At 49.1% G+C, this 119,833-nt stretch overlaps 2 protein-coding genes and 1 long non-coding RNA gene across 9 annotated transcripts; 1 reads left to right on the forward strand and 2 right to left on the reverse strand.

The window, feature by feature from the left end:
• Nucleotides 1–566: 566 nt before the first annotated feature.
• Ttpal (alpha tocopherol transfer protein like) lies at nt 567–42,320 on the reverse strand. 4 transcript variants are annotated; one of them, XM_076571201.1, is made up of 5 exons: nt 41,890–42,320; nt 13,585–14,048; nt 8,894–9,087; nt 6,286–6,396; nt 567–4,402 (listed from the first exon to the last, which is right to left on the reverse strand). In XM_076571201.1, exons 2-5 carry the CDS (start codon nt 14,030–14,032, stop codon nt 4,124–4,126), a joined length of 1,032 nt encoding a protein of 343 aa, XP_076427316.1. In that variant the 5' UTR covers nt 14,033–14,048; nt 41,890–42,320; the 3' UTR covers nt 567–4,123. The 4 variants fall into 4 exon arrangements, with proteins under 4 accessions (XP_076427316.1, XP_076427317.1, XP_006971085.1 ...); XM_076571202.1 differs by having other exon boundaries at nt 13,585–14,051; XM_006971023.4 differs by lacking the exon at nt 41,890–42,320 and adding an exon at nt 17,936–18,051.
• Nucleotides 42,321–55,207: 12,887 nt separating this feature from the next.
• Hnf4a (hepatocyte nuclear factor 4 alpha) lies at nt 55,208–80,180 on the reverse strand. 3 transcript variants are annotated; one of them, XM_006971024.4, is made up of 10 exons: nt 79,896–80,180; nt 75,850–76,024; nt 74,844–74,938; nt 68,837–68,943; nt 68,016–68,171; nt 64,462–64,549; nt 62,872–63,027; nt 60,760–60,996; nt 59,089–59,241; nt 55,208–58,117 (listed from the first exon to the last, which is right to left on the reverse strand). In XM_006971024.4, the coding sequence occupies exons 1-10, from the start codon at nt 80,008–80,010 to the stop codon at nt 57,975–57,977; spliced, it is 1,425 nt and encodes a 474-aa protein (XP_006971086.1). In that variant the 5' UTR covers nt 80,011–80,180; the 3' UTR covers nt 55,208–57,974. The 3 variants fall into 3 exon arrangements, with proteins under 3 accessions (XP_006971086.1, XP_006971087.1, XP_076427315.1); XM_006971025.4 differs by having other exon boundaries at nt 59,119–59,241; nt 79,896–80,154; XM_076571200.1 differs by lacking the exon at nt 79,896–80,180 and adding an exon at nt 79,628–79,824 and having other exon boundaries at nt 59,119–59,241.
• A 5,928-nt stretch (nt 80,181–86,108) lies between these two features.
• LOC107401666 (uncharacterized) lies at nt 86,109–97,714 on the forward strand. 2 transcript variants are annotated; one of them, XR_013050953.1, is made up of 2 exons: nt 86,109–90,383; nt 96,982–97,714. It is a non-coding gene; the product is annotated as an uncharacterized LOC107401666 (long non-coding RNA). The 2 variants fall into 2 exon arrangements; XR_001578544.3 differs by having other exon boundaries at nt 86,109–86,646.
• Nucleotides 97,715–119,833: the final 22,119 nt, after the last annotated feature.

Raw genomic sequence — 119,833 nt, forward strand, 5'->3', positions numbered from 1 at the left:
TCATTCCATTCTCCCTGGGCTTGGTTAAGTGAGTGTAAGAAAGAGAGATGTGTGCTCCTAAACTCCACCCATCATGTCCTCCTGAAACAGCAGCCATCGGACTGCCTGGCTTTGAGTGTCCTTGGCAAGCTAATTAACATTTTGGGCCCTGTTTTCCTCACAAGGGCAATACACTACATGCAATACACCTCATTCATGGTGTCTGAGGATTCAAATGAGATCATGTACTCTTGTGTAGTTGGCATACCTGCCCATACCACAGGAGCTCTTTAGGAATCATTAGCTATTGGAAGGGTTTCAGGGCCAGTCCAGAGAAACATCTCCAGTCTTGGGAACTGAAAAACATATGCCTCTACCACTGTGTGAAGCTCAGTTCATTTTTCTTTATACACAACTCGTGTATTCATGATCTTCAGTGGCCACAGTGCCTGCCACAGTGCCCCTTCCAAGCTCATCTTGGAGCAGGAGGCTGTACTTGGGCCCATGTTAGGAAACCTGTGTCTATCCAGGTCACCAGGACTACATCCAGGTTTTGTCTAAAGAACAAAACCACAACACACACACACTCAGCCTTACAGAGATTTTTATTGTTGGAGACCCAGTCATGCATACTAAAATTACATATTTTCACCACTTAGAAAAATGCACTAGAAAAATAAACTTTTGGTCAAAACAAACACTGAAGTAGATGAACCCACATGTGCCTAATACTCAAAGCCAAACTGAATTTCAGTTTGAAGTAAGGAACATGACCAGGGACTAAAACGGTGGCCTAGACTGCTCAGGAAAACAGCCCCATTTCCACCAGTCAGAGGGGATCAGAGGTCTTGGCCACTGAGAAGTTTCAAGTATTTTACCTGTTGGGTTCCTATGTACTATGCCAAGAAGAGGAGGCACATCCAGGGGAATCCAAAGCACTTAACTGCCTGACGGAAAACCTCCAGTGAGATTGGAAACACACACACAGGACCCCAGGTAACTGAAAACCAGTAAATGTGTGGTCATCTGCAGCTACAAGTCACGCTGGACCTTCCTGTGGAGCAAGCTCCCACTGAGAAGAAATATTTGGTGGTGCTTCTTGCATTTGAAGCTGAGCATTTCTGAGTCGAGAGAGCAGAAAGAAATCTACTTTAGATTTGCAAAGTGAACAGATGGCAATACTGAGAAGCCTTAGCAAGACAGCTGGCCGTCCTGAGCAGCTCATCGGTGTTCCAGCCTGACATGACCATAGCACAGCTACACTTCTGTCAACTGAGTCAACGTTTTCCGTCCTAAAGGAGGTTCCACAGAAGAACCTCAAGTGCATGACTTCAAGATGAGGTATTGTAAGAATGCCACAACAGCATGCAGCTATTGCTGCCCAAATGAAAAAGCAAGCTCTGTGGATGATCGGGAGATGACATCTGCCCAGACTGCCTGCTGGATAATAAGGCTGTCTCAGGTATTCAGAGGGAGGGCATGAATTTCTGAAGAAACTGCCTTGTAACCTGAGGTGCTTACAAACCTAAAATGAAATGTGAGTAGTCCAAACCCACCCTGCCCAGCGGAAGCCAAGGTGGGAAGCCAGCGCTTCTGGCTGTTTCTGTAGATTTTATCTGTATTCCTCCATGAAGGAATAACAGGTTTCTAAGAAACTGAATTTAGTGGAAGTCTGTAGCGGACTTGGGCAAGAGAAGAAAGCTCCCATATTCCTACACTAGCATATTTCAGCACCAATTCACTTGACCTACATTTCTAAATAGCTTGTTTTTTAAAAGCCCAGAATAGTGTCTAAGGAGAGCCAGAGAGCCAAGTGGGAACAGGATTTGGAGTTCAGCATACAAGCCTCTTTGGGCAGCGATCAAGGGCGTCTGTCCAGTGGCACATTCAAGGCCATGTGGGAGGAGAAAGGTGGAACCCACCTCTCTTTCACTGTCGCTTTTTCCTCCCAACACCACATAACCTTGACTTTCAGGAAAAGTTCATGTTCAGCTGTCTGTGAAATGTCTTTATCCTCAAGTCAGATACTCCCAAGTTCTTGCTCACTTGCTGCCTCTACCAATGTGTTCCCCTCAACTGAGGCTTTGCTGCACCCCTGCTGCTCAGCCCAGGAGTTGCTTTATTTTGCAGCAGGAGGTCCTGGTCTCACAGCCTGCTTCAAACCAGACGCGCCAAGACTCTGATCTCTAGAGTCAGCAAGCCGCAGAACAGCTTGGGGAGACAGGAAACCCAGGCTCTCAGAGGCCTAACCAGAAAGGCCTGGCAAACTGGGTGCTTTCTGCTATGAGATTTCTCCCTGTGAGCCTAGCTGTCCCTTTGTTAAATCAAATAGACAAAGAACTAGCTAGTCACATGACAGGATTTAAACCAGGGAACCTGGTGGGGCTGAGGAATTCATCTTTTCCTTTGTCTGTTTTTTCCCTTGTGCTCTCTTCCTCCTTAGGACCTAAGAAAGCTTCTAACAGATTCTCTCACCCCGGTTGCTGGGTTCAGAGCCAGCATGAGTCTTTTCAGGTGTCTTGGGTAGCCATCCCTTTAAGCAGAAAACCTTCCAGGAACTAAACCAAATAGCAGAAGCTCAGTAGTAAACGGTCTCTATGGGCAGTCAAGAGGGGTGTGTTTTGGCACTTAAGCTCAGCCAGGTCCTAGAAGATCAAGGATTAGCATCTATGGTAGAAAGAATGTCCCCCAGAATTGGCATTATTGTAGTAAGTTTCCATTAAGAACTTCTGCAGATGTTTTAGGAAATTTAGTAACAATAGACTGACCTTTGAGTCTCAAAGCCACATCTGTAAGCTGTATGGAATGCCTGCTTAGTCTACTAAGTACACAAACAACAGTACCTGACGCTATTTAACATCACAACACATGATGAATACCAAAGGACACAGGTCCAAAGCCAGGAGCTGAATCACGTCACTCAATGCTTGGGTTAAGGCTAAAATCTTGACAGATGTCTAAAGTGCCTAAATGCAAAACTAACGTTCTGGCCAGCTGGTCCTTCCACACTAGATGAACACTCGGCAGGGCCCCCAGGTGAGCCAGCAATAACCTGCTCTGGTGTGTTTCCAGAGACAAAAATAGAAGAAGCCCAAATCTGGCAATTACTGTGGCTGTTTCTAATACACCACTAGTGTCTCCAGGGTGGAAGGAGTTTGTCCAGGATTTGGCCAGCCTCACGAAAGCCCATCTCTTTCAAGTTTGCTCATCATTCTGCAAAGGCAGCTAGCTGGTTACCACCAAAGGCAAGGCCAAATGACACTCCTTTACATGCGGCTTGTTACATACCACAAAAAAACAAGACCTAGCTTTAGGTGGCCATCTTTCCAAGCAGGAAACGTAACAGAATTTCAGCATCCCCCAAAGCCCCCATTCCATGTAGCTTCACTTTAGAGACAACAAAGCCGAGGTCCATGTCTTGTGCAGTCACACACCCAACTCCTAGTCCAAACCTTTAGCCACATAGTCCTAGAATCCAGTATTTTATGTTGACTGGTATGAATCCATGGAGAACCAGAGCTAAGGCTTTATGGGTTTGGGAAAAGTTACTATTGCAAGATTCAACCCTGGAATCCCAGGGATGCTCTGAAGCACCTGGCTTCCAAATTTGATCTTTTAAGTAATGCCTGAGTCCTGGTATTTCTACCGCTCAGTTTATAGGGCTTTCCAGGACCAGTGATGACAACTGGGGCCTGAACCTTGAACTTTGCTGATGAGCAACAGAGGTCAACACTAGGGTTATTGGGAAAGACACAGTTTCACATGTGGCCACCTTTCAGGATTGGCAAATTGCTTCAGAGTTGTGACCAAATGGCTTCAGAGTCGTTATCAATTCAGTTGTCTCCTGCTGGTCACTTCAGAGTGACTCTGACCCTGGTTGCTTCCAAGATGCATAAAAAACAGATACAGACAGCTTATCCAGACCAGCAGTTGCAAACATTTGGGAATCACCAGGGCAATTTCCATGTCTTCCCTGGAATAATCCAGGTAGCCAAAGGTCTGCCTGTGATGGGCTCACCCTTGAATCTCTATAGGCAGCTCCGTCACTGCATAATGACGGAGCAAGACTGAGGCCTTGGCATCTTAAACCTTGTACATTTCTAAGGAATAAGGAATTCTACATGGTGACTCTCCCAGAAGAGTGCTAATAACAGGAGTAGAGCTGGGACTTCACGGCTCGTATGGAATCATCACACTGCACATCTGAGATCAGTCCTTCAGACAGCAGTGGCTGGCCCAGGAGACTGTCGCAGGCAGGTAGAGGCTGGCAGAATTCTCTTACAAAATCATCCTCTGATGCCAACAGCACTGCATTCCAGGTGGCAGTGTCCAGCTCTCCAGCTGTGCCCCCGTACTCCTTGGGGAGGATATTCCTTGGAAGGTTTGTGTGGAGAGAGTTCAGGTCAGACCCATGGAGAAAGAACTAAAACAGAACAGTATGAAAAACAGATTCAGCAACTGTGATCACAGGCACGAGATTGGGTCCTTCAACATTCCATCATGGTGTCTGGGGCAGGACCACCTACTCCTTCTTTAAGGATCTATAGGCAGTTAATGGTTGCTGGGGGCGAGTGCGGGGACATTTTCTTCAGTGTTATAGCCATTGGTAAGTGTCCACGGTCCTGTAAATGGCCCTTTATTCATGATCTTGTAAGTGAACCTAAATAAACTCAGATCACCAAAACAGAAAAAAAACGATAAGAAAGTAGAAGGGGGACTAGTTGAAAGGAAGAGAAACAATGGGGCTGGGAGGGGACAAGAAGGAAACGGGAATGAAAATGCCACAATGAAACTGATTACTATATTAATAGATGCTAACTGTGCTGGGTAGTGTTTTGTCAACTTGATACAAGCTAGAATCATTTGAGAGGGAGGAATCTCAACTGAGAAAATGCCTCCATCAGATTGACCTTCAGGAGTTGTCTTGATTGATGATTGATGTGGTAACTCCAATTCCAGGGGGATCCAATGCTTTCTTCTGGCCTCCTCTAGCATATGCGTGTATGAGCAGTCATACACACACTCACACACACACACACACACACACACACACTGTGCAATAATCCTTCTGTATACTGAAAATGTGTTGCTCTCATTGTTAATAAAAAGCTGATTGGCTAATAGCTAGGCAGGAATTTCAGGCCAGAGAGAATGCTGGGAAGAAGAAGGGTGGAGTCTAAGGAATCTCCAGGAGGAGACGCAGAGGGAAGCAAGATGAAGTACTTTGAAAGAAAGTACTGCCACATGCAGAGGGTAGATAAGAAATATGGGTGGATTTAAAATGTAAGAGTTAGCTAGTAACAAACCTGAGCTATCAATTGAGCATTTATAATTAATAATATATCTTCAAGTGGTTATTTGGGAGTAGCTGCTGAGATACAGAGAAACTCTGTCTACACACACACACACACACACACACACACACACACACACACACACACTTTAAAATTAAAAGATCTTTAAAACAAAAGAAAAAGTGTGAAACTATAAACCCAGCCTTTGGAGTGACCTCAATGTCTCTGGGTGCAAGGAAGGAGGAGAAAAATGCCATTACCACATTTGTATCAGCGGCCCTGAGAAAGATGAACAGAGGAAGGGCTTTTGTGGGTCAGAAAGGAGAACCCTCGGGCTGGAAAGATGGCTCAGTGGTTGGGAGCACTGGCTGCTCTTCTAAAGGTCCTGAGTTCAATTCTCAACAACCACATGAAGGCTCACAACCACCTGTAATGAGATCTGGTGCCCTCTTCTGGCCTGCAGGCATACATGCAGGCAGAACACTGTATACATAATAAATAAATAAATTTAAAAAAAGAAAGGAGAACCCTTTTAAAAGACTCATCTGAGGTTGGCTGTGTAACTAGCAGCACAGCACTTAGCATGGATGAAGCTCTGAGGTAGCAATGATCAATCTATCTGCTTGGTGACCCATTCCTTCCCTTTTCTAAATCCTCCTACATATAAAATGCAATGTTGGTTCACAATGTCTAAGCCAGGAGGCCAGGAAATCTGAATAGATTACAGAACAGAGAGGCAGCTTATCATAAAAATCCCACCTTTCAGCCTGGGCTACCTGGGGCCCTGTAGTAACACAACGCCCTCGTCCTGTTCTCATTATTGGCAAACAATGTATTCTTACTAGTCCCCTCTCCCTCATAAAAAGGGTGGGTCATGCTGAGAATAGGTACCTTCTACTTCCAAGTTAGTTTCTGGACAAAAATAATGATGTTCTAGGTGTCACAATAAATCAAGCGAGAAAAAAAATCAAGGAAGATTTAAAACGTATCAAGTTCAAAGGAAATCACTCACCCTGTTTGCTATTTTCTCCTTCAGAAATGGTTTTATGATGGCAAAAATGCCTTTAAATATCCGAGGTTCGTTCACTATGTGGACGGCTTTTATCCGAATGGGGAAGCCATCCTGTGGGTGGAAGAACGCCATGTTAGAACACAGGCAGTATCTGCGTTCCGTCCCCTCCGTAGCTGCCTTCCCCGTAAGAAACACAGCACCAGTCTGCTCTGACTCTCACAGCCTCCTCAGAGAGCCCTGGTGTGACAAGTAGTGAGGAAGTGTGGGGCAGAAGAGCGAGGCAAAGGTGACAGGTGGGGCGGCTCCTACAGCAGCAAACAATGGTCAAGACCACAGCGAAAGAGCTGGAAAAGAGCAGACCTTCCAGGTCAGGGCTGCCCCAAGTGCACTTCCCAGATGGGATGTGAAGCAGGCCTGCTTGGTGAGCCAGAGGAATCCACTGGCCTACACAGTCACACAGGTTTCCTTAGTTTGGCTTGGTGGTTCTGGCCTGTAACCAGCTATTTGGGAGGCTGAGGTAGGTAGACTGTGAGTTCAGGCCTGTCTGAGATACAGAGTGTGGTGGTTTGAATGAGATGTCCCCTAGAGGCTCGGGCATTTAAACACTTGATCACACTTGGTGGCACTGTTTGGGAAGGTGAGGAGGAGTGGCCTCCTGCAGGAAGTCTGTCACTGGGGACAGGCTTTAAGAGCATCCAGCCCACACTGTTTAGTGCTCTCTGCTTTGTGTTTGCTGTGGAAGATGTGACCCTTCAGCTTCCTGTCTTCCACCATGCTTGACTCCTGATGCCAAGCTTCCCTGCCATGATAGACTCTTGTCTCTCTGGAACCATACACAATATAAACTTCTTTTTCTGTAAGTTGCCTTGGTCATGGTGTTTTATCACAGCATGATAAGAACACAACAGAAAAGAACTAATATACAGAGTACAAGGCCAGCCTGGGCCACTTGGGGAAACCCTGTCTCAAAATATAAAGTGGCTTTTTTTGTTTGTTTGTTTTTTTATTTTTGTTTTTTTAAGGCAGAGTTTCTCTGTGTAGCTCTGGCTGTCCTGGAACTCACTCTGTAGGCCAGGCTGGCCTTGAACTCAGACATCTATCTCTGCCTCGCAAGTGGATTAAAGGCATGTGCCACCACTGCCCTGCTATAAGAACTGTTTTTTAAAATGGGCTCAATGGTAGAACCCTTGCCAAGGTTCTAGGTTCAATCTCCAGATCCATTTAAATAAGGGGATAAGGGGGAAGTCTTTCAGAGCACTTCTGTACATTGGCTTTTTTGTTTTGCTTTTCAAGACAGGGTTTCTTTGTGTAACAGCCCTAGTTGTTCTGGAACTCTCTTTATTAGACCAGGCTGGCCTTGAACTCACAGAGATCCACCTGCCTCTACCTCCCAGAGTGCTGGGATTAAAGGTGTACACCACCATCACCCAGCTTTGTTCACAGGCTTTAACACACTGTTTACAATGAAATTCACAACAAAGGGACACATTACATCACAGTACCCAAGCTTACTTAACTCTGGAATTCTGATCCCTTCTGGGTGATCTTACATTAGCAGAAGAATACAGATCCAAACCCAATGTGTGTGTGTGTGTGTGTGTGTGTGTGTGTGTGTGTGTGTGTGTGTGTGTGTGTTTCAGCAGGAGCCATCAAAACACAGAGCCAGGAGTTGAAAAAATGGCTTAACAGCTGAGAGCACTGCTGTTCTTCCAGAGGACCTGGGTTTAATTCCCAGTACCTACACGTCAACTTACAACTGTCTGTAACCCTAGTCCTAGGGAATCTGACACTTCTGGCCTCCTTGGACACCAAGCACACATGTGCACAGATATACATGTAGGCAAAATACCCATACACATAAAATAATTCAAAACAAAACATTAAGTCAGGGATGGATCTCAGTGGTAGAGTGTTTACCTAGCATACATGAGGTCCCAAGTTCTAATCCCGGCACAAAATAGAAACAGTAGAAGCTAAGAAAAATCAGACTTTCACATTTACAATGATGGACCTGTGCATGGTGGTAGAGGGAAGAGGATTCCCTCTTGGGTGGATCTTTGGCTGCATATCAAGTCTGAGGGCTGCCTGAAGCACAAGAGATTCTGTCTCAAAAAACAAACCAAAATAAAATGAGGACCAATGCAGAAGAGGTCTGTTTAAATAAGTCGATTCGCAGCCAGGGCCTGGACCTCTGTGGACCCCAGTGACGGGCAGTTGCACCATCGGCACCTCACAGCCCTCGAGAGGCAGCACCCAAGGGGCAGAAACCTTTTGTGGCTGTGACACGTGCTGTGACACATGGAACAGACCACGTGTCCTCTAGGTCTCTGCTGTCCCATTTATCACAAAGGAAAACGAATTCTTGCTTGCCTCCGAGTGTCCCCTCAAAGACTGAACGTTAATGACAGGGCTTTGTGAACCATTAAGCACAGCTCAGAGGTGCCTTCTGCAGGGACCTTCGGAGTCATGGCAAAGAAGATTGGAGATTATTCCCACTGCGGGTGGGAAGTGGGGTTTGGATAATCCCCATAAAACAGCAGTAAGTGGACAGGGCTGTAGGGCAAGCAAAGCAACCACAGAATGCGTACATGGTGAACAGAGGCCATACCTGAAGAATGCCAATCACCTTTTTGGCTATAAAAGGGCCAAAATGAGATGCTTTCGATAAGCTCACGCCTTTGTAGTCTGCGAGAATTACAATTCCGTTCACTTGGGTCTCTTCGGACTGAATGAGTTTTTCTAATGTCAAGTATATAGCTCGGATGTTCTCAGTGATTGGATAGTTGCTCGGTATCCATCTGTCTGAGGTCACAAAGATAGACAGCATTATAGAATGAATACAAACAAGTGCTCAGATGCATCTTCTAAAACCTCAGCTTTGCAATGGAAGAGAAAGACATGTCACCAAGATCCTGACCAGCAGTTGACATTTCCTAACCTCCCAAACCCAGCAGAACATCTGGAGATGAAAACACAATTGAGCCTTGAGGTTAAAAGCATGAGCTCTGAAGTCAGGAAGACAGCTCTGACTTTTACGATCTGTGTGACCTTGGGCAAGATGCTTTAGTACTCTGACCCTCTGCCCCCCGGCCCCCAGACAGGGTTTCTCTGTGTAGCCTTGGCTGTCCTGGAACTCGCTCTGTAAACCAAGCTGGCTGTCCTGGAACTCGCTCTGTAAACCAAAGATCTGCCTGCCTCTGCCTCCCAAGTGCTGGGATTAAAGGTGTGCACTGGCACTTTCCGGCTGAGCCTGTCTCTTAAGTAAACAGGGTAATACCTACCTTCTTGGCCACCTCTGCTTCCTGCCCTAAATGGCATCACACCACACCTGCTTTTCCACTCTGGCCACACAGGTTGCACAGGACTGACTTGACTTGAGATGACTCCAGGGAGGGTGACGATGGGGACTGTCTGGCCAGTCTGGTAGACATCCTAGCCACAGCATGCGGTCCAAACCAGGTCCCACAGAACCAGACTCCATCTAGGGTGTGGTTCTTGGGAAAGAGAAGATCACTCCTCCCTCGCACAGCAGTAAAGCTGTGAGACCGAGGTTCAGGGGCTCATGAGACCAGAGTTGGTCTGAGAATGAAGCCCATGCCAAGGCTGGCGGAGATGGAATCACCTCTCTAGTTGTCCCCAAATCTAACTGACCCCAGATGTCACCTGAGCAAATGAGTTTTTGTTCCAACTGATAGAAGCTGGCTTTTGGTTTGTCATGTAAAGAAGCGTCCTAACTCACATACAACTCCAGGGTGTTACAGGATGGAGCACAGCTATGTTCCACGAGGCCCTTGCTCAAATTCCTCCTTACAGGAAGGATGCTTCATTAATATTTGCATATTTAATGATTCTTCCCTTTGGGAAGAGAGTACAAATGAAAAACACGATGGTATTTTTGAGCATTAATCACTATTCTTTTTCTCTTCTTACTGTTTCTTTTTGGCAGGGGTGAGGGGTTGAGACAGAGTCATTCTGTATCCCAGGCTGGTCCTGAACTTTCAAGGATCCTCTTGGGTGTTGAACTAGTAGGCACAGGCCACCAAGCCCAGTTGGAAACTACATTCTCGAGAAAGTCTTTCCCAAGACCTTATATCCCGTAAGACAGGGAAACGAAGACACGAAGACAGAGCCTAGTCAGGTGCTGTGGCTCACTCACATCCCTAATCTCAGCACTTGGGAGGGAGTGGTGGTAAGAACAGGAGTCAAAGGTCATCTCCAGCTACACAGAAAGTCCAAGGCCAGCCTGGGCTACATGAGACCCTATCTCAAAAAAACGAGAGTCCCTCCCCAGATGCCGGGGAAGCCGAGTCACAGTCCTCAGTGGTGCCAACCACTGGAAAGATCCTCTCGCTCAGGTAAATAACCCCTACCCCATGCTCAAGCAAGCAAACCTAATTAAACGCAGGGGGCCACTCCCCACCCCACTGCCCTCCAAGGGGTGGGTGGGGCAACACAGACCTGAGCATTGGAGGATTTCTTGGGGAAGAAGAAGGGGTTTGGGGACTCAGAGGGAAGGGCGATAAAGGATGATGGAAGATTATGGTCAAAGTAATTATATATATATATATATGTATGAAATCAGGAAAGAATGCATTAAAAAATAAAATTTCATTTTGCTAAAAATGGGATATGGAATATACACAAAATTATTTTTGAATATGTGTGTATGATACATGTATGTACCTCTTTATGTGTGAGGGGACACGTGTGCCATAGAGCATGTATGGCGGTCAGAAGACAACCCAGGTTGTCACTTTCCACTTTTACTTGGGTTCCAGGGATCCAAACACTGCACTTGTGGGACAAGAGCTTTCACCTGCTGAGCCTTTTCACGGCCTGTACACAGTTCTCATAACAGGCCTCTACCAAACTTGGTGATTAGTGTTCGTGTGAACTAAGCCTGCCTCTATACAACTGGATATCATCTTTTCAGTCACATACATCTCAAAAAGAGCTTAGAAGAAAGCAAAGTAAAACCCAATTCAGAACACAGCTTTGCAGGTCCGCTCCTTCTAAGAGCTGGGTCGGTGGGGAGGGGGCCAGATCTCATCCCACACAAGGAGAAAGTCATCTCACAGGCACAACCACGTGCCAGGAGGAGGCAGGGCCATGTGACATCTGATAACACTTCTGAGCTGAGCTCACAGCAGCATGACAAAGCTTGCTGGCCAGTTTCTAGGTCTCTGGGTGCTCAGCAGTCTGCACTGCTTATTTGAAACAAACACCTAACTTTGGAAGAGCCCAGCACGGCAGGCAAGGCGGCTCCCGCGATGTCTGCCTGACACACGCACAGGGTGAAGAGAACGGTCTAGACGGCAAAGACAGCTTAGTGAACGGCTGGAAGGAAGCGTGGTGTGAGGCATCCAGGCAGAGGAAAACAGATGGAGAGGGCTGTGCCGCCAGACACCCCGTCGGGTGAATCTGCAGGCACAGGGCTGTCAGCGCGTGCTCACTTTCTGGCTTGCTTAGGAGGAGTGCTGTAACCTTTCACTCTCCCCTGGGCTCTGCAGTGAAGAAACTGCAGGGGCTGTGAGTGGGGGGAGGCCCTTTCCTCAACTATGCCTGGTGCCAGAAGAAGGACCCGATTAGGCATCCCGCCCCCTCCACGCACTAGCTAACATTTCTAATTCCCCCCTTTAGCTTCTCCTAGGGCCACGATCTCTAATCTCTCTGTGGGGAGCTTCCCTTGCAAACGGGAACAAGCTTTTCATTATCTTTCCTGATGCCTCAGTTACCACCTCCTCTCTACTGTGAATAGCAGAGGTAATCCATCAGGAAGCAGGACAAATGGATGCAATGTTTATTTACCTTGAGTCTATCACAGTTCTTTATGCAATGTTAAAAAGATGCTTTTTAAAAAGCTGGGCACACGCCTTTGGTCCCAGCACTCGGAGGCAGAGGCAGGTGGATCTCTGTGGGTTTGAGGTCAGCCTGCTCTAAATAGAAAGTTCCAGGACAGCCAAGGCTACATAGAGACCTTATCTCAAAAAGCAAAATAAAATAAAATATAAAGAAAAAAGACGCATTTTTTTTTTAAAGTGAGCTACAACGAGTACCTATAAAGCGTTGGTATCAGAAAATGAATCAAGGTGTTCTGATCATAGCTCAGTGGTACAGCTCCTGCCCAACAGGTACACACCAGGGTTTCATTCCCAGCACCACAAAAACAAACAAACAAACAAACAAACAAATAAATAAACAGAACCTGGTGAGGGTCTAACCCAACAGAGGAGGGAGGAGGGAGAAGGCAGGAGACAGAGTGGGCCCCTTTCCAGGCTTCTGTCCAGCCCACACTGTCTCACTTCTATCTGTCCTCAGCCCACTCAGAGGAGGTGCTGGGAGGGGCTTGGCGATCACGCCTGCACCCCGTGACCAAGAACAGACTCCTCGGCCCACTGCATTCTCGCCTTTGGAAATCTGAGTTTGCACTAACAGACAGACGTTCACTGAGTAGCCAGGTGAGCCTGAGAGCTGAAAGCGGCCGATTTAGCTTTGCCGTGTTTCAGGAGGAAAGTATGGAGAAGCTGTCTGTGCCCAGCAGACAGTCCTGGGGCCTGTGCTGTGGGGTCTAGGACCTGGTAGGAGTGGCAGCAACTTCAGTGTGGTGGATCTGGGAGCTGTTTCTGCCTCGTTAGGTCAAATCTTCCTGTGGTCCTCAGTTACCCTGAGGATGGTTTTGTCATCTGCAGTCAAAAGAGCTTTGAGGCCAGGCATGGTGGTGGTACACTGTGGGTGCCCACAGAGGCTCCCTAATAAGACCTTACTCAAGGTCACAGAATCTGAGCTTGCTTTACCCAGCAGGGGTGTATAAAGGGATGAGTTAGCCAAGGGCATGGTTACCAGGTGTTTTGAAGGGTCTACACTTGGTTGTGTGCTGTGTTTTGGTTTTGAAAGGGGGAGGTCTTTTGTCTTTCACCTTGGCAGTGTATAAAAAACCCATTAGAATAAATTTTGAGGTGGCTGGGTATTGACTCAGGGCCCTCCCGAAGCTATCCTGTATCTCTGTCTTTCTCTCCGCCTAGGCTTATATTTCTATCTAATACTTCCTCATTTCTCCCTCCTCCCCACAAGAACCCTTCGACAGGTCGGAGCTGGACTCCCAACTGTACACACTTAAAATCTTAGCACTTGGGAGGTAGAGGCAAGAGGGTCAGGAGTTCAAGATCATCCTTGGCTGCATAGTGAGCCTAGACTGTTTTAAAAAGCCAAAACCAAACCAAAAAAAAGAACCTTCACTAAAACAAGAAAGTGGGGGACCTATGAGAGAAAGCAGGGTAAAAGACAGACCCATCCCAATACCTGGTCGGATGCAGAGGACATGGCAGCCCCTGGGGTCCGTGTGGGGCAGCACTGTGAGGAATCCGGAGTCAAGAACATCTTTCAGGGCGGAGGGCCTCAGGTTGCTGAAGACCTCTGGCCAGCTCCGCCTGCAGCCATGGTAGTTGACCAGCAGCTGCAGGGCCCGGTCATAATCAAACTTTCGGGCCCGCAGGAAGCGCAACAGGAAGGCATCATCCAGCGAGGTGCTCAGGTATGGGTACTCCTTCCGCACCATGTCTCGGAGGGCCTGCACATCCCGGAGTCTCCATTCAGGCTTCTCCTGAAGCTCTTCCCTGGCTTTGGTGACCAAGTCTTCCGTCAGCGAGCACACGTAGCCGGGAGGCTCGGGCGGAGGCAGTGGCAGCTCATTTTCGGAGAGTGAGGCCACAGAGGGGCTGGTTCTCTGAGAGTCACTTTCTTCTGACATGAGCTATCGGGGGTCCCTGCTGACACAAAGGCCACAAGTGGGGGTCAGAGAGTGCAGCCTTACACCTGCCTTACACTATGGGCCTTGTGACCGCTCAACAGGTAACGTTTGCCACACAAGCCTAATGACTGGAGGCTGATCCCGAGAACCCACAGAAAGATGAAAGGAGACGCCGGATGGTGGGGCCGCACGCCTTTAATCCCAGCACTGGGGAGGCAGAGGCAGGCGGATCTCTGTTAGTTCGGGGCCAGCCTGGGCTACCGAGTGAGTTCCAGGGCAGACTTCAAAAGCTACCCAGAGAAACTCTGTCTCGAAAAACCAAAACCAACCAACCAACAACAAAAAAAAGATGAGACAATTGATTCCACACTCACAAACTTGCACATATGCGTGCATGTAATTTTTAAAAATTATATTTACTATTAATATTCTATTTATTTGCCTTTATTTTTGAGTCAGAATCTTTTTTTAAATTTATTTTTACTTTATGTTCATTGGTGTTTTGCCTACATATATGTCTCTGTGAGGGGTGTCAGAAGCCCTGAAACTGAAGTTACAGACAGGTGTGAGTTGCCCTATGGGTGCTGGGAATTGAACCCAGGTCCTCTGGGAGAGCAGCCAGTGCTCTTAACGACTGATCCATCTCTTCAGCCCCCGTGCATGTAATTTTCAAGGTCAAGCATTGCTTACATGGGACCCCAAGAGTGGGAAATGGGGGGCTGGGAGTTTTTGCCAGGTTTTTTTTTTTTTTTTAGAGTCTCACTATGTAGCTCAAGGTGGTCTGGAACTTGCTAGCCTCCTCAGCCTCTAGTGTGCTGGGATTACAGGTATGTGCCGCCATGTCCAGCTTGTCTGAATTTTTACAATGTAGCTTCTTATGGCGATCATGGAAATGTGTCACACTGCTGCTAAGGAAATGTAACTGGAGGGCCCCAGCTCTAGTGCCCTCAGAGGCAAATCCTAGTAAGGCCACACTTTATACAGGCACCCCCCAAGAGTCCTCAGCTAGTGACTGACCAAGAGAGACATGGATGCCTCCAAAGGCAACAGTGGTTCATGGGCTGTTGATCTGGCTGGATTCTTCCTGCCTAAACCTCCTTCACAGGGGTCAGACCTGCATCACTGACCCAGGACTCTATGTCATCTCCCTTTCCTTTATCTGTGTGGGCACTCCAGTAAACTCCACATACTGCCTGCCCATCTGTTGATCCTAAGGCTAGCTTCTGGAAAACCCGCACTAACACACTATTGGATGAAAATCAGAGGACAGCTGCCCGAGCTGTCCTGGGAATAAGCTGGCTGCAAGACTCCCTGGCTGCAGAACCTAAGCCTTTGTCCATGAGTGGACACTGATCTGCACCCCATGTTCAACAGGAGCCATTTCATAGTTCTGGCACACACCTCTAATGTCCTGGCTGCACCTAGCTAGACTCCCTCTGGTCCACTGCTGTTAGTGAGTGACCAAGCAGGCTACTCCATCCAAACCTTAGGATCGCCCACTCCATCTCCTGAATTCCAACCTCTGGCCACACCGGCTTCTTTCACTTGCTTCTGAAGCTACGTCCTCATTCTGTGCATATTCTGGTCCCTCTCAAAGGTGTGTTCTTCCTCCAGCTCCTCCCAACCCACACAGATTCACTGTAAGTCCTGACTGGATGACACACATGCATCCAATGAATATCAGACATGTATGATACGCCTTTTGTTTTGTTTTTCCAGGTACCGGGGACGCAGAAGCAAAGAAAAAAAAAATCCTGTCTCATTGAGCCCCGTGGGGATGAGGGACAATTTCTAACCATAAGATACTGTCTACTATTATGAAGAGGAGAATGAGGAGTGGGATCAGGACTGCAGTTTTAAACAGGGCAGTCAGGGAAGGCTTGCCTGGGTAACATTTGACAAAGATGACAGGGAGAGCCAAACGCATCATACGGTTGAGGGTTTCTGAAAAACGCCTGGCTTTTCTGATAAGCGAGGTGCCCAGTGGAGCTAGAGCTAAGGAAGCAAGATGGGGGAAAGCAGATGGATTCAGAGGCTTTCCCGGGGCTATGGGCCGGGGCATTGCATGCAGTAAGAACTTCAAACTTTTGTGCAGAAGAGGGGCAGAGAGGGTTTGACACGATTTCTGTTTTAAAAGACCACTCTATTGTCTCAAGAATGCACTAGGGCCTGCGAGATGGCTCACTTGCAGCTCCAGCCTGGCTACCTGAGTTCAATCCCTGGAACTTTACCATATTTACAAAACCCATGTAAAAGTAGAAGGGGAAAACCAACTCAAGGCTGTCCTCTGACTCTCATGTGTGTGCCATGCCATGTGCATCCATCCATCACAGAAAAGTAACTTTCAAGAGTGGACCGTGATAAAGTCATGATATAGAAGATTCAACCACAATCCAGACAAAAGGGGACGGTGACACGGAGAAGCCAGTCTTCCCTCACTCCAGGCTGTCTGAGCTGCCTGGGCATGAGCTCTGTGGACTAGCGCATCTCCAATTCTTGTCACGAGTGTAGGAAACCAGTGTGTGATATCCAGGTAATCACTGTGTAACACCCTGTATTAAGACATCATATAGGCCTCATGCCATAAATACTTTATTTAATACTTCATAGAGGTGTACTAAGCAAGGTAAGGACAATCCTGGTCTCACGGGATCCGCCCTGGGCTGTTTCCATGGCAGTCACCAACAGGTAGGTGCCTGGAATCCCAATCCACCGCCTCCCTGAGATTGACCGTAGTGTCACAGGCTACAGAACCAGCCTCAAAGGCTCTCCCCTTTCCTCCTCCACCCCTCCCCTGCCAGGAAAGACAAACTAATGACCCACCATCCTTGGAATATCTCACACATCTGATACCAACCGCACAACTCATCATCTTCAAGGCCCAGCTCCCTGATTTCCTCAGGAAGAGTCCCTCCAGGTTTCCACAGCGCCGGGTTCCTATTTCTCTTTAGAAACTTTTGTTCAGTGTCACAGGTGTTTACACGAAACCCTTCAGAGTCAGTTCCCACCCATTCATTTATCGAAGAATTACTGACTGCCCCTGTATGTGTTAGGCATTGTGCTGGAGGATGCTAGGGACACACCAGGAAACGACAAAACCTCGCCTTGTGCAGCATACATCACAGTAGCCTGATGGAAAGAGGTCATACATGCTTCAGGGTTTTGCTTTGAATCAAGCTCTGCACCGTACATCCGTTTTCTAATTTCTTCTTGTGTGTTGCTGGGGATAGAACCCAGGGCCTTGAGCATGCTAGGCATTACTCTATCACCGAACTACACTGTCAGCTCCACATTTCATCTTCACAGTATTGAGCCAGCACATTATCATCACTGTGTCCACTTTACAAAGGAAAAAACTGACCCCCTACAGTGTGGATCCCAACAAAGCCGGGAACTTGCCTGCCAGGGTCACCATGGCCCCCAGTGCCGGCTCATGACAGCATTCACTCAGTAAACATCTGGGGAAGTATGGCAAGCCCTGCCCGGTGAGGCAGAGCGAAGTGTCGAGCCCCACCCTGGCCTCATCTTCTCTCTCCTCCACCTGCAGCTTCCTGTTGTATCCCCAAGGGCTCGGCAGTGGCTGTCAAGTCTGGGGAACGACATGATGGGTGGCCTTGGGGACAGGCTACAAAGCCTAGCATCCTCCCGACCTGGAGCCATCTCCCCGTGGAGCATTCCCTCTCTCCCCAAACAGCCGGAGGTCGGACACGATCTCTCTCGGAGCCCCAGAGACCTCCGAGCCGCGGACAGCGTTCCAAGGCCCCTACTTCCGGTCGTCGCCCCCTCCCCAGGTGTCCCCATTTCCTGGGGTCTCCCGCCCCTCTGGCTCACTTCCGGCAGGCTCGCCCGCTGGGGTCCCTATCCCTGGCCCCTGGGCGCACGCACGGGCTCGCGGGCACTCACCAGCCCGGCGGCAGGCGGAGCGCGGGTCACGGCGGCAGGAGCCTCGGCTGGCAGCGCGCGCACTACAGACCCGCACTCCCCAGCCGGCCCGCCCGGCCCCCGCGCCGGAAGTGACGTTCGGGGCGCGCGAAGGCGGCGCCCACCCGGGATTGCGCATGTGTGAGCGTTGCCGCGTTGCCTTGCGTCTGTCCCCACCTGCCGTCCCAGGGTTTATGTCCCGGTGTGATGGTGGGGAAACAGACCTGATGGAGGGAAGCAGCTGCTTTCCGAGGACGCACTGACGCCTGCCTAGTGTTCTACATCATTTTCTCTTTAAGTCGTCTTGGTTTTGCAAATCCCCTCATGCAGGACAGGGAAGTGGCCGTCAGGGCTGTAGGTGCTGTAACCGGATTCAGACCCAGACCTCAGGATTAGCATTCCAGAACTCCTTGGTCCTCAGCTGACATCTGGACTGGCTGCCCAATGTCAGTTTGCCATCAGCTGAGCCATTTTGACCAAGTGCCCTAGCCTCCTGGCCTCAGTTGTTCGTGAATAACATGATTCTTGCCTTGGACCCTGACTCAGTAACTACCTGTTTCCTGCTTTTGGGCTCACGACGAGGTTGTCTCCAGACAGCAATAGCTTGAAAAGGGGTTTCCTAGCGCCATGCCTGGCCCATTAACTATCCTCACTACTTACATATCCTTATTTTGTGCAACTGTAATTTGGGAGCAAATCTCCGAGGTTCCTCTTTCGGGTACAATAAAGGACAATAAACCTTTACTAGAAAGAAATTCTGATGGGCCAAGAGAAGGTCAGATCCAAAGGAATGACCTTAAGTCACCTTCTCCTTTCCCTATCTATGGATAAGAGGAGTCTTAGGACTATGGGAAATGTCCAGAAGGGATGTAAGGACATATGGGCTTTGCCAGATGCCAAACTGGATGTGTGGGAGAAGTGTGAAGTAGCCTGGGAATCTTGAGTTGTGTTTATCTGTTTGTTTGTTTGTTTGTTTGTTTTTAATATAGGGTGTCATCATGTAGACCAGGCTGGCCCCCAACTCATGAGTCTTGTGCCTTTGTCTCCTGAGTGCTGGGATGGTAAATGTGGACCAGTCACCCCAGGTTACAAGTCATGAGACTTTGTGATCCTAGGTTCTCTCCAATTCCCAACTTCTAGGATGCCAAATAAAGTATAGAACACTCGGTTAAATTTGAATTTCAGATAAACAAGTCTATTTTTAAGACAAAGTGCCTTATGTAACGTTCGGAACACACACATACTTTAGAAACTGTTGTTTCTCAGAAGAAACTCAACTTTAAATAGGTGTCCTGTTGGTCGCCTTACCCCAAATCTAAGTATTAGTTTTATGTTCCTCCTATAACAAATCACAACATAGTGACTTGAAACAACACCACTGTGTTTTCTCGCCTTGCTAAATATACCAGGGAGTTGGCAAAGCTGTCTTCTCTCTGGGTTCTTCTTGTCCTTTTCAGCTCGCAGAGGCCTGTGGTACTACTCTGTTCATGGCCATCCCAACACCACCCCGCCATCTTGCTTCTGTTCCCACAGCTACGACAGACTGATTCCTGGCTCGTGTGTGTGTGTGTGTGTGTGTGTGTGTGTGTGTGTGTGTGTGTGTGTGTGTGTGAGAGAGAGAGAGAGAGAGAGAGAGAGAGAGAGAGACAGAGACAGAGAGAGAGAGAGACAGAGAGAGGCTTGAACTCAGAGCATTGTTTATGCTAGCCAAGTGCTCTACTACTGAACTGCACCAGTCTTTTACAAGTCAGTAGTAGTTTGTTTGTTTGTTGGGGGTAGTGTCGCACAGCCCAGCCTGCCCCGGCACATGCTGTAGTCTAGGCTGACCTCAAGCTCACATCCTCCTGTGTCAGCTTTGCACAGGGATTCCAAGTGTGTGCGCTCGTGTCCCATATCAGTCATATTCAAATATTTGAGAAATCTGGGCATCGTGGTGCTTGTGCCTTTAATCCCAGCACTTGGGAGGCAGAGGCAGAAGGATCTCTGTTAGTTTGAGGCCAGCCTGGTCTACATAATGAGTTCCAGGACAGCCAGGGCCATGAAATAAAACCCTGTCTCAATTTTTTGTTTTATTTTTGAGACAGTTACTCAGGTTGGTCTTGAACTTCCAATGCTCCTGCGTCAACCTCTCGAGTAGGTGAGATTATTTCACCGGCACACCGGTCCTCCTGCCTCCCACTGAGAACTTTTGCAATTACATTGGGCCCATTTGTTAACTGAGAATAATCTTCCTATCTCAAGAACCTTAATCACCTCTACAACATCTCTTTTCTTTTTTGGTTTTTTGAGACAGGGTTTCTCTGTATAACTTTGCGCCTTTCCTGGAACTCGCTTTGGAGACCAGGCTGGCCTCGAACTCACAGAGATTCGCCTGCCTCTGCCTCCCGGGTGCTGGGATTAAAGGCGTGCGCCACCACCGCACGGCTACAACATCTCTTTTACCGCATAAAATAATCACAAATTCCAGAGACTGCAATGAGGACATTTTAGGAGGCAGGACAGGATTCAACCACCAAAATCTGGCCATCATCTGGCCATCTTTTTTTTTTTAAGATTATATATATATATATATATATATATATATATATATATATATATATATATATATATATATATATATATATATATTCCATCTGCATGTACACTTTTATGCCAGAAGAGAGCATCGATGGTTTTGAGCCTCCATGTGGTTTCTGGGAATTGAACTCAGGACCCCTGGAAGAGCAGCCATTGCTCTTAACCACTGAGCTCTCTCTCCAACCCCTATGGTAATTTTTTTTTTTTTTTCCAAGACAAGGTTTCTCTCTGTAGCTTTGGAGCCTGTCCTGGAACTCACTCTGTAGACAGGCTGGCCTCAAACTCACAGAGATCTGCCAGCCTCTACCTCTTTTTCTCTCTTTTTTTTAATTAAAAATTTTCATTCATTTTACATACCAACCACAGTTTCCCCTCCCTCCTCTCCTCTCCTTCCTCCCCCCCACTTCTACCCACCCCTCCACTCCTCCTCTGGCTCTGTTCAGAAAGGTGCAGGCCTCCCAAAGGAGTCAACAAAGCATGGCACATCTGGTTGAGGCTGGACCAAGCTCCTCCCCCTGAAAAATCTGGTAATCTCATATGACCTTGACCACGTCATTGAAACTCCCTAAGTGTCCAGAGCAGCCTTGTGATGCTGAGTGTTAATTGTCAGCTTGACAGACTCTAGAACCGCCGGCATGTCTGTACAGCGTTACCTTAATTGTGTTCATTGAAGTGGGAAGACTTTACCTAGGACCATTTCCTGGTTTAAGAAAGGAAGAGTTCATGCTGGATTTGTGGGAGTGTTTTATCGCAGCAGCAGCAAAGTAACCTAGTCATCTTGCGGGGGTGGTGGGTGGTGGTGGGGTGGGGGCGGGAAGGCAAAACAAAACAAAACAAAAACAATTAAATGGCTCATAAGACAAAAATAATAAACTTTCCCCTAGGTGTTGAGATTAAACTCCTCTCTTTAACCCAGATCCAGGCCTGCTGCTGGCCCGGGAGCACAGACTGCAGTTCTAGATGCTGACAGCAGGGGGAGATGAGCTTGGTGAGTACAGGGAGCTTTCCTTACTCCCAGTGAATGGTTAGAGGCTGGAGGAAGGGTCTCAGATGAACAAGACAGGAGAAAGAGTTTCTTTGTGTGGAGCAGCTGTATACAGTGAGGCACTGGGCTCCTATCATCTGACGTATGCCTTACAATAATCCTGTGGACAGCAACAGAGGGTAAGGTCTCCTACGGAACAGGACATTCCAGTTCAGAAAGCGATCTAGGATGGAAGAGTTGGATTTGAACTCAGGTCTGGGACAGCACAATCCCAAATTTCACTTTGTCCTAGAGACCGTTCATAGCTTGTCACCTTGGCTTCGGAGGTTGGGGAGCAGGCGTAGATCAATAGAGGACAAGACACTGTCCATGATTACAGAAAAATTAAGATGAGCAGAGACTTGAACTTCTGTATTCTTTCCTATCTTGGACACTCAGAAGAAACAGATCTAGAATATCCCATTGAAAAGATCCATTTTCTGTGTGTAAAGGAGGACTGTAAGCCTTGTATAGCCCCTCCTCCCCCGGGAACCTCCAAGGAATGAAATGTAAAGAGATCTGGCACACTGTAACTCAGAATGTCTGTTAGCTGTGACCACCCCACTCCAGAGCAGAAAGGTCACCAACGGGCAGCTTACCCTGCATCTTGACTTGAAAGGCTGCAAACAGCCTACCTGCTCTCTGAGCTTCGTCCCACCTCCAAAGAAATAATGCCCGGGCTGTTTTCAGCTGCCTATACTTACACTGGAATTTTTGTCATGATTCAAGAGACTATTTTAAAAAGAAATGTCTAAGTATATAAATGCAGCCCACAGATCCTCCTACCCCTGTTTTTGAGACAGGATTTTGCTCTGTAACCCTGGCTGGCTTGGAACTCACTCTGTAGGACAAAGTGGCTTCAGACTTGCAGGGGTCCTTCTGCCTCTGCCTCCCACGTTCTGGGATTACAGAAGAAGGCGTGGTAGCTACAAATTAAACTCTTTGAAAATCACATCTGCTTGTTTTGTGTATGTGTTGGCACACACATATCCCCATGCCTGTGTGCGGGTCAGAGGACAACTTGCAGGAGTCAGTTCTCTCCTCTGTTGTGTGGGTCCCAGGGTCAAACACAGGTCCACAGTTATGAGTGCCATGCCTGTCTTGAAGTAAGTCATGTCAGAAACGATTTATTTTTTATTTTCTGTTTGTGGGTGCTTTGCCTGTGCACCACCTTCAGAGGCCAGAAGAGGGCACTGGGTTCCCTGGAGCTGGAGTTATGGATGATTGCTAGCTGCCATGTGGGTGCTGGGAGGACCCTGGTCTTCTGGAAGAGCAGAAAATGCTCTTAATGGCTGAGCCATCTCTCCAGACCCTTGAAATAACTCTTTTGTCTGTTTTATTTTGTTGTTGTGTTCGAGATAGGGTTTTTCTGTGTAATGGAGTCTTTGTAGACCAGGCTGGCCTTAAACTCACAGAGATCTGCCTGCCTCTGCCTTCCAAGTGCTGGAATTAAAGTCATATGCCACCATACCTGGCAAAGGTATAAATTTAATTTGACTTTCTGCATCTGTTTTTTTTTTTTTAAATAAATACAAGGTTTTGTTGTTAGCCCTTAACTGCTGAGCCATCTCTCCAGCCCCCTAAAATCAAGGTTTTCAAAAGTGAAGACCAGGGCTGGGCAGTGGTGGCGCACGCCTTTAATCCCAGCACTCGGGAGGCAGAGCCAGGCGGATCTCTGTGAGTTCAAGGCCAGCCTGGGCTATCAAGTGAGTTCTAGGAAAAGGTGCAAAGCTATACAGAGAAACCCTGTCTCTAAAAACAAAAACAAAAACAAAAAAGTGAAAACAAACTGCTCACCTCCCTAAGTATGTATGTGCACATGTGCATGTGTGTGCTTGTACACACTCAGGTTGTGTGGTTTCTGGTGGCAGCAGACACACAGTAGGCTCTCCCTGAATATGAGTCCCACGTGATTCATCAGAAACACTTAGCTGTGTGACTCCGGGAGCATTCTGAACGTGGTTAGAAATGCTTAGTCCTTATCAGGGCTTACTGTCTGCCAGCCGTGGTTCCCAGAGAATCTACGATAACGACTCCTCACAACTCTGTTACATTTTCATTTCCATTTTTACAAGGCTCAAAGAAATTACCCGTGGCCACACAGGAGCTGGTAAAGCATTTTGATTTTTTTTTAATATTTGTTTTTAAATTTACATTTGTTTATTTAGTGTGTGTGTGTATATAGGATATGGGTGTTCCTGTGGCACATGGCACACGTGTAGAGGTCAGAGGTCAACATTTTGGGGAATCATTTTTTTTTTTTTCTATCGTGTGAGTCCTGAGGATCAAACTCAGGCCACCAGGCTTGGCTGTAAGCTCCTCTACCAGCCATGCCACCAACTTTGAAACTGGCTCCCCTCTCCCAGCACCTGTTAACTGCCTAAAGGTCCTCAATGAGAGGTGGGGACTTGTGGGTCATTCCTTTGCCCCTGACTTTGAATTCTGACCATCTCACCCACTGTAGCACATGCCTCTTGCTGTGCATTAGTTTGGTTATTTGAGGGAGGGGGCGGGGCTGGAGAGTGAGCCTAGGGACTCCTATGTATTGTGCCCGTTTGGCATCCAGTGCTGTTTACAATAATAACTACCCCTCACTGGGCACCTGTCCCCCATGGGTGTCAGGAAGTTCTTGTGGAGGGGCAGGGCTGGAACTCAGAGAGGTAGAGGAACTTGCCCAAAGTTACAAAACAAGTTTTGGCAGTGGGGGGTTGGGCGCTGGAGTTTCAGGATGGGGAGGGCTCGTTCTCGTTCTTGGGATTCTAAAGAACACAACATCCCATGCTCTTCAACAATCTCACTGATGGATCTGACCCAGTCCGAGGTTAAGGATTGCCCAACTAGTGGTTTGGAGCCTGGCTTGGCTGGAAAAGTGTCCAGACCTGGGCTGTGTGTGTGTGTGTGTCGGGGGGGGGGCGGGTCAGAGGCTTGGCAAGCACAAGAGAGATGTCTGACTTCAATCAGAGGGTCATGTGAAGCTTGTGACCCCCAGGCCTGGCATGCCTCAAGTGCCAGAGACTTCTGTTTCTCTGTGTGCCACCTTCTGCTCAAGAGCCCAGAATCAGGCCCTAGAAGGGAGCCATCCAGGTCTCTGAATAGGAGTAGAGTAGTGCCCAGGGCTTAGCTGTGTGGATTCCCAGAAGAGGTCAGAGCCCAGCTGCGTTTTTGTGGTCACACATTGATCTCCCTGAGTCAGCATGGCTGCTTGGAGGGACAGGATGTCCTGTCCGTTCCCAGGGGCTTTGGATCCCAGCCAGACCGAATATTTTCCAAAACATGACCTGAAATGTTGAGGGGGCAGGGATGGGGAGACCCTACCCCTTGTTCTGTCAACGCCAGCCTAAGAGTTCACCTCACCTTCCATTGTCCTAATACACAGCTTAGACCTAGTTCTGACCACACACCTGGCACTGTACTTGGCTCTGTGTGTGTGTGTGTGCGCGCGCGCGCGCGTTCACTCTAACCTCACAGAGGTACTGTGCGATAGCCTCTGCTTTTCTAAATTCCATGTGGCAGCTGAGCAAACAAACTAAGAGGCAAGTCTATAATCGCAGCATTCAGAAGGCTGAGGCAGGAGGATCCAAATTTGAGGCCAGCCTGGGCTATATAGTGAATTCAAGGTCAGCCTGGGGTTACCTTGTTAGCCTTGTTGAAATAAGGGAGGGGGGCGGAGGTGGAGGGAGAAAACAGAGAGGTCAGGTGACTTGTAAACGGTCACACAGAAGGAATTGAAGGTCTGTGTGGAGTCCTAGTGTGCCAGATCGGATGATGCTGTGTAAATTCCCTGGGTCACTCCCGACATCTGCACAAGCCCCGTGGCTAAATATCAGTACCTCCTGAGGAAATGTGGAAAGCAAGGCTCAGAAAGGTGGAAGGGATTTGTACAAAGTTGGAGAAAGCTCCCCTGGGGTAGCCAGCGGTCACTTTTCAAGGGCACAGTGCCAAACTCTCCACTGCTAAGATTTGGCCAGGAGCAACAGAAGTCCCTCCCCTTTCTCCGAGCCTGGTGTTTATCCACAGGTCTCCCGGGATGGGAAGAGGGAGAGCAGCCATCTCCTGGGGAGGAGGGAGGTGCTATTTGGAAAGCCTAAGTATGGGAGTTTGATGCAGGGACAGCTAGCGCTGAGAAGAAAGTGCTTGGCCATGTGTCTGCATCTGCCAAGGTCAGCCCACAATCGAGGAATCTCAGGAATGGAGTAACCCACCAGCCAGGCTTAGCAGAGACTGTCTACAAGAAGTACTCTGCTTGGCTCCCGTGGCCGACTGTCTCCTGGAGGGAGAAAGTAGGCGGCAAGGCACAGGGGTTGGACTCCTAAGGGGAGCCTGGAGTGTCTCCTCTCAGGTCAAAGGCAAGAAAGGCCCATGCACATGGCCATCTTGGTGGTGCCCAGTTAAAATGAAGCTTTCAAAGCTTACCGAGTCCAGAGAGCTGCGAGACAGCCAGGCTGCTTACCCTCTTCGCCCTACAGCACCCCTGGCCCAGAGGAAGGGGGTGACCCCTGGCCCAGAGGAAGGGGGTGACCCCTGGCCCAGAGGGAGGGGGTGACAGGCACCCATTCCACTCCTGGCTCAGAGGAATGGGTGACAGGCACCCATTCCACATCCTTCAGCAAGCCTGGCCAGGCTGTGGCGGAGGCTTACAGCTGAATCGGATTGGGAGCTTGTATTGGCAGTTTGCCTGGGTGTTCCGACATGAGATGATGAGGTTCTCTACTGAGCAGAAGAGCCGTGGGGGTGAGTCTCCTCTCAGAGACTGCCTGGATGTTTCTCCACAGGCCACATTTTTAAAGGGATTTTGGGAGTGAGCTGGGAAGACAATTTCATTGACAGAGTCCTCACTGTGAGGACTTGAGTTTGGATTCCCAGCACTGACAAAAAAACCCCAGACCAACCAACCAACCAACCAACCAAACAAACAAACAAACAAACAAACAAAAGACAGTTAAGGGCTGGAGAGATAGCTTAGCAGTTAAGAACTCTTGCTCTTACAGAGGATCCGGGTTTCATTCCCAGCACACACATGGAGTTCCCAGGAATCTGATGTCCTCTTCTGGGACTTCACCGGCACAGCACACATGGTGCACAGATGTATATGCAAGCAAAACACCAATACAATAAACAAGCCAGAGCCAGGTGAGACGCTATGCATCTGTAATCCTGTACAGTGATGAGCAGGTCCCTAGGGCTTGGTGACCAGCCACTCTAGTTGAGCAGCAAGCTCCAGGGCCAGTGAATGACCATGTGTCAAAAATGTCTCAAGGTGGAGAATGGTGGTGGAGGATACCTGATGCTTTCCTCAATCTCCACATGTGGTATTCACACATACACTCACACACACACACACACACACACACACACACACACACACACACACACACACACACACACATTTTCTAGAAGTAGGGGGAGACTAAGAAGAACACAGATCTACTTGGACTGTGTCACGGGTGGGGTTTGTGCAATGGCTGCTCTCACTGAGGGGAAATTTTCCTTTCCCTTCCATCTTTCATCAGGGTCTCACTGTGTAACTCCAAACTGGCTGCCACCTTCAGGGCCTGTCACATGACACTTCCTCATTTACAAGACCTTCCCTTGTGTCCTCCTCCATTTTGTCCCTTAAGTGTACTACCTAGGAGCTCTACACGTGGACTCTAAGGACCTGGGTCAGGATCCTGGCACTAACCTTGGAGCTTCACGTTTGCATCTGACTAATAATTCTTCCCGATGGCCTCGAGGATCAAATGAGAGCGCACTCACATTATACCATCAGCACAAAGCCTGGCACCAGAAAGTTCTTAGTAAAGCATAGCTGTTATCAGCCTTCCCCTGGCCAGTGCTTGCTGACTGTTCAAGTTTCTCAGCCTTTGAATCAAGCACTTTCCAACCCAGCTCCATTAAATGATGTAAGAGATGCCCAAAGTTCACCGTACAGGGGAAAGGAGAAGACCATAAAATCATACGCACTCCCCAGGTCATTCAAAACACCGAAGAAAAGCAGACATTCGCGTCTCCATGTGGGTGCCAAGAGCTGGATGCGGTTATTACCATTTGGTTTGGTTTTTGTTTGGAGACATGGTCTCACTACGTAACCCAGGCTGACCTTGAACTGTTAATCCTCCTGCCTCAGCTTCCCAAATGCTGGGCTAATGGGTGTAAGCCACTGTGCTGATTTTTAAGGCGAAAGCACTTTGAAGCCCAGGTAATGTACCGATGACACTGTGGTGGCAGTGCCTGAAAAGCCAGCATTGGCACCTGAATCCAGGGGAGGTAGAGTTGTTCCCAGCTGCGTTCCCTCTGGCACCCTTCGGGGAGGGTGGCATGGCAAGGCTGGAGCTGGACTTGGGACCCACTGGGTTAGCGTAGGTTTGGGTACTTTTTTTTTTAATGTGGCCTTGAAACAAAAGAAAAGCAAAGAATTGCCCTTTGGAATCAAGACTTCAAGCTTGTAAACTGTTGTAGTCATTATGGAAATCAGTATGCAGGTTCCTCAAAATACTAAAAATAGCTCCACCATATGACCCAGCTCCACCACTCCTGGATATCCACCCCAAGCAGGTTATGTCAGCATTCCCCAAAGCCATGCAGGTTTATTGATGCCCAGTGTATAAAAGCCAAGATACGGATAACCGCTTGGGCACTCAGCTGCACATGAATGGATAAAGAAAAGACAGCAGGCTGGAGAGATGGCTCAGCAGTTAAGAGCGCTGGTTGCTCTTCCAGAGGACCTGGGTTCAATTCCCAGCACCCACACGGCAGCTCACACCTGTCTGTAACTTCAGTTGAGGAGCTTGACACCTCACACAGACACACACGCAGGCAAAACACCAGTGAACACAGAATTAAAATGAATTTATATAAAAAAGGAAAAAGAAACGGTGGCATAAATTTACCATGGAATTGTACTCGGCTGTAGAGAATAGTGAAAAGATGCCCTTGAACTGCAGGTCCTCTCACCTCTTGAGTGCTGGAATTACAGGCATGTGCCATCCTATTTGATGAGATACTGGATATCAAAACCAGTGCTCCCTGCATGCTAGAGGTGAGCACTCTATGGGCTGAGCTCCATTCCCAGCCATGGCTTCCCCCAGCAATGCCTAAACTCGGTATAGCGGTGCATGCTTGTGACCCCAGCACCCGGGAAGTTGGATAGGAGGACAAGAAGGCCAAGGCTGTCCTCACCTACATATCCAGTTCAAGGACAGCCTGGGCTATCTCAAACAAACAAACAAACAAACAAACAAACAAACAAACAAATAAAAAACTCAAATGACAAAACATCCCCACCCAAAAAATGAAATTATGTTGTTTGTAGAAAAATGGATGCAATTGGAGATTGTTATATTAAATGAAATAAGGAAGACTTGGAAAGGCAAAAGCCACATGCTTTTTTTTTTTAAATGTGGAATACATACTTAAATATAATGTACAATACATAATTGGCATACTAGCTATGTATGGGATGTGAAGGAAGAAGGAGGAGGGGGAGGGGCTGGAGAGATGGCTGAGTGATTAAGAGCACTGGCTTCCGGCACCTACATGGCAACTCACTACCATCTGTAACTCCAGTTCTAGGGGTTCTGAGGACCTCTTTTGGACTCTGTAGGCACCAGGCACACATGTGGTACACAGACACACATACAGGCTAAATACCCACAGACATAAAAAAAACCCCAATTAATTATTAATTAGAAAAGAAAAGAGAAAGAAAACATCACTTTTTAAATGTGTGGAGTCTAGACTTAACTACACGAATGTGTACGTGCATACACACATATGACATGAAAGTTAAGAGAATTACTGGGGTGAGGAGGAAGGAGACAGGCAGAAGTAGGCTCAAGAAGGGTAGTGGGGGCTTGAACAAAGCACAGTGATATATATATGTATGAAAATATCATAATGAGATTCACTGATTTGTGCACAAATGACACTTTTTCAGAGAAAGCCTAAGTTGATTGAAAGGGGTAGCTTTTGCATTCCCTGGGGTGCTATGATGCAATGTGAACACTTGGGGGCACTCCAGCCAACTTCGATAGAGAGACCCCGACAGGTTTGATAATAAAAGAAACGACCGACCCGCTAGCCCTCAAAGGCACTTGCCACTTGAGCCTGAGGAGTTAGGTTCAGTCCCTGGAGCCCACATGCTGCAAGGGTGGAGTCAACTACTGACCCCCATCCCCAAGTTGTGGCAAGTGCGCCACCCCAAATAAATAAATGAAAAAAAAGTCCCTAAACTAAAAGTAATGTCACCATTAATAAGATTTTCACGTACTGAGTTCTTCCTGTGATATCCTAGACTCTTTTCAGAGAGTCATAGGTCATGGGTTTTTGTTTTGCTGTTGTTTTTTGTTGTTTGTTTGCTTGTTTTGAAACAGGGTCTCACTGTGTAACTCGGTTGTCCTGGAACTCCCTATGTAGACCAAACTGGCCTCAAACTCACAGAAAGACACCTGCCTGCCTTTGCCTTCCGAGTGCTGGGATTAAAGGCATGCACTACCATATTTGGCCTTTTTCTCATTTTAACTTTGTAAACATCCCATCCATTAGGCACTATTTAAAAAAGTATGTGTGCATGTGCCAGTGCTTGTGGGGGTCAGAAGAGAGCGCTGGATCCCTTGGGGCTGGAGTTACAGCTGACTGTGAATACAAAAACCAAATTCTGACCATCTGGAAGAACAGCAAGAACTCTTAACCAGTGAGCCATCTCTCTAGCCACCCTCTCCCCCATGGCTAGACATGGTTACTGAGGATTTTATAGAGTATATTACTTTTCTAGATTTTGTTTTGAGACAGGGTTTCTCTGTGTAGTTTTGGTGCCTGTCCTGGATCTCACTCTGTAGACCAGGCTGGCCTTGAACTCACCGCCTGGCTCTGCCTCCCGAGTGCTGGGATTAAAGGCGTGCGCCATCACTGCCCGGTCACTTTTCTGGATTTTCAAACTGTTCCTATAGCATAATTCTCACATATGATGCTGCTTAACACTATTAGCTGTACAGCTCCGTGAAACCAGGGCATGAGTGGGCTGGGAAGGGGTTGAGGATTTGATCCTGGGACCCATGGGACCGGCTGGAAACTGCTTGGCTTGGCCGGCTCTCTCAGGATGACTTGTCTATGGAGAGCAAAATGTCATCATTCTGGACTTTGTCCTCTGTGTTTCTCCATATTGCTTGAACTCTTACAATAAACACGGTCCGTTTTAATAAAAACAATGTGGGGTCTCGGGAGGGTGGGGTGGTCTCTGGCATCAAAGAATGAACTGTGAGTTCTGAAGAGCAGGCTGGAATTCTCAGAGGGCCTAAGGGACAAGCTCCTGACAGGCTTGTTTAGCAGGAGACCCCATTTCTGGGGAGCTAGGGTCCAGTCCTGGTTCCCTCTCTAGATCTCTCTGACGTGACATGAATCACGGTGTCCCAATCACAGAGTGGCCCTCAGTAAGCTTCTGCCTGATGCTAGGTTTGCTCTGCCTCCCTCACTGCCGCTTCCTGTCACTGCCCTCCCCCAGGCTGGGAAGAAACGACCTGGTCAGGTCTCTAATGTTTTAGTGGTTGCAGGCGTTTCTTCAGCAAGGGAAACACTGAGCACGCCAGACCCAACCAGATGACTAACACATGGTGGCCTGTGGGGAGTGGTCCCAGAAATTACCCATCCCTCTGCCCAATATGTAATGAAGATATCAGGCCTCTCCCCAGGCAGGGGATGCTGGGAGTTTTCTGCTCATGACTCCACTCGTGGCTTCGGTTCCTATCGGGGTTGGGCCCACAGGCCATAAATTCTGGTGCTCATTAGTCAATATCTCACAGCTCAGCCGTTCGCCCGGAGCCCTGTCATCATTGTTATCTCTTATCTCAAGCCTCGTCATTGTTTTGTCACTTAAAAAAATAGCAGTCTTTTCAGCAGGGTGTCTTGGGCATCTTTTGCTTTGGAGTTGGGGAACCCCAACCGTGGCGGGGGGAGGGGCGGTAAGGGAGGCAAGAGGGTTCAGGGAATTTTCTGACTTTGTCCAAAGCTTCTGGGAAAGGCCAAGGTTTGTACTCCTAGTCCACTCTGGGGTCCAGGCTGGGACCTGGTGTGGGGCTCAAAGCTGTGGGAGAGGCAGGAAGGGAGTGGTCATCCGGAGCCAGGGCAAAAGCAAAGGAGTCCTTCTTTTTGGACGGGCTTGGGCCAGAGGGCTTCCTCTTCCTCACCAGTCGAGGAGGAGGAGTGGCAGGCAGTCCTTGGCGCGTGAGGACGTGCAGGTCCCCTAACCTGTGAGTCTGTTTGCGTTAGGACTGGGGACTTGGATTTGACCCCAAGAACAAACTGGGTGACTTCCTTGACATCTGCACACTCAGGCCCCTCATCTTAAAGAGCCCACTCTTGTCTGCCTCATGCCCTGGCTCTCTCAGCTCTACTCCCATCTGCCTTCTTGAGTTCCTCACACCACTGCCCTCCCTATACTGGGCCCCACCTCTGAAAGGTTCCTTCCACCCGCTCCAACTGGCCCAGGCTGGCAACCATGTCTTCAGCATACAGACCATCGGAGTACTGCCTCCCCTCCCCCGAGAAAGAGTTTCTCTGTGTAGCTTTGGAGCCTGTCCTGGAACTCACTCTGTAGTCCAGGCTGGCCTTGAACTCACTGAGATCCTCCTGCCTCCTGAGTATGGAGTACTCTTAAGATGCAAACCGTGAAGGAAGGCCTCACCAAGGAGATCCTTTTGATACAATTAATAATTTATTAAGATTTGACTGTACACACAGTATACAGTTCAAGCAGTGCCTCTCCCAGCCGCCCCCCCCCTCCAGCTGTGTGGTCTCCCTCTTCATCTGCCCATATGCCTCCAATTTCATGGGGTTTAGTGGCCTCAGAACCTCATGGGGCAGCCACGTTTGCTGGGTTGTTTTTTAATTTGATGTATCTGGGTGTTTTTACCTGCCTGCATGTATGTGTGGCACGTGCTTGATGAGGTTGGAAGAGGTTGGGGGTCCCCCGGTGCTGGAGTTACAGAAGGCTGTGAGTCGTGTGTGTGCTGGGAATGGAATCCAGGTCCTCTAGAAGAGCAGCCAGTGCTCTCCACCTCTGAGCTGTCTCTCCGGTCCGAGCAGTGAGTTTGCAGCTGTGGCAGAAGAACCATCTAAGCAGAGGGATCAAGAGCTCAAGGGTCCTGAGGCTGTGGGCCAGTGTTGCTGGGGAGGGAGGGGGGTCAGGCTGGGAGGTGGCAGAGGGGGGCCTTTTGTTTCTGTTCTTGTTTGATACAGGGTCTCACTATGTAATGCTGCCTGGCCTGGGACTCACTGTGTAGACCAGGCTGGATGCAAATTTGCAAAGATTCTGCTGTGTCTGCCTCCTGAGTGCAGATTCCAAGCGTGCACCACCACACAGGGCTCGAGACCTGGGTGCTGCTCTGTGTGGCCTGATGAGGGGAAGGGGGGCTAAGAGCAATTTGTGCTTTATACAAACACTGCAGAATGTGGATGCTGGGTTCATCTGGGGGAGGGCGGCCAGGAGGGAGGCCAGTGTGGGTTTCCGGTAGGGAGGACCAGGGCCAGGAGAGGGAAGGCGGTGAGAAGAGGTGGGTTGTGGGCGTTTGGGTTGGTGGAGTTGTGTTCAGAGAGGCCCTCCCAAGCCACATGCCCTGCTGACAACTTGCCTCTGTCCGCAGTATTGTGATTGATTACGGGACTAAAGTGCATCACTGTAAATTGACAGAGCAGGCCCCGAGGATATGTCTGCTGATGATCTGAATAAGGGTCCCCACTTATCCTTAAAGCAGTGACCACGGTGGCCTGCTACCTGCTGGGAGACTCCTACTTCCTACAGACATCTCCTGTACCCATCAGCACCTAGGAATCACCCTAAGGCAGCCTGCCTCACGCTGTCTCTTTCTGATGAGCAAAATCTAGAGCCTTCAGAATCTCATAGTTTCTTTGCCATAAAACCCTTTACCCATGAAAGCCTGACATATAAAAATGAATAGAAAATTCTAAGTTCAGGGGAGGGATGGGGCTCTGTTGATAGAGTGCTTGTCTATCACACACATGGCCCTGGGTTTGATCCTCGGCACCACACAAATGTTGTCCTTAGCCTCCACCCGTTAGATACCCGGCACACCCCTCTGTCAGCTTGGCGACAGAAAAATGGCTCCAGGGCTGGGGAATGCAGCTCAGAGGTACCCAGGATGCAGGAGCCCTGGGTTCTACCCCCAACACTGCATGGGATGGGAAGGCAAAGGGCAGCTCTCAGGAAATGGTGAGGGACCCAAAGGCCAGCAATAGATGCCAGTATCTCAAGGCCACAAACAAACAAAAACAAAAAACAGCACACAAGGCAGCGGTACTGGCTCAGGCCAGCTGGAGGTGCAGAAGTTACAGCAAGACAGAGGCAGAAGCCATGGAGGAAGGATGTAGCCTCAGCCAAAAGTAAATGTAGACATCCGATATCTCCCTCTCACCGCTTTTGATCTCTGTGGAATTTTTGTTTGGCCAAATTCTCCCAGCAGTCAGAAGGCATGACAGACAGACAGCTCCTGGGGAGGGGGGAGGGGCTGGAGGAGAGCGATGGTACACATGTGTGAGTCGTCAATGGGAGCTGTCCCAGGAAGGACGGCAGCAGGGCCCAAGAGACGGGCATTTGAACACGTCCTGAAGGCTGTGAAGCACTGTGATTTGAATACCGTCTCCCAAATCTGTGTGTTTGAAGTGTGGTCTCTAGTCCAGCAGAGGTGACAGGTGGAAATTTTTGGGGAAATCAATTGGAGATGATCTGCTTGTGGATTTATGGGTAATAAGTCATTGCAGAAGTGGTCTAGCACCATGAATCTGTCTCACCACGCAGTGCCCTCCACCATATTATAATACAGATCGATGGCCCTCAACACATACCAGTACCATGTTCATATGCTTCCCAGCCCCCAGAACCACGGGCTAAGCATAGCTCTTTATAGATTGTCATATCTCCTTATTTTGTCACAGCAACAGAAAATGGATCAAGACACCAGGAAATAGGTATTTCATCACAGGGAAGAGGAGGCAGCGTGCTCGGCATTACAAAAGCGCCCGCTAACCGAATTGTTTATTTAATCAGGATTGTTTGTTCCATTGATGGACTCTGCAGTGTGTACTCCGTGAAAAGCAAATACCCAAATGGGCAAAAGGGCATCAGATGGAAAGCAGGTCCCCCTCTCACCCCTGACCCTCCGCTATCCGCGACTTCCCAAAGGCCCTTCTCTCCAGTCCGCTCGTATTCTTCTCCCACCCTGACTGCCGCCCCTGTGCGCCAGCACTTGCCACACATCCTGTGTGTATACACGTTCCTGTCAAGATCCCCATCCTTTCACTACCACAGGAGAAGCGGAGGTTATCTCTCCCCTGAACCCTCGGCTGCCAGCACTGTACCACTCAGAAGGAGTTGAGGGGCTGAAGAGATGTTTCAGCAGTTAACAACACTGGCTGCTCTTCTAGAGGTCCTGGTACCCGCATGGCAGCTCACAGCCATCTGTAGCTACAGTGCCAGGGAATCCAACGCCCTCTTCAGGTTTCTGTGGGTACCGCACACATTTGATGGAGGTACCTGCAGGCAAAACACCCACAATACATCTTAAAAAAAAGTTGATGAGGGAAGATTTTTGTGGATAAACAAGAGTCATAAGATGTTAGAATGATAAACATACAAGACTGTATGGGGGGGGACGAACGGATGGACAGGACAGACAGGGACGGGATGGATGGGGACACTCTTGCCCAGACTTCTTGTCTAAGGACCATTAGTGACTTCAAAAGGTCTTCACTGTGCCCTTCAGGTGATTTAATTTGGGCTGGTGAGATGGCTCAGAGGGTACGCTTGTCATGTAAGCCTGTTGGCCTGAGTTCGATCCTCAGGACCCACATGGTGGGGGAGAAAAATGAACTTGCAAATTGTTTTCCAACATACGTATGTGTGCTATAGCACACCCACACCCACACACATGCACACCCTCCCCATACATATACACAAATAAATTCAGTTTTAAAACCTAAAAATAGATTTAAATTTATTTTTAAAATTTTTTTCTAGACAGGGTTTCTCTGTGTAGTTTTGGTGCCTGTCCTGGATCTCACTCTGTAGACCAGGCTGGCCTCGAACTCACAGAAATTCACCTGGCTCTGCCTCCCAAGTGCTGGGATTAAAGGCTTGTGCCAATACCGCCTGGCTTAAATTTATTTTTATCAACACTAAGAAGGGATTGATTCCAAGATACTGTGCATGCTAGGCAAGTACTCTATCACTGAGCTAGTTTCCACCTTCTCCACCATTCACATAGATATTTGTCTTTCAAATATTTGTTTTTTACCACGTGTTTTATATTTATTGAGCACCTAATGTATTTATTAACCAATAGTAATTAAGCATGTATTTTGGTCAACACTAATATAAATGTCATGCTATGCAACTAAGGCTTCAAGATTAATTTCCATGGTTTAAAGCGACAAGCATGTATTAGCTCATGGTTTGGGGATGCTGGACTTCAGGAATGGCTTAGGTAAGTGGGTTCTGTATTAGGGTCTTCCACGATGACGCAGGGAAATGGTCACCAGCGGGCTTGATGGGTTTGACCATTCATTCTAATGCAGCTCGTTTCCTTGTCTGCCCATGGGCAGCAAGCCTCAGTGCGCCTCTCTGGATCCCTAAGAGTCTTCATCATGGCTTCCAGACAGCCCAGAGCAGGGGACCCAAGACAGTAAGATGGGAAACACAGTGCCTCAGAAGGCGCATTCTACTGCTTCCACAGTCTGCAGCGCTCATTCGGGGAAGCCAAATCTGTCTGGAATGACGACACAGTGGTATGGGTACCAGAAAAAGAGGCTCCTCAGGGTACATCTTGGAGACTAGCTACCACAGTAACGTTGAACAAGACCGGCCAAGTTCCCGCTCTTGTGGGGTTAGCACCCTAGGAGGGAAGGGGAGAGGACATCAATAAACCAATAAACAAATACATGGATGCTTTTGGAAGGTTTAAGGGTAATGAAGAAAATCAAACAAGATGACAAGTTAGGACAGGGCTACCATGCTAAGATCTCAAGCAAGTCCAGCCTGCTGCCTGCCCTGCAGATGAAGTTTGCCTGGCACTCAGCCATGCCCATTCCCTTTACATAGTTTAGGGTCCTCACATGCAGTAAGGGCAGCCTGAAATCATTTCAACAGAGATTGTTGAGCTTACGGAAGCTCCCATACACGGCTATATTTACAGAAGGTGTCTCCAGGAGACCACACTGGAGCGGAGACCCAAATGGGTCGGAGGAAGTGGTTGTGTTAAGAGCAGGGAAAAGATTTTTCCAGACAAAAGAGACCTCAGGAAAGAGCAGTGAAATGGGAACTCTTGGGCATGTAGACACACAGGAAGTAGTCCAGAGGACTGGGATGGAGACCACAGAGGGATGACTAAGCGTGAGGAAAGAATATAAGGGTAAGATCAGGGTCTGCTTATTGGCAGGGAGGGCTCATGGCCCTAGCGAATCTGAGGGGGCATTTTCTTTTTTTGTCTTTTTTGAGATAGGGAGGGTTTTTCTGTGTAGCCCTGGCTGTCCTAGAACTCACTCTGTAGACCAGGCTTTGTTTGAACTCACAAACAAACACCTGACTCTCTGAGGGGTGTTTTTAAAAAAACTACATCTGCTTATTTATTTCTGTGAGGGCAGGGAGGACACCACAGCACACTTGTGGAGCTCGGGGGACTGCTTCTAGAGGTAGCATATTTTCTTTTCATCCTGTCTGTCTAGGGGATCGAACTCAGGATGCCAGGCTCAACGTCAAGCCCCACCCATCCAGCTACTCATTGAGCCAGCCCAGCCCCTGAGAGGTACTTTTGTGCATTTGTTTCTTTGTCTCGAGACTTGGGTCTCCAACTCAGGATCTTCTTGCCTCAGGCTTTCGAGCTGTGACACTATAGGAATAAACATCTACGCCCAGCTGAGCTTGAGTTTTGTTTCAAGCCTGTTAGGGGGCCCTGGAGGGGTCTCAGGGGTCTCAGTGGGGAGACGTGGGCTATGGTGGGACTGATAGCTTGCCTGCTCTGGTTTAGTCCCCCTCAACTGTCCCCTAAGTGCAGATTTCCCAGAACTGTGTGGTCTTGGCAAGACCCAGGTAAAGACCTTTGATTACGCACATGCACAACCCTCGGCAAACCCGAGACCATGACGTCCTTTTGTTTCTCAGAGCTGAGGACCGAACCCAGGGCCTTGCGCTTGCTAGGTAAGCGCTCTACCACTGAGCTAAATCCCCAATCCCCCCCCCCCCCTTTTGAGTTTTTCGAGACAAGGTTTCTTTGTGAAATGGTCCTGGCTGTCCTGGATCTTGCTCTATAGACCAGGCTGGCCTTGAGCTCATAGAGATCCGCCTGCCTCTGCCTCCCAAGTGCTGGGATTAAAGGTGTGCACCATCACCACCTAGCTTTCCATTCTTTTTTCAACCCCTTGTGATGTAGATTCTAGAGCTTTTCCCGGCTGTCGCTGTGAAAGTCAGACAACCTCCCTGAGTCTTACTTGCCTCAACTGGACAATGAGGGGTTAGTTCAGTCACATCTGCTAGTCTAAGAACAGCCCATGGGGCTGACCAGGCACACACAAAGCCAGGGTCCTGAGAAGGGCATGAAGGCCACGTGACAGTGTGGTTCAGAGCAGGCTTAGCGGGATTGGCGTGAGCAGCGGGACACAGGATGGCTGGTCCTCCCGGCAGCCTATAAACCCTCCTCTGCTGGAATCCTGACCAAGGCAGCCCACGGCTTCTCAGAGTGTCTCAAATGGGCACAGCTGGTAGCAGGTCCAGCTGGGACAAGACCTTGAGTGAGGAATGACCTGGAAGCGGCTAACGTGAATCCAGTCAGGTCTGAGAGAGCACGGGTTTGCCGAGAGCTTGGCATCTGTCCTTTGCCTTGGGTGAGGTGGAAGAGGCTGAGATGAGGCGCTCTGGTTGTAAGAGGGACCAGTGTTCTATGTGCCATGCAGGAAGAAAACGCTGTCAACCAAATGGTGGCACAGTACTTCCTGGTCACTTAGGATTTGTATTTTACATTTGTTACAAGACCTTTTAGGTGTGGTTGTGGTTAAGCATTCAAGGGGCTGAGACAAGAGGATTTCCAGTTTGAGTTTGGATGGGGTTGCGTAGCTAGACCTATCCTCCTATCTCCCAAAAGACCTCTTTTTAATTTCACTACGCTGTCTTGCTAGGAGGGAGTGCCACAGCACAAGTATGGGGGTCAGCAGACCACCTGAAAAGCTGCTTCTCCCCCTGACCATGCAGGCCTCTGGGGGTGAACCCGTGTTGCTGGGCCTGATAACAAGCACCTTTACAGCCATTGTGCTGGCTAGTTTTATATCAACTCGACACAAGCTAGAGTCATCACAGAGGAGGGAGCCTCAGTTGAGAAAATGCCTCCATAAGAACAGGCTACAGGTAGGCCACAGGGCATTTTCTTAGTGACTGATGTGGGAGGGTCCAGCACATTGCAGGTGGAGCCACTTCTGGACTGGTGGTTCTGGGTTCTGTAAGAAGGCTGAGTAAGCCATGAGGAGCAAGCCAGTAAGCAGTACTTTTCCCTGGGCTCTGCATCAGCTCCTGACTTCAGGTTCCCGCCCAGTTTGATTTCTTGCCTTGGCTTCCCTCGACAGATTGTGAGTGGGGGTATATAAGCCAATTAAACCCTTTCCTGCCCAAGTTGCTTCTGGTCATGATATTTCATCATAGCAGGTCCCCCCAAAATTCTTAAAGATGAGATTTTTCGATCTTTGGGTTGCTGTTTTTTATTTGTCTTGTTTTCTTTGTCTCTGTGCTCTGGAGATTGATCCCAGGGCCTTGCATGTGCTGAGCACACATGTGATAACACTCCCAGCCATTTTTATAGGTTTGCCTTTCTCTTTCTTTCTTTCTTTCTTTCTTTCTTTCTTTCTTTCTTTCTTTCTTTCTTTCTTTCTTTCTTTCTTTCTTTCTTTCTTTCTTTCCTCCCTCCCTCCCTCCCTCCCTCCCTCCCTCCCTCCCTCCCCGTTCTTTCTTCTTTTTTTTTTTTTTGATATAAGGTCTCATTATGAAGCAAGCCTATGCTGGCTCAAACTCACTATGTAGCCCAGGCTGGCCTCCAACTGGATATCCTTCTGCCTTGGCCTTTTTTTGTTTTTGTTTTTTTCAAGATATGGTTTCTCTGTGTAGTTTTGGTGCCTGTCCTGGATCTCACTCTGTAGACCAGGCTGGCCTTGAACTCACAGAGATCCGCCTGGCTCTGCCTCCTGAGTGCTGGGATTAAAGGCATGTGCCACCACCGCCTGGCCTCTGCCTCTGCCTTTCAAGTGCTGAGATTACAGGCTTGAGCAACCATACTAGACTTCTTAGTAATCTCTCTTGTTTACTCAGAAAAATAAAAATACTAGGCTGGATGTGTGGCTCATTGGTAGAGTACTTGCCTAGCTTAAGGCCCTGGGTTCCATTCTCAGCACTTCATAACTGGACATGGTGGGGCACACCTATAATCCAGCTCTTGGGAGGCAGAGGATGAGAAATTCAGGGCCATTCTCAGCTACACAGAGAATTGGAGGTTAGCCTAGACTGTATGGAAGAAACAGAAAAGAAAGAGGAAAATACAAGCAAAAACATATTTACTAAGGAATCCCCCAAACCCTGCAGACATCATCCAGCTGTTCTGGGTCCCTTTGCCTCCTAGAATCACCATTCTTCATACTTGTCACTTGTCACTGTCCATGATGGCATGTATCTCCATCATGCAGCATTTCTAGGAGGGCTGCTCCATGGCAGTCTCCAGATGCTTTCTTCTTCTTCTTCTTCTTCTTCTTCTTCTTCTTCTTCTTCTTCTTCTTCTTCTTCTTCTTCTTCTTCTTCTTCTTCTTCTTCTTCTTCTTCTCCTTCTCCTCCTCCTCCTCCTCCTCCTCCTCCTCCTCCTCCTCCTCCTCCTCCTCCTCCTCAGGTGTTCTTATCAATGGAAGGCTTCTAGAAACTGCCGCTGTTCTTGGCCCTTCCTCAAATGGCCCTCGTGTCATTTGTGATAAAACAGAAAAAGGTACAGCTGTCCAGGAAAAGCTCAGGAGAAAAAAAAAGTGACCAGAACCAACCAGGCCACAGCCATCACCTGATCTAACCCACAGCCATGGTGGGATGTGTGATTTAAAGACACAGCCTAATTTCAATGACATCATAACGCGGAAAGAGGCATGGTGAGCTTTAAAATGGTAAGTACTACCCAGGGGCAGTGAGGGCTAAGTTTGTGGTGGGCTCTAACTCATAGGCCCCCACGCATTCAGCTCAGCAGCGGCCACTCCCTTGGCATTGCTCAACTGTCCCCTGACTCCTTGCAACCCAGGGCATCGCCCTCCTTGCAGGGCCAGCTTGGGTTTATGGCAACAATCGCTGCTCCTGCCAGACATGATCTCAAAGCCATAAAGAGTTTTACAGTTTCACTCTTCCCAAGATAAGGCTGGGGAGCCCTTCCCAAGGCCGGGCACAATCTCGGCGCTCAGGAGGAGGGGCTGGGCGTTGGGGACTGGTACAAGTTTTATGGCCCCCACTTCTCTAAAAATACCACGTTCTCATAACCTTAGCCTGAGTGTGCTGGTGAGGTCTCAGCACCTGGAGTACAGTGACAATCACTTGTTCTGGCACTCATTCATTCATTCATTCATTCATTCACTTACTCATTTGGAATAGTGTGTGGGACACAACAGCTTGTGTTTTCTTACCATGCCACATTGTTTTACCTATGGATCTAGACAAGTTGCTTCCCTTCCTCTACATAATGAGAATTCATTTAACCTCCCCTCAGCCTCACTGAGGTCCACATAGACAGCGAGCATGTGTAGCACACAGTAGGCCCACAGCAAAGGAGCCGGAAACCTTTTACTTCACCGTTGGCGTTCACCCTGGTTGCTTTTGTTGGACCCTTGTCCCAGCCTTTGTGCAGTCTGGCCCAAGACAAGCCCTCACCCTTCACCTCCTTGCTACCCACACCCATTTAAATGGGAGCAAGCCCCCGCCGCCGCCCCCGCCGCCGCCCCCGCCGCCTCCATCATCAACACGCTTAAAGTCTTGCCTCCCATCCAGTCAAGATGTCAGAACACTTCCAAACCTGGTCCCCTGACTGCCTCTGTCCCCCCACATGGCAGCTCCAGCCTCTGGCAGCTGCGGCTGCCCCTGTGGTTTTTTGCCTTGAACATCTTACAGGTGATCCTGGGGATTCCGCCGAGGCTGCCTCCCCCCCCCTCCCCCAGTGCATTGGCGATGTATGTTGGTGGCACTGGTAATCGAGTCTCTCTCTCCTTTCCTTTTCCCCTCCCCTCTTTCTCTCTGACAAGGTTTCTTCCACCATGCAGCCCCAGAGTCTTGACTCACCTGCCTCAGCTCCCTGCGTGCTTGGATAACAGGCTAACACCACTCAGCCCAAGTCGGTGGGGACGTCCCATCTCCAGCCCCAAGACTTGGATATTCAGGGCCTCTGTAGGCGTTCCATTGACGTCCCGAGTGACACAGGTCAAGCTCAACTCCCGCCAGTGGCTTGTCCACTCTTCCTCACCTCATCCCAGGGCGCCAATACCGCCTTGGCTTGGTTTTTCTTCTTCGTGCTCAGCAGCAAGCCCCTGATCACTCTCCTCAAACATGATCTTCTCTCACCACCGCCTGTATTTGTTCTCTGTTGAAATCTCTGATATGGCCGAGTAATGTGCATTGGATGCCTCTGCCCTGCAGTGTTCTTAGGTCAGAAGCACCGGCCTGACGTGACTGTGTCTTAACGCCAGCTGCCAGCTGCCTGTATTCCTAACTAAGAGCCAACTCACTTATGTTGTTGGCTGAATTCAGTTCCTCATGGACTGAGGTCACCATTTCCTTGCTGTTCGCCAGCAAAGGCCACCTACGTTCTTACTATGGGGTCCCCTTCATCATCCCTCCCATACTTCTTATTTATATGCTGGAAATTGCTCCATCTCCTTCAAGGGCTCACTGATGAGGTCAGGTAGGTTTCGAGCCTTAATCAAGCCTGTAAAAGTCCTCACTCTGTAGCTAGAAAAGACGGCTCAGTGGGTAAAGGCACCTGCCACCAAGCTTGGTGATCTGAGTTCATTCCTAGGGATTCACATGGTGGAAGGAAAGAACCAACTTCAACCAGGCGGTGGTGGCGCACGCCTTTAATCCCTGCACTCAGAAGGCAGAGGCAGGTGGATCTCTGAGTTTGAGGCCAGCCTGGGCTACAGAACAAGTTCCAGGACAGCCCAGCCTACACAGAGAAAGGCTGTCTCAAAAAACCAAAACAGGCATACACACACACACACACACACTCACACACACACACACACACACACAAATAAATAAAATGCCATAATGTACATGGGTATCACATACACACACACATACACCCATGCACACAATAAATAAAATGCCATAGTGCACACAGGCATCCCCCCCACATACATACACACACACATACACACACACACACACACACACACACACACACACACACACACACAGAATGCTGTGGTGCACACAAGCATCCCACCCATACACAAAATAAATAGAATGCCATGATGCACGCGGGCATGCTCCTACACACAACAAATAAAATGAACTTTAAGAACATTTGTAAGGAAGTCTTCTTGTAGCAGGTAAATGAGTGACAGGTTGAAGAATGAGGGAAGATGTGAATGCAGTGGGGCAGGAGTCCCGGGGCCTGTTTTAGAATTCTCCAGCTCCTCTCTCTCAGACCATGGTCTGTCCCTCACCGGCACCACTCCCAAGCTGGCCGATTCCATGCTGTGTCTGTCACACAGACTGTTCTCTGCACAGCAGCAGAGAGAGGCCTTTTAAACACACGAAGCCGGGGCTGGGAATGAAGCTCAGTTGGCCAAGCGCTTGTCCATCACATATGAGGCCCTGGGTTCAGTGGCCAGCACTGAATGAAACAGGGCTTGGTGGCTCCTGCCTGTAACCCCAGCACTTGGGAGGCAGAGGCAGGAGGATCAAAACTTCCAAGTCGTCTTTGACTACATAGCAAAGTCAAAGCCAATCTGGGTTATGTGAGACCCAGTCTAAAAAGGGTGGTGCCGCCAGATAGCTCAGCAGGTAAAGGCACTTGCTACCACACTTAATGACTTGAGTTCAATCCCTGGACCCCACATAGTGGAAAGAAAGAACTCATTCTAGCAAAATTATTCTCTGACCTTAATATGCATACCATGTCATGAACCTGCAAATCACATTAGCGCATACACACACACACACACACACACACACACACACACACACACACACACGTAAATAAATGTCACTTTAAAGAGTGAAAGAGCTGGCTGTGGTAGCAGCACCTTTAATCCCAGCACTCTGATGGCAGAGGCAGCAGATAGATCTCTGTGAGTTCAAAGACCAGCCTGGCCTACACAGCAAGTACCAGGCTACACAGTGAGATCCTTCAGAAACAAATAATAAATGAAAAAGAAAGAAGGAAAGAAAGAAAGACAAGAAATGATGAAGCGGGTTGTATCACTGCCTTATTTATATATTTTAAAATTTATTTTATTTTGGTTTTTTTGAGACAAGGTTTCTCTGTGTAGCTTTGGTGCCTGTCCTGGATCTTGCTCTGTAGACCAGGCTGGCCTTGAACTCATAGAGATCCACCTGGCTTTGCCTCCTGAGTGCTGGGATTAAAGACATGCACCACTACCCAGCCTCACTGCCTTATTTAAAACTTCTAAGAATCTGGAATCTCACTTTACCACTGCACTGCAAATAGACTCCAAGACCTTTCTGAGGCTCTAGAAAGCCTAGCTGCTCTGGCCCTATCCCTAAGATCCCAGAAAGCACCCAGCACATCTTGGGCAACCTCTGAGTACTTGTGGAGGGAACCTTCAGGCTGTTCTCCCTCTTCTGAAGCTACCATGGTGCACACACATCTTGTACTTTTGTCTTCCTACCACAGCAGCACATCCCCCTTCCCACCCTGCACAGTGTGGCCACAGTGACCTTTCACACCCATACACACACACACACACACACACACACACACACACACACACATACACACATACACACATACCACATACACACATACACCCATACACACATACCACATACACACATACACCCATACTACACACACACACACACACACACACACACACACACACACACACACACACCACAGCCCTCCCTGCTTTGAAACCACTCTTCATTCCTACTTCCCAGGATCCCTCTGTCCATTATCTGAGGCCCCATCACTGTGAGCAGACAAGCAAGCATGCTTCTGGGTGTGGGATGAGGGCTATGGTGGGATGCTGGGAGATTTAACAGATTCACAGGAATGGCATTAGTGACATGGTCCCCAAAGTCTGACCCTTTTCTGGTCTTTCCTTATTTTTTTTTCAAGATTGGGTTTCTCTGTGTAGTCCTGGCTGTCTTGGAATTCATTCTGTAGACCAGGCTGGCCTCTAACTCACAGAGATCTGTCTACCTCTGCTTTCCGAGTGCTGGCATTAAAAGCATGCACCACCACTGCCCGGCTGGTCTTTCATTTTGAAAACTTCAAGGAGAAAGTTCCCATTGGGTGAGATGTCTTTAACATCTTTGTGACACTTGTCAGTCACCCATCTCCCACTTTATCTTTGAGAGTGGGTCTTGCCATGTTGCCCAGGCTTGCTGAAAACTCATGGGCTTAAGTCATCTTCCTGCCTCGGTCTTCTGAATAGCTGGAACTACAAGCATGTTGCATTGTACTCAACTTAATTTTCCAAACAAAGAAGGGTAGGGAGGGAAGGAGGGAGGGAGGGAGGGAGGGATGGAGACAGTAAGGAAGAGAGGGAGGAAAGGAGAGAGGGAAGAAGAGAGGGCATGCTGGTATGATGACACACCTCTATAATCCCAGCACTTGGAATTCTGAGGCAGGAGGATTGAGAGTTTGAGACCAGCTCAGACTCCAGAGACAGAGTCTCAAAAAAAAAAAATTTAAAACAAGCAAACATGAAAAGAGAAGAGAAATAGAAGCAGAGCCTTTTCTAGCCATTGCTGACTGTCTACAGCTTAAAATGAATCTTCTTTTTTCCACCTTAATTTTGAAGTCATCTCCTGCTTACAGCTTTCCTATTGACGTCAGTGGTTTTGAGTTTAAAGAGAATGTTTGTGAACTGAAGAGAAGGGCCAGGAAGGAAGAAGGTCTGGTGGCATGTGCTGTGGCTGAGACCCAGATGGAGAATGCTGACCTCCTCCTGTGCTTCTGTGGCTTCTGTGACTCCAAATCCACGTCAAGCGCACGTTTTTCTGCCTGGCTGTTCCTTGCACACGCCGGCCCCTCCCTTCCCCCCCCCCCCCGGACACCAGCCATCTCTCCGTTCCTTCCATCTCACTGTCCCCCCTCCCCCCCAGTTCTTAGTAGTGAGCTCCGCGTTGCTTTACCTCAACATGTGAACAAGATGAGCTCTGGGAGGGAGGGAGGTGCCTCGTGGTGTGTGTTCACTGACCTTTGTCACTCTCCAGGGTTCTCCCCACTGTACCCACTGCACAGGGACTGAGTCATCGATGGCTCCCCAGTGTCCTCATGGTGGCCTCTGGAGTCAGACAATGGGCACCTGATCACCGTCACACCAGTGAAGGGCCTTTGGCAAGTCCCTTTCTTCTCCTGAGCCTGTTTCCTCACTTATATGACAGGAGAATAGCTGCCCCAGAGAGTGCTGGGATTTCATTATGTCCAGAAGGCTAGACAGAGAGGAAGCAATCCAGGAACACTGCGCTTGACATCATGACCTCACTCTACCATCAAACAGCTGCATGGGATTCTGGGACCTTGGTCCCTTAGACCTACCTCAGTGTGGACTTTACATAGGATTCACAGGTTGGAGAAGTGTCAGTCCAAGGTGATCTGGGCTCTACAACTGAGGAAGGTGGCCATCCCATCAATTTGGGGTGACAGGTCACTCCTGCTACCTGAGACTTTCTTTGGCTCCTCAGTGCTCTTTGTGTTTCTGGTCCTACTGTGAGCACAGGGGCCGTGCTGGGGATGATGGAGGTAAGCAGCTTCGGGTTCGTGTCCTGGAAAAGAACCTTTAGAGAAGGGCTGACAGGAAGAGCCCTCCCAGAAGCCCCAGTTCTCAGTCAGCCCTTCACTTTTCTCAACTTTGGTCTCCCCGTCTCTAGAACGAGGGCACTACTGTTTGTCACCTTACTGATACTGTTTAGCGGCTGAAATGGGAACCAGATTCGAGGCTCTGGCTGCCTACACTGAGCTTGGAGGGCAAAGGGCAGGTGAGGTGGAGGAACCAAGGTCGGGGAATTTATGGCAGTCTGAGGTTTATGGTTTTGATATGGATTTATTAAGCACAATTTAGGGCTGAAATGTTCTCCTGTGGCCCCCACCCCCACAGCCATGTTGGCAGGAGTGGAGACAGGGCTTATTGCAACATCATCAAAACATTTCCTGGTGTTCAGGGCTAAGGGGAGGGACAGGAAGGTGGAAGTGGCCCCAGGGCCCAGGAAGGGCAGCTAATGGGTGCTCCTGAAGACAGAAAATGAATGGTTAGTCTCTCCCCAGAAACTTGTGTGAGGGCAGCATCCCTCAGGGCAATGTTCCCGGTTTACAGCCCGGGCTTGCAGAGGTGGAATGATCTGCCTTTCCTGACACTGACCACAAAGGGCTCCAAGTGTCACTGTAGCTGGAGGTCAGAATGTGCCCCAGCCCCGGATGCCCTGGGGTGCTGGATAAATGGGCTTTCCATGAGAAAAGCCCTGACGTCCCATTGGTCAGTGGTGATGGTAAGATGCCCCACTGTGGCCAGTTTTAAGTCACGAACACAATATTGGAAAAACAGCTGGGAAGAGAAGCGAACACCCAGCTTCTACACACTGGCTCCAGCACACCCAGTGAATATGAGGGTGTGATCTGCAGGGGCTGGGCATCAAGCCCTAAGGGAAAGGATAAAAATGACAAGAGCCCTGGCTGGAGACTGGCACACACACCACTTGATTGTTCTTGCTCGTATGACTTCCTGGTGTCCATGTGTCTGAAAGGTTGAGGTGGCCCCTAAAAGAGCTCCATCTCGGAACCTCTGGCTTTTCTTCTAACTCTCTCTACCACCCTCTCTTTCATTCACTCTTCTCATACACCTGATAGCCTGAGTCAAGAAGCCAGGGTTGGGGCTGGGGAAATAGATCAGTTAGTTAAGTGCTTATTTTATAAGCTTGAGTGTAGTAGGACAGGCCCGTAGGGTCAAGGAAGTTGGCTCAGACCAGGAGCCAAGGCACGCACATGTAACATACTCCTTAAGAGCCAACCTGGAGTCTGCCTGAGGGCCTAGCAACAGTCGCTGTCAGAATTCCTGATCATGCAGAGTTCATGATCATGCAGAGTCTGCCTGAGGACCTAGCAACAGCTGATGTGATGTCAGAGTTCCTGATCGTGCCCAGCCAATGAGGGACGACCACACAGACTGGGGGCTGGGAGGAGGGTCTATAAGGCCTTTCCTGTTATTAAATAAATGAGTTCGTTATTTGCTTTCAATGGAGGCTGTGCCTTCTCACCCCCTCCCCGGAGGGAGCCATTAGAATCCAAGCAGCATCTGGTGCTTGAACGTGGGGCTTCTGTTACTTTGTTTCTCCCAGCGCAGGTTCTGATGGTCTTCCTCTCTTCATGCCTGGTGCTTGTCAGCGCCCCCAAGACGGTGTGTCTCAGTGAGAAGGGCCCTCAGTGTTGTGTTCTTTGGGTCCCTTTGCAGGTAAGCATTGGGACCCCCCACTTCTTTCCTTCTTTTGTGCTGCCTGTCATGTTTGTCTGCCCATCCCATTAGGAAGGCACATTTTCCCCCCACTTCAGTTCCCCCGGCATCTCCACATAAGGATTGACCCCGCAGGAAGTGGAACCAAGGCTCAGCTCCCGATTGCCATCCCTCATCTGGAGATACCGTGTGGGCATACCGGGTCATGGCCTAAAAAACCACGAAAGTCTTCCACTAAGCACAGGACATAAGGGTCCGATACAAATTTTCACCCTGCTGAAAAGATGGGTCATCTTTTCATCACCCCTGCTAGTTCCCTGTCAGATATCTCTGTGATATCCGATGATGAGGAGACAGACAGTTTGGGCGCCCAGAAAGCTGTCAGTTTGGGCCCTGGGAAATCTTTCAATAGAATGTAACTGTCAGTTTGGGCCCTGAGAAATCTGTCAGTTCGGGCCCTGGGAAATCTTTCAAGGAGAACATAACTGTCAGTTTGGATCCCCCACCCCCAAATCTGGCAAGGTGAACATAACTTTCAATATGGGTCCCCCAAAATCTGTCAAGGAGAATGACACACAGTATTTTTGACACCACAGTATTTTGGGGACAATCTACCCCAATGCCAGCCTGCCTCCAGAGGTGGCTTCTCTTCTGGGGTGCCAGATGTCTTACAACCCTCACAGTCTGCACCACTGTCAGTCTGAGGCCCATAGAAGCCTGCCCAGTCAATGTGAGCCCCAACACTGAAGACCAGCCCTGGATTCCCACCCCTATAGCTGATCTCTCCCTCATCAGGAAGGCAGCCAATGAGTCAGGCCCAGATTCCCCCTACTTTCAGCTAGTCCTTGCTCAATGGTCCAGGCAGTTAAAAACTTAGTTTGATTGGTACCATTTGCTTAAAGCTGTTTTGGAACCTGCAGTTTTTCTTAGCTAGAAATCAGCCTATGAGGATCAGGCAGAATCCCAGGCCCAGATGAACATCTTACTTAATGTCCAGGTGACCTATGATATGCTCACAGGGCTTGGGGAATATGTCCATCCTGTGCACCAGGCACAGACTGGCTTGAATGCCTATTTTTTGCAGGTCTTGGACCTGGCCCTAAAGGCCCTCAGAGCCTGTACTCCCCGGCAAACGTCAGCGTTGTTGCTGGAGGGCTTCTCTCCAGGTTCCCCAAGCCCCGCAGTCCCACAATCCACTTATAAAATAATCACCCAGACACTTATGTCACTTATAAACTGTATGGCCGTGGCAGGCTTCTTGCTAACTGTTCTTTTATCTTAAATTAACCAATTTTTATAAATCTATACCTTGCCACGTGGCTGGTGGCTTACCAGAGTCTTTACATGCTGCTTGTCCTGGCGGTGGCTGCAGTGTCTCTCCCCTCAGCCTTCTGCTTCCCAGAATTCTCCTCTCTCCTTGTCCCACCTACTTCCTGCCTGGCAACCTACTTCCTGCCTGGTCACTGGCCATCAGTGTTTTATTTATATAGAGCAATATCCACAGCACAGCATATTTTCACAATCTTATCCAACAGCTCAGGGAGCTCTTCACTGACTTGTCAATGAGGCAGTAGAGCACAGAGTGGATGCAGGCCCCACTAGAGATATGCTGATTAGACAGCTGACTTGGGAGGGGCTCAGTGCCCAAACTGTAATGCAGTTGCAGCAGTGTGGAATGAGGACATACACAAATGGGTGCAGGCCACCGGAGATCTCAACCCCAGCACGGGTCCCATTGCCACTCTTACCACCTCCCTGGATGTTCTCCTCACTAACAGGCATTGTGTTAATGACACCCCCAAGGGTCCCCAGGTAGACAGAACTTGCTAGGGATGTGGCAAATCAGGCCATTTGCGGCAGGATTGCCCCTGGGCAAGACCTAGGACCCGATGCCCCAGATGCAATAAAGGATTTCACTGGGCAAAGGATTGCAGGTCACAGTTTGCTGAAACACCAGCACCTTTAAACTCCAGGTGGGGTGCTCCTCAGCCCCGCCAGTAAGAGGAGGCTCTGATAATCCAAAAATCTATTGGACAATGACCATTTTTCCACACTCCCCAATGCTAACCATTTATCCTGATGGACAAGCTGTCAAAGGTTTGGTTGATATGGGTGCAGATGCTACCATTTTAACCAAGACTGAGGTGCTTTGCTTCCCTCATTGGAGGTTTAAACCCGGCCCCCCCATCAGTAGTGTGGGAGGCCAACAAGATTCTACGATGATCACTCTTCTGATCCATTGGAAGGATCTTGATGGCAATCAGGAGCCATTCACCCTATCATTTCCAATGTACCTAGGAACCTGTGGGGCAGAGATATTTTGGAGGATATGGTTGGTGTCCTAACTACAGATGACAGGGCCTTTTTTGATGACATCAAGGTTCATGAAAAGGCGGGTATTGTGGTCTGTGACACTGAATGAAATCTGCATCCCCAATTCTAAGGTCCACTGTCCCCATAAGATCTACCACCATCGATCCTCCTAGCCCCATTCCATTGACATGGCTCTTGGATCAAGAAGTATGGGTGGAACAGTGGCCTATAATTGAACGCAAGCTGTCAACCCTAAAGGAATTAGTTGCAGAACAGTTAAAGATAGGGCACATTGAACCATCCACAAGTAAACATAATACCCCCATATTTGTTATCCCCAAGAAATCAGGATGCTACTGCCTCCTGCAGGATCTTTGTGTAGTTAATGATCTAATGGAAAAGACAGGGTCTACACAGCCAGGCCTCCCCAACCCTAGCATGATTCCTCCATTTTATTATATATTAGTTTTAGATATTAAGGACTGCTTTTTTCAAATTCCCCTGGCACCACAGGATTGAGATCATTTTGCCTTTATTGTGTGGGAACATAATATGCATAAACCAGCTAAGAGATATCAATGGACTGTTTTGCCCCAAGGAATGAAGAAGAGCCCTACCATTTGCCAGTTCTAAGTTTATCAAGCTTTGGTCAGTGTCCCCAGGGATGTTCTTTTGATCAATTATATGGATGACCTCCTCTTGGCACACCCAGATGCAGCCTTTCTGCAAAAGACTGCCAAGGGAGTATTAGAAGATCTTGCATTGTTACATCTGATGGTAGCTCCAGATAAGGTCCAAATGGTAACCCCTTTTGCCTTTTTAGGATTTTCCATTGCTAAGCAGGTCTGCCCCCTTTCCTTTAAATTGGAAATGAAGGAATTGTACTCACTATCAGAATTACAACAATTGTATGGTACAGTTAATTGGCTTAAACCTTTCTTACCCATCCCTGACCAAGAGATGAGACACCTATTTTCATTGTTGGAGGGCTTCACTTGTTCTTCCACTAAGGTTATGCTTACCTGAGAAGCTAAAGAGTTGCTACAAAAGATTTTGGGCATTCTAGCCACCTCCAGTCTGCAACACCATGCTCTCCAAAGACCTTTATTGGCAATGGTCCTCTGGATACCCCAGGGATTCTTGGGAGTGTTATGGCAATCTGGGCCCCTTCTACAGATACATCAAGCACATTCTGACCTGCACAAGGTCACCTCTAAGTTTGACAAGTCCTTCCAACTTGGCCTTAAGGCACAAATGCTGGCATGGAGATCATATGGATGAGAGCCACATAAGCTTTTTTTCCCCTTTTCTTTAAAGAATAACCAGTCCCTCTGGGCAGATTCTATCTCATTCCAGGAAATGGTTGCAGGATTCACAGGAACTATTGAAGATCTTAGCAGAACCCCCCACACTTGCAATACAGACAGATACAGCCTCATGTAGTTCCCTCCTCCATTCCCATCCCTCATGCCACTCTGTCCTTTTCAGATTCCAATAAAAACAGATATGGTGTTCTTATCCAGTATCCTGGCTCCAAAGATGTTACACATGTTATCCCTAATCCTGGTTCTGTTCAATTGGGTGAACTATTGGCCCTCCTCAAAGTTCTAATAGAGTGCCAAATTAAGCCTGTTAATATTTTTTTTCTGACAGCTAATACACTGTACAGTTTGTGTGCTGGCCTTTTCTTGAGTCAAAGACTCACTGACCCCCATTGCCAACACTGTGTTGCTCATACAAGATGTCCTAAATCAGAGGACTGAGTCTTGGTACCTGTCACATATTAGATCTCATTCCAAATTACCTGGAATATTGATTCGAGGAAACAAGGTCACAGACACCATCATATTAACAGTCAGTATGGGTCTTCTAGAGCAAGACAGGGCTCTTCACCAGCAGTCCCATCTGTCTCCACAGAATTTACATAGACTTCTTCCAGAATTACTGTTTTCCCAATGTAAACATTTGTCCCGGGCATGTGTCACTTGTGCTCCTCTTGCCCCCTTAGGACCACTTCAATGTGCAGGGGTTAATCCCAGGGGCTTGTTGCCTAACACCATCTGGCAGATGGATGTCACGCATCATTCTCCCTTTGGCAATCTTAAATATGTTAGTGTGAGAATAGATATCTGTTCCTACTTTGTTTATGTCCTTGCCCTTTCTGGGGAGAAGGTCATCAATGTTGTCAAGGCCCTTAAGTCAGCCATGGTAGTTATGGGGATACCTTGGGCACTTAAGACTGACAATGGCCCTGCTTCTGCCTCTCAACAATTTAACGACTTTCTGGGGTCCTGGAAAATATTCCATACCACTGCCATCCCCTACAATCCACAGGGACAAGCCATTGTTGAGAGGACCAACAGAGCTCTTAAGGAGCTGTTGACAAGGACTATCTTGCCAGAGGCTAGAAGAGATCCTCATCTGTCCTTAACAAAGGTCCTTTTCCATATGAACTTTCTCAGTTTTGATGACAAGGGGCCTACAAGTACTGGGAGTCTCTGCCAAGAAACACATTTCTGCCCCGGTGAGATGGAGAGATCCTATCTCCCTCCAATGGCAGTCACCAGCCCCCCCTGCTAACCTGTGGAAGAGAGTATGCTTGTATTTTTCCCCAGAGTGTCACTACGCCAATATGGGTCCCAGCAAGAGATGTGCGTTTGGCCATAGACCAGTCTGTTTCCACCAAGGAGAAAATCACCCAGGATGGGTAATGTATATGCTCTCATTGCCCCTCTAAAGTCTGAAGACTTGTGGAGCCTTGCATTTCCTCATTTTGTATGATGCCTTTTGAGATGAGGAACATTAGTTTAGCAGGCTGGGAGCTAGCTAAATATATTAAGAGCCATGGTCAGCTAAGTTTCTATACTATCCATTACAGCTAACACAGGAAATTTTCCAATTAAATCAGACAAGAACACAGGTTATGGCCTTTGACTCTATTTTTTGAAAAGGTTTGGCATGATATAAAGAGGCTGTTTGATCCCTCCTGGATTTCACTTATATTTTAATTGGCAGATGGTGCTTTTGATCTTTCTCCTTTTTAAGTTTCTCCTACAGCACATCCAACAACAACAGGCGGCCACTAAGGCAACTCTATAGGTGTTAATGGCTCTTATACACCCAACTTATAGCCCTCCACAGGAGGTTATGCATGCCTGGCTTTCTGAAATTCAAAAGGCTACTGCCTGACACTCCCCACCCAGGGTGACTCTCCAGGGATGGATGCTCTTCCAGGGCTGGTAGTCAAAGACGGGTAAGAGCTTGTTTGGCAAGCCATCCTAAGACAGGCACAGTCAAGTTGCTGAGCCCCCCTGAGGTGGGGTCAACATGGCCAGAGCAAAGAACTCCGACTCCCACTGAGTGCCCATGTAATAAAATAAAAGGGTGGATATGTAGTAGGACAGACCCATAAGGTCGAGGAAATTGGCTCAGACCAGGAGCCAAGGCATGCACATAACATACTCCTTAAGAGTCAACCTGGGCCGGGCGGTGGTGGCGCACGCCTTTAATCCCAGCACTCGGGAGGCAGAGACAGGCGGATCGCTGTGAGTTCGAGGCCAGCCTGGGCTACCAAGTGAGCTCCAGGAAAGGCGCAAAACTACGCAGAGAAACCCTGTCTCGAAAAACCAAAAAAAAAAAAAGAGTCAACCTGGAGTCTGCCTGAAGGCCTAGCAACAGTCACTATGAAGAGTTCCTGGTCACTGTCAGAGTTCCTGATCATGCTGAGTCTTCCTGAGGACCTAGCAATAGTCGATGTGATGTTGGAGTTCCTGATCATGCCCAGCCAATTAGGGACAACCACACAGACTTGGTGCTGGGAGGAGGGTATATAAGGCCTTCCCTGTTATTGAATAAATGAGGTCATTATTTGCTTTCAAAGGACTCCCACTGTCTGAATCATTGATGCTGTGCCTTCTCACCCCCTTCCCTGAGGGAGCCTTAGAATCCAAGCAACACATGAGGACCCAAGTTCAATCCCCAAAAACCCATGTATAAAAGCTGGGTGTGGAATCACATCCTTTAAAAATATTTGTTTAATGTATGTGGGTATTTTCCATGCATGTCTGTCTGTGCACCACATTTGTGTCTCATGCCTTTGGAGGCCAGAAGAGGGAGTTGGATTTCCTGGAACTGGAGCTATAGACTGTTGTGAGCTGTCATGTGGGTGCTGGGAATTGAACCCTGGTCCTCTGGGTGAACAGTCAGTGCTCTTCACCAATGAGCCATCTCCCTAGCCCCTGGCAAAGCTTTAAATGCAAGTGATGAAGACAAGCAGATCCTCAGGGTTTGCTGGCCACTAGTCTAGCCTAATCAATGAACTCCATGTCAGTGAAAGACTTTGTCTCCAGAAATAAGGTGGATGATGTCCTTGAAACAACACATGAAGTAATTCTCTACCCTTCCTTGGCATCAGCGCATATATACATATGCATGCAACCTTCCACATATAAATGTGAATGCACACACACACACACACACACACACACACACACACACACACACAGAGTTAGCCTCAGTTTTACTACCTATATGATGAGAGATAAACCTCTTGACAGGAAGACTGAAAAGGAAGCCTTCTTATCCACTGTGAATATCCCAGGCTATCCTTATTCTAACACTAAGGGAAAAAGACACCAGTACAGGACTTAGAAAACATATGTACCATTTATTTTGTTGGATAAACTTATGCTAAAACACAGGAGTAAGAGCTGTTTTGAGGGTTTTTTCCTTTTTTGACCCCTTGGGCAGTAATTGTGGGATTTGGGGATCAGTGTGGGACCCCATGATATTTGTACACTCACAGGAAGGTGTAGACTAGTCCAATGTGGGGGGGGCGCAGCATACTTTATGAATGCTTGGTGTGAAGGTCATGATTTGTATTTATCAGGGTAGGTCACAGAGAGTTCTAGCAAAGGTGGATGGTGTGGTTATCACAAGAAATTGAGGGCATCCACTTCTAATTCTCCCTTGTCTTGTGCCCATTCTCAGGAAAGTCTCCTGAATCCTGGAAGTTTCTGAGAATTCCCTGAAGAAAGGAGGGTGGTCTCTGGGGGAAACTGTAGCATCCACTCTTGTCTACCACCAGCTTCATACTTAATCATATTATATATTAGGACCAAAACTCAGAAGAAAAAACTCCAACATAGTGTCCTCAGCTTATAATCAGAGGAGTAAACTTTTCTTTATTTCATGTTTCCCATATCGTAATAGTTACTAATGTGGAATGGATTTCTCCTTCAGAAAGGATGGATTGGGACAACGCCTGACCCCTGCCCCAGAAGACTGCTACCACTGAAGACCAACAATACCTACTCCTTTCATGAACATCACTGGGGATGGAGGGGCAAAGAGTGGGAAAGACAATGTCCAGAAGGAGTCCAGGTGTCCTGCCTCATGCAGAACAGTCTGAGCAATCAGCCTGGAGTCTCTGGGGGCACTGGAGTGATGGTGGCCAAGGAAGGGCTCTGAGAATGGAAAAGTCTGTCCTGAGACCTAGGACTTGGCTTGAGGGGTTAAGGACAACCCATCTTGACTGTCTTAGACTGTAGGTGTTTTTTTTAAGCAGGTGGTCCCAGTATCCCTCCATACCTCTTTCACAGAGAACCTATCACTAAAGCTGGAATTTCTGGACACTGGGGTGCTAGCTCCATCCACTCAGAAGGATCAGCCTTGATGGAAGGTGGTACTTGGTGTCATAGTTCATTCCTCCCACTTATCACACCTCCAGCCTTGGAAACATTCCTTTTATTTCCATTGGTCAGTGGCACTTTGTAGGGGCTCCTTAGTGACATCCAGAGTCAGGCAGGGGCTAAGCACTGACTGCTGGGGATTAGCAGTACCTCGAATGCAGCTCCTCTAGCAATCCTGACCCCAGGCTTTCTTATCCCTCTCCTGCCCCTCACCCAGACCATCTCAGTGGTAGACTGCCAGACTAGATTGGTCCCTCTTCTGGGGAACACACCCTTGCTGCTCCTCACCCACAGTTGGGGACAGTAGAGGAAAAAGAGGACAGGAATTCACTTCACTACTTCTCAACAAACAGCATTCTTGACTTCAGTGGGACTTTAGAACACCCTCCAGCTGGCCAGTTCTGGAAAGAGCAAGCCTCTGAGTTTGGCAGTGGCAAAGGATGAGGAAATCTCTGAATTCCATCACAGGGAAGACAAGAACTTCCTATGAGGCAGTTAAGATCCTCTAATTTCATCTTCCAAAGATTCTGAGATGGTGGATGTCAAATGCATATGGCATCATCTGAAAGTATGGAAGAGCTTGACAGGCTTTGGGGACAGCTCTGATCCATCCCTTTGTCTCTGTCCCAGGCTCTAGTCTGACCTCCTTGCGCCCTCCCAACAGTCCTGCTTCTTCTGTAGGATGCTGTATTCATCTTCTGACAGCTCACCCCACAGGCTACTCCTGACTGGAGTTTAACATTCAAGGTTCCACGGTCCCCAGCACGTGCCCTGTTTCAACTCCATGGAAACTGATTTCTTCAGTCTTCCTCCCAAACTCTGTTTCTTACCTCTGGGCCTTTGTTAGGCTCTCCTCCCATAAACTGGTCTGTGTCGCCTGCTGTGCTAGCCAGAAGCCCACCTTCCCTGACAACAGACAGAGGCAGAGTTTGCCTCTTTCTAGATGCCGTCTCCATGGCGCCCAACCTCTCTCCACCTTCTGTTGCAACTTTCACCCTTGGATGACTCTCTGCCGTAGGAAGTCATAGGACTCATCGCTCCAAAGTTATAGCCTGCTGCTAGAGGGAAGGGTCATGGTGGTGTTGGCAGAGGAGGGATGGTGACTCCTATCCTCTGCCTTACTCACGTCAGTGCTTCTAGAAGGTTCTCGGCATGAATGGGGAAATGGTGGCCACATTTTCCTCAGCCTCCAGAGAGGTGGCTTCGGAGAAGTCAGGATGGCTGAGGATGGTAATAATGGAGGGTGGGAGAGAGGGTCCCCTGAGGTTGGCACAGCAGAAGAGAGGAACAGCACCCTGCAAGCTGACTCAGCCTCAGGAGCTTTGCATCCAGACCCCCTGACCAGCACCGGGAAGGAAGATGCCCTAGCAGGGAGGAAAAGGGAGTTGTGTATCAGCAAGGTCCTGCAGCACCTGCAGACAGTCAGCCTTCAGGGGTGAAGAAGTTGAGGGAAGATACGGATGGAGATGAAGCAGGGGCTTCAGTTAGGAAAAGTAGTCCGGGCACTGGAAAACTTTCCAGCTGTGGTCTCCTGCCCTCTGGGGTGTGGGGTCAGGGGCTGCAATGCGTGTGACACTCAGCCCATGGTTTTGGGCCCTGCACCCTTTCCGTGGATGCTCCACAACTGGCCCTCTTGTCACGTCTTCCTTGCTGTGACTAAGTGACAGCCAGGTGCTCTCTGAGGGCGAGAGAGCCAGCAGAACCCCCGAGCCCCAGCGGCTTGCTAGATGACTTCTTGCTTGGTGATAGTTGGCTGGGGAATGGCAGAGGGAGGCTTGACGATGGTGGCAATGGCTCCTGGCAGGAGCTTGTAGGGTTCAGATCCTGAGCCACTTGGCGGAGATGGCTGTGGAGTCTCAGGGGTGGCTAAAAGGAGAAAGGAAAAGAAGTTGCTCAAAATTCCAGTCTTTGTGGGAACAGCTGGAGAGCCCCGGGGAAGCTCTTCCAGCTGCTGAGACAATGATATAAATTAGATGATGGATCTGATCTCTAAGGCTGCTATGGCTCAAACTTCTAGGAGTCCCAGGCCCTAGAATCTACATTCTGTGAGGTCTTCCCATCCATCTGTCCATAATTCGATATGAAGACTCAGGCTGCTTTACCCAGACCAGGGCCCAGGTGTGATAGTTCCCAAAGGCAATACGGTGTGTGATAAATATTCTGACTTGGAAGAAAGAGTAGTGATTGAGGCCCTGGGCTAACTGAGCCCAAACTGGCATTTCTTCAGTATTTAGGAGAAGAATGGTACAAATGAAAAGGCTTCATTCCCATCACAGTTGGGTGAGTGACTTTCACCAGCTCGGCTGCTTTCATTTAGTAGACAACTTTCCCAAAGCCAAATTCAATGAAATCCCTTTCATCCCAGTGGCCATCTCATCTCATTGGCGATCCTGTTCTTCGAAGAGCTTGGCCCAATGAGCAACTCAGCCACTGGAGATGTCCCCTCAGATGATGGCCTAGCCCAGTGGGCAGTCCTACTTAACTGCCAGCCTCTTTCAACTGCCCAAAGGATGGCATCATCCATCTGGCCAGCCCTATTTCAATGAACTTGCACCTAATGGACGACTTCATCTAATGGAATTCTCAGCCAACAAATGTCCTTGATGGCCCCTTCACCTAGTGGATTGCCACAGTCAGGAGACAGTGTCAGTCACCTTACTGAATACACAACCTTACTGAATTCACAACTTTAAATAACAACAACCCTTCCCCTCCAATTCCCTACTCTGAAACACACAGAACTATGTCCCTGGTTCCACTCTCTAGACACGATCTTCTCCGGCCTCCTTTCTTAGACCCCTCCTTACCCCTCGCAGGGTAGACCCCAGGCTGCCCACCTGCCTGCCCCCTGGGTCGGGGCCACTCACACATCTGTCCATTGCTGAGGTGAGAGGGCATCGTGTTGGCAACTATGACGTTGGTGCCCATGTGTTCCTGCATCAGGTGAGGGTGCAGGGGGTGGTGGGCGTGGGGTGCATCACTGGCAGACCCTGTAGATAGAAAGGAGGACATCAGTCAGGACTGGAAGTCTTGGAAAAGAACCACAGCCTTGCGGTGCCATATCCCCCCCCCCCCCCCCCCCCGCAGCATCAAGACCAACGGAGTGTCTCTTGGGTGCTTATTCCTGGGTTAGTAATGTAGAAATCACCAGGCGTGTCTGTGGGCTTCATGACTCGAAAGAAACGGGGCACCTCTGAGTTTAAATGCGATGAGTAGTCTCTTTGGTCGCATAGTAAAATGAGCACTAATTGCTGAGCACCTGTCCTGTGCTGGATACTGGCTTACAGCATTTTCAACTCTTTACATAATTTCATCCTCCTTCTAGTCGGAGAGAATGGACGCCATCATCATCTGTTCTCAGTATCCAGAGAAATCATCTCACCCAAATGTGTCTGACAAACAGACATAACTCCTGATCCTGGCGGCAGTGGTATGACACCTGAGTCACTACAACTGCCCGTTCACAGGGTCACTGTGAGGATGAGTTCCTGTGAGGTGAGTTCCTGCCTCACAGCTGTTCTGGGGTGGGCGTTGGCCCCTTGACAATTTCTGGAGATATTCTTTCATTGTGATTCCTGGGGAAATTCTACTCATATCTCACAGACAGAGGCCAGACATGCAGCTAAACAAGACGCAGAACATCTGCACTCAGAGAAGACCTGCGCCTCTCCAAACACCAACAGTGCCGCAGCAGAGAGCCCTGGCTCCCATCTCGGGGTCTCTGTGACACTGCATTATTTCCCAAGCCCCCAGTTCTACTTCTCGTGCTGAGGTTGTCACGCACTCCACAAAAAGTCCTTCAGCCCTGTTGAGGGGCTAGAACTGATGCCCACTTTTCTCTAAGGGGTGGTCATGGTCTGTGGTTAAAGTCACCATCTATCTCTCAGCCAACCTCAGCTCTGGCCCAGCTATCCTTCACGGGGAACATTATCAGAGCTTTGTCCGCTGCGTCTCTGCTTCATCGCTTTCCCATTTGCCCATCGCTTACTCTGTGATACCCTCCCAGCCTGGTTTCCACGCTCCAAATCCTCTGATGCTGCTCTCAACAAGAGGACCGAGACCCTGCTTGCTTCCACTCTCCTCCCTCTCCCCTAGTCCTTCATCAATTTCTAACTTCCATCCCTTCCCCAGCCCTCCCCTCCATTTCCTTCCTTTCTCTTACCCCCCTCCTTCCCTCCCCCCTCACCTCATTTGCACCATTGTAACCCTGTCCTCCTGAAAACATATCTTTTCTTGGATTCTACGTTTCCCCGTTTTTCTCCCATCCCCCGGCTGATCTTTTCTAAAGCCTTCTGTGACACACCAGCTCCTGAATCCTAATGCTAGAAAGCCCGAGGCCATCTTTCTGGTCTTGATAGCCCAGTTTGGATTGTCCAAGGCTCCCACGGAGGAAGCAGTGGAGTCTAGAGGCTAGCTCAGGTTCACAAGAAGCCTGTCTCCCAAGAGACAGCACTACAGATCTACAGAGACGACCCGCCCCCCTCCCCCACCACCCCGGTGCTACAGACCTCCAAGCAGCATCTCCTGCAGCAGGTTGTCGATCTTGGCCATGCCAAAGAGCTTGATGAACTGGATCTGTTCGATCATCTGCCAGGTGATGCTCTGCAGGGTCGGCAACAGCAGCAGCAGTTCGCCAAAGCGGCCTCGAGAGTCATACTGGCGGTCGTTGATGTAGTCCTCCAGGCTCACCTGGACCTGAGACCGCAGCCGCTTGATCTTGCCTGGATCGCTCAGGCCCTTGGCGTCTGCAATGGGAGAGGTGGTCAGCAAGGATCAAATCCCCTAATTTGTAGGCCCCAATTGAGCAGCTTATTGACCTTGGAACACAGGGGGTCTTTTTTAAATTAATTTATTATTAATGATTTATTAATTTTTAATTTATGTGCATTGCTTACATCTATATCTATGTAAGGTGTCAGATCCCCTGGAACTGGAGTTGCAGACAGTTGTGAGCTGCCATGTGGGTGCTGGGAATTGAACGCAGGTCCTCTGGAAGAGCAGTCAGTGCTCTTAATCGATGAGCCATCTCTCCAGCCCCATGAACACAGAGAATCTTAACCAGTGCTGGGACAAGAATTTAGGGTCCTCAAAAGATAGCTTACTCTAGAACAAATAGTGGCTTCCTGGACAAGGCAGGAAAAGATACGAAGCTTGGTGCAGCACGTTATAAACTCCCTTCTCTTTTAAACTTTCTTACACTGTGCTAGGGGTCAGACCCAGGGTCTTACACACACCAGGTGAATGCTCTGCTATCGAGAGCCCCAGTCTCTCCTTGTCTCAGGCAAGGGGAAATAAGGAAGACTTGGCCAGCTCATGCAACCAGTTGCTGGCAGAACCTTGATGTGAACTTGGGGCTCCTGGACCATAGATAAGGTTCTGCCATCTAGACCCTGCACTTGCCACATCAAGATATTGTCCCCTCTCTTGCCTGCTGCCATCTGTCACCTGGGGACTCAGCCGAGGCTTCAACTCCTCCGACAGGAAGAGACCCCACCCGCACTTTGCACTTTTTTTATTCAGCCAATCATCTTTCATGGAATGCCTGTTCTATACCGGCCTGGATTAGGTCCCCTGCCCTCAGCTAAGCTGCTGACTCTTCCTTGGGGCCAGTAATATTACATCTGTCACTGAGCAATGACTACCCTGCCCAGCCCTGAGCTTTGCACCACAGGACTGGAACTAGACTCTTGCCCTCTGGGAAATGGGGAGTTGCATGCAGAAAGCAAAACTGTGAATTGGAAAGACATATATAAATTAACAGCCTGGAGTTCAAATCTGTTCTGCAATCCCAGCACTCAGTAGGCAGAGGCAGGTGGAACTCTGTGAGTTTGAGGCCAGTCTGGACTACAGAGTGAGTTCCAGGAAAGGCTCCAAAGCTACACAGAGAAACCCTGTCTCAAAAAAAAAAAAATCTGCTCTGCAAGTTTCTAGTTCTGTGACCTTGCTTGAGTCAATCAGTCTCTCTACACTTCCATCTTCTCCTTATTTGAAATGGGGTGAAGATGGTCTTATCTCACAGGTATCATGTTGTATATAATCTGGATGAAATGTTTAAAACTGTGCACCCAGGAGCCCTCAATAAAAGGTAGTCATTTTCCTCTTGGCTGCTTTTATTGCTAGAGGTCATCTTTGTGAAACCAGGGACCAGCACCAAGGACAGCACCCAGCGCCTAGCTCCCAGCAGGTCTACACTCGGGCAGGTAAGAGAGAAGTCTCGGATAATGAGAAACAAAAGCAGGCTTTGCACAAAGATTTGACTACAGACATACTGTGCAAACTCAGGGACAAGAGTCAGCACCGTCAGCAGGGAGAGGACAGAGAGAGCCTGAAGGGAGAGGACGCAGCATCCTCATTCTAACAAGAGAAGCGAAGATGATGTTGCCTGAAGCTGACAGGACAAGAAGGAAGATGAGATGGGAAAAGTAAAACCCAGGCCTTTGCAGTCTGTGCCCTGCAAAGTCCTTCCTCCCTGGGAACTCTGGTCTGCCTCATCTATTCAATGGGGTTGATGAAAATGACTTCTTCTGGTTGTCATGACAATGCAAGAGGTTGGGAGCCTATCAGGAATGTGACAGCAGGTCTGGGGATGTGAAGGACACATTAGGAGGTGTGAGTGGTACCTGGGTCGAAGAAGATGATGGCTTTGAGGCAGGCATACTCATTGTCATCAATCTGCAGCTCCTGGAAGGGCAGGACCAGCTCATCGAGGATGCGAACGGACACACGGCTCATCTCTGCCAGCTCTGGGCAGTGCCGAGGGACGATATAGTCATTGCCTGGATGGGTTGGAGGGGAGAAGATGGGGCTGTCACCTTGGTTGACCTCTTTCACCCCTGGTTGTGATTGACAGTTAAGAGTGTGCCTGGTGCTCCTGGGAGGAGCTACTGGGATCACCACGCCCATTTTACAAATCAGAAATCTGAGGCCAATGGAAGAAGATGAATACCTGAAGTTTTGGGTGAGCTAGGTATTAGTTTTATCAGAGGCCTTTCATGTTCCCCCAAACTCCTTTTACCTGCATGACTGAAGATGAAAGAAAGCCAAGGCCCATTGGGAGGCACTGAAGCATCTAGGCCAAGGGACAGATTCCGGAATTGGGTCACCCCATCTGAATGGCTGGGTATGGTTAGGTAACATATTTGACTTTTTGTGCCTCAGTTCCCTCATCTATAAAAATGGGAATATCTAACAACTATCTTGGGGATGTTGTATTGAAAAAGGTCGTAAACATTTATCTGGCAGTTAGCATAGTCCTTGACATATGGAACACATTACACATTACACATGCATTCCCAATAATAAGTATGTCCCAAAGGCCTGGGTGACATGGGCTGGTGGGGGGGGGGGCAGGCTGTACAATTCCTAGCCACCTTTTGTTTCAACCCCAGAAAGAACTTTGAAATGCACTGGAAATTTCAGGGACAACGGATTGCTGCCTAGCATGAAGGCCAGGAGAAGCCCTCTCCTGTACCTGTATTCCCTACATCTGAGGCAGGGAACCACCCGGGAGCTGGGTTCTGGAACCTTGTGCTTTGGTCAAGCTTAGGAACAGGGCTGGGTTACATTTTTTAAAATTTTACTCATGCTGGGGGTGGCCACATGTGTCTACCACAGAGTTACACCTCTAGGCTCTCTTAAAAGTTTTCTGAAATTGCATCTTATCTATCTATCTATCTATCTATCTATCTATCTATCTATCTATCTATCTATCTATTTATTTTGGGGGAGCAGTCTGTGTGTCTTGGTGTGCATGTGGCGGTCAGTGCACAATCTCAGGAGCTGGTTTGCTCTTTCCACCATGTGGGTCCCTAAGCCCGAACTCAGGTTGTCAGTCTTGGCAATAGGTGCTCTTCCCACCTGAGCCATCTTGCCAGCCCAAGGTATTGCTAGTGCACCCTCATCTGAGAGTTGCTAGATTTTTTTTTAAAAAAATTATTTCTTATTTTAGTTGAAGATAGGGTCATGCTATATTTCTCAGGCTGACTGAACCCTCCATGTAGTCCACCCAGGCATGTCTTGACCTTGTAAACTTCCTGCCTCAGCTTCCAAGGTAGCTGGGATTACTGGCTTGCAACAGAATATCTGGTTTGGGATGTTTCTGATCTGCCAACCTGGTCCCTATGTGTTACAGTGGAGATACTCTTCCTTTGTGGGTGTACCAAGCTGGGTTCCACCCCTCAAGCTCTGTCTGGGACCAGCAGCCTCCTCACCTAGGAGCAGCACGTCCTTGAACACCATGGATCTCTTGGTGGCTCCGAGCAGCAGGTGCTCACCGGCGTGGGCTCTGAGCAGGGCTACCTGGAAGAGAGAAGGGGTGAAGCCTAGCATCTGCACCCCGGGAAGGCTGCTCATAGTCAGGTCAGCGGCCTTGGCAAGTCAGCTCTGTGTCCCCTCTGCCTTTACTGGTCTGAGCTCTGAAAAACACAACCTCTGCCTTCCTCCCATGACTGATGAGACAAGGAATGTAGAAAGGATTCTACAGAGACCAGGAAGGTGGAATGTGCTCTCCAAACCAGGGCATCTCCTGTTCACTCTGCTCTTGAACTCGTGTGTCTCCATCTTTGGGCAAGGAGCTGTGCCCTGGCCTCATCAGGACATAGGCCATACGGGGTGTGCATGCCTCAGACCAGATTTTCAGGAGTGTTGGCTTGTCCCAGGTGTTTTAAAATTGTGGGTTCCAAGTTTCTACAAGCATGCCAGTTGCAGGGAGCTGTTAGGGCCCTTTAGGAAAAGTCATAGTCTTGGGTTCAACTACCAGTGACCCTGATCCTGTATGTATGAGCTGGACCTGTGATATGCAGGCAAGGAGCTTCCCTGTTGGTTCCAAAGCTTGGGAAGTCACTGGTGCTAAAGATCTCCACAGAGCCTTTACTGCTGACACTGTAAGATTCTGGGATTCTCAGAGAATCTACATGAGCTCCTACATGGATGTCTGTTCTTAGAGTGTTGTCTCGCCAAGTACAGGGCATCACCAGGCCCTGTCTTTTCATGGCAGTCTGTGAAGACTGAAGTTCGAGGTCAAGTCTGGCTGTTTCACCGTACATCGCCTGTGCTTTAGAGCCATTGATCTTAGTGCTTGTGTGAAGACCAAGAATGGCAGCGGGCTGGTGGCCCTGGAGATCTGTGTACTCGGTGCGAGGCTGCAGGTAGAAAGTCATGCTGAGAGAGTCAGGTGCTGCTGCTCTGTGCTCATCCCTTTGGTGGCTCATTCACTTAGTTGTCAAATATTAGATGCCTACAATGTGTGGTTCTTTTAAAACATGTTGTTGTTGTTGTTGTTGTTGTTGTGTGTGTGTGTAGGTCACAGAACAACGATTTTCTCCTTCCACCCTGGGAATCAGCCTTGACAGCAAGTGCCTTTACCTGTTGAACTGTGTCTCTCCAGCCCTCCTAGCCACTCAGACAGTGTGGGGACACAACAGTCTCTGAGCTCATAGAACTGTCAGGCTGAGAGAGTGAGGGGGAAAGGATTGATAAAGTAGGCAAGGAAACAGAGCGGGAGGATGCTGCAATGGGCAAGAGAAGGGGAGGGAAAGAGGGAGAAAGAGAGATGGAGGGAGAAGGGAAGGGAACACAGGGCAGCGAGACAAGAGAGGCTGCATCGATGGGAGCGCAGGGCAAGCCTCTTTAAGGAGGCGACTTGCTGAGCAGCCAGAGGGTCCTCGGAACACAGCGAACACACAGATCTTTATTGAAACAAGGAAAGGGAAGACTGGAGAGGGGAGTGAATGACTGAGCCAGCAGGCTGACTTCCTCCCAACTCCGGTTCCTGCTGAGCCCACCTGTGTGTGGGGACCCCGTCCACTCCACCATGGCTGGGACCCATGAGAGAAACCAAAAGTGGGAAGGATGGGGAAGCTCGGAGGTGAGCCACTGTTTTCTGTGAGCAATGGGAAGGGACAGAGCAGATGTTCGTCACTGAGTGTACTCTACCCGGGAGGCACCGCGGTGCTCCCAACCATTAGCTCTTGGCTCTCAGACCGCAGAACAGAGAACTGAATCAAATCCCAGTGTGGTGGCTGATGTGCTCTGGGCTTTAAGCCAATCACTTTCCCTTTCTATCCCCTTATCCAGTCAGACCTGGCCTTCTAGACTCAGGAATTGGCTATCCAGGTATAACAAGAAGATGGGCCCTTGAACAATGGAAACGTGGGTCCCTAGGAAGGCCACGTCCTCAAATCTCACAGGTGGCATCAGCCATGCTAGACAATATGGTCTCCTTATATATTACGAATAGGTTCCCAGGTCCAACCCTCAGACATGACAGCTGTGGGGTGTAGGCAGGCAAGGGGGCATTAATGATTGGCCCATGTTACTGGCCACCCATCACTGCCCTCAGAGAATGCTCTGAGCTCCAGCCAGAGAGGTTTGGGTGGGAAATAGAGGTTAACAATTGCTCAGCTTGGGGGTATCTTGTTGTCCTGCTAAGTTCCTGGGGAGGAACAGGCGGGGTTAAACATTAATTCAGGCTCTCCAGCAGAGGGACAGGGGCTAACGCACGAGGAGGGGTGGGAGAAGGCAAGGACGGCTTGGACAAGATCCCTGACTGTCAGGTCCAGACCCGGGAGGAGGCTGAGGGGCAGCCAAGCCAGTGTTGACCTAGAGTGCCCCATGACTTTCTGATAGGTGTTTGAAGAGGCTCGGGAGGACCTGGCTTCTGCAGAGAGGAACAACAGTGAGGCTGGGTGACTTCTCTGAGGCACTGAGCTTGTATGCAGCCAGGCATGGTGGCACACACCTTTAATCCCAGCCCTTGGGAGGCAGAGGCAGGCAGATCTCTGTGAGTTTAAGGCCAGCCTGATCTACAGAGTGAGTTCAAGGCCAGCCTGGGCTACATAGTGATACCCTGTCTGAAACTAAAAAATAATCCCCCAAACAAATAACAACAAGACAGGAGATGCTGCAGTATCAAACTCATGGGCAAAGAGCTGAGGCTTTCGATGTTGGGAAGGTGGCTGATACCCTCCCCATTACCCAGGCAGGGAAGATGTCTGCGCAGGCCAAGGGATGTGTGTGTATCGGGAGCCACAGGATGAAGCATTTCAGAAACTTATCCACCCAAAGACACACACAGCCCTCCACCCCTGCACTTCCCCTCCCTGGACCCATTTCAGGAGTCCAGAGAAGGTGCCTTGAATATAAAATGCTGACAAACCATCTTGGGAGAAAAGCACGAGACTCAACAACATTGGGGCGGACGGCAGAGGTCCGGCTGAACTGTTGTTGCACCATCCAGGACTTTTCAAACAAGAACGGCCCCAGTTCTGACAACACTCTGGAGAGATAACTTCCACTTGGTAGATAAGAACACTGGGCCTTGGAGCTAAGTAATTAGTCCCAAATCACCCAGGGAACTGGTCTTAAAACCAGAGCTTAAGCCAAATCTCCTGATTCCCGGTTTCAGATCCCTGTCAACACCTCCAGGAATGCTGAATGATGCAGTGGTTAAGAGTCTGGACTTTGGAGCATCCCTGGTTGGTTCTAATCCCACTTATGTTGATTACTGGCTGGGTGACCTTGAGTAATTTACTTAACCTCTCTGTGCCCTGGTTTCCTCACCTGGAAGATGAGAAACATTCCTATTTCATAGTCCTTAGGGAGACTGAGCTAATATTTGTAGAATGACTTAAACAGTTCTGGGAACACATGAGTGATGTGTATTTCATTGAATAAAATCAAATCAGCCCGAGGCTATGTCTTTGGTAGGTCAGCTAGACCCCGATGGCCCAGTGTCCACCTCTGCTCCCAGCGTACCTGCCCTTACCTGGTCATCTAGAAGGAGCTCACAGAAGGCTGGGATGTACTTGGCCCATTCCACCAGAACCAGCAGCTGCTCCTTCATGGACTCACACACGTCTGTAATGTTGGCGATCTTCTTTGCCCGAATGTCGCCGTTGATCCCAGAGATGGGAGAGGTGATCTACAGGAGACAAGAAAATGCTGGGGGTGGCACCTTTCCCCTGCACTTCCTGTCCCTTGCACGGAGCCCATTCCCTAGGAAGTCCTCTGTCTGGTGGCAGCTGGACTGCATTGTACTGCCAGGTCAGTAAGAAGCTCTGAGCAAAGGGACAGGGAGGACTCATAAACAGGGAGCACTCTGTTTGGACTGCCACCAGCTGCCTGCCCTGCTCCCCTCTCTTCTAGCTCCTCCGAGTCTCAGGAATCCCTTGGGTGTAAAAGAGGAACAAGGCATGACTCTCATCTCATACATGAAGTCACCGTGGCCCAGAGCAGCACTGTGACTTGCCTGAGGTCACGTGGCCAGAGGTTGGCTGAGCCCATTTGCCACCATGTTGCAACGGTTACTTCCTTTTGGTAGGCACTACTCTTGAGCCCTCAAGGAGAGCAGTTTGTGTGGCCTGGGAACACGGCCATTGAGATGAACTAGACAGGCCCCCAGGATGCCAGACCTAGGTTCCAGCTCTGTCTGTCACAAAACCAGTGTGTGGCACTGGCTTCAGCTTTCTTCCTGCGGTATCTGTGACCCTTTCCATGTGGGGGTCTAGGTTCTGGTAGGAGGACGCAGAGGTAGAAGTGAGTTCCCCCTGAAAGGGAGCCCAGGTAGGTGAGAGAGCCCCTTGGTACCTGCTGAGACAGGACCTCTGCCTGCAGGAGCGCATTAATGGACGGCAGGCTGCTGTCCTCATAACTTGACCTCCGTGTGCTGATCCGGTCCCGCTCATTTTGGACGGCTATGAGGAAGCAGAGAGAGGTAAGGAGGAGCACTAAGGGGCGGGGGGATGTCCCACAACCATTAAGGAATTGGGAGACGTGGGAGGAGAGGGTTCAACCTGGACTGGGGTCACCAGAGTGCTACAGGTGGACATTTACCGTGTGTGTGTGTGTGTGTGTGTGTGTGTGTGTGTGTGTGTGTGTGTGTGTGTGTGTCACGCATGTGAGCATACATGTGCCATGGTGCATGTGTGGAGGCCCAAGGACAAATTGTAGGAGTTGGTTCTTCTACCATGTGGGTCCCAGGAATGATCAAATCAGGTTGTTGTCAGGCTTGGTGACTGATGTCCCACTGAGACACTTCACCTGTCACATTTGGGATTTTTTAACTCAGTTTGCAAAGCTTGCTAGACACCAAAACTTCCCTCTGCCCTATATACAATGAGAAGACGGAAGACCTCACAGGCCATTCGCAGAGGCAGGTCAGTGACAAGTCCGTGGAGGATGGATCACAGTCTGAATAGTACAGTGAGAATCTGCCACCGTCCCAGATCCACGATCCTGCTTGCAAGCCAGTTGATCCCTCCCCTTCCAAATGAGCAACTCTTCTCTCCTGGTGACGCAGGAGTGACCCTGAGATTGCTGAATGCTAGGGAGAAGTCCTGGGTTGGGACCTGGAGGCCCAGCTGCCCTAGTGGACTGTCTGCTGGGAGGAATCCTGCTCTCTAGGCTAACCTGGGAGAATGAGAGGTAAGTAGTCTCTTTCCTTCCCATACTAGGAACTCTCCAGAATCCAAGAACTGAAGGCCTTGTCTCCTAGACCTCCAGCCCACCCTCCACCCCTAGCTGAGCCAGCGGAGGCCTAAGGTATCAGACGTCCTCTCACTGTCCCACCTGTCCCCTGGAGTGTAAGGGGCCTCGTATGGAAGGGAGGGGTGAGAGCGAGGGTGCACAGATCTCTCACTCTGTGATGGTGGGGATACCTCCCCCGGGGCCTCTGTTTGCCCATCTATCCAAAGCTCCTTCCCCTCAGCCTGCTCCCCGCCTTGTCTTCCGTCTCAGGAACTGGCAGGCAGTGTCTTCCCTGCACGCAGACACCCTCCCACACACTGGTTCACAAGGACCTGCTGGGATGGTCCTCACACGGGAGATCCTGTTCTGCTCCTGAAGGCCCCACCACTCTCCCAGGGGCTGGGCCAGGCCCTCCTAGAGTTCCCGAGACCCGAGGCTCCTGGCTTTACCTTTTGGGCTTGAGCTGCTCTCAGGGATCCCTCTAAACATATCCAGGTCCCCTGTCACATTCTGCTCAGAACGGATGTCACCCTATCTCATCCCTGTTACTACTTCCCTCTCTCTCAGTCTGTCCCCAATACCTGCCGCTCCCTACGTCTAGACATCCACCCAGGCCACACATGTGCTCAGGGCCTTTGCCCAGCCATTCCTGATGCCTTGAATCCCCTTTTCCATCACCATCAATGGTCGGAGAATGACTCGCTGGTTAAGAGCATGTACTCCTCCAGGACCTGAGTTCGGGTCCCAGAATCCATATTGGGTGGCTCACAAATGCTCTGCAGGAGCCTGCACTCCAGTATGTGTGCATATACACGCAATTAAAAATAAAGTAAGTCTTTAAAAAAAATGTCACCAGGCAGTGATGGCACACACCTTTAATCCCAGCAGAGGCAGGTGGATCTCTATGAGTGCGAGGCCAGCCAGGTCTACATAGTGAGTTCCAGGACAGCCAGAGCTACACAGAGAAACCCTGTCTCAAAAAAAAAAAAAAAAAAAAAAGAAAAGAAAAGAAAGAAGGAAAGAAAGAAAGAAAAAGTCAGGTGCTTTTTCAACCTCCTTTGACACAGTGTTGTGCCCCAGGCTCTGCCCTCTTATGCTGTTTAAATTTCCCCCATGGTATCTATTGTAGCATTATTTGCTGAGTTCTTTATTATCTAGCTCCAAAGCTCCAAAAAGCCAGAGCTTCTTCCCTCCTGTTCACCCTGGCCCCTAAACACCCTGACACATAGTAGGTATGCAATAAAGATCTGTGGAGTGAGATGTCGCTGGATAAGACAGCACAGGACTTCACTGAACACTCACACTCTACTCTGCAACTTCCTCTTGATTTCAGAATGTTGAGATCTAGAGCTGGGTGTAGAGGCTCATGCCTGCAATCCCAGCATTTGGGAGGCTGAGGCAGGAGGACAGACCAGCGTGGATTACAGATGTTGGGGCCTGGACAGATGGCTTAGTTGATGAGAGCATGCACCGCTCTTACAGAGGATTCCATTTTGGCTCCCAGCACCCACATCATGTAGCTCACAACCACCTGTAACTCCAGCTCCTGGAGATAGAACACCCTCTTCTGCCTTCTAGTGCATGTACACACGCGTGCATGCACGCGCACACACACACACACACACACACACATACACACACACAACAACAACAACAATAAATTTAAAAAAGAAAAGGAAAGAAAACAGTGAGACCATGTTGCAAAAACCCAGAAATAGAAGTCAGAAGTGTAGGACAGAGACCCTGAGGTGTACCAGTCCCCCACTGCACTGGCTGTACCAGCCTGCCACACCCCTCCCTGGCAACCCAGCCTGCCCTGTCGCCTGCCCCCACTGGGCGCTGCGGGGAGGCGGGCGGAATGAAAGGCTGCTGTCAGCAGCTGTGGAGAGAGCTCCTCAAGGTTAGCCTGGCCTTATCAGCACCCGAGCCAGCTCAGTCACGGAATGATGTTTTCCTAATGTTTGCGCAGTATTAGCGGGGTCGGGGACCTAATGTAACTTCCATTGAATATTAACTACAGGACAGAGGTGGAGAGGATATGAGCCTGTCTTCCTAGAGAACCCTGGGTGGGCCCTGGGGGCTGAGCTGGGCTTGTGAAGAAGGTCGTACAGGGTGGGCCATGCTCCTCCTTTACTTCTGGGTCTGTCTCTGGCATGGCTTTCTGCTGCCAGGAGCTGGGCCCTTTTCTCTTGGGCCCAAGAGCCAAGGCTGGGCAAGTGTTCCTCTCCCTGACTTTAGTCACAAGACAGAATTTTCCACCAGCTGTTTTCTTGTTCATCAACCCCCCCCACACCCCTGGGCTCTCCCATCCCCAGCCTTTGCCCTCCAGCAAGCCCCTTGTGGGCTCTGTGGCATGTCCTCTGCCCAGGAAGGATGTGACGCTCTTCTCTGCTGTACTGGCAGGTTTCAGTCACCAGGAACAGAATGTGCTACCCTAAATGATCTTTCCAAATTTCAATCCAGAGAACTTGAAGGCTTCGTTCTCACAGCCTTGGATCCTAAACCTCACCCCACCCCACCCCATCCTATCACCTCTCTTGCCTCGATTTCCCTACCTGGGAATCGGGTGGGATCTTCCTTTTCTTGCCCTAGCTGCTCTGGAAGCCTGTTTCCAGCTCACTTTCTGGTGTTGGTCCCTAAGTCATGTGCAGGAGAGGTTGACAGGAAACTAAGTAAAAACATGTCTCTAGTCACCTGGTCAGCGGCTTTGGGATCTTTCCATCAAGCTGAGGACACGTACTGGGGACTGTTAAGTCTTAGGCAGAGCAAGCAATAGCCTTCCTAGTGCTTGCCCATGGTGGCCCAGAATGCTTTGCTTTCTTGGTCTACTTGTACTTCACAATCCCTCAAAAGTGCAGGTGAGTGTGTACACACACACACACACACACACACACACACACACACACACACACACACACACGAGCGTCTACTGGCCCCAGAACTCTCTGTCAGTGGCTTTCCTGTCTTCCTGGTAGAAGGTTTATTTCCTAGCCCAAGAAGCAGGCAGTTCAGTTCAAGGCTGAGCTAAGGCTGGGTGGGGTGGGGCTCCTCTTCTCTCAGGAGCTGGGATCTAGGGTCACTTGGGTCTGTGGATCCCTGGGACAGGTAGAGCCCAGAGGGGCCAGGAGTGTCCATCAGTTTGCCCCCAGAAACTGTTTAACAAAAGACATATGACACATGACCACATGCAGACTTACTAGTCAGCCATCTGCCTCATTGGACTGCCTGCTTTTCTCCCACGTGCTGATCATTCTACAGGAGAGGTTCATTCCCAAACACAATGCCCTATGGGCAGCCATTGTATTTAATATCACGGGGTACTGAAAAATAGTATCACCAGGTATTAAACCAAAGCCCTTAGGTTGTAGGCATTCATCCTGTGTCCAGCATTCACACATGCACCACAGTCCCCTTCCACAAAACAGTCCTCAATGAGGTGAGCATGGCGCCACATGCCCATGGGAAGAGGTGGGCATAGGCCTTTGAAAAAGCCCCAGCCCCCACATCAGAAAAGCAGAGATCTGCCAGAATATGGTGTGTGTGTAGCAGGACCCCTGGGCTCTAATTTTCCAATAAAACTCTTGAGCTTGCATTGAGGATCTGTAAGGACCCTTCTGAGGGACAGGCAGTAAGAATAATCTCAGAATGGGAGAGCAGAGACTGGGAAGGGAGGTTGTCACGCTTAGCTCATCTTCCGTCTGGCTCAGCCTAGGATGGGCTGGAGCCCAGTGTGTGTGTGTGTGTGTGTGTGTGTGTGTGTGTGTGTGTGTGTGTGTGTGTGTTCCCACAGGACTAGACTGAGGGTCTGGCCAGGAGAGCACAGTGTAGGCTGGAAGTAAATATTAGCTGGGAAAAGTGAGTTGAGAGACAAGAAGAGATTTGAAAATGACTTCAAGTTATTTAGAAAAAAGTTTAGAAGTTTTTTTTGTGAGTTTAAAAGGAAAATAATTCCTTTTTTCCTCCCCTCCCTCTTTTATCCTCTTTCTCTCCACCTCTGTCTGTCTGTCTCTCTGTCTGTCTCTCTTTCTTCCCCTCTCTCTCCCTTCCTTTCCCCTCTCTGTCTGTCTGTCTGTCTCTCTCTCTGTCTCTGTCTCTCTCTGTCTCTGTCTCTCGTAGGCTGACACTGGCCCAGGGCCCTGCATGTTTGCCAGACAATGGGTCTGCTACCATGCTACAGCTCTGGCCACTGAAAACAATCTGTGAAGAGGCCTGGGGGGCTCAGTGTAGGGAGCACTGTGTAGGAAGCACTGTGTAGGGAGCACTATGTAGGAAGGACTGTGTAGGGAGCACTGTGTAGGAAGCACTGTGTAGGAAACACTGTGTAGGGAGCACTGTGTAGGGAGCACTGTGTAGGAAGCACTGTGTAGGGAGCATTGTGTAGGTAGGACTGAGGTGCTCAAACAGCATGAAGCTGGGGGTGGGACCTCTACTCTTCCAGTAACTGCCATGGAGGCTTCTGCAAGGCGACTAACCACTGTGGTCCTCGGTTTCTTCCGCCATGAAAGGCGACAGTATTCACTCCAGCCTCACAGAGCTGTCCCAGGAATGAAAGAGGAAGAGCCAGCTCCATGTCTGATGGCGGGAGTTGGCTGGGGCAGAGACTGCTCAGCAATTCCATCTCTGCCATCAGGGCTGGGATTGAGGCCTCATCCCATGGGTTGGAAGGGGAAAGTTCTAGAGATTGCCTGACTCCCAGGAATGAGGACTAAGGGAACTGGGGTGCTTGTCTTTGGACAGGACGCCCAGAAGAGGGCCCTCTGGTGACATTTGTGAAGTCTCGGTGGCAGGCACTTGGGTGTTCGCTGTGTGGTGTCCGACGCCTTTCCTAGCTTGCAGTATCCATTAGAAAAAGTACCCATCTTGGCTGCCTCATGGAGGTACAGGAAAGCCCAGTGGCAGTTGCTGGGAGCCGAAGTGAGTGAGTGGGAGCTTTATCTCTGGATCTTTCTCAAGACCAAGCCCAGCCACTCCCTGTGGTCAGATCTGCAGGCCCTCCCTCCTCTCAGCCATTAGCCAGTCATCCCAGGGCCTGTCACGGAGCCATAAAGTATGGCTAGAGTTGTAAATGCCGGGTTGGTTGGAGCCGGGGTGCAGGTGGGGCAGGGGTGTAGGGAGGGCTGAGGCTCACCTTCCTTCTTCATGCCAGCCCGGAAGCACTTCTTGAGTCTGCAGTAGCGGCACTGGTTCCTCTTATCTTTGTCCACTACACACTGCCGGCTAAACCTGGAGAGGACATGGGATGGTGGGATGGAGAAGGCACAGCCTCCCCCTCTTAGGGCGGAATGAGGACCCTGGCTGCTTCGGACCCTGACCCAGCTCCCAGCTTCCTTCCTCCATCTCTGCCTACCATGAGTTCTTATGTTAATCCAGCGGAAGCCAGAGGGATCTCCGGACTGTCTGAAAGTCCAGTCTGTCCACTCAACATAGGAAACTGAAGCCCAGAAAGGTGACACGTGACGTTGGTCACTCAGCTGACTGTCAGTGGAGCTGCGTTGGAAACCTTAGTCTCTTGAATCCCATAGCATAACTATTTCTACCATCTCCTGTGAGAGCCCACAGCAGGCTGCTGGCTTGGAGTCGGCAGTTGGTAAAGGCAAGGTTATGGGGGTGGATGAGTTCCAATACTGACTCCGCCACTCAGTTCAAGTTGGCTGGCTTCGGGTAAATTCCTAGCTCTCCAAGACATAGCTTCCTTGTCTACAAAACGAGGGTGATAATTGGGACACTTCAGAAGGGCATTGACAGGTGACAATGAGGTATTGCAGGTTTGGCATGGGACAAGGGCTCAGTCAACCACTGCTAATATTTTGCTGCTGTTATCCAAAATGAGAGATGCTTTTGAAAGAGGGGTTGTCAGAATCTTGGGAGCGGGGCCACTGGGATAGGTGGAAAGGCTTAGGGCCAATGCCTTGTTGGAACCTAGCAAAAGTAGTATGTTGGAGGGCTGGTCCCATCCTTTCTAAGGTTGGTAGGCAATTGCTAAAGTAGCTGCTACCACCTGTATCCACAGATGCTAACAGATCATCTTTGAAGGCCTGGAAGGCCAGATGCCTCAAGAGGGACCCCTGGAGGACATGAACCCCAACATATACATTTTCCAGCCGAGTAAGGCGAGGCCCAAGCTGGCTCCTCACCTGCAGGAATACATGTGGTTCTTCCTCACACTCCTCCTGAAGAATCCCTTGCAGCCATCACAGCTTGAGGCTCCGTAGTGTTTGCCTGTGGCCCGGTCTCCACAGATGGCACACAGGGCACTGACGCCCAAGCTGTTGGATGAGTTGAGGTTGGCGCCTTCAGACGGGGATGTGTCTGCACCAAAAGAGAGTGAGTGAGAACCCAGGAGGGGCAGAGAGTGAAGGGGGAGGAGCCTGAGATATAACGGGTTCTCCACAGCTGGGGGCTATGTCCGCTCCATCCTTCTGCTCTCAGGGTCACTGGGTTTTCAGAGTCTCAGTTTCCATCTGTACATCAGAACCAACTGTACTGCCGGTCTCCTGGGGGCACCGGCAATGACCAGCTTCCTCAGGAAGGATTGAAACCTGACCACCACTTAGCCGCAGTCATTTACAGTCTCCTGGTTGGGAGCTACGGGAGAGACAGCAACCACCCCTGTCTCTTCCTCATCAGGAGAACCGGAACAGGAGTACCTGAGCTTAGCCCTGGACTCCACAGACTCCCCCAAGGAGGGGAGAGTTATACACCAAGAACATTCTTCCCTTTGCCTATGGGCCAGGTGCTGACAAGGGTCTGGGCAGATGCTGAACCCTCTTACCACAGACGAGAAGCCATCTCCCAGTCAGAGTGTGAGCAGGGCACTCAAGACCTCTGGCAAAGGAGGCTTCAGCTTGTGAGCATTTGTGCCAATACCACCCCTAGTTTACTTTTGGTCTGGACCAGCTCCTTTTCCTAGCTCCAATTTCACCTGGCCTCGATTTCCCTAACTATAAAAGGGATCAGTTTAACTGGTTTGGTTGGTTTTAAAGAAAAAAAAAAGTCAGCAGAAGATATTTCTTTTTCTAAAAGCAAATCTTCCACCATAGATAAATTGTTTAGGAAACCTCTTCACTGGGGAGGTAAAAACAGGAGGATGGAGAATTCAAGCCTAGCCTCAGCTACATAGTAAGTATGAGGTCAGTTTGGGCTACCTGAGACATTGTCTCAAAAAAAAAATCACCCTTAGGAGATTATAAACTCTATAATAATTTCCCCAAAACAAAAGTGCATGCATGTTCACAACACACACACACACACACACACACACACACACACACACACACACACACACAGAGGAGAGACTCTGACTATGACCTTAGATTCCTAAGAGAATGTCCTATTGCAAACGGGAGAAGGCTGTGATAAAGCATTGACCCTGAAGCCTTACAGCATAGGATCAAATCCCCACTGATCTTGTGGCACTGGGTTATTTCTTGTCCTTGTCCACCCCGAGCTGTTCATAGGCTCAGTGAGTCTGCCGGAAGTGCTTGGCATACAATAGGCTCTGGATCTGTGTCTGTGGACTAAATGCTTCTCTCCAGAAGAGAACTGTCCCATCCTAGCAGGCGTCTTGCAGCTGTTTCTCGTCTCTGCTGCCTCCTGGCTGAACTCTTCCTAGGACTCCTGAATGTCCCGAGTGGAGCCCCTCCAGCTGGTGAATTATTCCCAAGGCAGGGATAATTGTTAAGCTCCATTGGTGCCCTTTCTCCCTCAGCCTCTCCTCCCTCGACCCCCGGGGGAGAGCTGAGGCCGCAACTCGCAACTCGCAACTCAGGCAGAGGCTGGCAGGGCGTCCTCTTGCTGGGTGGCCTGGTTTGGGCACAGTTAGCCGGATCATCTCCCCTGAGGTCAGCAGGCTACTTCCATTTCCAGGTTAAGAAGACTGAGGCTTGGAGAGAAGAGGCACTTGCTCAGTGTCATCACAGTGCTTCCAGACACAGGGGCTGGGTTTATGGGGTGGTGTGCCGTGCTCAGCCACGCTGCCCATGCCTGGGCATCTGTGAGGACCCTTCTGCTGTTTCTGAATTGGGGATGGAAGGTGGGAGCAGATATCCTTAGAATCTTCTAGCCATCGGCTCAGGATGGACCCCCAATCACTTTGGAAGACAACCTCCTATAATCCCAACTCCATTCCTCTGTGAACTCCAGCAGGGTACACAGACCCTTCCATCATACGGAGAGTCCTACAGACCACGCATGGTCGGGGCCAAGAAAAGCCCTTGTAAACCTTATCCTGTGTACTACCCATCTCCATTTTACAGCTAAGGAAACTGAGGCTGGGGAGGAAGGGTTTTTCCAGAGCTGGGGGCGACTGATGTGTCCTCAGGGTACTTAAGGGCTTGGTGTAGGAGCACAGGACTCCTAGGTACTGAAGGGGCTGTGTGGTGGCCAGGAGTGTGCCAGCATGTACTGTCCCTGTGTGTCACATGATACCGTCTCAGGGCAGAAGCAACTTATTCACCACCTCCAGTGTGTTTTTTCCCTGAGCACCTCCCCTGAACTGTTCACCCTTCTGGAAGCTTTGGTCAACAGGGCTGGGGTAAAGGAACCTATTTTTACACCGCACAAGAGACAAAGGAGAGGTAACGTGCCCAAGGTCACACCACGCACGGCATGAGACATTAGTGCCCGGCAGTTGGGGGACTGACCATGGACAGAGCCCACACGCTGTCTCCGCTCTCTACCTGGATTGAGAGCACAGTTCTCCAGACCTGAGCCCGGTAGCCTGACATCTGCTGCGGGGGCCAGAGTCACCAATGGAAGGTGGTGGTGGGCCAGCCTCAGCCGGGTGCCATCTCTCCAGGGCTAGTCTGAAACCCGGTCCCCTCCTTCCCAGGAGCTTCCCATCCTCCAGGAAGGCTACCTTCTCAACCCTGTGGCAAAGAAAAACCATCCCCCTGCTTACAGATGTGTTCTCAGTGATACTGGAGCAGGTGTTTGAACCAAAGTGACACACGCTGACAACAGAATTGGCTCAGAGATAAACACACATGCTGCTGATGTGAATCCCAATGTTTGGTATATAGTAATAACTAAGACCTTCGTAACATAACCCTGGTATTTTTCGAGGCTGGAGCACAGGATCCCAAGCTCCTGGCCAGCCTGGGAGTATGTTCTAAGTTTCAGGCCAGCTCAGGAACATATACTCTGCATTAAAAAACAAAAACAAAAACAAAAACAAAACAAAACATCGGGTGTGGTAGTACACCCCTTTAATCCCAATATTTGGGAGGCAGGGGTGATAGGATCTCTGTGATTTTGAGGCCAGCCTGGTCTATGAAGTGAGTTTCAGACCAGCTATAGCTAGGTAAAGACCCTGTCTGAAAATAAAATGTAATAAACGAAAACCCATACGACGGAACTGCACAACTGTGCGCATCAGAGAGCGCCGCACAGGGTCTATATGCCCATGCGCATATGCAAAATGCCGCGCAGGGCCCCCAGGCAGGAAGCACAGGGTACGTCCACAAGGCCACACTCACAAACATGTCAGGTGCATGACGCACATTCACAGACACTATACATACACACATACAGGCAAGCATGAAAAACAAAATCCCGGGGACAGACAAGCACAGACCGTTCAACAAATCCACACAGATGAAGCCTGGACATGAACCTAAGAGGGGGTGGGCAAACAGCCAGCTGTATGCTTGGGTTTGCCACGCCACCCCCGCACTTACATGGACCCTAGGACCGTGCATGTAAACCACACCGCTGTGTGGCCTTTCTAGCTGGGAAGCCTGAAAATTCCACTTCCCCCCAACCCCGAACTCCAGTTTCCCTGAAATGTAGCCATGACTCCCGTCACCACCTCTAGGAACAGGACAGGCCTTTGGTAGCTTGCACATAGGCCCAGGGCTTGAAGAAGGGGCCCATGGTGAGTGGGATTTCTACAGCTACAGAGAGGAAGCTCACCATCATGGCCTGCTGCTGTAACATGGTGGGGAAGGCGGTGTGAGATCCCGGGGCCTAAGTAGGGAGGATCTGGGGAACGTTTCTGTTGGAAATCCACCTCTGCAGGCCTCCCTCACCCAGAATGCCTCTTGCTGGGCCCACTTGCTTCACCTGGCAACACCTGTAGGAGCCTATAGGGCCAACCTACAATTTCCCGTATTTCTCCTCCCATCCCAAAGTCCAGTGCCAAAGATCTACTCCATACCTGGGCACATCTGCCCCCACCTACCATTGCCCATGGTCAACACCTGCACATTTTCAAACTCCAGGGTGGTGTAGGCTGGGTCCAGAGCGGCACTGTAGTCAGCCATATCCATGTCGACGAGGGTTTTAGAGAGTCGCATTCTCCCCTACCCACAGCTCAGCCCCCTGTCCTGCCCTGCCCAGGATGCCACCCAAGCCCCTGGGCTGAGCCCCAGCCCCCCGTCCCCGCCCTCTCCCTGCCTCCTCCCAGGTCCCCTCTCTGCCCTCCTCTGTTTCAAACTGTCCTCTGGGAGACTCAGCCTGGCGTCCCGGCCTAGCCTCTGCAGAGGGTGGAGGCACTGTGGGGAGGGGTGGGGGTTAATGGTTAATCACCCCCGTTGCTGGGTAGGCTGGGTGGAGCCGCGGGGATTTGGCTGTTTGTTGGTTTCTGACTGACACCTGGGGTGCTAATTAGAACTGTTGGGCCCCAGCTCATTAATATTCAGTTACCGATCTTCCAAGGCAGGCACCGGACGGGGCTGGCCTCTGTTGGACCCCTTACCTCAGCAGCCCCCAAGCCAATGTCACTCCAAGTTGGCTGTCCCAGCTGACATACTTAGACACTGACAAGTCTACCTCCAAGGAGCCCTAATCCACTTTCCCAAATCATTGACTTCCATCCTCAATGCTGTGGCAGAGATAAAGCTGTCCCAAGGCCCCTGAACTGGAAATCTAAACCCCACACTTGGGTCTTCTGGTTCCCTTCTGGGTTCTCACCTGCCCTGGGAGCCTCTGGGACCCACCTTCGGGTCCCTTCCCAGCCCCTCATAGCTCCTAGCTGCTCCAGCTGGACCAGCCGCCAGAGATGGTCCCCGGTCACACTGAATGCTTCCACAGTCCCCACCCATCCCAAGACAGGCACAATCGAGCTCTGCAGGCATATGCCCAGGGAATACGTCCTGCTAACTGTAACTCTAGGTAAATGATTCTCCTTCCAAGCGTCGGCTTTCCCTCTCTGTCAGATCCACCATCAGTCTGAAAGGGTAGTTTGGGCATTACATGAGATATAGAAAATAACTGTTAAGGTACGCTGGCCAGGGCCTCACCTCCAGCCCATCATTTTTGTCCTGCTGTGTAGCCAGGGCAGTGCTCAAATTCTTGACACTCCTGCCTCGCCTCCCAAGAGCCAGAATGAACAGGAACGTGCCCCCATGCCCAACTAATTCCTCTTCTCCTTGTGTCCGCTTTCTGCTTCCCTGTTTCTCTCTGTCCACCTCTCCCCTTTGGGGTGGGCTTCATGGATGTACCCCTGTACAGTCACAGGGGAGCTCTATGCTCAAAATATCTCTGCATGGCTCAATACTCATTCCAGCCTTTAACATTTTTTTTTTTCAGATGAAAAAAAATCAATTATCTGGGGCAGTGATGGTGCATGTCTTTAATCCCAGCACTCAGGAAGCAGAGCCAGGCAGATTTCTGTGAGTTCGAGGCCAGCCTGGTCTACAGAACCAGATCCAGGGCAGGCACCAAAACTACACAGAGAAACCCTGTCTTGAAAAAAAAAATTATCTGTATGGATGTTTTGCCTGCATGTATGTCTGTGCATCACATGCATGCCTGGTACCAGTGGAGGCCAGACGAAGGTGTTAGACCCCGCTGGAACTGGAGTTACAGACAGTTGTGACCTACCCTGTGGGTGCTGGGAATTAAATTCTGGACCTCTAGAAGAGTCATCAGTCAGTGTCTTAACCGCTGAGTCATCTCTCAGTCCTACATCCCCCATCCCCCCTACTTTTTTTTTTTTTTTTTTTTTGGTTTTCTGAGACAGGGTTTCTCTGTGTAATTTTGTTGCCTGTCCTGGATCTTGCTCTGTAGACCAGGCTGGCCTCGAACTCACAGAGATCCACCTGGCTCTGCCTCCCAAGTGCTGGGATAAAGTTGTGTGCCACCATCGCCTGGCTCCCGTCCCTATTTTTAGCTTTTAAACCCTTTTTTCTTTACATTTCCATTCATTGGCTACATCTTTTATGAGGTTTAACTATGAGCCCGGGGCACCTGTCCCCTTGTACTTTTGTTTTGGGTCTGAACAATTATGCAATTCCCCTCTGTGCTCTTCTCTGCTGACACAGTGTGTGTGTGTGTGTGTGTGTGTGTGTGTTTGCTTTTTCAAGACAGGGTTTCTCTGTGGAGCTCTGGCTGTCCTTGAACTCACTCTGTAGACCAGGCTGGCCTCGAACTCACCTGCTTCTGCCTCCCCAGTGCTGGGATTAAAGGCGTGCACCACCACTGCTTCTCTGCTGACACTTTTAAGGCTCCCACACTAGCCGGGGAGAGAGAGTCGCTAAAGACTGAGCATGAGGGCAGTAGCTTTGGAAGCTTCAGGGCCTGTCTTGCTCAGCACATTGAAAGAGCGAGTCAGAGGGCATGGTAACAACACAGAGTGAGAATGAGAGACAGAGCCTACTTAGGAATGAATGAATGAACCAGAAAAGTGAGTGACTAGGAGACCAGGGAAATTAATGCATGAGTGGAATGAAGGAGTGAAATTCATGAGTATATAAAAGGGTGAATGGATGAGAAGAGAATGAGCGAGTGGATGTGTGAGTGGAAGAGCAGGCAGGAAAATGTGCCTTCACACCATATTGATGCAGCCTTCTTTCTGAACTGCTTAGCTTTTTTTTTTTTTTCGAGACAGGGTTTCTCTGTGTAGCTTTGCGCCTTTCCTGGAGCTCACTTGGTAGCCCAGGCTGGCCTCGAACTCACAGAGATCCGCCTGCCTCTGCCTCCCAAGTGCTGGGATTAAAGGCGTGCGCCACCACGCCCGGCTCCTGAACTGCTTAGCTTTTATCATGCCCCTGCCATCCTGTCCCGAGAGACAAGATGGTGGAAGAGAGTGTGGGAGGCAGTTCTGGGGAAGAAAATGATTAGAAATCAGAGGCCAAGAGCCCTAGCTTTAGAAATCACCCCGGTGACCCACAAGTTGGCTCTACAGGTAAAGCACTTGCCTTGCAAGCTTGGTGATCCGCGTTCGATCCCTGGCATGCCTTGTTTCTATCATGTACACTCTCACATGATCAAACACAAATAGAAACGATTTCTGTCAATTCACATCTCTCTGGGCAACTCTCCCTTTCATTATTGTTGGGGAAAGATCCTAGTCTCATCCTCCACTTCTTGGTTGAAGGGAGAGGAAAGATTGGAACCTGCAGCCCACACCTTGAGATCCCAAAAAGGTCTGATGTTGACTTCAGACTCTTTCAGGTCCTTTCCAGCTCCACTTGGCAACATCTGGACCCAGAGATCTTAGGAGCGGGGGTTGGGCTGGGAGGAAAGGGAAGACATGTGACAGGCCATGCACAGTAGTTAACATTTCTGTCCTACATGTGACTTGTCGCCTGGGAGGGACGCAATTCCATGTTTCTACAAGTGGAATGTGATCGCTAGCAAGTCAGATTTTACTAGCTAACAAGCCAACAATGGGCCTTTTTATAGATGACAATGTAGATTCCATTAAATATAGTCTATGATCAACTAGGGTTGGCCAGAGCACATCATGTTTAGACAAAGATCTAATAACAAGCGAATGAGAAAGCCTGCATGAGGAGGACTGCCTGGTACCCAAACCATGGCATGTATGGCATATTGCACACTCCACACCCATGTCCCACCTTGTCACAACTCACCCACAGCAGCCTACCCACCCATCAATCATAAATCACATAACTGTCTCACTCATAATTCCCTCCACCTTCAGCTTATTCTGGGCAATACCCTCCCGGCTGCTCTCCTTCACCTCGACACACCACCTCTGTGATCTAACAGTCCTGGAGTCTGGGACAAGCTATTTTATTTTATTTTATTTTTGGTTTTTCGAGACAGGATTTCTCTGTGTAGCTTTGTGCCTTTCCTGGAGCTCGCTTTTTAGACCAGGCTGGCCTGGAACTCACAGAGATCCGCCTGCCTCTGCCTCCCGAGTGCTGGGATTAAAGGCGTGTGCCACCACCGCCCGGTTTGGGACAAGCCATTTTAAATCTAGTGTCTCTGTAAAATGGGCCTAATTTATGAGGCTTGTTGTTGTTTGGTTTGATTAAGTGAGATCTTGCTGTCACTGAGCTATTCCTGCTCACTGTCTCTGAGATCAGGTAGTCCGACATACATGGGTCAAAATCTCTGTCACCTCAGCATCAGGAAATGGAAAATGAAGTGGATCCTTCCCACAGATGGGCGGCTGTGGGCAGTAAGTGACCAGGGTGTAAGTCAGCCCTTCTGTTCTCTATTCAGGTTCTGTATTCATGGACTGACAGTTTGGATAGAAAATGGTGGGGGGAAATGTGTCTGAGCAGGGTGTGGTGGACACGCATGCAACCCTAGCACTTGGGAGGTAGAGGCAAAGAAGGTGAGGGCCTGGAATATATGAAACTTTGTCTCAACAACAACAATAACCACGGGGCTGGAGCGGTGGCTTAGCAGGTGTTTGCCTCACAAAACTGCTGGCCTGAGTTCAGTTCCTGGAACTCACAGAAGAGAACCAATCCCTAAAGCAAAGTCTTCTGGCCTCAACAAGATGGTGCCCACCCCTGTCCCACCCCTCTATCTCAGCCCCCAGCCCTACCCCACGACCTCTACCTCCCTATACCCACAAATATAAATTATTTTTATTCAAAAACAACACAAGGGTCCTGGGGAGATGGCTCAGTGGGTAGTGTCTGTCGCACAAGCACAAGGACCTGAGTTCAGATCCCCGGCCCCCACAGGAAAAACTGGACACGGTGTTGCATGTTTCTGATCTCAGTAATAACAGGCAGACACAGGAGGCCCCCAAGGCTCACTGTCCAGCCAACATAACCCATCAGGGAGCTCCAGGCTCCGTGAGAGAGCTTGTCAAAAACCAAAGTGGAAAGTGATAGAGGGGAATGGATGTCAACTCCACATGTACAGGCATACACACATATATACACATTCCACATACACACACATGTGCACACACCTGAATAAACCACAAACATATGAACACACATAATACCAAAATTATTATTATCTTTGCTAGTATTATTTCTGTATGCCTAGCTCAACATGTACAAATGGAGGAATATTCGTTTATTTAAGATGGGCTTTACTGTGTTATCCAACCTGGCCTTGAGATCCTGGGCACAAGCAATCCCCCTGCCTCTGCTTCCTGGGAGTTGGAACACAGGCAAGCTCCACATGCCTGACCATTGTACAGATTTTTTTTTCTTGTCATTACTCCTTAACTAATTTAACCTAACAACAACAACAACAACAACAACAAAAACAGTTACATAGCACTCCCATAGGGGCATACAGAATCTGAAGATGACTAAAAATACAGTGGGCTGTGCATAGGTCACATGCAAATGCAACAGTTATTGCTATCAAGTGCTTGAGTACCTGCGAATTTGGATCTCTGAGGAAGGTACTGGGACCTCCCTCATGGATGCCCAGGGATACAATGGACAACAGTAGTGATTGTCATCACTGGTTGGGTTCTCCTGGCTCCACTGGCCACATAAGCCCAACCCCTTCTTCACCTTGTAGATGGAGACAGGGCATGAGCAGGCAAGAGGATGGTCCAGAGAGGTGGCTGCTGACAGGAGGTGGGCTGGGAGGTTACATCTCTGCTGTGAACAGAGGTCAAGGGCCCTGCCACAATGAATCATATCCTTCTCCCTCACTCTTGATTTTTGAGACAGGATCTGGTGTAGCCCAGGCTCTCTATGTAGCCCAGGCTGGCTTTAATATCCAATCCTCCTGTTTCCATCTTCTGAGTGCTGGGAATGCAAGTGTGTGCCACCCTGGCTGTTTCAAACCGTGCTTCAGACTGAACCCAGCGCTTCGCTCATGCTAGCTAAGCCCTCCACTGACTGAGCTGCATCCTCAGCCCCTAGAGCAAACTGTAGTAACAGCAAATGGCTGTGGAAGCATGTTCTTGGCCTCAAGATAAGAACCCCCGTCTCCTCATTTTTCCTGCGGCCCAGGGTGTCCTCACGTTATAAGACCAAATGAGACTCAAAGAGGTAAATAAAGTACATTTGCCCAAAGGCCACGAGTCTTGTAACAGAAGAGTCTGCCGCTTGAACCGAGGCTGGCTATGGGGCTAAGGGCCTCTCTCTTGGTGTTGCTCCACTCCCAGGTTCCCTGGAATAACTATAGTATCCTGAAGGGTGGGTCTGACTCCAGCTGGTCTCTCTATCGCGGTACAGCATGGGTGTTATCATGAACCTGAGTAGCCACGGCCCTGTCTCTGGCCACATGCAGCTCTAGGGGCTTACTACAGACATCCAGCCACCTGGGGTCACCTGGCGCCTTGGCTTCTCCTCTCCGAGCTCACCTCACCTCTATCTCCTCTCCTTCCTCCCCCGCCTGCCCCCCGGGGCGCAGCGCTGGGGAAATGAGCACTTATCGAGACAAAGAACAAAAGTCGTGGGGGCAAGAAGCCAAGAGCCATCTCTAGTCTGGGGTAGGTAGGGCCTTCAGCTTCGCCCCTTTGAAATTTCAAATTCCAGTTTGTGGACAAAGTCCTAACTATCTCACAATATAGGTCCCCAACTGCTGACCAAACTCCAGTCCAGGCAGCCACCTGGCCTGAGACTGGCCTGGCTTTGCCGGTTCCTTTGGCAGCTTCCAAGACCCGAGGGTAGGAGTCCTAGGCAGCTGGGACCTGCCAGGCCATCCTGAAGCCCCCAGCTCACTACCAAGGGAGCCCAGTTCCTATCTGAGAGGACCACCTCTGCCTGAAGCTGGAATCTGATGCTTGTTGGGCCAACAACTGAAACCAGGTAGGTGTCCTCTCGGGGGACTCTCTGCTCCTTTTTTGAGCGCCTGAGCCCTGTCCACCGTGGCTCAGTCCCATCGAGACCTCCTGGAACGTCAGACTGGAAAAGTCATCTTTCAAGCCACTCCTAGGTCAGATGGAGACCCCGAAGCCCTCAAGTGAAGGGTCCTTGCTGCAGACTGGGAGTTGAGCCAAAGACCTAGGGCCTCTCACCAGGCCCAGAGGGGAGAAGGGACTTGCTTTAGGCTAATTAGTGGTGACAAGTGAATTCTGTCTTAACTAAGGGGACTCTTGTTTTCCCATCCCATGGAGAGTGGATGGTCGCGTGTTGCTTTACTCAATGACTGATGACCATGGGCTCACTCAATGGCCACAGTATCTCAGAGAGGAAGATGAGGGAGCTGGGGGCTGAAGACCAGTGGTTTTAGAAGGAAACAACATTTATGTAGTTAACTGATAACTGGGCCCCATCCCTGGGCCTCCAGTGGCCTCTTCCTCCCTCTCTGTCCTCAGTGTGATTAAGATGAACTTACCTGTCTGCTAATCATTGCTGAGCCTGTTGGTCTTGCTTTAAAAAATTAACTGGGCATGAGTTTGCGGTTTGCCTGATCCCTAACCCCGAAAAGGCCCGGGGTGGGCAGGAGGCCTCCTAGGTTATGCAAGAGGCCATTGGCCTCTCCACACACCTCCAACAGCCTCTGCTGCGCCCTCCGGAGGGGAGGCTTTGCTCAAGAGTCAACAGCCTGCCTGTGCCCCTGCTCCAGGGCCTGAGCATATTTGCTCTGTTAGCACAGGGAGATAAAGGCAGTGGGGAGCATCCCAAAGGGGGATGTGAAGCAGCAGGTTTGGCTTCTAACGTCCCAGCCGGGGAATCTTAGGGGAGATGCAAAGGGAAGCTTTTCAAGCTGGGTTCTGGGGTTCCCGGGAGCCCACAGAGGGGGCCAGATGATGCATTCTTAGATGAGATCCTTTGTTTGTTTGTTTGTTTTTGAGGCAGGGCTTTTCTGTGTACTCCTGATTGTCCTGGAACTCACTTTGTAGACCAGGCTGGCCTTGAACTCACAGTACTCTGCCTGCTCTTGCCTCCCAAGTGCTGGGATTTAGGGCTGAGCCACCACCACCTGGCCTTAGATGAGATCTTAAAGTTCTTTTTCAAGCCAGGAAAGCACTGGTCCAGACCCAACAGATGGGGAGATGGAGAGAGAGAGAGAGGTGCATCCTTTCCAAGAACAGGCTCCTCTGGATAGCCTGGGTCTCCTATAGCCTGAGTGATGTGTCGAAGGACAGCAAGGGCAAGGAGCTTTTCCCTCTGTTGACAGATCTGAGAGCCACCAGAGGCCCGAGTCAGGGGACATCATCTGTGTCCTGCAGGCCCATGAGTGGTCCTAGCGGCAGATGTGTGAGGTAGAGACGCCTCCTGGCTTTGGCTCTGGAACCATCAGGCCCCTAGAGAAAGGACACAGAACCCAGAGCCCTTCCCTGACTGTCTAGACTGCCTTCAGTTTCTTCCCTTGTGAACTGAGAAACTGCCTAAGTTCTAATTTCCCCACGAGGACGAAATAGTGCCAAAGACACACAGAGCCAATGTGTGGACGTTCGCGTCGGGGTGGGGGAGGGGCTTTGCTCCTGAGTCCTCACACTGCTCTGGTGCTGGAGTGTTCTCATCAACAGTTTGTAAGACAATTGGCCCAGAGAAGTTGAGTTGTGTACCCAAGCTCACATAGTTGATAGGAAATAAGATGTAGGACTCGAATCCAAGTTGATTTCAGAACCTGTACTCCTAATCCCGAGACTACCCCATCCTTCCAAGACTTTCCTGGACATAGTAAGTACTCAGGGAAGGCTGGCAGGATAAGGGTATGAAAGCAGCTCTGGACAGAAAGCAGTGTATTATGGGAGATGCCGATGGGGAAGGTTTGGGTCTGGTAAGTGGATGGTCTGGGGAATGATCAAGGAAAGAGCCAGGATTGCGCCCCGTGGGCGGTGTTTCCTGTTTGCCGACTGCCAGGTGGCTTATGACATCTGGGCTGAGAGTGTCACTGTCCTGTTTGTGTTCTGTGAGTGACCTTGACCTTTGTGGGGCCCACGGGGTGATGGGGAGCCCCTGATAGCACAAGTCCTGGTCTTGGGGATGAGGAATGAGTCTGCTGTACAGAAGTCACCCTTAATCCCCCTGACTCCTGTTTGGAGGGACCCCGGGGATTTGTCTGAGGTCATCAGGGTAAAGTAAGTATTTGGGAGTTCTGAGACAGGCCAGGATCACTGTGTACCGTTGCACGGGCTGTTCATTACACAAATGCTCCAGTCAAGAGGACTGAGGTGGAGGATGGGGTAGGGGGTGGAGATTCAGCCCTTGTTCCAAAGCCCCAGGGCCTGGTCTATCAGTAGGGGACTCCATTTCTTTCTTTCTTTCTTTCTTTCTTTCTTTCTTTCTTTCTTTCTTTCTTTCTTTCTTTCTTTCTTTCTTTCTTTCTTTCTTTCTTTCTTTCTTTCTTTCTTCCTTCCTTCCTTCCTTCCTTCCTTCCTTTCTTTCTTTCTTTCTTTCTTTCTTTCTTTCTTTTATAAAATAATTTATTTCATATGCATTGATATTTTGCCCGTATGTGTATCTGTGTGAGGGTGTCAGATCCACTGGAGCTGGAGTTACAGACAGTTGTGAGCTGCCATGTGGGTGCTGGGAATTGAACCTGGGTCCTCTGGAAGAACAGCCAGTGTCCTTAACCACTGAGCCATCTCTCCAGCCCCTCCATTTCTTATTTGAACAAAGGTTCCATGAAAGCCATCGAATGCCTTGTCCCAGCTTTTTTTTTTTTCAACTGTGTGTAGCCCTGGAAAGGTCATTTCTCTCCTTGCTCTTGGTTACTCATTTGGAAAACCAAGCAGAATTTCAGTCTGGATAATGAAATGGAACCACTTGAGATTGTTTCGTTTTCGAGACAGGGTTTCTCTGTGTAGCCCTAGCTGTCCAGGAACTCACTTTGTAGACCAGGCTGGCCTTGAACTCACAGAGATCAGTCTGCTTCTGCCTCCCAAGCGCTATGATTAAAGGTGTGAGCCACCACCATCCAGTTCCCTTGAGATTGTAAAGGGTTTTCTACCCTGGGTTTTAAAGGGCTTGTGCCCTGTGGTAGCATGCTTGTCTAGCATGTAATGGGCCCCGGGTTCTATCCCCAGTACCACATAGAGAATAAAAGAGGGGATACAACAATGATTCCCAAGTCCTGTCACAAACCAACAGGCAAATCTTGGGGTTGGATAGCCAGGCAGGCAAGGTAGCACACACACAAGAGGATCAGGAGTTCTAGGCCAACCTGAGCTATGTAGTCACACTCTATCTCAAAACAATTATCTTGGAGTCAGATGCATGGTGCTAGGTGTCGGAAATTCCCAGAGAAAGGCCACAATTCAGAACTTTTGTGGGGCCAGGGAGAGCTTGAAATGCTTTAATGTGGGTCCAGGTTTGACGATGTACAAGTCAAACCTATGGTGAGACTCAGTTTCCCTATCTTAGGTGGGTCAGGGATAACCTCCTCACCAAGTTAGAACGCTGACTCATGGGTGATGTTTATACCACACCTGGCTCTGTGTCCAGTTTGTAGACAGCTCCAGTTCCAGGTACCAATGCCTATTGCTGTTATTATTGGCAACATCATGTTGGCCTCCAGGTCAAGGATGAAATGACATGGAGCTAATTCCCAGGACGGGCATCACAATCTTGGCTACACACCTGTCGTTATGGAGGTACATGTAGTTATTATTCTTGTTTACTCTTTTACCTCATTTGTTAAAGCTTTTAGTCTTTAATCCTTGCTACATTGCTATGGCTCAAAATCAAGATATAGAAAAGGGAAGCCTTGCTTCCCGCGACTCGGTTCATCATCTCCCCCAGCCTCTGCACCATCCATGACCTTTTCTTACTTTTTTTTTTTTTTTGTCTTCCTGGAGCCTTGCACATATCCTGTGTGGTCGGTCACCCAGCCTCCTGCACTGTCCTGTCCTTTGCTTTTCTCCCTTTCTGTGGTGGTTGTTGGAGCTCACTTAGGTTTCCTGGTGACTTTGCCCAGCAGGGCTGCAAAAGAGGATGATCGGGCCACGGGCCGAGTACCAGGTGTTTGGCAGGGTCTACCCTTGGCTGTATTGAGCAAGGGGGAGGTCTTTGCTCCTCCCCTTGGCATTGCCATGCAAAGCCCTTTGGAATAAAGTTCTGGCCCAATGGATTAGGATCCAGGCCCACCGAGTCTATCCTGCTTTTCTCTCTCTCTCCCCTCTTTATTTCTAACTAAGTCTCTTATCCCTCATGCCTCAAGAGTCCCTGGGGTAAATAAATGTGGGGGCTGGCTCCCCACAGTCCATATGTTACCTAACACCCTTAGGGCAAGCCTTGGCCAAGGAGGAGCTCAGCCAGGGACACTCAGTTTTTAGTTTCCCACAGGGTTTTGTACATGTAGCTGGCCTTAACCTCGGTATCTAGTGGAGAATGACCTTGAACTTCTGATCCTCTGGCCTATACCTCCTAAGTACTGGGATTACAGATGTGCATCATCACATCTGGTTTATGCAGTGCTGGGGATGGAACCCAGAGCTTCATACATGCTAGATAAGCACTTCACCAACTAAGTCCCTGGGGAGTCCCTGGGGCTTAAATTTCCTTCCTGGTTGCCGGATTGCCAGGACATCCATTGTTTTGGGTCAAAAATCCCCAGAGAGGATAAAGGGTGAACAAGTCATCAAAATAGGGACCCAGAGACTAGCTGTCCCCCGGGTGGCATAGTCAGGCCTCGGTGGCACTGTGGAGCCTGTCTAGAACTCTCTGCCAGCCTCAGGTTGAGTGGGTATAGGGCTGGGATGTCAGGAGGGGAAGCTGTAAGAAGGGAAGAAGGCGGGGTCAGGGAGACTGGCTGCTTCAGGCTCCGGGGACAGAGGGGACAATGAGAGACAGTGGGTTTGGTTTGGTTTCTTTTTACCAATGTTCTGTTCAGGCTACCTTGAGGGCCCCTCTGAATCCTTCACCTGCTTCAGTTTACTGACTTTAAGCAACTAACTTTTCTCTCTCTCTGCCTCAGTTTCCCCAACTGCAAAAGGAAGATTAAATGGCTGGAGTACCCCCAAAGAGTTTCTTGTTTAGGGGATCTGGACACTATTTTGATCAAATGTCCTTCACCTATCAGCGCTCTTGGCCTTCCTGGGCTGGGGCTAGACTGAAGTTTGACACGTACCCTGGATTCTGGAATTCTCCCTAAGTTCCTTGTCTCTCTCCCAACACCCTGGGCTTCCTTCTAGACAGATGTGAACTCAGGAGCATACCTGGTGGGTCCTGGGGGAAGCCCTGGCCCCCGTCCGACATCCTCCTCCTGGTCCTATGGGATCACACACGGTGGGCAACCTCCTCATCCTTGGACCACTTCCTGCTACCACTCTGGCACCCAAGACTCTGGGAGGGCTTCCGGAGAGAGTTAATCTCTTAATACTGGTCACAATGAGATTTCAGGGACGGTGGGAGGTGGTCACCATGGAGACGGAGGACCTTTCCGGGACCCATGGGAGTAATCAGCCACAAGCCTCAACAAGGGGCCTCAAGTCCCAACCTAGACAGAAGTGAGAGGCAGAGACGCTGCACTTGGGGACCTGCTGAGACCTCCTGCTGTCTGTCTCTTCACGTCTCCTGACAAACTGGGAGCCAGCCACTTTGTAGAGAGAGTCCTGTTCCCCTCTGAGCCCCAGGTTCCTGACCTCCTTTTGGGGGCTCTGGTCCTCGGCCCAGTAGCTTGTCTAGAAGAGCACAGGCTCCCTGCTGAGACTGCTTGACTTGAACTTGAAGCTCCACTTTCCCTTCCCAGTCCATCCCGGGCCAGGCCCTTCACCTTCCTGGCCTCAGTTTCCCCATCTGTACAATGAGCCCAGTAGAGCCACCCTGGCATCACTTGGGAGTGTTGGTGAGTAGTGACCCCAGTGACTGTGGATGCACACGGTCCACAGCCACCTGCGGAACCGCAGGGCCCTGCCCGGCTCTCTGACAGGGCTGGGGGTCCCACCTCTCTTCACCTCTGCAGTCCATGTCTCATCTTGGTCATCTTTCTCCAGTCCTGATGACCTGGGTGGGCTGGGGGACAGCCCCCTCACAGCCCCCAGGGCTGTACACTGCATTTACCATAGTCTAATCAGGTGGTGATGGCCTCCTCCTTAGGACTGCCCGCTTACCATTGTTTTTCAGGGACCCTATGGTGCTTACAATAAAGGGTTGGCTGAGTAAATGAGGGAAGAACTGAAGGAATTCACCCATCCAATCACTCAGCTTTATCAGCCAGCGCTATTGTTGTGGAGGCTGGAGATTGAGTCAGGAAGACAGCAGGTGGAGAGTCTGCTCCTACAGGATTGCAGTAAAAACATCCAGCGAAATTGTAACTTCAGATAAACAATATGTACCTTGCAGCATAAGTATATCTCCAAAATGTATTAGACATACTCATACTTAAAAAAAAAAAATGTGGGGTAGAGCCCGTGAGATGGTTCAGCAGGGAAAGACACGGACTCCCAAGCCTGACTCTGGAAGAAGGTGAAAGCCCATCCTGAAGGCAGTCTCTGACCTCCACAGGAGCAGGGGCCTGTGGCACCCTTCCCACGCTCACACACACACACACACACACACACACACACACACACACACCAAAATATAATTAAAAGTTTAAGGAAGGGTATAGCTTATCTCAAGTCCAAACGGAACTGAGAACCCCGGGGCTGTGTCCGGCAACCCCATTCCCCGCCTGGCCTGCTTGCATTTTGGTGGGAAAGGTGGGGTGGGAATAGGCAGTAAAGGAGGTAAATAAAAAAGGAAGTGAATTTTAAATAGTGAGCGACTGCCAGAACAAGGAAGCTGAGAGAGAGAGAGAGAGAGAGAGAGAGAGAGAGAGAGAGAGAGAGAGAGAGAGAGAGAGAGAGGAGAGAGGGAGAGAACAGCACCTGGTGGTCAGGTGGCCCGTGCCTCTGCATAGGGTGAGCCGAGCTTGTGGCCCTGACAATCTTACACCCCAGTGAGGAGTTAGGGAAAACTTAAACTGGTGATGCAGGTTGTTACTCAGGAGCAGGGGGTTCTCGACCCAAAGGTTGAGACTCATCTGGGAGTCGAACGACCCCAACGACCTTTTCACGGGGGTCGCCTAAGACCATTAGAAAACACAGATATTTACATTACAATTCGTAACAGTAGCAAAAAGTTAGTTATGAAGTAGCAACGAAAATAATTTGATGGTTGGGGGGGGGCGGTCACCACAACATGAGGAACTGTAGTAAAGGGTCGCAGCGTTAGGAAGGCAGGGGGCTGCTGGCTGCTGAGTCACTTGCCGGTCTGCAGTTTTGCACCTTGGATCTCGGCTTTCGCAATCCTCCGCAAACCCACGGTCCCACCCCCCTGGGTCAGCCAATGTCCTTGGCGAGGCCGAGAGCCAGAGGAAAAGGGCCAAAGGAGCTGCGCAAAGAAGCGTGGCCACCTAGCAGAGCTCAGTGTCCGGCCTGACACCCTCTTCGGGCCCATCCGTGTCCGGAGATTGCAGCAGGGAGCTGCGGAGCCAGCTCTGCAAATCTTCCTCTGACTGCGTCCAGCACCGCGATTTGGCCTTCCAGGGCTCCTCCTAGCGGCCAATATGGGAACTGGCGCTCAGAGACTCTACAGCACATAACGTTCCCCATTGCAATCCAATCACAGTCAACCGTAACTGCACCAATCAGAATGCAAGGTTAAAAACCCAAACTGACCCTAAGGCCTTTTGTTCTGCATTTCCAACTTCCAGGAAAGTTCAGTTCCCAACCCCTGGTGCCAGCGTGCGGGCACCTTTGAGGAAGTCCCCAGGCTTTGTGCTGGCCTCAAATGGAAACCTTAATTTGCATTCATCCTCATTTACAATGGTATTCATAACGTTAAGTGCCACTCCCCCGTCATAAAAGTTAACATGGAGGCTGGAGAGACAGCTCAGTGCTTAAGAGTGCTTACTGTCCTTGCAGAGGACCCTAGTTGGGTTCCTAGGTGGCAGCTCACAACCTTCTGTATCTCTACTTCCATGGGATCCAATACCCTTCTGGCCTCCACAGCTCCTGCACACACATGGTACACATAAACTCACACAAACATACACATACACCACACATGTGCATGCTAGTAATAAAATAAAAAGAAATAAAAGTTAACAGGAAGATATGAGTGAAAAATCACATCTGATTGTTAACTAGGATCGTACTGAACACAATGGAAGCTTTGTGCAATGGGATGGCTTGCTCCATTCCTACGTTCTTGCCGTGCCCTGGAGTGGGGGCGGATCCTCAGCCCCAGACTTGTTGCTTTCCCACACTTTTGTGAGTTCTGTCTTCCTCAACCTTCGTTCTCCTCCCTATTGTGTCTTCCTGGCATGTCAACTTGAAATGGCCCGTGTGCTCAGTTACGTGTTGATAATCTGCTTACATTTCTCCAGCCCCCATTGCGGAGACGCCCTCTGAATTCCTCATAGTACACCCCAAACCTTGAAGGGGTTCGAATAAAACAAAGAAAAGGCAGCTATGAAGATCTGATAGAGTTCTCTGAAGAGGTCTTTGAGAAGGAATTCAGGGGAATGCTCACGTGAGCTCACTGGGTAAAGGTGCTTGTCTCTCCGTCTGGTGACCTGAATTCAATCCCCAGGACCCATGTGCTGGAAGGAGAGGATCAATCCCTTCCCTTTGACCTCTACGTGATCACAGTAGAACACCTTCCCCAATACGTACATACGTATGTATGTATGTATGTATGTATGTATGTATGTATGTATATTAGTGTTTAAGGAAGAGAATGTCATTGGGTGCCTGGTACCTACTAGGCAATCAGTGAAAAGAATTCTAATCCCACAGTAGAATTTTTACAACGTGAAATAAACAATCTGAGAATCATGAATGATTTAGTTGGGTACGGTGGCAAATGCTTTAAAATTCCAGCACTTGGAAACTGGGGGCGGAGTTCAAGGCACTCCTTGGCTACACAGTGAGTTCAAGGGTAGCTTCGCACTATATGAGACCATGTTTTGTTTTGAAAAAGAAAAGAAGTTCTTCCAGGAACCAACGCCTTTCAGTGAACAAAGGCGCCTGCCGGGGCTCATGTCAGAAAGACAGAACCGACTCTCATTGGTTATTTCTGAGCCCCACACTGCCACACATGACCACATATATACACAGGCACACACCATAAATACATGAGATGAAGAGGTGGGGTACAGCAGATGCCCAGCAGGGGAAGGTGCCTGATGACCTCAGCTCCATCCCTGGTACCCACATGGTGGAAGGAGAGAAATCGTTTCCTGAACTGTTCTCTGACCTCCACATACACACTGAAGCCATGCATGTACACATGTGTGGGCATGCACAAATAAATTAATAAACTATTTTCTTAATTTGAAGGGACAAGGGCCAGTTGTCGTCCCCCCTCACCCCCAGCCAGGGGCCAGTTTGCTAAGACCTCTGCTCTATATTACCCCACCACCCTATGTTGACTCATATCTGGCTTCAATCGGACGCTCAGGAAGTGCATTCAGTCTGGTAGCCAATCAGGCTCCTACCCGGCCACAAGCAGGAACTGTTCTTGCTATTTTCACTCAGACAGACCCCGACACAGCAGACAGACCCCTGACCCTCAACCACATTTGCTGACCAGATGTCATGAACCAATCATAAAATGATTCCTGTATCAGAGGGTCTATACCCAGTCACTTCAAAGTACGCTTAACCACAGCTGGAATTCTGCCTTACCCTCCCCTGGGGTAGAAACTATTCCTGGCAGACCCCAGCATCCTGGTTTTTCTATCTCGAGAATAGAGCACTTTCTGCAATTGCATATTGGGTGTCTTCTGGTCATCTGGAGTGATCTAAGGACCCTACAATTTACAAATAAAAACAGTCTTAAAAAGTTTGAAATGGGAGGACCGCTCCTCCGGTGGTCTCCTGAGGACTGAAGCCTCGTGCTCCACAAGACTCTCAGCTGTGGCTTGTTCTTTCCCTCCCTCCCCTTTCAGCTTCCTACTCTAGCTAGCTACCTGCTCTCCTGTCCTTTCAAAACAGAACAGAGCCAAAGCCTAGCCCCAGCCCGACTCCCTTCAGAACCTAGATAAAGGCTGGCCAGTTTCTGAAGAGACGGCACCCTCACTAACAGGCGTGGGGTATCTGCTTACAGAGGGGCTGCCAGGCTCACCCTCTCCCGTCCCTGGAAGCAGGGCCTTGAAGGCCACGTGCAGGACATTGGTGGGTAAGGACAGGCAAACTGAGAGTGCTGGACTAGTCTATTCCGAATCTATCCACGGCCATTCACATTGGTCTACTCTCCTTTCAGGCGGTGGTAGCTTCACACTGCTGTTCTGTTCCCTGAAGTAGGATGTGACTGTGACACTTGTCTCAGCCAGTGGGATGTGAGGAAAAGCAAGCTGTGCCAGCCCCAGTCCGAAGCTTTGAGACTAAGAGCTTCTTTATGGAAACAAGGGTGAGTATAGAGTCACCGTGGTGAGGAGCGCCCCCTGCTGAACAAGGAGGGACATGCACTGTAAGAGAGCTAGAAACCAGCTAAGCAGAGCCAGGCTTGGGCGTTTCGTCTCATCAGTTGGGACAGGCTTCCTAAAAACATCACACGTTTCCCCAAGACCAGCATTGGTTCTGTCATCATCTCTAATGTTACCTACATACAAATTTTCTTGCACCAAGTCACTTCTTTTTACTTGGATTTGTTTTATAACCTTTTATTAATTTCTTTTTAACTTTTTGAGGTAGGGCCTCACATAGCCCAAGCTGGCCTAGAACTTGCTGAGTAGCTGAGAGTGACTGTGAACTTCTGCTCCCACTGGTTCCACCTCCCTCGTGCCGGCATCACAGGACTGTGACCCTAAGGCCGGTTTTTATACAGTGTGGAGATGGGGTGCTCACACATGCTAGGCAAACACCCTACTGTTGGGCTACATCTCCAGCTCCTAGATTTATTTTCAAAGGAAATGTTATTCCCATCAAGTGAAATATCATCCCCTAAGTAGAAAGCAATGGAAAATAATCAGAATGAAATAAACCATTTTGTTACATCCTGACTTGAAATTATTTGCCTTTCAATGCCCCTGCGTCCTTGGTCTGTCTCCTCTTGGTTAAAAAAAGGAGGGTTCCCTATCACCCTGCAGAATAAAAACCCAGGGGAAATGGTTAGCAAGTGTGGAGCCAGCACCATGTCAAGTCTGAATAAACAAATTTGGGGCCTTGACTTCCTGGCCTTGAATGCATGCACTCTGCCGCTGCACTGGACCCCCAGCCCTGTGTCTGTTTTCTTACTTGCGGATATTACAGGTAATGTGTAGACCCCTGGGCCATTGTGGGGATTACCAGCATTCATGTAGATAAAGGGCTAGAACTGTGTCTGGTGCACTGTGAGTGCTACAAAGCCGTTAGCTGTAAAACAAAGATAGTATAAAGATCCAGACTCCATCTGGCCACAGTGGCACACACCTGTGACTCCAGCACCAGGGTGGCGGAGGTAAGAGAATCAGGAGTTCAAAGCCAGTTGCAGAGGGAGGCTGGCATGGGCTACATGTTTTGTCTTAAGAAACAAAACACAATAACCTAAATGTCTTTGAATCCGAGTGTGAACCCCCCAGAGAAAGGAAAAAAATTCTCTCCACAGGTTAAAAATAAATCCCAGGGATGCTGTGGATGGGGAAGGCTCACCCGGCAGGTGACACAACAGAGCCCTTGGTTTTATTTGGAGACAGCTACTCCAACTCCAAAATGTCATGGGTCACTCATGAGAATGCAGGGCTCAGGTTGGAAGAGCCAATGCCCTTTGCACACTGTCCTGAAATGACCATATATGGACGCTGGCATTGGGCTTTGATTTTCAGAGGAACGCTTAGGACGGCATGGGCTGCCACAGCTGCGCCCTTTGGAGAATGACTGAGGTGTGGAGAGGAGGGGGCCGGGCACTATGGGGCAACAGAGAGGCGGTTCAGCTAAGGGCTGGGGCTGTGGCCTTTGAACTGTCTGATCCTGGGCAAGTTACAAGCTCCTCAGATCTTATTTGCTTCACCTAGAAGATAGGACTCAACAATGGAGCCTCTTTATAGAGTGCTTTGTGGAGCAACTGTGATAAGCCTTTACACCTGGCATGCAGGTGCCCAGCATGCAGCTATGTTTGGGTTCAAAATGGGTCCGAGCTGGTAGCTCATTAAACTGCAAATGCCTGAGTCTCCTTCCAGAACTGAGAAACAAAGCATTTCTTGGGAAATAAGAATTTTCTGGTTCCTACAATCCCAGAGAGCAACCAAGAATCAATTGATGGGAGAAAAACTTGGGCCCAGAATAATGACCTTACTATGGAATGTGATTTTGTCCTACCAGGGGCAATGCTGATGGACCCAGATGTTAGATGGTGTGTGTGTGTGTGTGTGTGTGTGTGTGTGTGTGTGTGTGTGTGTGTGTGTGTGTGTGTGTCTCAGATGCAAGCCTGGGAACCATGATGTCAGGGAAGATAGGTTGTGGATTCCAGAAACTGGGCAAAGCAGTCTCTCCAGGGGCCAAATATCTCAAATTAAATAAACCAAACTCAAACATAGTGCAGAAATTGGGTCCCCACATGTAAAAGAATAAGGTTGACAAGCTGGACATGGTAGAGCACTTGGAAGGTAGACGAAGAAGGATCAGGAGTTCAAGGTCATTTTAGAACACAGGAAGTTCTCTAGTCAGGTTCAGAGAGCCGTGGAGGACATGTGAACTCCTCACAGTTTCAGCCCATGATGTGCTCAGAGTGACCGGTCCCAATAAAGATGACCTCAAGTCTGCATTCAGTTCCTGTAAGACCCATGAATTTGACAGGGTGGGGCAGTAGGGGGGCATTATTCCCCCCTCGGGGTTCTTTCCACTCTTCTTAATAAATGCGTGCTCACTCTATTCTCTCCCTTTTTTCTTTCTTTTGGTTTTTTGGGACAGGGTTTCTCTGTGTACCTTTTAGAGCCTACCTATCCTGGAACTCACTCTGTAGACAGGCTGGCCTCGAACTCACAAAGATCTGCCTGCCTCTACCTCCCAGCTGCTGGAATTAAAGGTATGTGCCACCAGCCACCACCACCCGGCCCGGTCTGCATTTCTTATTCTTCTGAGACAATGAGCCCAGAAGCCACTGGCTCAGGCCAGCTTTGAAGACCATGATTATCCAGCACTCTAGGTCCCTGGGCAAAGCTTACTAAGAGACAAGAAAAGTTCCATTGCTCTCAAAGAACCCACATCAAAAGGACACTATCAACAGAGTGAGAAGGCCGTCCACTGGGAGGAAAACACCTGTAAATCATCTAGCCGCTGGTAAGAATACATACAGCCCAACATCAGAAAACAGGCAACTTCACCTGAGGACTTGAACAGACACTTCAAAGAAATGATCAATGCAACCATGGAAAGACTAGCATCACTGGGCATTGGGGAAAATAAAACAAAAAACCACCAACAGCAAGAAGGCCAGGCACAGTGGTGCATGCCTACAATCCCAGAACTCACAGGCAGAGGCAGGAGGACGTAAAGTTCAACACCAGCCTAAGCTACACAGCAATACTCTGCCTCGAAACCCAACCCAAGCCTGGCAGAGATGGTGCCCACCTTTAATCCCAGCAATCAGGAGGCAGAGGCAGGGGGAGCTCTATGAGTTTGAGGCCAGCCTGGGCTACATAGTGACTTCCAGGCCAGCCCGGGCTAGAGAGAGTTTGTGAGGCTGTCGAGACATGGAAGGCCCTGTGCTCTACTGTTGGGAGTAGAAAACAGCGCAGCCTCGGTGGAAAGCAGCGTGGTGCTTCTCAAACATCTCCAGTATAATCTGGTCATACTTACTCTCCCTCCGTTTCTCTTCCTGCCTCACCCTCTCCCACTAATCCTCTCCCTCTTAACTAGCCCCTTTCCACATTCATACCCTGTGTGTGTGTGTGTGTGTGTGTGTGTGCGCGTGTGCGTGCGTGCGTGTGTGTGTGTGTGTGTGTGTGTGTGTGTGTGTGTGTGACCCAATGAGGTCATCAGGGCCATTTACAGAAGTATGAGCACCTCACCAGGGTACACCACTGAAGGAAAGGTCTCTCTCTCCATTCTCCATCAACCAATTTCACTTCAAACATGTCCTTACAGAGAGGTGAGACCTCATCAGCTCCTCTTCCTCTTTGTCTTTTGAGACAGGGTCTCTCTCATGCTCTCAGGCTGGCCTCCAGTGCACTGTGTAGGCAGGCATAACCTTGAACTCCTCATTTTCCTGCTTCTATCTTCTGAGTTTACAGGTGGGTTCTTTGGTGATGATGATGATGATGATGATGATATATGTGTGTGTGTGTGTGTGTGTGTGTGTGTGTGTGTGTGTGTGTTTTGCCTGCATGTATAGCTGTGTGAGGGTGTCAGGTCTCAGAGTTACAGACAGTTGTGAGCTGCCATGTGGGTGCTGGGAATTGATCCCAGGTCCTCTGGAAGAACAGTCAGTATACTCAACCAATGAGCCATCTCTCTAGTCCCTATAAGTGGATTCTTATATGGTACGGGGGAATCAAACCTAGGGTTTCCTGTATACTAGCTGTCTTACACACACACACACACACACACACACACACACACACACACACTAGGGTTTCCTGTATACTAGCTGGCCTAGACACACACACACACACACACACACACACACACACACACACACACACACACGTTTGTTTGTTTGTTTGTTCTGAGACAGGGTTTCTCTGTGTAACAGCCAAGGCTGTCCTGGAACTCACAAAGATCCACCTGCCTCTGTCTCCTGAATGCTGGCATTAAAGGCATGCGCCACTACCACCCAGCCTCAGGTGAGTGTTTGATTGATTTTTCTTTTGAAATATTCTCCTGTATCCCAGGCTGCCTTCAAACTGGCTGTAGAGCTGAGGATGACTTTGAACTTTGTGTGATGGTAGGTTTCAATGTCAACTTGGGAAGGGAGCTTCACTTGAGGGGTTGTCCTGTTGCCATAAGCGACGTGGGAAGACCCATTCCGTAAATCAGTGCTACTTTCTGGTAGCATGCTAGATATAAAGGGCGCGGCAGCTGTCTTCTTGTCTTGGCCTCCAGCTCTCTCAGCCTCTCCTCTTGCCAAGTTAACTTTCCCTGTTGAAGCTGCTGAGTCCCCCACAGACACCAGAATCAGCATCCCCATGTGTCCATCATGGCTAAGGACCAGCTGCTCTGCAGGAACCCTCCAGGGTTTGGAACTAAATTGGAACTGCTGAGGCTCCCAGCCTCAGAGACTGAGCAGCTACTGGATTCTGTACCTCTTTAGTGCGAGACAGCAACTGTGGACCCCCCCTCCCCACTGCTAATGCACCCCACTTCTAGGACAGAGCACCTTCCAGAGCCTCTCAGGTGATACTATTTCAATGTCAACTGATTTAAACAATTGCGCATATATTTTTCTCCTATCAGTTCTGCTCTGCTAGAGAACACTTACTAATGCATTCCAGATCCCCCTGCCTCCAGCTCTCAAGTGCTGGAATTACAGACGTATACTTCCATATCCCACCTTACTCACCCTTGTCAAGAATTTTTTAAATATGGTTACTGAGCCTAGGACAGTGTTGGTTTTTTTTTTCGTTTGGCACAACCCTAGACACGTCTGGGAAAAGGGAGCCTTAATTCAGAAAATGCCTCTGTAAGATTGGCTTGTAGGACAGTTTGTGCCTTGATTAATGAATGATTGATGTGAGAGAGCCCAGCTCACTGTGAGTGATACCACCCCTGGGCAGTTGCCTGAACGGTAGAAGAAGCAGGCTGAGCAAACCATGAGGAACAAGCCACTAAGTAAGCCCTCTTCCTCCATGGCTTCTGCTTCAGTTCCCGCCTCCAGGTCCCTGCCTTGAGTTCCTGCTCTGACTTCTCTCAGTGATGGAATGTGGCCTGTGAGCTATGAGATGAAATAAATCCTCTCCTCCCCAAGTTGCTTAGATCACAGTGTTCTATTACAGCAACAGGAACCTAACCAAGATAGACAGGTCTGCATAGATTTGAAAATGAAGGAAAAAAGTATGGTATTGAAAATCACTCAATAAGGAACATCCTATTCTATGACGAAGGTTAGACCAACTGTTCATCCATGTGACAAAAGTGTAATAAGCACAGGGGCGTGAAAGTGTCGCTGGGTGTTTAGGTATTGGAAATCTAATCGCCAAATACCTATGTAATGATATTTTGGAGGAAGGGCCTCTGGGTGTTAGTTAGCATTTGATGTCATGAAGATAAGACACCATGAAAGCCCTCAGGAGGTGCTTACACACCACACACTTCTCACTTCAGAACTGTGCGCCAGACCGACATCAGTTCTCAACTTGGACATGGTAGCTCATGTCTACATTCCAGCACTCGGGAGGGTGATGCAAGTTCGAGACCCACCCGGGTTATCTAGGGAGACCTGTCGTCTCACAGAGACCGAGAGACAAAACAAAACATCAATAATGATAACAAGGTGGCAAGTAGCTCAGGGGGGTACAAGTGCTTGCTGCCAGGCCTGGTGACCTGAGTTCAGTCCCCAGCACCCCGTGGCGGAAGGAGAAGGCCAGTTCCACCAGCTGTCCTCCGAGCTTCACGGTGCCTTGGCAGGCATGCGTCCCCCTCACTCTGTGCACACAAAATAAATAAATGAACAAATATGCTTAATTTTTTTAGACTTTTAAGTTTTATTTTATGTGTGTGTTTCGTGTGCACATGTGTGTACACCTCATGTGCGCCTGATGTTCGAGGAGGTCAGAAGAAGCCCTGGGAACTGAGCCCTGGTCCTCTGTAAGAACAACAGGTGCTCTCTTAACTCCTGAGCCATCTCTCCAGTCCCTGTACATTTTGATTATTTTATGTGCATGAATCTTTTGCCTACATACAGGTCTATGCACCATGTGTGTGCCTGATGCTCACAGAGGTCAGAACAGAGCATCAGATCCATGGGACTAGATTATAACCAACATTAATAGGCCCAGAGAGATAACCTAGTAGCTGAAAACACTACGCATGCCTCAAAACCTATAGCCCACGGTAGAGGAAGGAGATAATCAACTCCTAAGGGCTATTCTAGGATGTTCACAGTCCCGTCCCCCCCCCCCCCGCGCCACATATCACTAATAATAATAAGTCAATAAAATAATCAAACATAACTAAACTCAAAGAACATGTGACTACACAGTAGGACTGGATTAGAGTGAAAGGGGATCTATCCTTGTTCACAAAATATTGCCTTCTGGGCATTTCTCCATATTTGAAATATTTTCTACTTAAGACAAGAGAGAGACTTGGGGGGAAGGTTGATCTACTGTCTTCCTGTGCATCAGCAACATACGATCCTGTAATGTAATCTTCTTATTTGAGACAGGGTCTTATGTAGCCCAGGCTAGCCTCAGACTCATTACACACCCAAGGATGGCCTTGAATCCCTGGTTCTCCTGCCTTGATCTCCCAATTGCTGGTATTACAGAGGTATGACATCACTCTTGACTTCGTTTTTAAAGTCCTATTGTTTAAAATGTCTGGAAAATTGTGCTGGAAATGTTGTTCAGTTGGTGGATGATTTGCCTAGCATACATGAAGCTATGGGGTCCATTCTCAACATTGCACAAACAAGGGATGGAAGTAAGGCAGGCAAGCAAAGAAAATAGTTTGGCTTGGGATCCCATTTGGTTTGGAGTTGTGCATACCATACCTTGTTGTAACAATACACTTGGTAGTCTAGTTCCTTCACCTGTACACTCTATGCACACACACTCCTCTGCAAGCAATGCTTCTAGCAGCTTTGAAATACCCAAGGGCCCCCAACCACATCGGGCTACAGTACTCCTGTGTCTGTATATGTTTCCTCGCCCTGGTAACATTCAGATTTAGACAGTTTCTGTACAAGTGTATTTCCAGCACTCCTGGGTGTGAAGGATAGAAGGACTGATGTGGCCTAAAGTGATATCCTCTAATGATATCTTACAGTGAATCCCCTGCTCTCCATCTCATGCCTCTGCATAATTGGGTGGGCATATGACTAAAACAAATGCATTATGGGAAAGGACATGTAGAGTAATAATTATATAGCTTAATATACCAATCAAAACAGAGAACCACCCAAGTGTACCTGTTAGTAACCAGCTCCTCCTCTTGAATCCCATAAAGGAAGCCTGGGACAGTAATCGGGGCTCTTGACTGCTTTCACTCGGGTGGCCGGCTGTCAATCATGACAGTGTCTCCCTGGATACCCTGCACTATCGCTTTGTTTCAAATGAAGTTATCTTGCTGCTTCTGCACATCTGTGTGATCCTTGATTTTCAGTTCTTTAGTTAAGAGGCCAAGAACCTGGAAAGACCAGGCACAGACCCTGACCATTTCTTACAGCAGCATACACCTGCATTCAGCACATATGTTAGCACCTGGAAGGTGGAGGCAGAAGGATCAGAGATTCAAGGTCATCATCCTTGGCCACACAGTGAGTTCAAGGGCACTCTGGGTTATATGGGTCTCAAACAAAAACAAACCAGCAAAACACATACACACACACACACACACACACACACACACACACACACACACACCAAAACAAAAACAAAAACAAGAAAACCTAAGTGAAATATCTAAATATCTAGAAACCTAGTTTTTAAAACTAGACTGTAGGTGTGTGGAAACACATCTAAGAAACAGCACTTCCAGGAAAAGCCAGGGGCAGAGAGAGCTGTGCTGATTGACAGGAACTCTGTGAGAGGGGACAAACTCACTGGGGTTCTACAAGCTGCCTGCCTGCCAGAAGAGGGCGCCAGATCCCATTACAGATGGCTGGGAGCCACTATGTGGTTGTTGGGAATTGAACTCAGGACCTCTGGAAGAGCAACCAGTGCTCTTAACCTCTGAGCCATCTCTCCAGCCCCATAAAGAGTTTTTTTTGTTGTTGTTGTTTTTGTTTTTTGTTTTTGAGCCAAGGTTTCTCTGTGTAGTTTTGGTGCCTGTCCTGGATTTCACTCTATAGACCAGGCTGGCGTCGAACTCACAGAGATCCACCTGGCTCTGCCTCCCTAGTGCTGGGATTAAAGGTGTGTGCCACCATGGCCCAGCTCTAGCCTGGGTTCTGACACTAACTTGTGGCCTGACCCAGGGCTAGCATGCCTAGGAAGGAAGGAAGGAAGGAAGGAAGGAAGGAAGGAAGGAAGGAAGGAAGGAAGGAAGGAAGGAAGGAAGGGGGAAGGAGGGAGGGAGGGAGGGAGGGAGGGAGGGAGGGAGGGAGGGAGGGAACAGCATTAATGTCATTCCTCTTCCCTTAGCTAACTTTAATTTTTTTTATTTGTAAGTGTGTGTGCACGTGTGCAAGCACACACAGGAACCAGTGAAGGCCAGAGACATCAGATCACATTTCCGTAGAGCCAGAATTAAAAACAATAGGGAGGTATCCAACGTGGATTCTGGGAACTGAATTCAAGTCCTCTGGAAAAGCATGAAGTGGTCTTAACCACTGAGCCATCTGTCCAGCCCGACCTTCCACCTTCTTAAAAGAAACTGGAAGCTGAAGCCAGGCATACTGGCCCACAACCTGCAGGCCCAGCACTGGGGAGGTAGAGGCATGAGAGTCAAGAGTACCAGGTCATTCTTGTCTACACAGCATGTCTACATGAGCCACTGTCTTAAATGAACACCTGTATCTCAGCAGTTAGGAGGCTCAGAAGGATTACCATGAATTAAAGGCCACCCTGGACTACATACAGACTTCCAAACCAGCCTGGGCTACAAAGTGAGATCCTGCATGAAATAAACAAACCAAACATGGCCCTTCAATGTACAGCTGAGGAAACAGTACCTTAGACAAGACAGACTCCTGGGGCACAGGCCTGGGACTGTTTCCTGGTTCCTCTTGTGCCCACAGCTAAGCCCAATGCCAGCTCCAGTTCCTGGGGCTCTGCCCGTTCCCAGGGTCTTTCTGCCTTCCCAGCCATTCTCAGACCCGTTCAAAGAACTCTGAGGGGTCCTCCCAGACCCTCCCTGAAGTGTGGCTGCCTCTGATGCCTGTCTTGGAGAATCCTGGGGCCTTCCTTGGCAGTGTGGTGGCCAGCCTTGGCCAGCCCGACCACAGACACTTGTCAAACAGCGGCTGTCTGGGAAGAGGGAGGCATGTTTACCTAGGGCAGGGCCCAGGCCGGGCTGTGGCTTCCTTCCCACACCATGAACCCACCAGTTGCTCAGTACAGGGACCCTACTGTTCCCATCTGTGTTTGCACCGTCCACAAACGTCTAGGGAGCACCTACTGTGTGTTCTCCACACTGCTTCAAGCTCCACTGACATCTGAAAACAAAAACCAGGCCAGAAGGGTGGAGCGCACCTGTAATTCTAGCTGAGGGTGGAGGATCCGAATTCCAAGGCCACCCTGGGCTGGCTGTACAGCAAGACTTGGAGGTAAATGAGTAAAGCTAGGCCCGGTTGTATTTGCCTAGAATCCCGTGCTTGGAGAGCGGAAGGAAGTCGGAGGATCAGAGTTCAAAACCAGCTCCAGCCACCACAGCAAATTGAAGGCTAGTCTGGGCTACTTGAGACCCTGTTTCTAAATAAATTAAAAATAAAGAAATTTTAAAGAGTGCGAGAAAAAGGAAAAAAGGAGTGGGAACAGAGGTCAGAAGGTCATGGGGGTAAAGGGCAGCGTTAGAGAGGCTTAGGGCATCGCTGTTGCATGCAGGTTCTCAACTGTCCCAATCTGTCACCCTTTAATGCAGTTCCTCATGTTGTGATGACCCCCAATCATAAACTTATTTGTGTTGATACCTTATAAACTGTAATTTTGATACTGTTATGAATCGTAACGTAAATATCTGTGTTTTTGGATAGTTTTAGATGAGTCCCGTGAAAGGGTTGGTCGATCCCACAGGGGTCGAGACCCACAGGTTAAGAACCGCTGTTCTGGGGGTTGACATTATATGGAGAATAAATCCCAGCTCTTCTCTATGGCCGGAAAGGCTGCTCAAGGTCTGAGCTTGTCCGATGGTCTGCTTTCTTCGCCCCCGGCGCTAACGCTCTCTGGCTACACTGGCCTTCTTATCAACACCCCACCTCACCCCTACCCCACCTCACCCCTACCCCACCCCCGCCCCGAGCACTAGAGTCCCTCAAGCTCTTTGCACATATTGCTTCCTCTGCCAAAGGACCTCTTTCCCAGCTCTTCCCAGAGCCGATTTCTTCTCGTAATTTGGATTAGCTCTCATATGACCTCCGTTCAGAGGTCTTCCTTGATCGCCCAAATCTAAGACCACCTCATGTCTGTCCAGCACCGTCAGTGCCGTCATCCCCTAAGGCTGAGAAGTGACATACACACTCAGGGAGCAGTTTGCTCCTCGTCTCCACCACACTGCAAGAGCCGCCAGGGCCAGCGACGCCGGCTCTCCTTCCCTGTCGCACCCCTCATGGGGAACGTAGAGGTGTGCCCCCTTTCCCTCGTGGTGATCTTTTTATTTGTTTGGGGGTTTTGGTACTGTTCTGAGTCAGGGTTTCCCTGTCACCCAGGCTAACCACACATTCATGATCTTCCTGCCTCACCCTCCCGGGAGCTGGGATTACAGATGTGAGCTCCCACACACAGCTGCAGCTTCACTGTCTTCAACCCAGGGAACGCACTGCTGGGGCTGCTGTTAGCCACAGCCGTGGTCAACTGCCAGCCAAGGCCTTCCATGTGTTCTTGCCATCAACGCAGATAACACTGATGTGTTCCACACAACCCTTCTGCATTCACAGAGACTCTGGAGAATCCCAGAATTCCCTCTGTCAGCAGGGCTACCGGAATGGGGAACAGAACCAGCATTATTCACCCCTTGGAGTTCCAGTCCCATTACTCAGGGGCTGTGTGATTTGAGGTGAGTTATTTAACCTCTCTGAGCCTTGCTGTCTTGCCCGAGAAATAATATCATTATCATTACAATATCAATGTCATTATAGCACTTCCCTCACTGGGCGGTGAAGAGGAATGAAAGCATTGGGTTTTACAAAGTGCTTGGTACAGGAGGGAGTCCCCCAGGAGTCCTGAAGGCCAGAGTCAGCTGCCAGCACCCAGCGCCCAGCTTCCGTCCTCCCCACAGCTCTTCACTCAGGGGCCTATTGGCTGTACTTTCTTTACATGCAAACACGTACTTGCTATTCTTCTTTCTTTGAAGGTACATGTTAGTTTTTATTACTATTTTATTAATATTATTAATATTTTACTATTATTAAGAATATAGACTTTTTTGGGTTTTTTTTTTTAGAGCTTTTCTATCAGTGCCTTAATATGCCCATTATAAATCTTTCTAATTCAATGTAAAACAAATTCAGAAAGATTTGGAAGTGTTTGTCCATGTCCTGATACAACCAGCCTGTTCCCTGTGGGACACCATGAAAGTGGTGCTGCTTGGAAGTGTGGTCAGGAACCTTTTGAACATTCTTTTTTTTTTTTTTTTTTTTTTTTTGGTTTTTCGAGACTGAGTTTCTCTGCGTAGCTTTGCGCCTTTCCTGGAACTCACTTGGTAGCCCAGGCTGGCCTCGAACTCACAGAGATCCGCCTGCCTCTGCCTCCCGAGTGCTGGGATTAAAGGCGTGCGCCACCACTGCCCGGCCCTTTTGAACATTCTATCCTGTGGTTTTCAAACCTATGGATCACCATCCTCGATCGGAGCACATTGTGCTATATATACTGTATATGCTGTGCATACTGTATATACTGCATATGTTGTGCATCCTATATATACTGTATATGCTGTGCATACTGTATATACCATATGTTATGCATACTGTATATACCATATATGCTGTGCATTCTATATATACCATATATGCTGTGCGTTCTATATATACTGTATATGCTGTGCATTCTATATATACTGTATATGCTGTGCATTCTGTATATGCTGTGCATACTATATATGCCCTTGCATACTACATATACCATATATGCTGTGCATACTGTATATACTGTGCATACTGTCTATACTGTCTATGCTGTGCATAGTGTATATACTGTGCATAGTGTATATACTGTGCAATGTGCTATATATACTGTATATACTGTGCACACTGTATATATGTACGTACTATACATGTTATGCATAATAAAAGCACAGGCCCCAGGCCCACCTGCTTGGCCTGGCACTGTGTCACCCCTGAGTGCCTTTGGTCACTTTGGCTGAGTGGCCTGATCTGTGCCTTCATTTCCTCATCTGTAAAATGATCACAACACTGCTTACCTCACAGGGTCACTCTGAGAATTAGGAATAATGCATATATAGAGCCCTCATTGGTATACTATACAGGTTTTCTGTTTTAGGACAGAGTTTCAGATATTCTAGGCTGGCCTTGAACTCACTGTGTCTCAGAGGCTGTCTTTGAATTCAGTTTATAGCTACAGGAATATCACCAATGGTTGAGATGCACATGGCAGTTTCCATGGGGTACACAGGTAGCCCCTTCCAGGGACGACACAGGCTGGGGATGTGGCTCAGGGGTAGAGCACTTATCTAGTATGCATAAAGACTTCAATTTAATCTTCAGTACCACAAAATTAATTAATTTTAAAAATCCACTACAGGTGAACTGTATTCCACCCTCATCACAGCCTTATGGAAGAGATGCCAGCCATGCTTCTAGGCATCAAGGGAAGAACACAACACACAGATGACTAAGGAACAGACCCAAGTTTGGTTTCCAGCACCCACCATGGGTGGCTCACAAATACCTGTAACTCTAGCTCCAGGGGATCTGACATCCTCTTCTGGTCTCTTGGGACACCTGCACATACATGGCATACACTCACACGTGCACACATACACACATACAAATGAATCTTAAAAACCCAAGGCTGGGTTTGGTGGCACATGCCTACAGTTCCGGTGCTTATGAGGCTGAAGCAGGAGGGGACGACAGGAGTTTGAGATCAGCCTGGGCTACAGTGTGAGGCCTGTCTCAAGAACAAAGGAACAGAAGACTCTCCACTTCGACATCTTGTTTTGAAGATCAAAAGGGACAAAATACACTCCGTGTCCAGCAGCATCCTGTGTGTGACTTAGAAGGGGCTCCGAGGGGAACATTTCTCTCCCGCTGGAGGAGGTCCATTCTCATGCCAGGGACATGAGTCAGAAAGACTAGAAGGCCCAACTTCTGCACTTCAACACCCCAGGTTGCTTTTAGGGACTAGATAAGCCAGCCACAGAACAGCCAGCTCAGGACCAAGACACTATTCACAAGAGTAGAGTCGATTGCTGCCAATAAAGGCAGTACAATGTGCAGGCAGGCTCTGGATCTTTGAATAGGCTGTCATCTCAGCTGGAACCCTCTCTCTTTCTCTCCTCTCCTGGACCTGCTAAACCTTTCTGGTCCAGCTAAGATATCAGTCTGCTCTCACAGAGACAAGAGGTCCCCGATCCTCTCCCCCCAAAGCAGCTTGTGTTCCCATAGCTTGCTGCCCAGGTCAGGCTGCTCTCTCTTTGGTCCGTGTGGGCTTGTCCACCATGCCAGCAAATGGAGCCAGTCTCTGAAACCACATTTTGTCTGTGTTCCCAGTGCCTAGCAGTGTGTCTGCAAACCCCTGCCCATTAGACAGTTGTTGAAGACATAAATGAACAAGAGCAGAGTCAAGTAATGGGTACATCGGGCTTCAGGATGCGTCCTGGGGATGCGGTCTTCTCTTTGCTACACGGGAGGAAGTGAGGCAATAGCTTCCAAGTCCCAGCTGACTGGGATGCCCAAAGTCACATACAGATCTCAACTAAAATGAAAGATGCTTGGATCTCACTCCAGGAGACCCTCATCTCCCTTGGGCTGCGGCAGCGGCCGGGGGGTGGAGGGTGGGAGGCAAGGCTCAGTGGATAAAGCCCTTGATGTAGAATTGTGAGGATTGGAGTTTAGATTCCCGGGCCCCATGTAAAGCCATATGCAGCAGCATGCACCTGCAATTTCAGCATGCTCACAGGGGCAATGGGAGGCAGAGGCAGGAGCCTCCCAAGAGGCTAGCTGGTGTATGCTATGGTGAATCATAAAAAGACCCCGTCTCAGACAAGGTGGATGGAAGGAGAGGACTGACACCCAAGAGCCCTACAATGATTTGTGGTATACCAGGACCCCCTAACACACACACACACACACACACACACACACACACACAAACAACTAAAAACAGAAAAGCTTCCCATATGCAGCCAGGCTTGTGAACGTGAATCATAGAGGCTTCCATGTTGAGGTATGGTGGGAGATGTGTGCAGGGGGTTAGAAGAGTGGTGGGAAAGACTGCACTTTGGAAATGAAGGCTTGGAGCATCTGTAGATACTGGACATGACCCCACCATTGGCTAGCATCTGGGATTTGACTCAACTTTGGGCCTATCATCCTTCAAAGGAACAAAACATGCTATAGTTTGTTCTTTTCTTCCTTCATTAGCTCATGGAATCCTTACAAACAACCCAAGGTTTACTTGATGGATAAAGCAATTGAAGCTGGACCTGGTGGCACACGCTTGCTATCTTATCTCAGGATCCAAGAGGCAGAAGCAGGAGGACAGCTGCAAGCTTAAAGCCAGCCTGGGGTGGAGAGTGAATTCCAGGATAGCCTAGACTACAAAGTAAAATCCTAAATTGAGTGTGGTGGCGTACACCTTTGATCCCAGCACTCCATAGGCAGAGGCAAGTGGATCTCTGTGAGCTGGAGACCAGCCTGGTCTACAGAGTGAGATCCAGGCCAACTAGGGCTACATAGAACCTGCTGAGATTCCCCACAAGACCACGGAAGTGTCAGACAGAGGGGTGAAGGAAAGAGAACACTTTTGCACAGCTCTCAGTGAGAGAGCGGTTTGCCCAGAGTGCCTCTGATGACGCTTCTGGCCCAAGGCTACTGCTATTGGTCAAAAGGATGAGACTTTTGGCTCATGAAAAATTTGGGGCTCATCTGACACTTAGAAACAGATATATCACCCTAGTGGGGGCCTGTTGTTAGTGGCTAATAAATGACACCTATCTCCTTATCTGTCCTGTCCTAAACACTTGCAGGTGTTGCTATTCTGGCCACATCAGCCTATCCATCCATCCATCCATCCACCCACCCATCCACCCATCCATCCGTCCATCCATCCATCCATCCATCCATCCATCCACCCACCCACACATCCACCCACCCACCCACCCATCCATCCATCCATCCATCCATCCATCCACCCACCCACACATCCACCCACCCACCCACCCATCCATCCACCCACCCATCCACCCATCCATCCACCCACCCACCCACCCATCCATCCACCCACCCATCCACCCATCCATCCACCCACCCACCCACCCATCCATCCACCCATCCATCCATCCATCCATCCATCCATCCATCCATCCATCCATCCATCCATCCATCCATCCATCCATCCATCTTTTCATTGATTCATCCTTCCTCATCCATTCAATTAACCTTCCTCAGACTACATAGAGCCCTACTCTGTAGAAACCTGTTGTATAAATGATGCAAATACAAGAAAAAATAATCAGACAGTTCAGAGCTGGCCCTCAAAGAAGTCAGAGTAGTAATGAAAATGATATACTATTAATAATCAAGGGAAACAAAGATAGGAAATAAACAAAGCCAGGGGTCAGATTAGCACACAATGTACACACCACAGCATCTTATCCTCACAGTTTCCCAGGACAGCTCCAAAGTCAGCTAGGCATGAGACCCAGGTACCCAAAGCAAGCACCAATCTATGAGTTCCAGTATACTGCCCTGTAGCAGACACTGCACAGTAGTTATCCCTGATTCCATTTAACACATGGATGTGATCTGTATCCTCAGGGACACGTGTTTAGAATCTAGAGACTTTTTCAGTGGCCACAGCTGATGGTGAGAGACATTATTAGCCTCTGGTGAGTACAGCAGAGTTCAGGGATGGTGTTTAGCACCCTACAATATGCAGGATAGCTCTCTACGACAGTTATTCAGCCAGCATGCTGGTGGTGCTGAGGTCCAGAAACCTGCTGTAACAGTACATGAAACAGTAGTGTGCTGGGCCCAAGACAGGAGCATGGCTGGGCTAAACCAGCCTTGGCTTTCCCATTCCTTCCCACCTTGACCTTGAGCTTTTCTTAATCTAGGAAAGTCTGCTGAGAGATTTCTGGGGAAACTTGATTTTTTTAATTGAAAAACATTAGTGAAAATAATGCCAGGGAAAGGGTACCCCAAGTGTACTGAGGTAAACTCTTCTGGTCTCCTCCAGTCTCAGACATACAAAAGTCAACATGACGCCTGATGTTGGGAGAACCACTTTGGGTCAGAAACAAGCTACAAAAGCCAACACAGTGAGGACACAGAAAGGACAAGAAGGGCCCAGATCCGGCTGACACCGGGGGTCACTGTCCTGAAGCTGTTTGTTAAAATCTTCCTGATGGATTCATCCAACCAACACTTCATGTGAGACTTTATAAGACAAAGCCAAACAAGCCACCGATGTCCCTAACCTCACCAAGTGTATAGTCTAGTCAGGGGACAGATGTTCCCATTCTCATCAACTATCTGATCAAAGAGAGACTGTCTCTAGCGTGAGGTGAAATCGAATGTGCTGTGAACGGACTGGACATTCAGAAGTTCAAGTCCATCCGTGGTCACCCCACCAAAGAGACGGTCCTACTATGACTCAAAACCAAGAACCACAATGATGCACTGGGGGCTTTCCCTGGGTCTAAGCACTCATGTGCTCCTTCTCTGCTCTGCACAGGCCCTGCCCTTCACTGCCTCTGCTGTTCCCAGCCTTCACCTGACGACAACCACCGCTGCTGAGCTAACCTCAGGAATGGCCACTGTTGTCCCCAGGAGATGGTTTTGGTTTTTGTCCAGTAAGTATTTTTTTTCTTTTCATCAGAATGAGAACTCTTCCCAGTCTCCTAGCAGGTTTCCCTAGTTCACTTTACAGATGAACTCTCTAAAGTTCTCTAAAGCAAACCATACAGTTTGAAGAAAGAAGGAAGAACTGCGATGCTAACCTAGACTTATTTTATCAGAAAATGGGATTTTAAACCACCACCAACCACACACATGTTACTGCAAATGCTCCACTATCCTGGGACAATGGTGGTTTTTTTATTGCTTGTTTTGTAGCTATGGGATATGTATACTGTGACTCTGGCCATTGGAGCCCCCCTTTCCCTGATCAATCACATCTGGGGCTTGGCCAAGAGGATTGGCAACAGCTGACTATATCATATCTCAATTCAGAAATATTTTCAAAAACCCTCTTTTTTCCTCAGAGATAACAATATTATTTATTTCACATAATTGTTGTGACCATTAAATGGGACAATAGATACAGAATATCCATATATATATATATATGTATATATATATATATACACATATGCATACACTCACTCAACTATCCATCCACCCATTCATACATACATATGTACATTCAATCATCCATCTATCCAACCGTCCATTTATCCATACATCCATAAATCTAACTATCTAACCATACAGCCAAGCATCTGTCCATATAGCCATTTAACCATCCACTCATCCAGCCATCATCAAACCATACATTCAGCCATTCAACCACCCACCCATCCATCATCCATCCATCCATCCATCCATCCATCCATCCATCCATCATCCATTCATCCAACCATGTGTCCATCAATCATCCATTTATCCATGCGTCCATTTATTTAACTACCTAACCACTGAACTGTTCATATAGCCAATCACTCAATTATGAATCTACCCAACTATCCACTCAGCCATCCAATCATCCATCCATTCATTTATCCATCAACTCAACCATCCATCCTTCCTTCCATCCAACTGTCCATTTAGGCACCAAACCATCATTCAATCATCCATGCATCCATTCAACCATATTTCCATTCATTCAACCATCCATCCATCAAACATCCATTTATCCATATACCCATTTATTTATTTATCTAATCATCCACATGTAGCCATTCACTCAATTATCCATCTATCCACATAACCATTCATCCATCCATCATTCCTCCATCCATCATTTTTCCATCCATCTTTCTATACATTTAGCTATCCATTCATCCAAACATCCATCTATACATACACCCATTCATTTACCCATCCATCCATCCAACCACCTATCTATCTATTCCAGCAACTTTATGTTGGATACCAGCACTTGGTAAGCACTGCAAAGAATCTGAAGAGAAAGGACAACTGAACATCTTCTGAAGTATAGACAGAGATGCTATTGAGTGGTGCTCTTACTACATTATCCTTTAGGAGGACTCTGTGAGGCCTTATCTCCACCTTTGGCCAGTGCTAATGGAAAGGTTATAGTGTGCAAAGCCAAGAGTTGCCCCCTTCCAGAGTCAATTCCTCCAGCCAAGGGCTCAACCAAGTCTTACAACCATGAATTAAAGTATATCTAGCTCTTTAACTATGTCCCTGTAACCTCCAATCCAGTAAAATTAGCTCCATTTACAAAAGAGGAAGTAGGTTCAGAGAGGGAAGTGACTCTTCCAAGGTCATACTGATTGTATGAGGAAAGGGTCCCAGGCCCTTTGATTTTTAAGTTCTGCTGTTTCCAAGGTATCACCTTCTCCTGCTTAGTTCTGAGGTAAAGCAAAGAATCTCTAGACAAGTCAGAAGTGACAGTTCCTGACAAGTCACTGGTCATCTAGCCTCAGCTAAAAATGATATCAAGAGCCTGATGATACAGTTCAGTGGGTAAAGTACTTGCTGACAAGTCTGGTGACCTGAGTTCGATTCCTGGGACCCACATGATGGAGGGAGAGGACCAAGGGTTGTGTGATGGCCTCCATGAGCACATTATGATGCAAGCATGCACACACACAAATAATAAGCAGATAAATAGATATACGCATGTGCACGTGTAATTCAGCTCCATAAAATACACCAAGTTATTATCATGTTTTTAATCTAGAATGTGCCTCAAGATGCAAACATTCTCTTGAATCTCTCTCCTCAGAGACAAAACCATCACCGGTCTCTTCGTGTCCTCCCACGGAATTTTCTATGCAAATACAAACCTGTGTGTACATATATAGGACTACATCCGTTTTGTTATCAGAAATACCCGCAGGTTTTTGCTGCAACTGGGACTTGCTATTTGCACACACATCTGCATTTTCTTTAATAATGGAGCAACATTCCATTATAAGTTCACATTTGCAAATTTGCTGGTCACCTGAAGCCTCTAAGCCTCTGCTGTCGGTGGGCAGCACTTTCAGCTTCACACACGCAGTGCAAGACCACATTCACCTATCTTGGCCTCTGCAGCATTATGAATTCAACCTCATCTCCAGGGAGGATAGAGAAACCAACAGATTATATCACCCGGAGTTCATCCACCAAGGTCCCACCCCAGCTGGCTACATGGCCAGGCTCAGCACCACTTTCAGGGGGTTTCAAACACCACTGAAGTTATCTGTCCAGGGACCCATGCTTTCTATAGAATTATGGAAAATTTGCCTGGATGCAGGCTCTCAGAAAAGCCTTCTTCAGAAAGAACCAAACCCTGGCCGCAGGCTCCCGCGATCCCTCCTACCACTTCCCACACAGCCATGTCCTCGTCAGAGACCTTAGTGAGCAAGGCTCAGCCTCTTCTGAAAAAAAAAAAAAAAATAAGCCTTGGAGGGTCTTGGAGTCCACCAGAAACATAGGGTTGTCTGGAATCTCCATAGCCTGACCATGTCTTACCCTGTTCATCCATCCCCCAGCCCCAGATGTTGGCCTTACTTACCATAAGGACTCGCCACTGGAGCCCCGAGGGGCGCGTTCACACTGACCATGACCAAGTGTACCCAGCTGGACACTGGGGGGCATGGAGGAGCTCAGGCCCACACACAGCGGCAGAGTGGCCTCCGGGAGCCGGTCCACCAGGAAGGCAGTGAGCACAGCCAGCTGCCACCGCCCGGTTATCTTATTGATTCTTCTAATCACCCAAGGTGGGTGGATATGTTAAAGAGTAACCAGTCACTTAGGGAACCTGTGGCTGGGGATTGTCGCTTTTGCCATGGCAACGGCAACCTGGCTAGACCTGAGGTCCACTCAGGCCCCAGTCCTGGACTCTGGGGTTAGGAGAACCTGAAGCCAGATGTTGGAAATATCAGCCCTAAAACTTAGAAGAAGGGGTTGAGCAGGGCCTGGGGAGTTGAGAGTCCTCGATGGGTGGAGTTTTATGGCTCTGGACTATGGGTGCGGTGAGTGCATGAAAAAGTGGGGAAGTAGAGGGAGGGGTAGAGGAGGAGAGGAGGGTGGAGAATTAAGTTTATTGCGTACCAGACTGGATGCTGGGAGTTGAACAGAGGCATTGCTAGGATTAATTAAACTTTGAGATAAAGGAGTTTGAGGGGGCTGGAGAGAGAACTCAGTTCAAATCCTGAGGTCCTTGGGTTTGATTCCCAGCACCCATATGTCAGTTCACGGCCATCTGTAACTCCAGTTCCAGGAAACCCAATGTCTGGCCTCTTATAGACAGACACCAGCACGTATGTGGTATACGGGCATACATGCAGGCAAAACACCCATATACATAAACTAAATCTAAAAGCAAATAAACAAAGGACAGTGAGGCGTAGGGAGAAGTTGCTTGCCTGGAGTCTCACACTGGGTGCAGAGAAGATTTGGGGTCACAGCCCTGGGGCACCCACCACTCATCTCACAGGTCAACAAGTACCTACTATGTGTGATGTTCCCTGTTAAACTCCAGTGACATAGAAATGAGCCATGCAGATGTCACCTTCTCTACATGGAACTTAAGGAGTAATGGAAGAGTTGAACCTTAATCACATCATAGTCAAAGGTGGGTGCTATTGGGATGGACCAACTGTTGCTTAAGTGGCTGCGCTGCTCCTCGTGGCTGGCCGTCACCCGCGGCGGCCATGACGAGGAAGGAGAGTGCTGGAGGAGAATCAGGAGCCATAGTTACCTTTTTAGAGCCTTATTGGGAGAGTGGGGGGGGGAGAGGAAGAGAGGGAGAGAGTGGAAAGAGAAGAAGGAGGTCCAGATGGAAGGAAGGAGCGGAAAGGAAAGAGAGGGACCACGGAGGGCCCACCTGTGGACGTCGTCGCGGGCTGATGACGTAATTAAGGACAGACTCCTTACACCGATTGGGGGTACAGCCTCTGCTGGCCTCCCTCTCTATTCCACAGGCAACCTGATGTTGAAGCCTGAAGTCTGGTCTGAGACCCTTCCCTCCCATATGACCATCTACCACCTGGTTGGAGCTCCTAGCCTGTTTTGGGATCCTCTGGTCTAGACCACCTCATGTTAAAATACTGCTCAAATGACGAATTTGAAACTCAGAGGAGTGAGCGACTTCTTGGTGATTCTCTTGCTGAGTTCTTCTGTTTCCTTATAGGAATTTCTCCATGGTAGGTGGCCCCACCTCCAAAACCAGCTAGTTGATAAACTCTTTCTCATCCTCTCCTTCCAGGGCACTTTTCCAGCCACTTCCGGGAGATGCCCAGTTGTCACTGATGGGCACCGGATGTCCCAGTTCTCAGCCTCCTGAGTTCTCCCCCTGGACTGGCACCTTCCTGCCTTCGTTTTATTTCTCATCCGGGTTAAGTCTCCAAGGCTGTTACTTCAACTTCTCTGATTCTCTCGCAGTCCCTTCCCTGTGGAAACTGGAAGCCAGGAAGGACTTGAGTATTTTGTACACGCACGCACGCACACACGTGCACACGCACGCGCACGCACACCTGGGACTCAACCATCCCTTCATAAAAAGAGAATGCGAGAGGAGGCTGGAGAGATGGATGGGGGCATGTTTTGCTTTTGCAGCAGAGTACCCAGGTTTGGTTCCAGCACATGACAGCTCATAACTGTCTATAACTGTAGTTCCGGGGAACCTGGCACTTTTTTTGGACTCTGTAGGCACTAGGCTCACAAGTTATACACATATCTACATAACTTGTGTGCAGCCAAAACACTCATACACATAAAATAAAAAAATTAATTAAAACAAAAAACTATCTTTGACATGGATAGTGGGGGAGTGTATTTACATGTGTGATGGTATATATAGGAAATCTTGAAACTTCTCTGTAGCCAAGAATGACCCTGACCTGATTCTCCCATCTACATCTCCTGAGTGCCGGCATTACAGGTATGGGGTTTCCTGCATTTTAGGCAAGCTCTTTCCTAGCTGAGCTATATCCCCAGCCCAAGGAAGGACATGGGGATGGACATA

This window comes from Peromyscus maniculatus, chromosome 4, assembly GCF_049852395.1.
Source record: "Peromyscus maniculatus bairdii isolate BWxNUB_F1_BW_parent chromosome 4, HU_Pman_BW_mat_3.1, whole genome shotgun sequence".
NCBI lineage: Eukaryota > Metazoa > Chordata > Mammalia > Rodentia > Cricetidae > Peromyscus > Peromyscus maniculatus.

Excerpts from the sequence above, each read along its gene's own strand:
- Ttpal (XM_076571201.1), bottom strand. The coding sequence starts at position 14,032 with ATGTCAGAAGAAAGTGACTCTCAGAGAACCAGCCCCTCTGTGGCCTCA. Across the intron at positions 9,088-13,584 it reads TGTCCTCTGCATCCGACCAG|ACAGATGGATACCGAGCAAC; the intron begins GTATTGGGATGG and ends TTGTGACCTCAG. Across the intron at positions 4,403-6,285 it reads AGGAGAAAATAGCAAACAGG|TTCTTTCTCCATGGGTCTGA; the intron begins GTGAGTGATTTC and ends GTTCTGTTTTAG.
- Hnf4a (XM_006971024.4), bottom strand. The coding sequence starts at position 80,010 with ATGCGACTCTCTAAAACCCTCGTCGACATGGATATGGCTGACTACAGT. Across the intron at positions 68,172-68,836 it reads CAGAGGTCCTGTCTCAGCAG|ATCACCTCTCCCATCTCTGG; the intron begins GTACCAAGGGGC and ends TGTCTCCTGTAG. Across the intron at positions 63,028-64,461 it reads CAAGGACGTGCTGCTCCTAG|GCAATGACTATATCGTCCCT; the intron begins GTGAGGAGGCTG and ends CAACCCATCCAG.